We start from the raw sequence: 144179 nt of genomic DNA on the forward strand, positions 1-144179 counted from the left end.
CCTATATTACCGGTAGATGGTGCCGAGAGTCTGATCTCAGCAAAATTCAGCGGTGATGAAAATACAAGCAGACTGGTTTACTGGAAGATGTTGGCCGCCCTGCTCCATTATTTATAGCGTGGCATTTTGTGGCTAAGCGCCAGGGAACAGCAAGAGCTGTAGCGGCAGCATCAATGCGCTCGGGGAAAACGTGAGCAGAGTGCGCCCAGAATAAACACGGGTACCTGGTCTACCCGTTTGAATTATGGTGCTGGAGGAGACTCTTGAGAGTCCCATGGACTGCAAGAAGATCAAACCTATCCATTCTTAAGGAAATCAGCCCTGAGTGCTCCCTGGAAGGACAGATCCTGAAGCTGAGGCTCCAATACTTTGGCCACCTCATGAGAAGAGAAGACTCCCTGGACAAGACCCTGATGTTGGGAAAGATTGAGGGCACTAGGAGAAGGGGACGACAGAGGACAAGATGGTTGGACAGTGTTCTCGAAGCTACGAACATGAGTTTGACCAAACTACGGGAGGCAGTGCAAGACAGGAGTGCCTGGCGTGCTATGGTCCATGGGGTCACGAAGAGTCGGACACGACTAAACGACTAAACAACAACAACACCTGGTCTAACAACCCAGTAAAGCAGATACACAGAGCAGCAGAACAAGGGCTATCAAACAGACCACATGGCACAAGTTTAAAAGGCTGATTTCTATCTCGACAAAGAAAGACTAAACAATTGGAGAGGCAGGTGTGCTCCTGGGTACTGTAAAGTTTACCCTGGAATGCTCTTCTGTTTGTTATGGCTGCAGTGCTTGGCTTCGTCCAGAGGAACGTTTAGGCTCCTGCCCAAATATGGTGCCAGTTTCTAAGCTCCCCGTCTCCGCCTGCCAGGGGAAGGAGGACAAAGAGGGAAGAACTTGCCAGAGGTGACACCCAACACAGCTTTCTTGTGTTATTTGTGCACATCTGTGGATGTCGTTAAAACTGGATCGAAAGGGAAAGGCAGCCATTGGTATCATACTTGGTTGGCAGATGTCGAAAAAGCAGACGATTTAACCGTTGGTGAAAATGGCCCCAGGGGGAAGAATGCTCCAGAATGATCTTCTACACTGAGATTGTCTTTGGATGTGATCTCACTGCACATCCGAGATGGACATAAAGAAGAGCCTGCTGGATCAGGCCAATGGCCCAACTAGCCCGGTATCCTGTTCCCACGGTGGCCAACCAGATGCCCTTGGGAAACCCGCAAGCAGGATTTGAGCACAAGAGCCCTGCCCCCTCCTCTAGTTTTCAGCAACTGCTTTCAGAAGCATGGCTGCCTCCACTGGTAGAGGCATAGCAGAGCCATCATGGGTAGTAGCCTTCATTAGCCATTGCCTCCATGAATTTGTCTAATCTTCTTTTAAAGCCATCAGGGTTGGGAGTCTGTAGCCCTCCATAGGCTGTTGAACTACAGCTCCCATCTATCTCTGGCTACTGCTTTTGCTGGCTGGGGATGTTGAGAGTTGGAAATCAATAGGACTTCAGTTGGACTCATGGAGTCCAGTGGGTCTAAAGGACATCTAACGCAGGTCACATCTACATGATACATTTAAAGGCCTATGGCTTCCCCATAAGAATCTTGGGGACTTTACTTCCATAAGGGTGCTGGGAATTGTAGATTTGTGAACTACAGTTTCCGGGGTTCTTTGAGAGAAGCTATGTGCTGTAAATGTATGGTGTGGTTGTAATCTTCGAGCCCAACCTTATATACATCTCAGAAATGAGTCCACTTGGGTTCAGTGCGGCTTACATCCTGGTAAGTGGTCTGGATGCGACACCACGGAGTATGCAACATTGCTTTTCAGATTCAAAAGACAAAGATGGACTATGAGGATTCCTGCAACAACAAACAAGACACTGACCACACAGGACTGAAATGACAACCCTGCTGTAGTTCGGATGTTTTGTTTTGTAAAGCCAGTCCCATGACACACACACATTTTCAATTCTATTCTGGGGATGGACAACCATCACCAACCACTAATCATGACATGTGAAGGAATGTAGCATGAGGTTTACTTTTATGGAGAAATAACATCTCTCTCTTAGTATAGTTTTAAAAAAGCTGGCTTTATTTATGCCATACAATGTTCATGATTGTTTGAGCATCAATGTTCTCTCTTCTTGTAAAGATACTTCATGCTTTTCTTAGAGAATAAAGATCTTCAGTTGAATATCCAACAGCTTTGATGGCATTTCTATCTACTAGTGAAATGACAAGACTTTTTCCTGTATTTTTGTCGAGCTGGAAGGGATCCCGAGGGTCATCTAGTCCAACCCCCTACAATGCAGGAATCACAGCTAAAGCACCTATGACAGATGGCCATCCAACCTCTGCTTAAAAACCTCCAAGGCTGGAGAGTCCGCCACCTCCCAAGAGAGACTATTCCACAGTCAAACAACTTTTACTGTCAGAAAGTTATTCCTGAGGAATCTCCTTTCTTGTAACTTGATGCCATTGGTTTGAGACCCACTCTCTAGAGCAGGAGAAAACAAGTCTGCTTCCTCTTCTATGTGACAGTCCCTAGGGTAGTTGAAGATGGCTATCCTATCTCCTCACAGTCTCCTCCTTTCCGGGATTAAGATACCCAGATCCTTCAACTGTTCCTCATAAGGCTTGGTTTCCAGACCCTTGATGATCTTGGTTGCCCTCTTCTGCACACATTTCAGTAGAGGGCAGTAGCAAGGTCAGGGCAGTGTAGACACACCAGCAGAAACAATGGATGAGCTCTGCCAGTGCATCCACACAACCCTGATCCCGGCTGCCACACTGCCCCTCCCCACCCCACCCCCACTTGCCATTACTGATGGCTAGACTGGCATCTGAATCTGACCTCAACACCAGAGACAGGACAGCATCCTGACATCTCACCGCTTTAGCTAGTGCCTGCTTGCTACTCACCCACGAAGAGTCGGACACGATTAAACAACAACAACAAACACTGGGGGAACTGAAATGCACAAACCTGCACTTCTCTGAATTTTGCAATGCCGTTCCCCAACCAAGAGAAAATGTGTTCAAAATGTACCCATTAGGGAGAACGTGTCCATTAAATGCATATATTAGTGAAAATGACATTGCATATCTTATATCCATTTCAGAGAACTGTGTTTCAATATGTGATATGAAAATGGAAAAATGACATTTAGCGCCGACGGCTGAGGTGCGGCCATATTTAATGTACCTGACAATTACCAATGCAACATTTTGCAACCTTCTTAATATTTTGTAGCTGAAATGCTACGGCATCTTAACAGGATTTGACAGCTTGCAGTTTATTATATTTCATACTTGGCACCTGCCAGCATCAAAGCAAGAAATGCCAACAAGTCTAAAGCACTAACATTTCCAATTTTCAGGTAGAATTTTACCCCCAATTCAAATTTGAATTTCTGCATGCAAACTCTTCAAGTCTGTCCCAGCTCAGGAGGAAACAGGAAGTCTTCTCCTGAGTGGTACAAAACATGTCCACTGTAGGAATGTTGTACTTGATTGCGGTTTTACATCTCACAAAATCCCCACCTGGCCATGATGCTTCTCTGGGTGACCTTGGGGCTAGTCAACTATCTCTCAGCATGACCTACCTCAAAGGGTCGTTGTGAGGATAAAATGGACGGAGAGAGAAGAACCACATATGCTGTCTTGAAGGCAAGCTATAAATACAGTAAATGCATCAATTGATCCATACGTAAGTAAACCCCATTGATGTTGACTTGCAGCATGGGACAAAAAAAAATTGTCAGCTGTTCGCTCTAGGGAAGATGGAGCCACCTGCTGGGCAAATTGTATATCTGTATAACATACTTCATATATAACTGCCAGGTTTTCTTTCAGATGTGTGTTCTCCTATTGGCTAATTGTGGCTGGGGTGGGGTGGGGGTGAGTGGGAGGAAAGCTTAACTAAACACCTAAATCTCCAGAGGCTGCATAATCTTGATTCAGAGCTTTATAAATGAAGCTAGGTTATGGATATACAAGTGAGGTGGTGGTGGTCGGAGGAGAGCTGAATCGAACAGCTTACCCAAAAATGTAGTGTGATAAAAAGCAGGACTGCCATGGATTTCGCTACTAAAACGAGCATGTCTCTCGGAAGGTTGCAAACTTTGGCTCGGCAGAGGAACATTCGCCTGGAATTTCTGAATTTTGCGCTAGGAGAATGGATGTTACGTTGAAAGCTCTAGAACCTAAGATGCCTCAAACTTGCCCCTTGTTCAGGTCACTTATCTGCTCTCCAGGGCCTAGGTGTTGGACCTGTGTATACTGACAGTGATCCTCTTTGACTCAGGGCCAGAAAATAAGTGTTGGTGTGGAGGTCCACACCCTCCAGAGAGCCACCTACAGCCTAGGGAACCGGCAACTCCACTGCCAAGGAGCTAGGGGTGGGCTGACCTTTCTTAAAGACATGGGCTGAGTCTTACCTGAAATTTATGAGATGGCTGAGGGTTTGTTTGTTTTTGCTCTGCTTTTTTAACATTTCTGGCATACTCCCAGGGGTGATGTGATATCATATTGCATCACACTGCACTGAAGACCTTCTGAGATGTGTGTCTGTGTTTGTATATAATTTGCTTTGTGGCTTCTAATAGTGATATACGGTATCTACAGTTTCACTTGTGAACTCCTTAGTGTGCTGTTTGATTCAGCAGCATGGAAACATTCTGTATAAAAAAAACAAACCAGTGCGTTGTGATGGCCTGAGTGCTGTTCTAGGATGTGGACGAACCTGGGTTCAAATTTTCACTCGGCCATGAAGCTCACTGGGTGATCTTGGGACAGTCACTGCTTCTCAACCTAACCTTCCTCAAAGGGGGTGTTGTGAGGCTAATATGGAGAGGGGGAAGAATCCTTATCATGCCACCTTATCGTAGAATCGTAGAGTTGGAAGGGACCCCGAGGGTCATCTAGCCCAACCCCGTGCAATGCAGGAATCTCAACTAACACATCCATGACAGATGGCCACCCAACCTCTGCTCATTGGAGGAAAAGGTCAGATATAATCACAAAAATAAATAAAATAACATTGAGTCACTGGTATAGAGGGTACATATTATAAATTTAGGATTTCTGCAAATGCCACACTTGGAGCAAAAATCTCAATCTCATGGATTCAGAAGGAAGTCGCTCTAAATGCAAATGGGTCTTACTCCCAGGATGAAGGACTTCAGCCGTGAAGAGAAGAAGCCACATTGTGAGTGGTGTTTGATGGACCTGGTGGGGTTGGCATGAGATCACAATTCTGCACATTCTAGCACTTTTCATATTTTCATTATTGTGTGTGCCGCTTCGGGTTCCCTTTTGGGGAACCCTAAAATATAATAAACAATAATTCCCACGCAACTTTTTTCAATTAAAAAAAAGGGGCAGACTTAGAGGAGTATATTTAATATAAGCCAGTTTATTGCACTCAGGAAGTAGGCGTATACACAGAGTTGGAGAAGTTACGTTGTGAAATCATCATTAGTCCATCCAGAGCTGGACAAGGCTACCCTCTTCATTAAAAACCAAGGCTTTCTACCAATGTCCCACTGAATTCCTGCTTCTTCCATCTTGGGTTGGTAGAGGGAAAGTAACACTGTACAGAAACAGGAAGTTTGGCAGGCGCAACCTGGCAGGCAGGGATGTTTGACCGCAGCTACACTCTGTTCCACTCAATTGAAGGTACAAGAGTCCATCCCTCTTTGCATCCTAGAGGAGAGCAGCGGCGGCGAAACCCACTACTATTACGTGCAAGGAACTCAGCTCTCCACCCAGGATAGGAACATGGGAAGCTGCCTTATATTGAACCAGACCATTCATCCATCTAGCTGAGGATTGTCTTCTCTGACTGGCAGAGCCTTTTGGGGGTCTCTGGCAGGTGACACCCCCAACCCTACTTGGAGATGCTGGGGAACGAACCGAGAAACCTTTGCATGCCAGGCAGGTGGTCTACCACTGTGCATCGGTCTTCCCTCAATCCAGCCCCATAGCCCCCTATTGTCTATGCATTTGTTTGGTCCATGAGTTTGGTCAGCGGCTCTGTTGTTTCCCTGAAATTTGTCCCTTTCTGCTCACTATGCCTTGCAGAGATCAAGCCCTGACCCACTTTTTGGGGGTTCTGCCTAGGTGGTTGGCCACGGGGAGATAAATGCCTAGCTTTTCCAAGGCTAGGTCAGGGCTAGATAACAGGACTTTGCAAACAAAACCATCTCCCAATATGACACACACACAACCAGTTTTCATGTGCCCTAAGTATTCTCGTGGTCTTTTTGACAAAACGAAATCCTGTGATCACCAAAAAAAGAGAAATGGTCAGAACTGGCTGCCCTCCGAGTCAGTGCTAGGCAAAATAATCCACCATACGGCACCCATCTCAGTTCGGTGGCTTGCAAGTCATTAACAAGAATTTGTGCAATTAATATTGTTACTAAGCTCAGCATATAAAATTATTTTCATACTTTCAACGTAATATTTCAATGTCACCTGGGTAAAATATACAGAAGGGGGTGGCTATGTACACATCCACGGGGTTCTCAACAGAAATAAACAATGACGTAAATCAGTTCTTAGGATAGATTGTGTAAGGTTCCAATTAGTGAACACCAAAAGGTTTTAAGTGCATTAAAGCCACATAGCCTGTACAGTATCCCTCGAGTTCAGGCAGTGAAAAACAACAACAACCCCAAACAAAGCAGGTTTTGACATCTAGGTTTCTCATGGAAAGGTTCCGAGTGAAAAGCTTTTAGGGAGTTAAGGATGTTAATACTTTGGCAAGTGTTTTTCTGGCAAAGAAAACACAGAATTGTGGGGCGCAGGGTTCGTGTGTTGCTGAGCTGAAGGCAGGAAAAGAGTTAGGACACCCTCCCAGTCAAGCGTGCAGTTGATTCAGGCTGGCTCTACACTGACCTGTTTAATGTTATTAGAAAGATATATCTTTCCAAAACACCACAGGGCATTCTGGTAATTTAAAAGCATTTCCCCACCTTGTTTTCTCCGTAAAAATGCTGTTTCCCTACTGCCAGTTCCTGGTTGCTCTGCAGCGCCCCCTCGTGTCACATTTTAATAATGCATTATGAACGTTAAAAGTAGGATGCAGTGTGCCCATCTGTGTTATGAAAACCCTTCTTTAACTTTATAAACCACAAGTTTAGATCCATCCTGTGTGAGGCAGAATTGACTGTACCACTTCAGGCTGCAGGCAGGGGGTGGCCGTAGCTTTTGAATGAACTTCAGTTTATAGCAACTAGCCTATTTGCTTGGGATTCCCAGCAACAGTGGAGGCAAAAGATAGACATTCCATTGATGGACTTATTGTCCATTGAGATGGAATACTATGTCGGGATTTGCTGGTGCTAGTATGTCTCTGTGCAGCTGTCGTGTTGGAAGCAGGCTATCAAAGCCACATACTGGAGTATATTCCTGGCAGTTAAATATTCTTAAGACTCTGGACTAGGTTCTACCCATCCAGGCTGTGCACAGAAGAGCTATAAATGGTTTCCTGTTTGAGCTGGGACCTTGACTGAACAACAAGGTCTTCCTGGCTCTAAAGTGTTTCTGTGCATTCTTGGGTTTCAACTCCTTGCTGACCTGTGGCAGCTGCCCGTGGCTCGTCATTGACGCAGCAGATGATGTGCTTGGTGCATAAGTGCTGGGAGATTATGCAAATTAGGTCTGCATGGATAGTGTCATTCTAAAGTTTAGTCACTAGGTGGCACTAGATCTAGTTGTATCTGAGTGGAGTCAGGCACTTCCTTTTGCTGTTCTGTTCTTGCTTAAGCATCAATGAAGTTCTTGCTTGTTGGGTTCTCTAAGGCTTTCTAAGTGCTATTATTACCTAAAATGGGAACTGTGTATTATTTGGTACATTTACAAGTTTGAAAGAGTAAGCTTTGAGAAAAAGATATTGGGATTCCTGTTCGCCTTCCTGCACAACTTGCTTGCTTGAGCCTGGCGAGGCCTTATAGCATCGCCAAATTTGTTATTTCAGTTGGAACAGGAGTGTGGGTCTTTGTAGGAACAGACACAGCAGAGGCATTTGCATTTCATGTAACACAGTAACAAACAACAACACAACACAACCTTGGTCCCACATATCTTTCAATGGCCAGCGCCCATTTACACAGTCATTTAATGGAAGCACTTCCAATAGGAAGTGGACAGCGCTGGCTTAAATTATCCCTGCCATTGGGTTCTAGAGGCACCATTTAGGCCACATCTCCCTCGGCTTCTGCAGGCGTTTGATCTGTGAGTTACCCAGAGTGGTTCATCCAATGTGACACTGACCAGAGGCCTGTCGCAACAGCATGAAACCGGGAGGGAGTTTTGTATAGAATTAAAACTTTGCATAAGGCACGTATGTTTGGAAATCTCTTGCATCTGGGATGCTATCTATTAAATACCCACCCTAGGAGAAAACAACAGCCCACCTCTACCCCCATCACCATGGCTACCTTCCATAGCACATGTTACTGAAGAGTGCGCTTCTTTTTATTTTTTCTGTCTCGCTGCGCCACCTGTAAAGGAAAGGACACATCAATTTCCTTGAAGCAAAGGGGTTGCTTAATTTGGAGCATCGCATCATGTACGATCTCTGTCCGCGCTGCAATCTGTTTAGCTCTAACCCTCCTGCAGCATCATGTGCCATTTTTTTTCTGGGGACATGGCTGAGAGCTTTAGCAGTCTACAAACCTCCCAAGCTGAAAGGGATAATGAAATTTGAGAGCGCCACTTTGGTGCTATGGTGTGTGCCCCCAGGGAGCAGTTTATAAATATCGCTGATAAATAAATTTTTGCCTTGCCTCGTGTTTTCAAGTGAATGCATTATCGGGAGAGGTGGGACGAAAATGTCTACAACAGCCTCCAACAGAGACAGTTTGCATGTTCGCCAAGGTCACTATGCATATAAAGGCTATATTGACAGCATAGCTATTAAGATGAACATTTCATAACTTCTTTCAAAAACTTGGGCTTCTTGATTTGTGTTCATCTTCATGCACTGAGATTTTCCTTTTTTTGCACGGGGTGGTGGTGATTGAGAATAGGGAACTCTGAATAGGATATTCACTGAACCCAGTGCTCTTATGGGAAAATAATGGCCATTTGTGGACAATTGTTGGGATCTCTTGGGAGAGATGTTCCATATTGTTTCCAGTACTGTACGGGTATTTACAGATTTAGCTGGGTGGGTGGGGAATGGAAGGCCTGGTAAAACAAACACACTGGTCATGTAACAAGGCGTTTAGAGATCACATGTCATTGGTTCATTGGGTTATGTTATGGTGGCTTGCAATCAGAAGTCAAAGGAGGAGTAACGATGCAATTTCAGGATATTCTTCTTCTTGTTTCTTGACACTTGGTGTTGGTCCTCCCCAAACTGCTACCCTCAAGACATCTTGGACTACAACACCCATTGTGCCTGACAATGGACCATGCTTGCCGGGAGTGATGGGACTTGGAGTGCGGCAACATCTAAAAGGCCACAGATGGGGGGGAATGCCTGCTTTACACCACCGACTCTGAGTGGAGTCTCACTGACCAATAGAAGAACTGAAGAGTCCTTTGGACATCCAATAGTAGCGCAAGCCCATCATCAGATTATCAGGACTTTGATCCAGATTTGTGTCACAGCTCCAGTGAACAGAGGAGTCTTTGGTGGTGGTGGGTTGGTGACTCAGATATGCCCAGTGCTTTTTTTTTCTGGGGGTGACGCAGGGGTATGCATACCCCTAAACATTTCGTGAATCTTTGTGCTTTTGTCCATTTATAGTAGTACCTTGGTTTTCAAACAGCCTAGTTCTCAAACGTTTGGGCTCCCGAACGCCGCAAACCTGGAAGTGAGTGTTCCGGTTTGCGAACTATTTCCGAACGTCCGATGGGGCTTCTGCGGCTTCTGATTGGCTGCAGGAGCTCCCTGCAGCCAATCAGAAGCCACACTTTGGTTTTCCGATGTTTTGGAAGTTGAACGGACTTCCAGAACGGATTCCGTTCCACTTCCAAGGTATGACTGTACTGTATGTATTTTTCCCGATTTGAACTATAAAATGATGATTTTCTTGAGTCAAAATGAGAGTACCCCTAAACATTTTTTTAAGGATACACCTGTCTGTGCACTTTCACCCTGCTGTCTGGAATAGGGTGGCCATGTGTCCTATTTCACAGAGGACAGTCCTCTATTTTAGAGACCGGTTTAAATGCAACCCTAAGAAGGCAGAGCAGGTGGGTGATGAAGTTGCTCCTCAAAAACACCTTGTAAACCTGCAGGTAAGGACTGTCTTGTTTTGATTCAACCGTACATCTAATATTTTACTTAATGTATATATACTTTTATGTTTTATGTGTTCTGTTTTCTTCCTACCTTCTCTACTGGCTATTGACTGATGTGCGCTATGAATTGGTTAAGGGGTTGGTTAAGGGGTTGTGATAAGGAATGCAAACATGAGAAGTGGTTTTAACCTGCCAAAGTACCGTGCAAATAATAAGAGTTATATTACAAAAGGTAAAGGACCCCTGGATGGTTAAGTCCAGTCAAAAGCGACTATGGGGTTGTGGTGCTCATATCGCTTTAAGGCTGAGGGAGCCAGCGTTTGTCCACAGACAGCTTTCTGGGTCATGTGGCCAGCATGGCTAAACTGCTTCTGGTGCAACGGAACACTGTGACGGAAACCAGAACGCATGGAAATGCCGTTTACCTTCCCACCACAGTGGTACCTATTTATCTACTTGCACTGGTGTGCTTTTGAACTGCTAGGCTGGCAGGAGCTGGGACAGAGCAATGGGAGCTCACTCCGCCGCAGGGATTCGAACTGCCAACCTTCGGATCGGCAAGTCCAAGAGGCTCAGTGGTTGAGACCACAGTGCCACCCATGTCCCTATATTACTAGTTATATTACTAGAGTGTTTCAACAATGGAGTGTGCAGAACGGTTTGGGCTGAAATCTTCACTCAAAGCTCTGTTTTGCCGTGAAGTTCAATGGATGGCTGTGGGAAAGCCTCAGTTTCATTCTACTGTTGCAAAGAAGGAGAACATAACTGAAATTGCATTTTTACAGGATTTTAGGGTATGGAAAACAGAAATCAAGATGAAAAGGACACCCGTAATCCCCACACGCCTGACAACATTAAACATTTCAACAGGAGACGAAAATTTTCCTGCGAGGAAATGATGATTGGCTTGACACAAAAAAAACGTAAGACCTTGGGCCCAATCCTGAGCAACTAGGAGTCTTGTTAGTGACTCCAGTAGCTGCAGGAGATTGGACCCGGATGGCAAAATTACACACACGAAAAGAATATAGCGCATATAATTAGCCATTACAGAGGCAGAAGCACAGCTTTACGTGGCAATGATCATTAGGCGTGGGAAGTCCCAAACGCGACGGTTAGTTCACACAGAGAAGCTGCCCCCGGTGGTTTACATACCTCACTGCAACTCACAACCTCTTTTTGCTTTATTATCTCCAGTATCAACCATCGCTTTTAAATCAGTGTCAACCACTGCTTTCAAATAAAAGAGAGACGCTGAATGTAGCCAGGTGATTAGCAATACCAAAACTGTTAACAACATGGCCATTCGGGCCGAAAGTCAGCGGGGTGTCGCAAAGAAGTTGCTTGATTAAAGACGTCTTAGCCGATTAACTTCAGGAGCTTTAGTTGATCAGTCATAATTAATTAACTGATGACGTTTGCATAGAAGTCAAACGAGCGCTCTGAAGCAGAAAGGCAGACATCCATCATTTATTTTTTTTGTAGGATGGATGTGTGCATTTGCAAGGAATGAAAATGCAGAAGTCCAGCATGGCATCGTAATTATTCTCTTGGAGATTCAATAACTATTGTCAATGGCTACCAGCCACAATAGTTATGATCTGCATCCAGTGGCAGAAGCAGCATGACACTGAGTATGAATTGCTGGGAATCACAACTGAGGAGAGTGCTGTTGCACTCAGCTCCTGTTTGTGGGCTTCCCGTGGGCATCTAATCCAGGGGTTGGCAACCTGTGGCCCATGGGCTACAAGCAGCCCATGGGGGTCGTTTAAACGAGTCACCCCCCAAACCGAGCCGCCTGCTCGGCGAGTCCCCGCACGCTGCGCTAAACCAATGCAGCATGGAGCAGGGACTCGCTTCTGCAGCGCCAGAAATTGCGTCTGTGCAGACATGATCCGGCCCACGGAGCGATCTCCGCTCGAGTGAACCGGCCCAGGCGAGGTAAACCTTGCCGACCCCTGATCTAATTGGTGGATTAGATGGGGGTGGGGAGAAATAATCTAATTTAACTATACAGTGGTACTTTGGTACTCGAACGGCTTGGCTCTTGAACAAATCAGCTACCGAACGCCGCAAACCTGGAAGTGAGTGTTCCGGTTTGTGAAAGTTTTTCAGATGCTGAACGTCCGACGCGGCTTCTGATCAAGTGCAGGAAGCTCCTGTAGCCACCGGAAGCTGCGCCTTGGTTTTTGAACTGTTTCGGGAGTCAAATGGACTCCCGGAACGGATTAAGTTCAAGAACCAAGGTACCACTGTAAATAAGCTTCAATTTCCTGCCCATTATATAAAAGTATACCCCCAATAACACTTAGCCAACAACTCCCAGATATTCTGTTTCGAAACGGAATTTGGTGGAGAGGGGAATATGTTCTCCCAGCCACTCAGATTTCTCACCACTTATTTACTGGACCTGTGTGCACCTGTTTTTTTTCTTTTTTTACCCTCAAGATGCCGGAGGGATGGCAAACAGAACCCTCGGAGCTGGCTACAAACGTCGCCAGGTGGCCACATCTCATTGGCTGCGTCACAAAGTCAAATCAGAGTAAGGGAAGGAAGTGTCTCCCTCAGTCGGAGCTGACTTCGCAAGGACGTTACCTAGCCGATCGGATGGCGACATTTGAAGCTACCTCAGGCGAATGCCAGTCCTTGCTACCCACGGCAGGCCGCCCTGAGATCTATGGATAAAGGGCGGCACACAAACGTAATAAATAAATAAATAAATAAATAAATGTGCCAGGCAGAAGTATGGAGTGTGGCTGCCATTCCCAAAGGGGATGAACGCTTTGCCCTTTTTTCCCATCCCTGAAAATCTCCAAAAGAGAGAGGGCAGGTCTGCCTGAATGAAGCCCATGCGCGGGCTAGCTAAGTTCGGCTCAGTCTTGACCTCCAGCAATTACAATTCAAAAAGGGCTTACTTGAGTTGCTCTTGCTGTGCCTTTTCTTCTTCTTCCGCTTTGAGGAGCCCCTTTGGCCCTCCTTGTCGGCAAGGGCTTGCTCCTGACGGACCGTCGCCGAACACGAAGAATCGGTCACCGGCTCCTCCGAGAAGGACTTCTCCTGAGAGATGTCCACCAGAGAGTCTACAGAAGGTTCTTTCTTCCCCTTGATTGCTTCTTTCGGCGCCTCCGGGGTTAGTAGATCTGTGGTATGTCCAGGCTCTTCCTCCTTTCTGCTGCCTTTCCTGACGGCGCCGCTCAAATGCTCATTCGGATTGAAGCCGTTCTGCGAACAACAAACCGGTTCTGTTCCACCAGCTGGGTCTCCAGAGCCTAATGAAATAGTTTCACTTTCGTAGCCGGACGTGCTGCTCCCAAACTTGATGAAGGATGTTGACTGGGACAACACCAAGTCATTGAAGTCCACGTTGTCCTGGGCGCTACAGGTAACGGTGCCCTCTTGCACGTTTGCACCATTTCCTGATTTTCCGCCTCCCTCCAGTGGAAACGAATTCAAGGAATTCGTCTCAGGACCAGGCTGGGTTGGAGAACACCTCCCATTTCCCACTCCAGGAACGGGCTTGTCAGAAGCCACAGGGTCAGTGACAACCTCACGCGTCTTAACTGGGGTCACGGCATCCGAAGTTGTTTTTTCTACTTGACCCTGGAGGCTAGTTCGTGCAACCACATCCTTTTCCCCTTCCTCCTTCGCTGGGTCTTTGGCAAGCTGGACACTTTGGCCTGGGGAAAAAGGACAAAATACACAAGGATCAGATCACTTTGAATAAGGCAAAAAAAAAAAAATTACTCAGAGACTTCACGATGTTGAATTACAACAAGAAGATGCCTCATTCCCGGAGAATTACAGATGTCTAAAATCGTGACCTAACTTTGCAGCTGCCCCTTACTTATCTAACATCAATAACAAAGCCTATAGATGGGCCTTTTCTAGAGCCCGTTTTGAGGCAATGCCCTCAGCTGTGCTGTACGGCAAATTTCTGCGGGTACCAATTCATGAGCGCCTTTGCCTTTGCATGTCCAATAAGGTAGAATGTGTCACTCACATCCTTTTATTTTGTGAATTTTATAGTGAAGAAAGAGCTCAACTTATTTTACCCCATTTATCAAAATTTATACCCTTACAATATTATTTGGAATTCTCCTCCGAAACCTTACGAAAATTCCTTCTGGAAGATTCCTCAAGTCCAGTATCATATGATGTGGCCAAATTCTGCACTTTAGCTATTAAGAAACGTAAATCCTTTCTATTGAATAATTCATTGCAAATTCCTTTTGTGTAACTGTTCTGCTTCTGGGGACGTTATTGCTGATTTTTTGTTTGGAATTATGGTACTTTGTATTGCTGGCTTTTGCTGTAATAAAACTGAACTGAACTGAACAAGGATCAGATCCATCTCTGGGTTTGTTTGTTTTTTGTGAATGAGAAAAACACGCTGTTGGACAAACATTCCGGCTGCTCCTGAGTTTCCCTAGTGCCACCCCCCACCAAGACTTTCTGGGTTCTCCACCTCTCCTTCTTAGTAATGTCAGTTTCCCTGCCCTTCTTTTATTCTACCGCCTGCCATTGGGGGAGATGGGAAATGTGATGTGAAGCCACATGCTGAGTAACCGTTGATGTGGCAGTGTTGTGCAGTGGTTAGAGCAGTCATCCCCAAACTGCGGCCCTCCAGATGTTTTGGCCTACAACTCCCATGATCCCCAGAGCTAACAGGACCAGTGGTTGGGGAAGGACTAGGCAGCTGCCTAGGGCGCCATAATAGAGGGGGCGCTGGCCAGCCTGCCTGCCGCCACCTGCCGCCCCCCGGTGCTGCGGGCGAGGCAGCCCCAGGCTCGTGCTCCCTGCGTGCCTCTGGAGAGCGGCCTGAAGCCGCTCAACAGCTGAGAGGTGCAGTGGAGGCAGCCCCAGGCTAGCGCTCCCTGCGCGAAGGTCCGGAGGCGCGCGGGGAGCGCACGCCTGGGGCTGCCTCCTCCGCGCCTCTCAGCGGCTTCAGGCCGCTCTCCGGAGGCACACGGGGAGCGCGAGCCTGGGGCCACCGCACCGTACCTCTCAGCTGTTCAGCTCTCAGCACGCCTCCGGAGAGCTGCCTGAAGCTACTGAGACTGCTTTTTAACCCTTCCCCTCACCAACAACCAAGGAACTCTCTTTTTATTTTTTTCATTTTTTCTATTTTCTATTTTTTTCTAAAAAAGGTCAACAACTCTGGGAAATGGGGAGGGGGGCCAGAAGGTGATCTTGCCTAGGCCACAAAAAACCCTAGCACCGGCCCTGCATACACCACCTTTAGCTCCTTGGAGAAGATGGTGGGATATAAATTGAATGCCACTGGGCTGCTGCTTTCTAGCTTAGCCTCCTGTTTGCCCTGACGTCTAGTCCCAGCCTCTGAAATGGTAAGTTCTACATTCCGCCACATGGGGGCTCAGTCAAATGAAATGCTACCCACACAAAGCTTCATTGCACAGATGCTCTGGATATCAGCTGCTGGGAACTACAAGGGGAGCGCTGTTGTGTTCAGGTCCTACTTGCAGGCTTCCTATTGGAATCAGGTCCTGTACGCCACTGTGAGAACAGGATGCATGTCTAGGTGGACCTTTGGCACCTAACTGAGCAGGAAATCTTATGTTCTTAAAATCCCCAACCCCTGCCGCTGCCAAAAAGAGCCATTGTTTTATGGGACAATGTTGCCCATAAAATTTAAAAACCTATTTTCATTGTAGTGACGGGTGATTTTTGTGATCGCAAGTTGTTTAAATCTGTTTTCATGTTTTATTTTATCTTGCCCTAGAATATCAGGGTAAAGGGTGGCTAATAACATGTTAGTTTTAACAACAACAGCAGCGGCAGCAGCAGAAACAGCAATTGATACTACAGTCGTACCTTGGAAGTTGAACGAAATCCGTTCCGGAAGTCCGTTCGATTTCCAAAACGTTCGCAAAAGCGTGACTCCTGATTGGCTGCATGAAGCTCCTGCAGCTAATTAGAAGCTGCGGAAGCCTCGTCAGATGTTCGGCTTCTAAAAATAGTTCGCAAACCAGTCACTTCCGGGTTTGCAGCGTTTGGGAGCCAAAACGTCTGAGAACTAGGCTGTTCGAAAACCAGGCTATGACCGTATTACTACGATTTTTGGATTTCCTGTTCTTACCATTTTCTTTCCCTTTCTGCGGTTGACTGGGTGATGTTTTCGCGGGCCTGTCTGTATCGGCTTTGTTCCTGGCCGTTTTCCGCAGCTGAAACCCCTTCCTGATGTCAGCCAGCAAAGCATCGATAACACACACTTCGTCTTGCTTCACAGCTCCTACCTTAACTGCTGTTGAAAATGGAGGAGAGTTAGCCAGACGATCAGTTTGACATGCTGGGGCTTCTGAATTTCAGAAGAAGGTACTTATATTTAAGCTCCCATGAGATGTAGCGATGGCTGCCCACTTGGATGGCTTTAAAAAAGGATTAGGACAATATTGCAGAGGATAATGCTATTAATTGATTGCTGCCGTCCAAAATATCTGAAGAGCATCAGGTTGGTGGAAGAAGAATACAGTAGCAACTCGGTTCTCGAACGTAATCCGTTCCGGAAGACCGTTCCAGTTCTGAAACGTTCGAAAACCGAGGTGCAAAGGGCTGTCTACAAATTCAATTGAGAAAATGGAAAAACATGCAGTCGACTGTTCAACTTCTGAGGCGTGTTTGAAAACAGAAGCATTTGCGGGTGAAACTCAGAAAATTAGAATATCGTCGAAAAGTGCATTTATTTAAGTAATGCAACTTATTATTTTTTCTTTTAATTTTTACAAAGGCTTTCTTTTGGAAATTCCACAGTAATAAAACAAATAGTTACAATGATACAAAAAGAAACATCACTGTTACATTTCGATAATGACATTCCATTTATAATTGACCCGCCTAATGACAAATAATTACAATTACAATAAATAAAGGCTTGATATATCTTGCTTTGCATGTCATGCATCTATCTCATATAGGTTTCACCTTTTAAGTTGGGTTACGGAAATAAATGCACTTTTCGACGATATTCTAATTTTCCGAGTTTCACCTGTACTTCCGGCATAGCTGCCAAGTTATCCCTTTTTTACAGGGATTTTCCCTTATGCTGAATAGGCTTCCTCGCGAGAAAAGGGAAAACTTGGCAGCTATGACTTCCGGGTTTTTGGCGTTCGGGTTCCGAAATGTTCGTCAACAGAGAAGTTTGAGAACCGAGGTACCACTGTAGCTTAATTGAAACCTTTTACTTAATTTCCTTCCATTATTCTTTCCCTAGCAGCATGGCTACATGATCCCAAAACCCATCATATAGCGTTGCACTAGAAGTGGTGGTTCTCAAAGGGTGTGGTGGGAAGATTCAAAGAAACATTTAAACATTTTAGTGTAGTACAGTATAGCATGCTATCATCATCATCATCATCATCATCATCATCATCATCATCATCATCATTTTTTGCAGATTATGGATGGGTATCTTAAAAGACAGCATCTTAAAAAGCAGAGACATCGCCTTGCTGGCAAAGGTCCATCTAGTTAAAGCTATGGTTTCCCCAGTAGTGATGTATGGAAGTGAGAGCTGGACCATAAAGAAGGCTGATCCCCGAAGAATTGATGCTTTTGAATTATGGTGCTGGAAGAGACTCTTGAGAGTCCCATTGACAGAAAGAAGATCAAACCTATCCATTCTGAACGAAATCAGCCCTGAGTGCTCACTGGAAGAACAGATCCTGAAGCTGAGGCTCCAATACTTTGGCCACCTCATGAGAAGAGAAGACTCCCTGGAAAAGACCCTGATGTTGGGAAAGATTGAGGGCACAAGGAGAAGGGGACGACAGAGGACGAGATGGTTGGTCAGTGTTCTCGAAGCCACCAACATGAGTTTGACCAAACTGCGGGAGGCAGTGGAAGACAGGAGTGCCTGGCGTGCTCTTGTCCATGGGGTCACGAAGAGTCGGACACGACTAAACAACAATATCTTTTCAAAATGAGAGCAAGAGCAACAAGTGATACTCTTATAAATCAAGCACTGCTGGGAGTTGTTTCTCTTTGTTTTCAAATGCATTTGTTATCAATAAAAAAAAAATATCAGTGTGGCACGAGCAAATTTTAATTCTGAATGTGTGGCTCAGAGAAAAGAAAAGTCTGAGAAACCACTGCACTAGTGAGTACTGGAATGGATGCATATTTGTAAGAATCACCTGGGAAGGGAGCAAGGCACTGAGCAGAACTTCCATGACCAAGAGCACTCTTGCTCAAACAGCTACCACATTACGTCAACAAGCCCATCTGGATACTCACTGATCTTTCCATTTTCTCCTTTCTGCCTCTTTGCCTCTTCTTCCTCCAACTGCTTCTTCCGTTTCTCAGCTCTTGCCGCTTGCTCCTTTCGGTCCTTGTTCTCCTGTGGGAAGGAGACACTGGCATGTAAAGGGCATATCAAAGGTTTGCTTTAGTTTTATTGGCAAATTATTTTTTATTGATTTTCCTTTTTTTTTAAAAAAAACCCCACAGGAATCGTCACCAAATTAATACAAATTTAATACAAACTTAAAAGCTGACTTCCCACCCCCTGATGTTCCTTCTTTTTCCACCCCTCCATTGCTGCTCCAAATACATTTGCTTTCCCAATTTTCATTCCAATATTCAATTAAATTAAACATAATTATGTTACAGTAATATTTCATCCCATCTCCCCGCTCATTGGTTGTAGAAGTACCAATTTCTGCAGAGACTTTTATATATAACATTTCCACAAAATAATCAGGTAGAGTAAATCTCTTTCCTCTGTCTATAATAATCATTAACTTTAAATCATTTCCCTCTGATACCTCTCGGGTAGAGCTCTGCCTTAGAAAAACAAACCCTACTTTTTTTTCTTAACCCCCCCCCAAAAAAAACATGAAAACAAAGGTTTTCTTTATTATCAGGCTGCCACAGCAGCTACTAACCACGATGGCTAAATTCTATCTCCACTGCCAGAAGCATTATCCGATTTCCTGTGCTTCCTTTTCTGTGCATATTGCAATCTTATATGCTAAATGGTGATGATCATGATGTGTAGTTCACAAACAGATTCCCCACCTTATCTCCTATTTCCTTACAATATTTAGGATCCCACTATTTCATTCTCAAATTCAAACCTTTAATGCTTTGATGTAGAGATCCCGGAAAGTTTTCATGGTGTTAAACATATCTTCCAAAGACAACTTGTTTGGGTCCTCGCAGAGGTAGTTGGCAAGCTTTACTTTCTTCGTTTCAATGGCTTCGAACTCTGTCTCCAACTTCTTGTTAGAGCTGATGCTCTCCTGAAAGACATTGGATTTAGGTCAGAATTACAAAACAAAAAACCACAGCAGCAAACTGCCCTGGCAAAATGGCGGAGGACTCTAAGCGCAGTGAGCCTGTAGCACACTCCTACCTGAATGGCTTTTCCATACTGGGCTCTCACGTCTTCCGTTGATGACGACAATTTCCGTTCAAGATCCTGCAGCTTTTTCAGATTGGAACTGGATTCAGAACGTATCACATCAAGGTTGATCCTGAAAAGGGACAGGCCACAAGTTCTGGCGACTGCACCCGCTAATTCTGGGAAAGAACTAGGAGTTATGTGGGGCTTGTGTGGGATACAAATTCCCATTGGAAGTTTATTTATTGATAAGAGATATTTGCACCCCAAAATTCCAAGGCAAAATGCAATGTGTGTGTGTGTGTGTGTGTGTGTGTGTGTGTGTCTGTCTGTCTGTCTGTCTGTCTGTCTATCAGTAAGAGCTGTTCGGCAGTGGAATTTGCTACCAAGGAGTGTGGTGGAGTCTCCTTCTTTGGAGGTCTTTAAGCAGAGGCTTGACAGCCATATGTCAAGAATGCTTTGATGGTGTTTCCTGCTTGGCAGGGGGTTGGACTGGATGGCCCTTGTGGTCTCTTCCAACTCTATGATTCTATGATCTATCTATCTATCTGATCTATCTGAAATATATCGCAGTGATTTACTATGCAAAAACATAAAACCATAGAGTAATTTTTTTAAAAAAAATTAAAAGCAAAATAATTAAAAATAAAGCTTTTTCCAGAGACCAGGGTCAGGCAACTGTAGGTTCACTGCAGTACATTTGGAAACAGGAATAGAGGACTTGTTGAACTCTAGCCAAATCTTGGACTACAGTCTCCAACATCCTTGACAATTGGCCATGCTGTCTGGGGCTGACGTGACCTGGCAGTTCAACAACATCTGTAGGGGGTTGCAAGTTCCCCACTCCTGCTCTGAAGTATGACGTTCAAAGACCAAAGTCCTGGCAGTTTATTTGCTGGTCTCGTTTTTTTCCTTGGCAACAACTTTACATTTTTTAAAACACACCCGCCCACATGCATGCATGCACACAATGCGCTCCTACCCTGCTGCCTTTGAAACATATTCAATGTCTTTGGGAAGCTCCAGCAAGTCTGTGTGATTTTTTTCTACTTCCTAAGCAAAAAAAGAGAAAACATTATTATTATTATTATTATTATTATTATTATTATTATCATCATCATCCGCAGATCTCACACAACATAATATTACATTATATAAAACCCACGAAATATCAGAAAATACCTCCAAAATATGGTGGAGCAGCGTAATGCGAGTCTGGTTTGCTTTCGTTTCTGTTAGCTTGAGCAAAGTGCCAATTTTAAAGCCGTCGGCATCTCCCGTGTGACTTCCCTGCGGAAAGAAGAAAAATGCACCAAAACAGGCCCATAAGAAGAGACTTGCGGGTTCAAGTAAAAGGCCCCTTTGGACAACCATCCTGTTCTCATAGTAACCACCCATTTGCTTACGGGATGTCTGCAAGCAGGTTCGGAGTGCAATAGAACTCTTCCCACAAGGGATTGCTAGCAACTGGCATTTTAGAGGGATAGGTGAATCTGCCCGTTTCAGTTTCTGCCGCTTTCTCATTTTCCCCAATCTTGAAGTTCAGTTCACCACATTTCTGGATCAGTTTGTGCGTTTCTTAAAGAAAAAACTCATGGAAAATTTGCCTAAAATACTGTATTGGCCTGAATATAAGCCGCACCCGAATATAAGCTGCACCTGAATATAAGCCGCACCTTTAAAATTGGAGGGGGGGGGAAGGGAAAATACCCAAATATAAGCCCCTCCCTTCCTTGCTGCTATTGACTACATACTAGGGAGCTGCACTTTAACTTTTCATGGTCGGAATTTGGGGGGGAAAGTGAGAGCCAGTGTGGTGTAGTGGTTAAGAGTGGTAGACTCGTAATCTGGGGAACCGGGTCCGCGTCTACACTCCTCCACATACAGCTGCTGGGTGACCTTGGGCTAGTCACACTTCTCTGAAGTCTCTCAGCCCCACTCACCTCACAGGGTGTTTGTTGTGGGGGAGGAAGGGAAAGGAGAATGTTAGCCGCTTTGAGACTCCTTCAGGTAGTGATAAAGCGGGATATCAAATCCGAACTCTTCTATATCCAGGCCAATATAGTACAGTACATAGGGTTTTTTTTTGCAAACGATTTCCCCAAATAGAATGAGTTTTTTGTATGTTATTATTTTAAATATTATTAATAATGATTTTTTACACACAATTTGCCCTTAGGATGTGCCTTTTCTGTAAACATTACTCAACTAAAGAACTGCATAGCAAAGTTCAGAGGAGTGTGAATTTGGAGGGATAGCTATGTTTTGGTTTGCAGAAGCACAAATGTATGTCGGTTTGCCTTTAAAACTGAAGTGGAACAAATTTCTCTCCCATCCCTAAAACTCAGGGGAAGGAAGGGAAAGACTAAGGCCACTTCTAAAATGCATGCTTTAATCTATCACTTACGTAGTTCAAGAAGTTTCCAACTTTCAGGATCAACTGACAGAAAACAGGCAACCGTTTGCTGGTGAGGAGATCTGGGGGAGGAAAAAAATAAATTGGTACGAAGCCTGAAAACAAGACCTTAGGGCAGGCATCCCCAAACTGTGGCCCTCCAGATGTTTTGGCCTACAACTCCCATGATCCCTAGCTAACAGGACCAGTGGTCGCGGAAGATGGGAATTGTAGTCCAAAACATCTGGAGGGCCGAAGTTTGGGGATGCCTGCCTTAGGGCAACAGCCCTATCCCCATCTGTGATTCCAAGCAACTGGTTTTTAGAGAAATACTGCCTCCGAGAATGGATAGCTCAGATGGTTAGAGCGTGGTGCCAAAGTTGCAGGTTCAATCCCCGTACGGGACAGCTGCATTGCAGAGGGTTGGACTAGATGATCCTCAGGGTCCCTTCCAACTACCATTCCATGATTGTGGCTAGTAGCCATTGATAGCCCTTGAATTTGCCCAGTCCTCTTTCAAAGCCAAATCCAGGTTGGTGCCCATCACTGCCTCCTGCAGCAGCGAGTTCCACAGTTTGTGGGAAAGTACTTTCTTTTCTGCAGAGCCATGGAATATTCCTATATCAGATTTAGAACCAGGAGTCAAGGAAGCTGCCTTATGACGAGTAAATATCACTGGTCCATTTAGCTCAGTGCAGTTTACCCTGACTGACAGCGGATCCCCAGGGTTTCAAAACAGGAGACATTTGAACCCCTAGATATGCGGGGAATTGAACTTGGGACGTTCTGCTTGCAAAGCACATGCTCTACTACTGAGCTAAAGCCCTTCCCAAATAAAGGTTAGGAAACATACAAAGAAGCGAGGCCTGCCACCGTGCCCCCCAGTCCTCCCTTGCAGAGTTATCTTTGTGTGAGTAAGCAAAATGCCTTAATTTTTTTTGGGGGGGGGGTATGGAGGAGAACAGATTTCTAACCCAGGAAGCTGGCTTTCAAGTGCAGGGCAGCAGCACCTACAGCTAATTTATGGGCTGAGGTTTCTTTGGAAACTGTTGCTATGCAGATGGGATTAGTACACTGCATGCCGAACGGATCGTGGCTCCATTCCATTCACCATCACTCGGCTGATCTGTGCTAGCCTAATCTGGAGGCACCGAGTACATAAGATAGCTAAAGTTTGCATTTCCTGCACAAACACAGATCTGTGCGTTGGAGCAGTGTATGACCTCGTTTCTCATTTAAAAAAGCCAACTCTTGCATTTGACCGAGTCCTACCTATAAATGGGACCCAGGTGGCACTGTGGGTTAAACCACAGAGCCTAGGACTTGCTGATCAGAAGGTCGGCAGTTCGAATCCCTGCAACGGGGTGAGCTCCCGTTGCTTGGTCCCAGCTCCTGCCAACATAGCAGTTCGAAAGCACATCCATAGGTCTTTACCTCCAAGTGGGAAGGTAAATGGCATTTCCGTGTGCTGCTCTGGTTCGCCAGAAGTGGCTTTGTCATGCTGGCCACATGACCTGGAAGTTGTACGCCAGCTCCTTCGGCCAATAATGCGAGATGAGCGCCGCAACCCCAGAGTCAATCACGACTGGACCTAATGGTCAGGGGTCCCTTTACCTTTACCTATAAATGAGCCCCATCCTGGGAGTTTGATTTCTTTGGACATCACCAACTGAGATGGGATGTCCAAACATCGGGGAGCACAAAAGATCTACCTAGGGGTTAAGTCCTTGTTTACCTTCACAAGCCCTCCTGATGGTTTCTGCTTTGGGCTGCAGCATCTCCAGCAGAACGGCCGTCTCTTCGCACATGAGCATACACTCGATCCGCAGCTGGTAGCTGGAACAGAAACAGTGACGCTGACACAAAAACCTTGCACCTACACTATATTGAAAGGATGAAAGCACACTGACCCCTTCTCTCTGCTCTCCCCCAACTTTTTACGGTAGACAGCATTAAAGTCTCACATCAACTAGAACTGATCTTTAAAAAGGACTGAAAATAGAGAAAGATATACCGCATTTTTCCATGTATAACATGACCCCCATGTATCGTAAACAACTATCTGACTTTTAGAAGACATCTGAAGGCAGCAGCCCTGTTTAGGGAACTTTTTAACGATTGACATTTTAATGTATTTTTGCCGTTTTGTTGGAAGCTGCCCAGAGTAGCTGGGGAAACCCAGCCAGATTGGCGGGGTATAAATAATAAATTATTATTATTATTATTATTATTATTATTATTATTATTATTATTATTATTATATTGCAGTATTATTATTTTCAAATATCTCAAGGGCTGTCACATGGAAGATGGAGCAAGCTTATTTTCTCCTGCTCTGGAGGGTAGGACTCAAACCAATGGCTTCAAGTTACAAGATAGATTCTGACTAAACATCCTTTCTGGTACAACAGATAAAATGCGTCCACTTCTCCAAAACTAAAAAAAAGCAGGCAAGACAAAAAACACACACAACCTTCCCTCAAAACATACAACTCCTCACTAAGCAACAAAAGCCAAAAATTCTCAATTAAAAACAAATAAATTGGGAGGTGAATTCTTGATGCCCACAGATACAATGTTAGGGACTCTGTTAATCTGTTAGAACATAGGATTCATTTCCTTAACAGCCCCTGTTAAAAGACGTGAGGCTTTCCCATTACCTAGGAACCCCAAGTAGCAGAAGATAGAACTGATCTGCATTTGCCAATTTGTCCTTTTCTTCTTTGAAGGATTTCAGGTTTTCTATCTGAGAAGAAAGCAGAAGGGTTAAGTTCCAAGAATATCACTGCATTTACATACCCATTGCAACACAGAACTGAAGAACTGTGAAATGAGACTTTGCTTATGTGTGTTTAGAAAAAAAGGGCACAGCTTACTTCATGCTTTTCGGGTAGGAGTTTCAGCAGCTGCTTGAGAACCTCCACGTCAAACTTCGTTCGGTCGCCTTTCTGGATCATGTCAACCACCTCCACATTTGGGCTATGGGTCAAAGAGAGAGCTGGTTAGATGCAACTACTGCCCTCCGGGGATAGGAAATTATGAACTGGGAGTGGAGGCAGGGAAGTCATAGGACCTCTTCTGATAGTTAGAATTTGAAGGCTGCCCAATGAAATTGCCTGGCAAGTCAGTTCAGCACGGATGAAAGTTAGGGATGGGAGTACTTGTCAATTTTTGGTGTTTCTCGGTTTCTCATTTTTCCAGCTTAAGTTCAGTTTTCCAAATTTCTACATCAGTTTTAATTTATTTTGGTTTTTTTAAAGTGCTCGTGTGAATGTCATTACCATTATAATGCTACAACATGTTTGCATTTCCCCTTAATATACAGGTGAAACTCGGAAAATCAAAACATCGTCGAAAAGTGCATTTATTTCAGTAATGCAACTTAAAAGGTGAAACCAATAAAAGAGATAGATGCATGGCATGCAAAGCAAGATTTGTTGTAATTGTAATTATTTGTCGTTAGGCGGGTCAATTATAAATGGAATGTAATTAATGAAATGTAATAGCGATGTTTATTTTTGTATTATTGTAACTATTTGTTTTATTACTGTGGAATTTCCAAAAGAAAGCATTTTTAAAAATAAAAATAATAAGTTGCATTACTGAAATAAATGCACTTTTCGACAATATTCTAATTTTTCGAGTTTCACCTGTACACATTTTCGTAGTCCCTAATATATTGTGCATTTTTGTATGTTAGTTTCGCTAATAAGATCTGCGTTTCTATGCACACTTTTCTTCGGAGTGCACATTCCCACCCCCACCCCCACCCCGGGCACATTACTTGACTGAAAAACTGCATTGCAAAATTCAGAGTAGTGTAGATTCAAATCTAAACGCAAACTGAATCAAATCTCCCTCTTCCCTGTCCCTAACAAAAGCAAACTCTTCTTCATTCTGTGCATAATTGTCTTACGGAGTTCACTGCAACAAGCTGTAGTGCTGTTGCCGGTTTCAGAAAAGGATTAGACACATTCAAGGAGACTAGATCAACCAATGGCTACTAACCACTGTTTAGCTTTGAATATCTATTGCTAAGGTCCATCAATACACTGGGGACTCAGCTATACAGCTGCAAATGAAATGTTTTAAGTGTGTTGTAAAGTGCATTATACAAATGTGACACTAGATGGCGATGGTGAGCTATGGCAAATGCAATATATTTTTTAAAAAACTTTTTTTAAAAATCATTTTTCACAACATTTTTAAAATATGTGTCTAGATTCCACTTGGGTCTTTCATACTCTAGGCTGTTGCCTAGAAATAAAAGTAAAGCAAGTTTAACTGCTGTTCAGACAACTGCAGGCTCATGCTGGGGCACAATTATTACAATTTTGGGGTGTTGTTCCTCTCACCCCACCTCAATGCCAAAAAAGAGATCTGGGCTGAATACTTCAGCTAAAAACTAGTCAAAATATGCCATTACTGTTATTTAAATGAATCAAGACGGCTGCTTGTGGGAATTATTTGTGTTCGTGTATGAGGTTCTGGATTCAGGGCAAAATTTGCACAAATTTATAGGTTACAATATTTCGGACAGCCACACTTCCTTAAATCCTATTGAAATCCACAAGAATTGCATGAATAAACCCCCCCACAGGATTGCAACATCTACTAGGATTGCTAAGGAGTGTTGATTTTTCATCAACATTTGACCTTAATGCTCTTTTTCAATCGTGAAACGAGATCTCACCACTTGAATTGCTTCAAAAAGATGTTCAAATTGAGACTCTTCTTGGACTCCAGAAACGTGATCTGTTTTGGGAAAGGAAAACATTTTTGGTCATTCTTACAAATAAGTGCACGAAAGTTACTCGGCCACTTTTTCTTAATGGTTAGACCATTGGTCCATTTGGCATAGTACTGCCTACACAAACTGGCAGCAGCTCTCCAAGGTTACAGCCAGGGGTCTCTTTTCTCAGCCCTACCTAGAGATGATGGGATTGAACCTGAGACCTCCTGCATGCAAGACAGATGCTCTACCACTGAGCTATGGCCCTTCCGCAAGGAAAGAAGAGGATTAGACAAATTTAAAAGGATTTAAAAGAGGATCAAACAATTTCATGGAGACGGCTATCAATGGCTACCAGCCACAATGGCTCTGCCCTGCCGCAATAGTTGGAGGCAGCCATGCTTCTGAACACCAGTTGCTGGAAATCACAGGAGGGGGGGAGTGTTCTTGTGCTTGGGTCCTGCTTGCAGGTTTCCTATTGAAACATTTGATTGGCCACTGCGTGAACAGGATGCTGGACTAGATGGGCTATTGGCCCGGTTTCCTTAAGGAAGAAAAGGCTGAAGGAGCTGGTTTGATTAGTCTGAAAAAGAGGAAACTGAAAGGAGTTATGAGAGCCATCTTCAAATATCTTAAGGGCTGTCACATGGAGGATGGAGCAAGCTTGTTTTCTCCTGCTCTGGAGGGTAGGACTCGAACCAATGCCTTCAAGTTACAAGGAAGGAGATTCCGACTAAGCATCAAGAAGAGCTTTCTGAGGGTAAGAGCTGTTTGACAGTGGAATGGTCTCCCTCGGCAGGTGGTGGGCTCTCCTTCTTTGGAGGTTTTGAAGCAGAGGTTAGATGCCCATCTGTCAGGGACGCTTTAGTTGAGATTCCTGCTTTGTAGGGGGTTGGACTACATGACCCTTGGGTACCTTCCAACTCTATACTTCTATCATTATATGAAAAGAAAACAAGCTTCCTTGCCTGGTCACCTAAAGGAGATTCTCCATCATCGCAGGCGAGTGGCTATCTGCAAGGCAGTCTTATTGGTATCACAGGGACAGACTGCACAGTTATCCAGACGGATCATTGTCTTACCTCCTTTGGTTCCACCTTCACCGGGGCTGCCTGCTTCTCCTTGGGCTTCGTTTGTGGGAAGCAAAACAACTGCTCTATGCTCGTGTAGTCCGGCTCAATGGTCTCCTCGCTACTGCTTGTCACGGAAGCCCACATAGAGTGTCCCTCTGCAAGACACGAGGCATTATGGCAGGCGGCACCCAACAAGTTCTCCTTACATATATCCCCTTGAAATGATGACACATATGCAAGTATTTGCACTGTGGGGAAATTATTAGATACTAGCTGGCCCTGCCACGCGTTGCTGTGGCTAATCCCTGTGACTGCACCCACCCTGTGCCGATCCATGATGTATCCCACCCCCTCTTCCCCCCTTACCCGCCTTATCCCCACCCTGTCCTGACCCATGACATATCACACCCCCTGTTCCTCCCACCCCTGGCTCATCCCTGTGACTGGTCCCACTGTGTCCTGACCTATCCCATCCAATCCCATCCCCTCCTCTCCCCCACCCCCACCCAGGCAAGTCAGTACCTCCATTCGGCCTAGTCTGTAAAGGCTTCGGCCTAGTATGTAAACAGGAGCTGAGGTGCTGTTGTGAGGGAAGGTTCTATAGGTGTAGTACCAGTTTAGCTGCCACTAGAGGGTGTTGGTTTGCAACCTGGTTCTTTTCCCACAATGCATTTTCGTCTGAGTGGTGTGTGTTGAAACACAGGATTTTGGGGTTTTTACCAGGCACAGGTGTGACACCTGTCTTTGAAAACGGTACGGGCTTGCTCTCATATTCGCATGTGGCATTGTGTCAAAATTTGAACGCTATCAGTCAAGCGGTTTTCAAGTTGATGGCACTGAAGTATTTAAGATGCCACAGGACTACGTAGCGTAAGGTTGGACTGAATCACAGAGGGCCTCTCCAGGGGTCCTTTCTATCGCGCATCAATGATAAGCTGTACTCGTTATAGTCTTGGGTGGCAGTTATTTGCTGCCCCATTTTCAATACTGTTTGGGGGGAATTTTTCTCAGAAGAATCTTCCTGGCCATGGCAGCAATCCAGCAATTTGCATTAAAAAGAAATCTCAGCAGGAGAGCCAACGATACTAAAATCGATGACGAGATATGAAAAAGAGAAGCCAAATCCCCCCTTTTTTACAAACACGTCAAAATAACAGCATTCTAGAGCATATAAAAATATATATATACCAAGTTCAAGCCAGGCATCATGGCAGCTCGAAAGCCTATCAGGACAAGGTGGCCACATGCAGCTGTCGAGACACGACAGGGAGGAAAGGGAGGCATGCATCTTTGGGGAGAGAGTTCCATAGCACTGGGGCTACCACCGTTAAGACCCTACCGACTATGCTTCAGGTGGTGTAGGCATGTGGAAAAGGACCTGCAAGGAGGACCTTAACATGCCGGTAGGCTTGCACTGGGAGAGAATTTGTGCTGGCGACATAGCGAATGGGACCTGGCATTACTTACCTCTCACCACATTCGAGGGCAGCTTCTGCCAGTTCAGCTTCTTCATCCTTAGCGTCGGAGTCTTCACCCTCTTGTGGAAGGGCCTGCCATACTCAAGGGGGACCTCGACACGGGCAATCACAATTTCATCCACGTTGCCTCCGAAGGGTGGAGGCGGTGGCACACCTCCCATGCCAGGGAGCGGGGGAGGGGGTGGCACACCACCCATGCCAGGGAGCGGGGGAGGGGGTGGCACACCTCCCATGCCAGGGAGTGGGGGAGGGGGTGGCACACCTCCCATGCCAGGGAGTGGGGGCGGTGGAGGAGGTGGCATGCCTGGGAGCGGGGGCGGTGGAGGGATCGCTGCCATGCCAGGCAGAGGGGGAGGAGGGGGAGGGACCCCCACCATGCCAGGCAGAGGGGGAGCTGGAGGTGGCGCACTTATCATGCCAGGGAGAGGTGGCGGCGGAGGCGGAGGCGGGAGCTGTTGCGATGCCATGCTAGCTGTTCCGGGAAGTGGAGGGGGAGGTGGTGGCAGTAGAGGAACACTCGATGGAGTGGAGCTTTGCACAGGCAATGCTGAGCAGGTCAGTAGCTGGGATGGCGTAACGCTCACAGACACATTTGGAGCCTCTGGGTTGGGTGGGCCGCCGGAAGAGCAAGTTGTTGGAAGAGGACATTTCTGGCAGGCGTTTGGAAGACCCTCAGAAGCTTCATTGGTCTGAGTGCTCTCATTCACTTTGTGGGCACCTCGCCGGGAGTCTGGACTTCTTTTCTTTGGCCTCTTCTTGATGGATAACAGCCTCTCCATGACTTCTTCGATGCTGTTGCCTTGTACTGCAATGAAGGGGAGGAGATCTAAGGCATCCTTAGAACCAGTTCAAAGCCTCTTTCTGCACAAACAATTATTACTACTATGACTACTATTGCATAATAATAATAATAATAATAATAATAATAATAATAATAATAATAATAATAATATATTATACCATCTGGCTGGGTTTCCCCAGCCACTCTGGGAGGCTTCCAACAGAATATTAAAATACAATTTATTAAACATTAAAAGCTTCCCTAAACAGGGCTACCCAGTCCAATTGCTGGTGGAGGGAAATTTTGGGATGGCCGTAGAAAACTACTGTGGAAGAGCCAAGGATCTCCTCAGCTGCAAACATCTATCAAAAATGATGGACAAGTCCTCTGGCTTTATTAGAGGTGCTTTGGGCTGGTGGTTTTCAAATGATGTCGTTACCCTGCACTCTGCCAGAAGCTCTGTCATTCATTCATGAGAATATAAATACAGTGGTCCCTCGACTTACGAATTTCTCGACATCCGAACGGAAACCACAGTGGTTTTTTTGACTTACGAATTTTTAGATGGGGTTGCCTCGACTTACAAATTTTCCCGTTTCCAATGCATTCCTATGGGAAATCGCTTTTCCAATGGCGCTTTTCGACTTACGAATTTTTCGACCTACGAAAGTGTCTTCAGAACGGATTAAATTTGTAAGTCGAGGCACCACTGTAATGGGTATCACAGGGGTTTGTTAGATGCACTTTCTTTTTAAAAGCTTTTTCTATTTTATCTGTAAACTGTCTCCTGTTAGGGAAAAAGGCATTACAAATAAATAAATAAATAAATAAATAAATAAATAAATAAATAAATAAATAATATGCAGGGAAATATTCCCCCTGTAGAATGTTTCCCTTTGTAGAATATTCTTTTAAAAATAGAAATAGTCCTAAACCAGAAACAACGTTCTCAACACTCCTAGTGTCGAAGCAATGATTCTTCAACATCAATTTCATTGGGCTGGTAATGTAGTTCGGATACAGTGGTGCCTTGACTTACAAACGACTCGACAAACGAATTTTTCGACTTACGGATGGGGCAAATGGCCGCACGCTTACGAATTTCTCAACATCCGAACGGAAAACGCAGCGGTTTTAGATAGGTTTTTTTTTCGACTTACGAATTTTTAGATGGGGTGCGGTTTCTTTGACTTACAAATTTTTCCGTTTCCAATGCATTCCTATGGGAAATCGCGTTTCCAATGGCACTTTTCGACTTACGAATTTTTCGACCTATGAAGGCGCCTTCGGAACGGATTAAATTTGTAAGTCGAGGCACCACTGTACCTGATTATCGTCTTCCAAAGCAACTACTCTATTCCAAACTCAAGAATAGAACGCAAAATACCGGTGGACAACAAAAGCGGTTTAAAGACGCTCTGAAGGCAAATCTTTAAAAAATGTAGTATAAACATGTTTGGAAGACAATCTTACTCGGCTACGAGTGATCACAGGAGAAGAAGAAGAAGAAGAAGAAGAAGAAGAAGAAGAAGAAGAAGAAGAAGAAGAAGAAGAAGAAGAAGAAGAAGGCACAAATATAGCACTGAGGCTGCATCATAGGTTACAGTGAGCTTCCACTTACTGTCATTTGCAAGCAAGATGGCTCTACTGACTAGGATTTCTAAGGATTCCCACAGCAACAGGCTGGAGCGATGGGAAGGTTCGAGATGCAAGAGGCTCTGGAGAATGGACAGCAGTTGGATGGAGGCTGGAAAGCTGCTCACCTGAAACGAAAAGCACCCACAAGTTAAGCTTTCCAGATCATGTCATTGTTACATGGCAGGGGGGCCCCATCCGACCATTAACACCTACGCTGTTGTAAGCCCAGGGCTGTCAAGTTATTCCTTGCTGATGCTGGATGTAAGGGCCAAGCCAAATTTCCCAGTTGGGGAAGCGGTCACAGGATACGTGTGGGCAAATTCTTGTGCGCATGTGTGACAGAGAGCATCTCTGCACGAGGGAAGTATAAACCTCAGGATAAATGGGCACCTTGCTCACAAGCCTCCATGATGCAGTGTGGCTGTGAGTGAAACCAAGGATCGCATTCTAGATCACATCCAATATTCATGGAGGACAAAGCTATCGACGGCTAGTCTAGGCACCCCCAAACTGCAGCCCTCCAGATGTTTTGGCCTACAACTCCCATGATCCCTAGCTAAGAGGACCAGTGGTCAGGGTTGATGGGAACTGTAGTCCATAACATCTGGAGGGCCGAAGTTTGGGGATGCCTGGTCTAGATGGCTACCTGCTACTTTCAGGATCCGAAGCACCAGGCATAATGGTGGCAGAAGACTGTTGCCCTCACAACTTGCTTCCCTAAACATTCCTCTTCTCCCAGGCCTTTGGCTAATTAAACAATCTATGGCCTTTTAAAATGTGTGTGAGCCTGTTATTATGGCGTGCATTTTTGTGTTTTTATATTGCAAACTGCCCCATGATCCTCGGATGAAGGGCAGTATAGATATTTAATAATAATAATAACAGTAATAATTGATACGGTTGTTTTTAATGGGTCGAGTGGCTTTCCTTTGTTTATTGCTTATTGCTCTACAGTCATACCTCAGTTTAAGTACGCCTCGGTTTGAGTATTTTCAGTTTAAGTACTCCACGGACCCGTCTGGAATGGATTAATCCACTTTCCATTACTTTCAATGGGAAAGTTCGCTTCAGGGAAAGTTCGCTTCAGGTTAAGTACGCTTCAGGTTAAGTACGGATTTCCGGAACCAATTACACTCACACCTCGGGTTAAGTACGCTTCAGGTTGAGTACTCCCCGGACCTGTCCGGAACAGATTTATCCACTTTCCATTACTTTCAATGGGAAAGTTCGCTTCAGGTTAAGTACACTTCAGGTTAAGTACAGACTTCCGGAACCAATTGTGTTTGTAAGGTACCACTGTATATCTGATATTTATTAGGTTTTTTAATGGATACTTGTTATTAGCTGTTTGAAAAGGGGGGGAATGGAACAGGAATGTTCTAAAGATGTTTAAAGCTGCATTAAAAAGACGGCCCCCCACTCACTTTGTTAAACAGGGACGAGAAAACCTCTTGATGGTTGCTCATGTCAATCCCATCGCATATCCTCAGCAATTCCTCGTCATCTTCAGACTTGGCCTCCTCAAACGTTTCACACTGGATAAGCAAGTCCTCATCCTCTATATCTCTGCAGAGAACCCGCAACAGTAGATATTTGCAAAACCCTCCGTTAAAAAAACTGAGCTCACTTTGAGTTACATACAGGTATGAGAGGGTGTCCCCATGTCTCAACTACTTCCTGCTCTCCTTAATACAAACATCTATACCAGGCATCCCCAAACTGCAGCCCTCCAGATGTTTTGGCCTACAACTCCCATGATCCCTAGTTAATACGGTTGCCAGACTCAATAGAGGACAGGACTTCTGTGCCTTTAATTGCCCTGCTCTCTTTTGAGTCTGGAAACCTTAAAGAGAAACCAGTTAAAGAAAGGGTCTGCTGGTTTCTCTTTAAGGTTTCCAGACTCAAAAGAGAGCAGGGCAAATAAAGGCACAGAAGTCCTGTCCACTATTGAGTCTGGCAACCCTACTAGCTAACAGGACTAGTGGTTGGGGAAGATGAGAATTGTAGTCCAAAACATCTGGAGGGCCAAAGTTTGGGGATGCCTGATCTATACTGAGGAGGTGAAATACACATATTTAGGGGAAACTCTTCATATTTTAAGTCTCCCAAAACATTTTCGGAGGGCAGGTCAACTTGCAAATCAGAGAATCCTGTGACTTTCCTTAGTAGCAGTGCCCTCGGTTGGGCCCCAGGTACCTTCCAGACACCACCATCACTGGCATAGCTGCCAAGTTTTCCCTTTTCTCGCGAGGAAGCCTATTCAGCATAAGGGAATTTCCCTTAAAAAAAGGGAGAACTTGGCAGCTATGATCACTGGTGTTTACCTGGATGGGGGTGCAGGTGGTGGTAAGGTTGGGGCCAATGCAGCTATTCTGGCAGGACTGCCGCTGCCAATCCAGCTCTCCAACCAGTATGACTCTGACCTCACCACTGCCCTGTTTCAACCCAGCCCTGGTAAGCCATTGCTACACCAGGGTCAGGCGGGCAAACCCATGGCTCTGCCTCGTTACAAGTGCCACTAGTGTCCTCTTCCATTAAAATAATAATGATAATGATAATAATAATAATTTTATTTATACCCCGCCCACCCCAGCCAAGACCGGGCTCAGGGCGGCTAACACCGGACATAAAACAATTGATTAAAATACAGCTTAAAAACAAAATTGAATACAACATTAAAATGCAGCCTCATTTCAAGAGAAACTCAAATCAAAAACTGGGGAAGAAAGGGTCAAGTCTTCACCAGGCCAACTATCCAGACTGGTCCTACGTGGGCCAGAAAACAGCCAGGGAAGTCCCCAAATATGAGTTCCATCACAGAAAAAGGAAAGAGGAGGAGGAGGGGATCAAGTTGGTTCCAGGCCAAAGGCCAGGCGTAACAACTCTGTCTTACAGGCCCTGCGGAAAGAAATCAGATCCCGCAGGGCCCTGGTCGCATGAGACAGAGCGTTCCACCAGGCCGGAGCCAGTGTTGAAAAGGCCCTGGCTCTGGTTGAGGCTAATCTGAGTTCCTTAGGGCTCGGGACCTCTAGGGTGTTGCTATTTATAGACCTTAAGGTCCTCCACAGGGCATACTGGTAGAGGCAGTCCCGTAGGTACAAGGGTCCTAAGCCGCGAAGGGCTTTAAAGGTCAAAACCAGCCCCTTAAAATCTGACCCTGTACTCCACCGGGAGCCAGTGCAGCTGGAAAAGCACTGGATGAATATGCTCCCATGAACCAAAAATAAACGAGAAGGAGGAATAAATGGGGGTTTCCTACTGGTGGGTGTAGCTAGAGACATTTATGGATCAAATCCTGGCTCAGTAACCTTGGATACCGTTAACTACTGCTTCTCATTATGTATGAACTGGGAACTGCAGGTAATGGCTTCCAAATGAGCTAGACTTTGGAAGTGGGAAGCAAGTAGTTTATTAAGGCAGTGTTCATCATGAAAACTGGGCCACCCGCCTAGAGCAATTGTCTCAACCTAGGTCAGCTGGGCCTGGAGTTGCTTGGATGGAGTGTGAAGAAATTCTAGGTGGTCATAGCAGAATCTGATGGGTTTGGAAAAAGAATGCTTCTAGACCTCATGGTAGCAAAAATCAACCTGAAAAATGCATACCCATATCATCATTATTTGTAAGAAAAAGATTGAGGGGGTCTTAGAAAAATGATGGAGATAGTAAAAAAATCTCCAACACGCTCCAGTGTTATTAGTCAGTTTGACTAGGGGGGAAATTCCTTCCAGGATCTAAATACGGTGATCCATCAGTTGCTAAATGTGAACACAGCACAGCTGTTTCAAAGGAAATGTAATGGTGGTACAGGTCTATTCAAGCCCGAATCTCTTGATGCATAGGTCTGTCATGCAAAGTGGTTGGAGCTAGACAGAAATAACCGCAGACATAATGGCTGGCCTGAAAATTTGTACCGACAAGGGAATGATCCTCCTGAAATGATGTGCTGCTGCAAAATAAATCTCAACAGATATAGTCAGAAAGGTAATAAATGACTCACCTCAGCTTGGTTAAAATATCCAACAACTGGAGACCTGGAAGGAGTGAATTAAAAATGTGTTGAAGAGATGGTCTAATGGACCCAAGGTTTCACTGACATAAAAGAACACAATCACTAGCAAATAGGGCTAGGCGATATATCAATATATCGTCCAAAGCCAGTCTGAAGTCCATAGCGTGATATCGGTTTCATAATATTTGACCTTGCAATATACTGCGAATCATTTTTTAAAAATATATATTTATCACCATTTTCAAAATCACATTCAAATATACATTTCTACTATTAATATCTTTCGTTATAATAAAACATTCAACGACTTCCCTTCTTCCCCTTCCCTGGTTCCTTTGATTTTCCCACCAAAACCAGAACCTTGAACATAGTCTGGTAGCTATAATGACAGTCAAACCTCGAAACTCAAACGGCTCTGTTGCCGAACATTTCAGTTCCCAAACACCAAAACACCGGAAGTAAGCGTTCTGGTTTTTGAACGTTCCTCGGAACTTGAACGTCTGACGTGGCTTCTGCTGGAGTGCAAGAAGCTCTTGCAACCGATCCGAAGCCGTGCCTCGGAACTCGGACATTTCGGAAGTTGAAGGACCTTCTGGAACAGATTACGTTCGAGTTCCGAGGTTTGATTGTATCAAAATGATGGAAGAGGGGAATGGGAGCCTTTTCTGAAACAGACATGCCCTAGAAACTGCCAAGCAACATACAGAAAGAAAATCACAAACTAGAAGAGTACTTTCCTTGCTCACAGTTATATATAGAATCAGCTATATGTCCTGCAGTGGACTAGTCTGTACCTAGACCACAGCATCCTAGAACCCCAGTCTGGATCAAGATTGGCTCTGTCATGGACGTTGCATCATGTTCTAGGTTTCCGGATTGGCATCCTTACCAATGAACTCATTGCGGAGCTGCGTCCGAGCTCTCAGTTCTTCCGTCCCCAGGATGACTGCGTTGATGGCACTCAAGAGGGTTATCATGTAGGGCACGTTGTCCGTGGTCGAGAGCTCATTCATGATGACGCTGAAACGGTACTGTTGGTTCTTCACCGTCTGTGACACAGAAATAGCAGACGTGTCAAATCAAGCTTCAAAATCAAGAGTGACACGGGAAGCTGCTTGCATCAAAACTGCCCAGACCCTTTGGACATCGAGCCCAGAACTGCCTACTTTTGACTGTTGAGTTCAGGGTCACAGAAGGGTTTTCTTCCCCATCAACAGCCATCCATGGAGATGTTGGTGACCAGCCTTGGGATTTCTCCCCTGCAGAGTAAGTGCTTTACAACTTAGTCCAGGCATCCCCAAACTTCGGCCCTCCAGATGTTTTGGACTACAGTTCCCATCATCCCTGACCATTGGTCCTCTTAGCTAGGGATCATGGGAGTTGTAGGCCAAAACATCTGGAGGGCCGCAGTTTGGGGATGCCTGACTTAGTCTTTTAATAGTCTTTTAATAAAGCATCCGAACACAGGAAGCTGATTTAAAATGAGTCAGGCAATTGGTTCTTCTAGCTCAGTACTGTCTACACTGGCTGGCAGTGGCTCTCCAGCAGGCCCTCCCATCAAATGTCAAGGAGATAAGTAACTATACAGCCTTTGGAAGACATTTGAAGGCAGCCCTGTATAGGGAACTTTTTAATGTTTAATGCTTTACAGTGGAACCTCGGAAGCCAAATGCTTCTGAACTCGAACGTTTTGGCTTTCGAAGGATCAGAAACCGGAAGTGATCGTTCCGGCTTTCAAATTATTTCCGGAAGCCGAATGTCTGGCACAGCTTCCACAGCTTCCGATTCGCTGCAGGATGTTCCTGCAGCCAATCGGAAGCCGCGTCTTGGAAGTTGAATGTTTTGGAAGTTGAATGGACTTCTGGAATGGATTCCATTCGACTTCCAAGGTACACCTGTATTAATATCAACACTGATATTAATAATGATATTAATGTTAATATTGAACCTGGGACCCTCTGCATGCAAAGCAGATGTCCTGCTAGAGGAGCTACAGCTCTCCCCATATCGTTCTGTAGGAAGAGCCTACATACGTAGATACAAAGGAAATTGCCTTATACAGAGTCAAACCATTGGTCCATCTCACTGCTGCCTACACTGACAGGCACCAGCTCTCCAGGGTTTTTGGCAGGAGATATTCCCAGCCTTACCTGGTGATGCTGGACATTGAAGCTGGGACCTTCTGCGTGCAAAAGATGCTACAGCCCTCTCCCTATCTTTCCTCACTACTAAATCTCATTATCATTATCTATTTACATTTGCTAGGTAACTTCAAACCACTTTGGCCAATCTATCCATTCCCTATGTGAAGCTCTACCTGCGGGATTCCTGGAAGCATCCAGTTAGTCGCTGTGGGAAACAAGAAACTAGGGTAGATAACCTTTGATCTGATTCAGCAGAGCATTTTCATACGTGTGTGTACATTGTGTCCTTAACCATACATCTGACTTTCTGCTTGCCTTGTAATGATCCAGGGCGTCCAACGCCAGAGCGTGACCATCCACTGAGTAAATGCAGAGAGCAGCCAGGAGCTCAAACGCTTGCTTCTTGACCATGACGTTTGAGGTGTCAAGTGCTGCAAAGACAGGGGGACCAAGGTCAGCAATGAGGGCACGTCTATCCTCGAGACAACAACTTAGGAAATGGCTTGGTTCAAGAAGGCACAAACCCCATCTGCTTGGAGGAAAGTGTGCCCCTGCTCAGTTTGGTTGCGTACTCCCAGTGCTTTTCTCCCCTGGGGGAACACATGCCCCTAAACATTTTGTGAATCTAACGGGAGAAGAAACTAAAATAATTAAAATTCTAAGTTTCTTCTCTAGCAAGGTGAATCGTCAGTTCCGTTGCAACCCCCAATGGCAGCCTCATTTCCTCTCACAGTGTTTCCTGAGTCTCAGATGGAAGCGAGTGTTTAATGTGTGGTGCAGTGTGGAATGTGGATGCGTGGAGTTTTACTGATGAACGTTTGGCCAAATTGGCTGGACTGCATGACTAAGGTTTTCCCAGCAGTTGAGAGGCCTAGCAACAGGCTGTGATTGGATGAAAGTTTCCTGATAAGCGGCATGGCACTGCAGGGCCGTTGTTGGGGAGTTTTGAGAGAGTCTGGAGATAGTTGGTGCAGGGGCGTACCCAGGATCAAAACTAGGGAGAGGGACAAGAGAGGGGAAGAGAGAGGGAAGGAAGGAGGGAGGGGGGAAGAGAGAGAAGGAAGGAAGGAAGGGGTGGGAGAGAGAGTGAGAGAGAGAGAGAGGGAAGGAAGGAAAGAAAGAAAGAAAGAAAGAAAGAAAGAAGGAAGGAAGGAAGGAAGGAAGGAAGGAAGGAAAGAAGGAGAGAGAGAGAGAGAGAGAGAGAGAAGGGAGGGAGAGAAAAAAAGGAAGAAAGAAAGAGGGGGGAAGGAAGGATGGAGCTCCCGTCCGCCACACCCCCCCCCCCAGCTCAGGCTGCTTCTCGCCCTTCCCACATTCCTGTCACTGGCTGCAGCCGCAGAGGGGCGGAAACAGCCCGATTTCCATAACCCGCAGTGACTTTTCCCCTTCAGTTTTCGGAGGGGGAAAGTGCGTGTTATGGTCCGTAAAATACGGTTTTTTTTTTGCTGGGGGGGGGCAGCTGCCCCCCTGCCCTTTGCTGGGTACGCCCATGAGTTGGTGTGTGTTAGATGAGAGAGCTGTGTATGGTAACTTGTAAATACTTTGCTTTTGCTCTGCTGTGTATAATAAAAGCAACTGGAACTGGAAGTTACTGCTCCTGAAGTTTCTGTTCCTGAACCAGTGCACTGGGCAGGGTGTCCACTGCGGGAGGATCGGCGTAAGATCCACCCATAATAATTGTATGAAAATTAGTAGGAAAATTACTATAATGGTGGTTTTCTTGAGTCAAGAAAGTCCAGTATACCTGAAGGAGCGTCTCCACCCCCATCCTTCAACCCGGACACTGAGGTCCAGCTCCGAGGGCCTTCTGGCTGTTCCCTCACTGCGAGAAGCGAAGTTACAGGGAACCAGGCAGAGGGCCTTCTCGGTAGTGGCACCCACCCTGTGGAACACCCTCCCATCAGATGTTAAAGACATAAACAACCACCTGACATTTAGAAGACATCTGAAGGCAGCCCTGTTTAGCGTAGTTTTTAATGACTTATGTTTTATTGTATTTTTATCTTTTGTTGGAAACCACCCAGAGTGGCTGGGTAAACCCAGCCAGATGGGCGGGGTATAAATAGATAAATAAATAATATTATTAAAATGAGAGTACCCCTAAACATTTTTTTTAAAAAAAACAGCACTGCGTATTTCTAAATGTTTTATTTATTGTCTAGGTTTACTTTCGTTGCATTGTAACTACAGTGGTACCTCGCAAGACGAATGCCCTGCAAGATGAATTTTTCGCAAGACGAATGTGTCTCGCGATCTGAGGGTGACTCGCAAGACGAATTCGTTTTGCAAAATATTCGTCTTGCGAATCGCGGTTTCCCATAGGAATGCATTGAAATCTAATTAATGCATTCCTATGGGCAAAAAAAGAAATTTCAATGCATTCCTATGGGAAACCGTGATTCGCAAGACGAATTTTTCGCAAAACGAATTGACTCGCGGAACGAATTAAATTCGTCTTGCGAGGCACCACTGTACGTGTTTTGTGTGCCTGCAAACACCGCATGGAACGGACGAGGGAAACCTTCTCTCACCTTGGGAGAGTTTCCTGACATAGCCTTCATTGCTCACGATGTACTCGATGCCCTTCTGAGAGTTCATGACTGCTCGCACGCAGTTGATGCAAGTCAGCTGCAGCAGGGCATCCGAGATCCTGGAGACCCCCCTCCCGGAAAGCCTGTCCAGGGCCTCAAGCAGGAGATCCAGTCCGCAGAGCTCCAGGAACTGGACCATCCAGCCATCGTCGCTGCTCTCCAGCCGCTTCTTGAGCCCTGAGTAGTTCACCACGGATGGGATCTGCAGGAGGCGGATGCACAACTCCGGCTCTGCATTTTCCAGGTTGGCCTCTGTCTGATCGGAGTCCTGAGAACCCAACTTCTCCTTCAAGGCAGCCCATTTCTTCTGCACACCTTCCTTCTTGAGAGACATGTTGGCTGGTCGCTCCTAAAAGTGGGAGAGAGAAAAAGGCATTTATTTATTACTGGTTTATTTACTTAAATATCCATAAACTTGCACTCTTATATAACTCATTGCAAGGCGGCACCACAGACTATCAAACACCGTATTATAATAAGGGGTTGGATGGCCATCGGCCATGGAAGCTTTAGTTTAGATTCCTGCATTGCAAGGGGGTTGGACTAGATGACCCATGGGGTCCCCCTTCCGACTCTACAATTCTAAAAATGTCAGACACATCAGCAAGAGATGGTTGGCAAAGAATCTCAGGTGCAAAAAGCCAGCCTGAATAATAACAGTTCTTAAAATATGAGAATAGATGGTTCCTGCTGAACCTCTAGTGGCAAGGAGTTCCACAGGGCAGGTCCTGTCCCGCCGGAGGTTTAGCCCCTGATGACGTTCAGCCAAACCTCAGGGGCATGGGGGACCACAAAAAGTGCCTCAACTTTCAAAATGTTGACAGCTTTCAGATAAAACTCAGCGGCTGCTGCAAAAGCCTCTCCCCAACACAGATGTGTCACCACAAAGGAATGTGCTGGAGTTCCAGTTTCTCTCTGCAGAGCCTTATCCATGCAATCAAGCTCCTGTACTGCAGCCAACACACTTCAAATCCACCGACTGGGTTTCCAAACAACTCAACAGAAGTCTTCAGAAAGTGCCTGGGGTGCATGTGGAAGGGGGAGGGGATAGAAACTCCATATTTCTGCAGCAAGCACTACGTGGAATGCAGTGGTGCAATCCTCAGGCACACCTACTGGCTGCGATGTCAAATGAGCAACACAACTCCTCGTGTCTAGGGTCTCCAACTCCCATTAGCTCCCAGCTAGCATGGCCAATCAGGAGATGAAGACTCACAGAATTGTAGAAGTGGAAGGGACTTCCAACCCTCAACCCCCTGCAATGCAGGAATCACAGCTAAAGAATTCCTGATGGATGGCCATCCCATGAAGGATAAAATGGGTTGGAGGGGAAGAGCCATACATGCAGGGAGGAGCCGCTACCAGTCAAGAGTGGACAACACTGAGCCAGGTGGACAATTGGGTTGGGCTTGGTCCAAGGCAGTTTCCTATGTTTCCTATGCTGCTTGCATCAAATTCCTTGCAGAAAAAGGGTGGGATGAGAATGTCCAACAAATGAAAAGAGGGGTTAAGCATCAGGCTCTTTGTTTTTCGCCTTCTCTGCCACTCTTGAATTCCAAATAGCTTGGACAACAGCCCAGCTGCTAACAAAAAAGAAAAGAAAAGCAGGGCAGCGTTGCTGGAAAATGTAGAACAGTGAATAAGCTTTTTGTGCGCGTACCGTGAAGCTTAGGAGGAGAAAATGCACATGGCAAATAAAATGATCAGGGAGCAAAGGATATGTTGAGGAGCAACTATTTCCAGCAGAAGAACTACTTGGCTTCTTCCAAGGAGCTCTGGAAACAACCCCTTCTCCTGACCCCTTCTGAGCCAAGCCCTTCTGGCCTTGGCAGAGTAGAGGGATGAGGAATTTGTGGGGGCAGGGGAGATAAATCTGTCTTCTGCTTCCTCAAGCCTGAATGCTAAGCAGTGACTTAAAAGGCTTCTTTAACATTTCCAAGCTGCCTCTTCTGACCAACCCTTTAGAGGGAGAAAATGCTGAGAGAAATAAAATGAAATGTCTCGTGATCTCCACTTCCCTGAGAGGGAGGCTATTCTAGGGCAGCTTTGCAGGATGAATTTTTGGCCAACTAACAAATACTGTAGCTGTCAACAGGTTTGATACAAAAAATTAAAAAAAATCCTTCCAGTAGCAACTTAGAGACCAACTAAGTTTGTCATAGGTGCATGCACACAAAAGCTCATACTTATGACAAACTTAGTTGGTCTCTAAGGTGCTACTGGAAGGAACCCCCCCCCGACTACGTCAGACCAACACGGCTACCTACCTGTAACAGGTTTGATACTTAGAGCAAAGAATAATTTAATAAAATTAACCAAGAGCCTGAAACAATGAAATTAGCTTTATTCTTCTACGAACCCCCCCCCCCCCAAGTTTCAAAAGTTTCTAGCTACTCACGGGAGCTTTAAACAGAGCAGAGAGTACATTCTAAGGCACATTCTTGATTAGGGAAGGCCCAAGCCATTTTGCTGCCTGAGGCGAAGTAAAAGATGGCACCGCTCGCCACTCCTTCCATGGGCAGAAGGCAACTGGTATGGCAGTTGAACCATACTTCATATACAACATTTCTCCACCGCACCTGAAGCTAGCTTAGGGAGCAAAGGGCAGGACGCATGGTTACACACAGCTCCAGCCTCCAAGCCTTCCCCACAGCTCCTCAACCCATAACATTTGCCGCCTGAGGCAGCTACTTCACTTGGCCATACCCTAGGGCGGGCCCCGCTCTTCCTTCTCAGCAATGTGAGCTAACATTATTGGAATAATATTATTGGAATAATAGGCCAAACCCTACGCCAAAGGATAAATGGACATAAATCTGACATCAGGAACCAGAAGACAGAGAAACCAGTAGGAGAACACTTCAGTCTCCCAGGACATTCTATACAAGATCTCAAAGCAGCTGTTTTATTACAGAAAAATTTCAGAAACAGACAAGAAAGAGAAATTGCTGAATTGGGACTCATTACCAAGCTAAAAACCACGGAGCCACCTGGGATGAACAGAGATATCGGATTCTTATCTCATTATGCACGATCTAGCTTTCTTTTGTGCCTCATTATGCATGATCTAGCTTTCTTTTGTGCCTTGCTTCCCCCGCCCCCCCGGCGGACCAATTGCAGTCATCAGCAGTCGTTAACAGCCATCAACAGGTTCACCACTCCTATCAGCCCATCACCCATTCCCACCCCCACCCCCCCACCCTCTGAATATAAATAAGGGTCTGGTTGATTCTGTTTCAGTGTATCTGACGAAGTGTGCATGCACACGAAAGCTCATACCAAAATAAAAACTTAGTTGGTCTTTAAGGTGCTACTGAAGGAATTTTTTTATTATTGGAATAGTCAGGACTGATAAAGTGCAGTACTTCTTCACACAGCACAGAGTTATAAACTATGGAACTCAATTCGACACAAGGCCCTGATGGCCACCAACCTGGAAAGGTCCAAAAGAGGGTTGGAGGAATTGATGGAGAAGAAGGAAATCAATGGCTCTCAACCTCCAAGGGAGAGTGTTCTTGGGATCGGGCCCTGCTTGCGGGTTTCCCACATACATCTGGTTGGCCACCATGAGAACACGATGCTGGACTAAATGGGACAGTGGCTTGAACCAGCAGGCTCTTATGTTCTTAAGATGCCAACATGAGCCAAACATGAACCTCCTACAACATGGTCCCTAATTCTCTGCCCAGTGCCCACCGTTTCCTCAACAGGTCAGTCAGGGGCTGCTTCCTGACAACCTGTTTAATGCATATTCATCCAGATTTGTTTGCGAAAACTTTAGGTGGCTTTAAGATGAAACTGCCTCTTTATGGAGCGTTCAATCTGATGGCAGGGATGTTAGGACAACATCAAGCAATTGCTACCCCACACACTTTCCAGTGTGTTTTCCTGACATTTTAGTGATCGCGAAAAGTATTGATTTTGAGAAGAAGTGAGCTTGTTGCGGAAGAGCACTGAATTCACTGGAATTGCACAACCTGAATTTGCCAGTATGTACGTGATTGAATCCCACCAGAAAAAAATCTACTTTCTGGAAGAATAATAGCGTGTCAAAAAAAAGGGGGGGGGAAGCATTCCTTGAAGGCATAAAAGGGTTGAAAGCCTCTGCTTTAAAACCACAAATGACAACAAGCTTATCTGTTCAATTGGCATTAACATACAGCTTTGAGAGGGAATTCTTCAGGAGAATAATAAAAACCAAGTCTCTTGAAGGCAAGGTTATCACAGCTGAAAGTGAACCAAACAATGAAACACAATTATGACTGCTATTTGAAACGCTCACCACTTAATACTCATCCAGGAATGGTAAAACCAAGCTACGGAAGCGAGGCATGCAGTGACACAGCCCTCTTGTTTTCACTTGGTTATAATGAAGACAGGCTTGTAAGCCGACATAAGATTCCCCGTCACGCAAAACTGAAAATAAATGATGCTGTCATTCTTGTTGATTTAACATGTCTATGCAGGGTTAGTACCAAAGTAAAGCAGGAAATCCTGGACTCGGTTTCCTGTTTGTCACTTTTCTTGAAGTAATAACATTGAGTTAAGCGTTTCCTCTCCACCTGTGTCTAAAAGACCTCAGTAGAGGCAGGTCTTTGGAATAAATCCAAGTGGACACGTGTGGAACTAAGAAAGCCTATGGCTGTTGTTGTATCACAAAGGGGTGGCGGCGGGGGGGGATCTAGGCTGAGCTTATTTCCTAATGAAAACTGCTATCACCATCACGGCCATAACATTCATAGCACTTTTCCTAATGTACAAAGATGTTCTTTTAATTGTGGTTTCTCTCAGTTTCTCATTTTTCCAAAATCCATATTGCAAAATTCAGGGAAGTGTGAATTTTGAAGGATAATTGTGTTTCTGTTCCCCTACTGCAGGGGTCAGCAAACTTTTACAGCAGGGGGCCGGTCCACTGTCCCTCAGACCTTGTGGGGGGCCGGACTATATTTTGAAAAAAAAAATGAATGAATTCCTCTGCCCCACAAATAACCCAGAGATGCATTTTAATTAAAAGGACACTTCTACTCATGTAAAAACACCAGGCAGGCCCCACAAATAACCCAGAGGTGCATTTTAAATAAAAGGACTCATTCTATTCATGTGAAAACATGCTGATTCCCGGACTGTCCGCGGGCCGGATTTAGAAGGCGATTGGGCCGCATCCGGCCCCCGAGCCTTAGTTTGGGGACCCCTGCCCTACTGGCTCGAAAAGTGTGCCTTGGGTAGTTCCTTATTAAAATGCAAACAACAGTGAATTTCTCCATTGTTCCTACCCACTTCCCCTCTGTCCCACTGACAGTTTGCAGGAATGGGATGCTATGAGGTGAGAGTTGAGGAAAAGGAGCTGTATCGGGAACTACAGAATAAATGGGCCGAAACTGAAATGTGAATCAAACCAAAGCAGAATCCCATCTTTTACTCCTGTGGGAGCAAGTCCCATAGTTTAACTATGTGCTTCATCTGTCCCGAATCCTCCAACATTCAGCTTCAATGGATGTCCACGAGTTCTGGTGTTGCGAAAGAGGGAGCAAAAGGTTTCCCTCTATTTCCTCCAGCTACCATGGCCTGTTGCCAGAAAGGATGGAAGCTGCAGTTTCACAACATCTGGAGGGCCAAAATGATAAATGGAATAGTGAAAGCCATAAGATGTGATACTGCTACAAGTGGCCACGATCCCCCCCCAACACCAGCAGTTCTTGCAATCCATTTAACACCCCCCTAGTCTTAATCGCTTTTAAGCTGACCACAAGGCAGTTTAACAGGTAAATGACTCAGTCAATGGGTTGGGCAAAATGGGCCATTAGTAGGTAATGAGCACTTTGCAAACTATTGAAAGAATTAAAACTAGCAGTGGTATGTTTGCTAACTGTTCTTTTGCTTTTGTATGCAATAGAGAGTTTAACTCTGCCTTTGGAATGAGAACAGAGATCAGCTGTATCCATTTTTTCTCTCCTTCACACACAGCAGCTGGAATGAGGTAATCATCAAATAAAACCATCAAGGAGGATTAGATTTAAGAAATTAGCTGCATGGTTCCAAAGTTTCACAGAAACAGTGACCATTACCCATTTAATAGATCAATAATGTACAATATTTTGCATTTTAATTATGCTACTTGTTCAGCTTTTCCTGTCAGTTGATTTTTGCACTTTGCACTTACTCCCAGGACCTACCTTTTCAGTTTAAAAACAAACAAACAAACAAACAAACAAACAAAACAAAAGACATTTTCAGTGCAGTTACAGGTAGGTAGCCATGTTGGTCTGAGTCGAAGCAAAATAGAAAAAAAATCCTTCAGTAGCACCTTAAAGACCAACTAAGTTTTTATTTTGGTATGAGCTTTCGTGTGCATGCACACGAAAGCTCATTTTCAGTGCAGATTAAGGTACGGTGTGTGTGTGTGTGTGTATTGTGGCTTTGCGCACAGTGGAGAGGAAATCGGTGAACAGATCTAGTTGACTTTCCCTTCCCCCTTGAAAGTCGAGTCTTTAACTGGGGGGGGGGGTCAACCTTTTGGATCGCCTCCCACAGGCATGGCTTTAAAAAAAGGATTAGGCAAAATTCATGGAGGGTACTGCTTCCAGTGGCCACTAGCCACAATGATAACATTTCCCCTCCATTGTTAGAAGCCAAACATCTGTGAATACTGGGGGTTGGGGACTGCAATTAGGGAGAACACTTTTGCACTCAGGTCCTGCTGGCAGACTTCCCGTTCGCATCAGATCGGCCACTGTGAGAAAAAAAAGGATGCTGGACTAAATGGGACTTTGGGCTCTTGCTATGTTTACTCTGGCATACTGCTGACTCATGTTGGGACAGTGATGCATTGCCTACTCACTCAAAATTACATGCTGAAGGTTTCCAAGGAAGGGGTGTGATTATGAGAACGGCGAGTGACTAGGAAACCAAGCTAGGACCCGGAAGTCTCTGGTTCAAATCTCCACCCGCAGTGGCATTGAAACCTGGATTCAAGGCCAACAGGTTAGCCACTGACAGTGCGATCCTATGCACGTCACCTCAAAAGGAAGCCCTCTTAAATTCAGTGGGGCTTGCTCCCCAACAAAAGTCTATAGGGTTGCCACCTGAACAGGGCCGGATTTAGGTTTGATGAGGCCCTAAGCTACTGAAAGTAATGGGGCCCTTTATATGTCCAGCTGTCCTTTGTCAACAACAAATTGTCCTTCCAGTAGCACCTTACGGACCAATTAAGTTTGTCATAGGTATGAGCTTTCATGTGCATGCACACTTCTTCAGATACTTGATACTTCTACAGGTATCTGAAGAAGTGTGCAGGCAGCACACAAAAGCTCATACCTATGACAAACTTAGTTGGTCTCTAAGGTGCTACTGGAAGGATTTTTTATATTTTGTATATGCTATATGGTAATTTATGGACCTAATAGGTATCTAAAGCCATTTACACATGAAGAATGTAGGCACCCTATATATAGAAATGAGCAAACCAAAGATATTTTAGGGAGCAGGCTAGCAGGTGGGGCCCATGACTTACATCATAGGAGCCTACACAACACAAAACACTGTTGCTGTGTGTAGGTTTTGTTTTTACAGTATTTGTTTTTTCTCTTATATTTTGAAAATCTACACCCAGTTTTTCCCCTTTATTTTTTTTGTGGAAAAAAGAGAGTGGGGCCCTAAACTATACAGTGGTACCTCAGTTTGCGAACGCAATCCGTTCCGCGGAGGCATTCCGGGTCCACGGCGTTCGTAAACGGAGGTTTTCGTAAATGGAGGTAGTCATAAACCGAGGTTCCACTGTAGCTTGTTTAGCTTATACAGTGGTACCTCTACTTACGAATTTAATGTGTTCTGAATGCACATTCGTAAGTTGAAAAAAATTGTAAGTCGAATCCCATAGGAATGCATTGGGAGAAAAAATTCGTAAGTCGAAGCAACCCTATCTAAAAATTCGTAAGTAGAAAAAATCCTATCTAAACCTCATCCAAGATGGCGGACGGAGCTCCATTCGTAAGTAGAGTTATTTGTAAGTAGAGTTATTCGTAAGTAGAGGTACCACTGTATGTAAATCCGGCACTGCACCTGAATCAGGCAGACTCATAATATGTGCTGTGGCACAGTTCTTTTCTGCTTTAATCCCATGTCCCCACCCAAAAGTGTGTTTTTATGACTCTGCAGGACTCTTTCTGCTTCTGACATCCTGAGATGCTCTCCTCAGTAAGGAGCTGTGACTCAAAAGCAGCTTATTGATTCTTCATGGGAATTGGCAAGAGGAGTGGATGCTGGGTGAATGCATTAATTCTCCCCAAATCAATGGGGGCGGGGGGGGAGCGCCCTGCATTTCTGCTACTTCATTCTGCATCTCAGGGCGAAAGTGGGTGTGACATTAATTGCCCAAATACAATTAACAAGCATGCTTTCTTGCTTCACAAATAGCAGCTCAGGGGCAGGTTGAGCAAGTTTGATACCGATACTGCCATGTGTTGGGGAAGGAAGAATTCAATTGTTTCTCTCTAAGCAATGAACTCTTGTGGGGGGGACCCTCTTCGAATTTGCTATTTGCATTTCGAGGAAAGCCTCCATGGATGCCAATGGAGGCTGCTTCTTGAAATGTGATAAGCTGCATTGGAGAGAGGATTTCTCTTAAGTATCATGGTAGGGAAGGAAAGAGCTGATCCTTTTTTTGGGGGGGGGATCCCCACTGAAGCTGCTGTTTACATTTCAAGGAAATGCAAAAAGCAGCTGTGGAGCGGGCTTTTGTTTGGTCTGGTACAGGCATCCCCAAACTTTGGCCCTCCAGATGTTTTGGACTACAATTCCCATCTTCTCTGACCACTGGTTCTGTTAGCTAGGGATCATGGGAGTTGTAGGCCAAAACATCTGGAGGGCCACAGTTTGGGGATGCCTGGTCTGGTACCGTGCTCAGGAATTTGCTCAAGCTTCCTCAAGGCTGCTATACACATAACAAGAAACTGCAAATTAAGTGCATCATTGCACCTGACATCACATTTAAGAATATTGGAGGAACACAGGAAGTTGCCTTATACTGAACCATTATTTTATTATTATTTATATAGTGCCATCAATTTGCACGTTACTTTGCAGTATAAGGAGTCCTTGCCCCAATAAAGATTCTCCCCCCAAAAGAAAGCATTGAAAAACAAACACCCCCTTTTATTTGAATAGAGAGACCAACAATGGCAGGAAGTCATTTGTCATAGAATCAAATAACTGTAGAGTTGGAAGGGACTAGGGTTGCCAGACTCAATAGAGGACAGGACTTCTGTGCCTTTAATTGCCCTGCTCTCTTTTGAGTCTGGAAACCTTAAAGAGAATCCAGCAGACCTTTGCTTGGAAATTAAACAAAGGGTCTGCTGGTTTCTCTTTAAGGTTTCCAGACTCAAAAGAGAGCAGGGCAATTAAAGGCACAGAAGTCCTGTCCTCTATTGAGTCTGGCAACCCTAGAAGGGACCCAGAGGATCATTTCATCCAACCCTCTGCAACACAGGAATATGCAGCTGTCCCATATGGGGATTGAACCTGCAACCTTGGTGTTATCAGCACCAACTGAGCTATGAGCTATCAACGCAGAGAAGATGTCGGGTCAGGGAAAGTTGAGCTGGATCAACTATGAGTTGCAGGTTTAAGTTGGATAAAATTATGCGGCAAAGGGATTCTGTCGCCAGAAAAACCGGATTCTGGAATTTGTCTAAATTAGTTATATTGGGAACCTTTGATGCTCCAGGTGGTGCTGAACTAGAGCTCTCACCTGTCCCAGCAAGCCTGGCCAATGGACAGGGGTTATGGGAGTTATAGTTCAGCAACACCTGGAAGGAGAACGGTTCCCCACACCTGGTCTAAATCGAACACATTTGCTGACTGAACTTGCTCTGCACCCAGTTCATCACCCAGAGGGGGTCAAGGACTGTGCAAGTTTGAAGCTCTCTTTCAAGTATTTTTCCACTTTCCAGCGTCAACATAAGCTCTTGAAAAAACCCCGAAGTGAAAGCTTGCATTCACTTTCCGGCTGAAATCAGTTCAATAATAGCTCTCACCATCCCTATTTTGTTTCCCTGCTAGGATATGTACAATATGTACTCAGTACACTTCGTTTTTTCTTTTCTTCTGGTCCTGTTTAATATCAATGTTCATCCGGATTCAGGAAACATTCCGAAGACCATCTGTTTTACAGCAAGGAGACCAGAAGGAGAGCCCTGCTGGAGCACACACACACACAAAAAAGGTCCACTGAGTCCAGAATCCTGTCCTCCCACCATGGCCAACCAGATGCCTCTTGGAAGCCCATAAGGAGGGCATCAAGGCAACAGTACTAGGAGTGGGGAAACTATGGTCCTTCAGATGTTGTTGGGACTATTAGCTCCTTTCATCTCTGACCATGGGCCATGCTGGCTGAGGCTGATGGGATTTGGAGTCCAACAATATATGGAGAGTCACAGCTTGGCTACCCTTGATGTAGATCTATGCCTGCTGTTGCTCCCCAGTATCTGGCACTACAGCCACATTCACACCGTAGATTTAAAGCACTATTCCACCACTTTCAACAGTCATTGTTCCCCCAAGGAATTCTGGGAGCTACGTTTTGTTGCGGGTGCTGAGAGTTGTTAGGAAACCCCTACTGCTGGGATAGCTCAGCTGGTAGAACCCGAGACTCTTAATCTCAGGGTTTGGGGGTTCGAGCCCAATGTTGGGGCAGAAGAGTCCTGCATTGCAGGGGACTGGACTAGATGACCCTTGTGTTTCCTTCCAACTCTACAACGCTATGATTCCTCTCACAGAACTACCATTAAACCCAGAGTGGTTTAATAATTCTGCAGTTACAGAACGTTTGCTCACTGAACACAGGCATTAGCTGTCTCTACCCAGGTACGAGTGTTTGTGTGAAAAGGGAAGAAGAGGAGTTTGGAGTTGATATCCCGCTTTATCACTACCCTAAGGAGTCTCAAAGTGGATAACAATCTCCTTTTTCCCTTCCTCCCCCACAATCTCCAAGCGGCTAACGTTCTCCTTTCCCTTCTTCTCCCACAACAAACACTCTGTGAGGTACGGTAAGTGAGGCTGAGAGGCTTCAGAGAAGTGTGACTAGCCCAAGGTCACCCAGCAGCTGCATGTGGAGAAGCAGGGAAGCGAACCCGGTTCACCAGATTACGAGTCCACCGTTCTTAACCACTACTCCACACTGGCTCTCTGGGAACCTAGGAAACTGCCTTACACCAATCCGAACACTGGTCCATCTAGCTCAGTATTGTCCACATTGGCTTGTAGCATCCCCAAACGGTTCAGACAGGGATTTTCCCCAGGTCTACAGGGAGAAGAGGCCAGGGACTGAACCTATGACCTTCCGAGTGCAAAGCAGATGCAAGCTATGGTCCCAACAAGTGTACATCTGTGTGCAGCTCAGCTAATTGTGCACACAGCCTGCACTCCTTGAACATGAGAGTCAAATAACTGTATGAGTGTACTGCTCAACTATTTCCATGCACAGGTACCAGGATTGTACACTCGTTGAATGTAACATGTGTGGACACCCTTAAGAGTACTTAGCGGTTGCTGCAGAATATCCTTTTTAGCAGCTGCTCCTTCTCTGGTGGATCTGATGGATGTGCCCAACTCAGTTCTTTGTGGGAGGCAGTGGGGAACAGTAGAGGCCAGAGTATGCTGCCCTTTGGCACTGATGTACTAAAATGAGCATGTGAACAATTTTCGGTCCGCACTCGGTTTTTTCAGATGTAAACAGGGTACAAGAAATACATGGCTATTGGGTTGTCCTTCCTTAAGAATAGTCAGGAACACAAACACACATACACACACACCAATGTTCAAGTAAAGCTTTAAATTTGTTTGAATACATTTAGAACAGTGTTTCCCAAACTTGGGTCTCCAGCTGTTTTGGGATTACAGGTCCCATCCTCCCTAGCTAGCAAGACCAGTGGGCAGGAATGATGGGAATTGTAGTCCCAAAACAGCTGGAGACCCAAGTTTGGGAAACCCTGATTTGGACCATAGGGACCCAGGTGGCGCTATGGTTAAACACCTGAGCCTAGGGCTTGCTGATCAGAAGGTTGGTGGTTCAAATCCCTGTGACGGGGTGAGCTCCCGTTGCTTGGTCCCAACTCCTGCCAACCAGTTCAAAAGCACGTCAAAATGCAAGTAGATAAGTAGGAACCGCTACAGCAGGAAGGTAAACGGCGTTTCTGGTTTGCCAGAAGCGGCTTTGTCATGCTGGCCACATGACCTGGAAGCTATACGCCGGATCCCTCGGCCAATAATGCGAGATGAGCGCGCAACCCCAGAGTCGGTCACGACTGGACCTAATGGTCAGGGGTCCCTTTACCTTTACCTTTAAGTGGGTTCTATTTATTTATTTTCTTAATAAAATATATCAGTTCAACCACTATTTTTTTTGGGGGGGGGAGCTTTCAGTATATGTATACAGCCCATGGAGTTTTATGCAATACAGCGGTACCTCATGTTGCGTAACCTCCAGGTTACGGAATCTTTGGGTTACGGCCGCGGCAAACCCGGAAGTGTATACTTCTGGGTTTCACCGTGCGTGCATGCGCAGAAGCACTCAATTGCGCTGTGTGTGTGCAAGAGGGCGTCTCCGGTTACAAAGTTTTTGGGATACGGCTGGGCCTCCGGAATGGATCCTGTTCGTAACTGGAGGTACCACTGTACTAATTCTACTCAAGAGTACACTCATTGCAAGCAGTCTAATTTGTTGTTGTTGTTGTTTAGTCGCGTCCGACTCTTCGTGACCCCATGGACCATAGCACGCCAGGCACTCCTGTCTTGCACTGCCTCCCACAGTTTGGTCAAACTCATGTTCGTAGCTTCGAGAACACTGTCCAACCATCTTGTCCTCTGTAGTTCCCTTCTCCTTGTGCCCTCCATCTTTCCCAACATCAGGGTCTTTTTCAGGGAGTCTTCTCTTCTCATGAGGTGGCCAAAGTACTGGAGCCTCAGCTTCACGATCTGTCCTTCCAGTGAGCACTCAGGGCTGATTTCCTTCAGAATGGATAGGTTTGATCTTCTTGCAGTCCATGGGACTCTCAAGAGTCTCCTCCAGCACCATAATTCAAAAGCATCAATTCTTCGGCGATCAGCCTTCTTTATGGTCCAGCTCTCACTTCCATACATCACTACTGGGAGTCTAATTTAGGGGTATTAATTTTGATGGGTCTACTCAGAGTAAGACTAACATTGCTCAAAATGCATGTTATTATAGTTTGATGTAACGGAAGCCTGTGCTATACAATTTTTTAAAGAATACATTGCTTAACCCACTTTGAATCCATTAAACTGGATGCATTCAATGGGAAAGGGGGAGATACAAAGGGAGTCAACAAACCACTCCAAGACGCTGCATTAGTTTGCTGCAGCTTGAAAAGAATCCCGGGGCGGCTTAAAGAGTAACAAATATGTTTTGAGTCATCGGCTTATTTCCTTAGAAATTTCATCAAACATTCACCTAAACCATGAAAGCTTGCACAACGGCAAACTTGTTAGCTTTCAAGGAGCCATAGGACTTTCTGCTGTTTTTAAATGAATAACGAGAAGTCAGGAAGAGCCCAGGGGACGGCTTGACAACTGTGATATCAATGGTCACTTCAAGGAGGCAGCATAGCTCAATGGCAAATGCCCACAGAAAGTTCCAGATGCAATAGCTGATGTTTCCCCTTAAAGCAGTGGTGGGGAACTGGCTGTCAATCACCCAATTTTGCCTGCACACACGGTACAGCCTGCAAAGCACTGATGATCCTAGAATAATGGAATTGTAGACTTGGAAGAGACCAAGAGGGTCATCTAAGTCTGACCCCCTGCAATGCAGGAATATTTTGCCCAGTGTGGGGCTCAAACCCACAACCCTGAGATTAAGTGTCTCCTTCTCTACCAACTGAGCTATCAGGTTGTGAAGGGAGGGGCACAGTGCTTCCCACAGGGTTTTGCAAGGGTTTGCTCACAAGCCTTCTTTTGGCCCAGCCATGACTCTTCCTGCTTGGCCCTGGCAGACCTAATGGGGACCACGGACAGCAGGTTTCCTCACTACTGCCTTAGCACCTGGCCCTTCAGATGTTGCCAGTGAACTACAACTCCCACCATCCCTGGCCATTGGCCATGCTTGCTGGGGCTGATGGGAATTGTGGTTCAGCGTCTCCTGGAAGGCTACAGGTTTGCCTTAAATGACCAGGTAGCAAGTGATGGGAACATCCTGTGCCTGAGACTCTAGATTTAAAGGTTAAGGACCCTTGACAGTTAAGTCCAGTCACAGACGACTCTGGGGTTGCGGCGCTCATCTCGCTTTACAGGCCGAGGGAGCTGTAAAGGCAGTTTTTCCGGGTCATGTGGCCAGCATGACTAAGCCGCTTCTGGTGAACCAGAGCAGTGCACGGAAACACCGTTTACCTTCCCACCGGTGTGGTACCTATTTATCTACTTGCACTGGCGTGTTTTCAAACTGCTAGGTTGGCAGGAGCTAGGACCGAGCAACGGGAGCTCACCCCATTGCAGGGATTCGAACCGGCGACCTTCTGATCGGCAAGCCCAAGAGGCTCAGTGGTTTAGACCACAGTGCTAGATAGCCACTGCCAACCAGAATAGACAGCATTGGCCTTGGCTGGGACTGAGCCCAAAACAAATGAAAAGCATCACATTGGGGAAGACTGGGCTACAGAGACCAATGGTCAGTCTTAAGATAAGACCAGTTATCCCCAGACTTTGGCCCTCCAGATGTTTTGGACTACAATTCCCACCATCCCTGACCACTGGTCCTCTTAGCTAGGGATCATGGGAGTTGTAGGCCAAAGCATCTGGAGGGCCGCAGTTTGGGGATGCCTGGATAAGACGGCTTCATATGCTCACTGCCCAGTAACAGGGAGGGCACAGCACTTGATGAGCTGGTTAAAGGGACGTGGCAGCTCCAAACTTTACTCCATCTCAGGCAATGATGCTAAGCGCCATTGAGTTGAATGGGTATTACTCCCAGATAAGCAAAAATACAGGATTCTTAGACTTAGATTTCTTAGACTGTTCATAGTAGGTTCCTGCCCCCCACCCCCCAGGCTGTTGAGGAAAACCACGAGACTAAAATAGCAGTGTAAATTTGCACTTCCATCATTTTTATTGCTCTGCAATGAGGGACTGCTTGCTTAAAAAAATGAGGGTAGAGGAAGGAAAGAAGGCTTTTAAATCCATTATCCTGTCAACGAATTGTGCTGTATGGGAAAGCTCAACAGGATGTCAGTGCGAACATGATATAAACATCAGTCTCAAGTCTCTGGAGAGAGAAAACGGGTGCTTGTCATAGAGAGTGGGCTCTTCCTCTCACTCCTGCCTCCTATGCCCCTCAGAGCTGCTCCTGAGGGTAGACGGAGCCCCTGGATTGGGGTGGGGTGCTGCAGAGATGGGTGCAGTGGGGCAGGGGAATGGGGGAAATTCAGCCTAACCCTAATAACAGGAACAATAGAAAGCAGACAGACATAGATGCAGGCAGAATAAAAAGGCTGGAATGGGACAAGTGACCCCTCCTCCATCACAGAGAGAAGCTGCAGATCCATTCCAACCTTTTTCTTTTGCCTTATGGCACCATCTCTGTCTGAGCTCCACTTACCACCTTCGTGGACAGATCTGTGGGGTTGGGGGGCCTTCTTGGTAGGGGTGCCCCCCCTGTGGAACGCCCACCCATCAGATGTCAAGGAAATAAACAAGTATCAGACTTTAAGAAGTCATCTGAAGGCTACTTTTGAAAGTGACTAAGAAACTACAATTAATCCAGAATGCGGTAGCCAGACTGGTGGTTGGGAGTGGCTGCCGGAACTACACTGGTCCTAAAAGACCTATATTGGGCTCCAGTAGCGGAGCTTCATGCTCCGGCACCAGGGGTGGAGAGCAGGCGGGGTGGGGCTGGCGAGCGTTCTGGGGGCGGGGCGCGGGCGGGGAGGCAGCCGCCATGGCGCCCTTGGGACCGCGCTGCCCGGGGTGGAGTGCCCCCATCGCCCCTCACTTCCTACGCCCCTGATTGGCTCCCAATAAGTTTCCGAGCATGATTCAAAGTGTTGGTAAAGGGACCCTTGACCATTAGGTCCAGTCGTGACTGACTCTGGTGTTGCAGCGCTCATCTCATGTTATTGGCCGAGGGAGCCGGCGTACAGCTTCCAAGTCATGTGACCAGCATGACAAAGCCGCTTCTGGTGAACCAGAGCAGCACACGGAAACACCGTTTACCTTCCCGCTGTAGCGGTACCTATTTATCTACAGTACTTGCAGTTTGACATGCTTTCGAACTGCTAGGTTGGCAGGAGCTGGGACCGAGAAACGGGAGCTCATCCCATTGCGGGGATTCGAACCGCCGACCTTTTGATCGGCAAGCCCTAGGCTCTGTGGTTTAACCCGGTACTGACCTTTAAAGCCCTAAACAGCCTCAACCCTGTATACCCGAAGGAGCTTCTACACTCCCATAATTAAGCCAAGACACTGAAGTCTTCCTCCAAGGGTCTTCTGCTGGTTCTCTCACTGCGAGAAGAGAAGTTACAAGGAACCAGGCAGAAGGCCTTCTCAGTAGTGGCACCCTCCCTGTGGAACGCCCTCCCATCAGATGTCAATGAGAGAAATAACTATACAACCTTCCATAGAGATCTGAAGGCAGCCCTGTATCAATAAGCTTTTAAGGTGTGATGTTCTGTTGTGTTTTTGTATATTCTGTTGGAAGCTGCCCAGAGTGGCTGGGGAAACCCAGTCAGATGGGTGGGGGTGCAAAAATATATTATTAAATGTAGTTCTGGGTAGAAAAGAGTTTACCTGGGTCAAATCCACATCATACATTGAAAGCACATGGTTTACCCCAAAGAATCCTGGGATCTGAAGTTTTGCAGCGGGTTGGACCAGATGAACCTTTGGAATCCCTTCCAACTCTACAATTCTATCGATGTTTTGGGGGAAGCCGTGTGCTTTTTAAATATACGGTATGATTGTAATGTGCATGCATGGCAAAATGCTGGTTTACATCAGCAAAGACTGAGGGCCAGTGGACTTCTATCATTGCTTTGCTCTTCCCAGGGCTGAATGGCCCGCACCTGGCCTTTCCATGTAGACACAGAGCTTCATCCTGACGGATGGCTGTGTTCACTGTTCTGGGAAATGAGCCACCCTCCCATAAAAACGTTATCTCCCACTCCACTTTCTCCAACGAAGGAAGGAGACTGAGGTGCTATTTCTGTTATGCAGGAGACATCATAATTTGTTATGGATTTCCCATCCCTAACAGCATTTTCTGTTAGGCTTATTTTCGGAGGCACAAACCATGAATCCTCACAAGAGTTTGCCGCTGAGCTTCGTTCTTAAAACAAATAATCATTCACTTCACAGAACACTGTCAATGGACAACAGGAAAGGATGCACAAGACAGAACGTCGATATTGCAAACTTCATTATAGGAAGAAACTCAGAGAGGTCACGGAAAACTTGCAAATTATCCTTTCATTGCTGGACTGGTGGGAACAAATGTAGCATATTACTTATACCAAAAAAGATTAGCCAGTCTAATCCAATGAAACTAGCCTGTCTTTTTCATTGATATTAATAATTGACAGTAATGATAATTTTTCATTATAATTATCATGAACATAGGAAGCTGCCTTATATTGATTTAGTTACAGGTAGGTAGCCGTGTTGGTCTGACATAGTCGAAACAAAAAAATAAAAAAATTCCTTCCAGTAGCACCTTAGAGACCAACCAAATTTGTCATAGATATAAGCTTTCATGTGCATGCACACTTCTTCAGATACACTGAAACAGAAGTCACCAGACCCTTATGTATAGTCAGAAGGTGGGGAGGGGTATTACTCAGAAGGGTGGCGGGAATAGGTGATTGGCTGATAGGTGTGGTAAACCTGTTGATGACTGTTAACGACTGCAATTGGTCTTGCAGGAAAAAGCAAGGGGTGAGATGGCTAAAGAAAGCTTGATCATGTATAATGAGATAAGAATCCAATGTCCTAATTCAGACCAGGTCTCTCCATGGTTTTAAGCTTGGCAATGAGTTGCAATTCAGCAACTTCTCTTTCCAGTCTGTTTCTGAAATTTTTCTGTAATAAGACAGCTACTTTGAGATCTTGTATAGAATGTCCTGGGAGATTGAAGTGTTCTCCTACTGGTTTCTCTGTCTTGTGATTCCTGATGTCAGATTTATGTCCATTTATCCTTTGGCGTAGGGTTTGGCCTGTTTATATTGATTTAGACCACTGGTCCATCTAGCGCAGTACTGTTTGCACTGACTGGCAGCAGCTCTTCCCCCACCCTACCTGGTGGAGATGCCAGGGACTGATGTTTTACCACTGACCTGTGGACCACCCCCAAATGAGCCCATTTGCTCCTGGTTTTCTGGGACTTCCAGGGGAACCTAGGAAGCTGCCATTACTGCTTCCATCTACCTCAGCACTGTCTACACTGAGCAGCAGCAGGGTTTCAGGCAGGGATCTTTCCCAATCCTACCTGCAGATACCAGGGATTGAGCCTGGGACTTTCTGCATGCAAAGCAGATGCTCTGATGCTGAACTGCAATAGAAGCTAAAATAGCATCCAGGGGAAAACAAGCAAGGGAGAGACGTTTTCCCTACGTCAGTGGAGAGGTCGGATTGCACACCTGGGGGTAATATCAAACTGTGTTAGCAGCAGCAAAGTGACTTCCCAGGGGTGCAAAGTAAAACAGACCAATACATTTGACACCAGGTGTGTCTTGGCTGCAGGAGTTGCTGGAAGGAGGTTTACAAGGGACACCATCCAGCCGTCTTAGGGACTCCACTCTGGATACATGTAGGGTTCACTCCTTAGGCTTTTCTTCTCCCGAATATATCCTGCAAGGCAGCGGAGGTTTAGGATCAAAGTTTTCCTTCTCCTAGATGAGCTAACTTCCCAGTTTGACGAGCCCCATCTGCCCCTCACTCCCCTCTACAGCACATGCAGAAACTGCCTTCTTGGCCATTGGACCCACTATTGGTCTCATCTGCCAGAGCCTGTCATCACATGCAGGGAAAGTCCCTAACTCGCTGAGGGTTCAAGACCCAGCAGCTACCCTCACCTGGTTTAGCTGGCCAGTCGAAGCCGTTCCCGGGGTCTGGCCGCTGTCACATGCAGACAGCTTCTGGGAGCCACAGGTGAGAGCTGAGTGCAGGGTGGGGACCAAAGATGGAGAAACTGCTGCAGAAGGAGCACGATGTGTCCCTCACCAGAGGTACTAACAACCTTCCAAATATTTTGGGCCCGAAGAAAAATGCTTAGCATTCCTTAGAGCAGGCATCCCCAAACTGCGGCCCTCCAGATGTTTTGGCCTACAACTCCCATGATCCCTAGCTAACAGGACCAGTGGTCGGGGAATATGGGAATTGTAGTCCAAAACATCTGGAGGGCCGAAGTTTGGGGATGCCTGCCTTAGAGCATTCCTTAGGGCAGGCAGGCTGCATGTGTCTCCTGAGTAGGGTTGCCAGACTCAATAGAGGACAGGACTTCTGTGCCTTTAATTGCCCTGCTCTCTTTTGAGTCTGGAAACCTTAAAGAGAAACCAGCAGACCCTTTGCTTGAAAATTAAACAATTTGCTTGGGGGATGTGGCTTGGGAGTGACATCAGTTTAGCCTTTATGGAAGAGCAGCAAGATTTTCCCCAGGGTGTCTGTACTAAGGAAGTAGCCGTGAGCCTGAGAGCGATTACCAAGGGAAGGAGAAAAAGCAGTGTCTGAGTTCAGTGGGGATTTGGGTACATCGCTCTTGGGTTCAGAATCAGGAGCGCAGCCACCGCTGATATATTATTTACACAGCCTGCCTTGCAGAATGCAAACTCGCTCTTCCATCTGGATGCACCAACAGATGATGCAAATGCAATGCAAGGTTGGAGGAGGTGGGAGAACACGTCCTCTCCTGGGCTGGCAATGCATGACTTAGCAGAGGGGAATTGGCTTCCCGGAGAGATAAGCAGGAAGCAGCTCCCAAGATGACTTCCGCCAGCACAAAGCAAAGGTCCACAGAGAAGGAAAGAGCCCCGTTTCACTTGTTAAAAATAATTCGCCGTAACTGACAGCGAGCTGGTTGTTTCCCACTATCGTGGCAAACAGACACAGCTGAGTCAACTTAAGATGTGTGCTGTCTTATAATGTGCCGTCTCCAGGGGTTTGACTACACCAGAGAGGGAAGGCATGCAGACTAAAAGACAGGCTAATATAAGCACCTATGAAATGCCCATTAAAAAAAACCAACCAGGGCCAAAGGCCATCGTGTTAAAGTCACTGCATCCTGAGTTTTCTCTATTGTGCTTGCATTTTCAAATTTTTGTTCAAATGGACCATGTGGCAGGGAGATCTATTTATCCTTTATTTGTTTGTTTGTTTCATTTGTAGCCCATCTTTTTATCCAAGGAGCTCAAGGCCGTATACCTACCGTAGTTCTCCTTCTCCCCATTTTATCCTGAAAAGAATCCTGTAAGTCAGGTTAGGCGGAGAGGCAGTGACTGGCCCAAAGTCACCCAGTGAACATCGTGGCTGAGTGGGGATTTGAACCCTGGTCTCCTGGGTCCTAGTCTGACAATCTAACCATTACACCACACTGGCAGCTCCAATGAGCAGAAATACAGCGGTGCCTCGACTTATGAATTTAATCCGTTCCGAAGGCACCTTCGTAGGTTGAAAAATTCGTAAGTCGAAAAGCGCCACTGGAAACGCAATTTCCCATAGGAATGCATTGGAAACAGAAAAATTCGTAAGTCGAAGCAACCCCACCTAAAAATTTGTAAGTCGAAAAAACCCTATCTAAAACTGCCGCGGTTTCCATTCGGATGTCAAAAAAATCGTAAGCGCGCGGCCACTTGCCCCATTTGTAAGTCGAAAAATTCAGTTGCCGAGTCGTTCGTAAGTCGAGGTACCACTGTACCAAAGCTATATCTACATGCAGCTGCATTTCCACCTCTGAAATAAAAGACCGGAATCTCAAAACAATGCCAACTTACAGGTTGGCAATGGCCGGGTCAGATCTGGCACCCACCTCTGAGTCCATATTTAAGATAAGTATGAAGGGAACTGCTACCCAGCTATAACCAGCTTGGCATTGTAAAACAACTAAAAACCTGTTTATTTGAATTGGACAAGAGTTTTGAATAACGCCACCAAGCATTGACCACTCAAGCCACTGTCTTGCAGCTATAGCATAAACTTTCTTTTCTGTCTTTTTTTTAAGGACAGGACACATATGCCTTTCCAAATGTTGATGGATTCCAGTGCCCACCAGCCTTAGCCAGCTTTGCAAATGGTCAGGGATAAAAGGAGTTGTGGTTCAGCAACATCTGGAAGATGACGGGTTCCTCATCCTGGTTTAAAGCAGGGGCTGGGGACCCTTTTCAGCCTGAGGGGCCACATTCTATTCTGGGCAGCCCTTTAAGGGTCGCACACAGGCAGGAATGGGCAGGGTTTGAGGCAAAAGCACCGAGTGTAAGTTTTACCTTCCTGCAGTAGGCTAATTCAGCCCCTGCCCTCCACCCAGAAAAGCAAGAGCCATTCACAGAATTCAAGGACAGAGTGGGATTTGCCAGAGCTCTTTACCTCTCTCAATGGACCATATAAGTGGCAAAGCAATCTTGGGGGGGGGGAGTAAAATGTATTTATCTAGTTACAGGTAGGTAGCCGTGTTGGTCTGAGTCGAAGCAAAATAAAAAACTCCTTCAGTGGCACCTTAAAGGCCAACTAAGTTTTTATTTTGGTATGAGCTTTCGTGTGCATGCACACTTCGTCAGATACACTGAAACAGAATCCACCAAACCCTTATGTATATTCAGAGGGTGGGGAGGGGTATTACTCAGAAGGGTGGTGGGAATGGGTGGTTTTTCCCCCCAGGACCAATTGCAGTCATCAGCAGTCGTTAACAGCCATCTACAGGTTTACCACTCCCATCAGCCCATCACCCATTCCCACCCACCCCCACCACCCTCTGTATATACATAAGGGTCTGACTCTTCTGTTTCAAGTGTATATGAAGAAGTGTGCATGCACACGAAAGCTCATACCAAAATAAAAACTTAGTCTTTAAGGTGCTACTGAAGGAGTTTTTAATGTATTTATCTGCCAGCCTTCGCCAACCTAGTGCCTTGCAGAACAAGTGAGATCGCCGACACTAATGGAGAAAACATTCATGAAACATATTGCTGCTGATCAGGTGGTCTGGGCACATCATTGAACAAGTTTAGAGGAAAGGGTCAACATGAGAGAACTCTCACACCTTTGACTACCAAGGGGTTTGGCCTGACAAGATATTTCAGGACCCTGCATGGCATCTTAAGCCCCACACAAACTTGGCGGTGTGTGTGTGTGTGTGTGTGTGTGTGTGTGTGTGTGTGTGTGTTTGACCCTTAATTCACAATGCACCTGAGAATTATGTGTCAGGCAAATTTGTTTTCAGAACCGCATAACTGCAAACATAGGCGACACCTCTTTCAATATAGAGCGCGTGCAACTCCAGATACTGTTTTGGAGGGCGGAGGGGTTGCATTTAGCTCTTGGAGACTCAAGAAATCTTTTCAATATGTTGCGGAAGCTGTTCGGCAAGCGTAGGCGCAGTGCTGATCTCATCTCGGAGGCAGGCCACCAACCAAGAACCTTCCCTGACTTTCATCCCCCCCACCCCCACCCCCAGAAGAAAAAGGACAGGGCTGCCAATTTGCAGCGCAGGCTCGTTAAACCACGTTTCCAATTACACTCCACGGAATCACTCTCGCGCTTGCATATGCTAGGATGACTCAACAGTGGGCGACCAGACATATGCCCATGCGCACTCAGAAACACTCTCTTTTATTCCCGTTTCTATAGCCGCCTCCCATCAAATCGGCGACCCATCTACAGACACTGACATCTGGAAACCATTACAGAGAAAGTCTGCGACACGCAAGTCATTTCTTTTACGGCTTCGAGGGCTTTGTCAATGGTATAAAAATTACCCAAAACCTGCTGTGCCTCCCTGGTGTGAAAAAAAACCCCTTGAAATTGCTGCTCATCATTTTAGCATTCCTGCAGCATCGACACCTAAATGAAAGGGGAAGAATGGGAACCAGTTGCCAGATGGCCACACCCAACTCACAGCAGCAACGCTGGGGAAAAAGCCAGCTTAATGAACTTAAAGGGGGGGGGAATAAGGATGCTAAACTTGGGAGAAGGCTCAACTTTGACCTGGCTTTCTTTTTCTGAGCCAATCTTCTGTATGTACTTTCCTGCCCCCGGGCACTGCACTTGCGTGAGAGCCTCCAAACAATTCAGGAGATGTTTGCAATTCCACTGCTCTCTTGTGCACTCCAGCAGGCAGCAAAGCCAAAAGGTTTTAAAATCCTTAAAATAATGAAACCAGCAAACGTCTGCTGCCCCTCGAGTGCTGCATGGCTGTTGGATGCTTCATGTCTGCGCTTTAAAATGTACTGCTGTGTGAACTCAGTAAACATGCGATGGGCTGCAGCTCCCCGTGGAATGGACTGAGACAGGGGTAAAACCAGGTCATATGAGAAACAGATTTTTATCTGTTCCACGCACAGGGAACTCATTTGACCCAGTACGCCGGCGGAAGAGAGCTTTAGGGTTGGGGACTGAATGTGGCCCTCTGGACCTCTCTATGTGGCCCTCAGAAGTCTCCCTAGACCACAACAATGTGGTCCTGCTCCACACCCAAAGTGGTTTTGCGTGGCTGAAAGGGTCCTTGAATCTTGATGGTGCCTTTTGGCTTGCCTGGATAGGAGATAGAGAGGAGAGTGTTGCAACACAGGTCTCTCCCTGCCCCCTCAGGTCATGTCCAGCCCCTCACATTGTGTGTGCAAGGTTTCCAGAAGTAGGGGCGGCAGAATCTATCAATTTCAGTGTCTCTCCATTTCCCATTTCTCCAGTCTTAAGCTCCGTTCTCCACATGTCCACTCCAGTTTGTGATTATAATTATTTACAGTGTCCTTGTGAAAATTCATCAGCACCATGGTGTGAATTTCTCTTAATGTACACATATTTGCTTGCTGGTTCCCCTAATATAATGAACTTTTGCATGTTTTATGCATGAATATATACAGTTATATGCACACACTTTACCCTAGTACTGTATATTCATTTTTAAAAATTTTTGCACACATTTGTTTACCAGAGAACTGCATTTACAGGCAACCCTATCAAATTTGCACTTTTGAAAAAACACATGAGCAAATTTTGAAGGATCCTGTTTCAGCAAACAACAGCTCTCTCTGGTTGCCACCCAAAGCTTCAGTACTGTATATTTAAAGAAATATTCCTGCAGAGCCTCACCCACTTGAAAACCCAGTGTCATTTCTCAGAGGTTTCAATGCCTAAGGCACCCCTCGCAGATTTCACTGCCCTACCATTTTCGAGGCTGAGATCTGAACTGTCAAGAGTCGGCCTCTCATATCTAGACAAGTTCACCAAGCAGATGGTGCAACAATTTCATAATGCATGTTAAACTAGGATTTATGAGCCTTTGTAAGAGGGGAAGGTTGCAATCCCTCCAAGGTCAGCTTAATCGTCTTCCTCACAACTATGTTTACTTATGGCACCCTGAGTCACCGAACTGATTCTGCAAAGCTTGAATCCTACACAGGTTCATCTCGAAGTCAGTCCCATTGAGTTCAATGGAACTTCCAAGTTAAATGGAAGCTTAGTTTTCTTTTGGGGTGGGTTAAGGGTGTTTGGAAGTGTATTGAAGTGAGAGCTGGACCATAAAGAAGGCTGATCGCCGAAGAATTTATGCTTTTGAACTATGGTGCTGGAGGAGACTCTTGAGAGTCCCATGGACTGCAAGAAGATCAAACCTAGTTTCATCTAGTTAAAGCTATGGTTTTCCCAGTAGTGATGTGTGGAAGTGAGAGCTGGGCCATAAAGAAGGCTGATCGCTGAAGAATTGATGCTTTTGAATTATGGTGCTGGAGGAGACTCTTGAGAGTCCCATGGACAGCAAGAAGATCAAACCTATCCATTCTGAAGGAAATCAGCCCTGAGTGCTCACTGGAAGGACAGATCACGAAGCCGAGGCTCCAAGACTTTGGCCACCTCATGAGAAGAGAAGACTCCCTGGAAAAGACCCTGATGTTGGGAAAGATGGACGGCACAAGGAGAAGGGGATGACAGAGGACAAGAGATGGTTGGACAGTGTTCTCGAAGCTACCAATATGAGTTTGACCAAACTGCGGGAGGCAGTGCCTGGCGTGCTCTGGTCCATGGGGTCAGGAAGAGTCGGACATGACTAAATGACTAAACAACAACAACAAAGGGTGTTTGGATGACTCCATGGTGAAAGAACATGGAGCAAGGCCTGTTCCACACCCACAGCCTCTATGTGTTTTGGGGAAGTATGCATGCTTAGAGCCCTTTCTGATGTGCTTCGAACGCAGGGATGGTGGAGGCATGTCCACTGCGCATGCCACAGTCCCACAACCTGCCTCACAAGTTCTTCCAATATTGGGAAGGGGGGAAGGTTGCAGTGGGGGTTATCTGACCACCCCCTGCCCCAAATGCATCAATTGAAGATAAAATATGGTTTGAGCTGCAGTGCAAAGCTGCTATGCTTTATCCTGCAAAGGGTTTCAAAATATGACTTGGTTTCCCTTGCCCCGATCACCTTTTGGAGGGCAATGCATTACAGCTGAAAGCAAGGGCGGCACAGGAAGATAGGTGCTGCTGCAAATGTCAAACCAGGTTTTTAAAAAGCCATTTATTTGAGGCCGCCTTTACCCAACATTCCTTCATTGTTAGAAAAGCTATTCAACTAAAAATAGCTTTTCTATGACAGCAGCTCTTTTATTTGATCTAATTGGCCTTTTTAGATGGCTATGTAAATGCAGCTGTCAGTCTTTAAAAAATAATAATCTTGTATGCACTCATTGACTGATTGCATTTATATCCACCTTTTGCTGCAATAAGCTGAAGTACACGATTCTCCCAGATCCTAGTCCAACACTCTAACCACCACACCACACTGTTTTTACAGCTCTCCGTGGTCTCAGGAATGGGGAGAGATTTCCATTTTTGAGCTGGATTGTAGTTAGGACCTTCTGCGTGCAAAGAATTTGCTCTTCCAGTGTCTCGGTGACTTTTAACAAAGAATCGCAGAAATTGCAGAGTTGGAAGGGACCCCGAGGGTCATCTAGTCCAACCCCCTGCAGTGCATGGATCTTTTGCCCAATGTGGGACTCGAACCCACAACCCTGAGATGAAGAGTCTCATGCTCTTCCGACGTCAAAGCTATCTCGGTAGCGCAATGAAAGCCAATGCAAAGCACGCAATTGTATCGAAACAGTAAGAAAACACACAGAGAAACTAAGTGCTAAAAATGGGAACAACAGTAAAACCATCCATAGTTGCAAGAAGAAAATTAAAACAACCCGAATGCCTGGTAAAATAAAAATATATTAACTGTTCACCCAAAGGGTAAGAGAGAGGGAACTAATGGTTGGGCGCCACTGGGTTGTTGTTTTTATTTTTATTATGTATTTTGTGGTATTTTGTTATTTTATTTTGTGAACCGCCCTGACCCCCCCGGGTATATGGAGGTATATAAATTCAAATAATAATAATAATAATAGTAATAATACCATAGTAGTAGTAATAACAACAACAAATGCCTAAATTAATATTTAAGGAAATCAGGTCTGGGAACAAAAACATGGTTATGTCTAGATTAACCCTGCAGGAAATGAAAAGAGCGGGGAATTTTCTAAGTTATTGTTTAGGAATATCAAAATAGTGAGCCATTAAGAGACAGGACAAAGATACAAAATAAATGAATGCTGTGTGGAAAGTGGTGGAAGTGCTCTATGAACTAAAGCACCATACAGCACTGACACATCTTTCTCTTTCTTTTCCTCTTTCCTCTCTCCTTCTTGTTTGTTTCTTTCCTTTTTTCTTTCCTCTATTCTCATCTTTTTCTTTTCTATTCTTTTTTCCTTCTTTTGTGCTAAATCAGCTTATTTTATTATTTTAATTTGAATATAAACAATTCAAATAGAATCGATATATCTGTTATTGTATGAGTTATTGCTTTTTTTTCTTTTTATTGTTCCTTGTGTGATTTGTCAATAAAGTTTAATAACAAACAAACAAACAACAACAACTGGGCATTACGGGGAAGGGCATTCCACAATTGCGGCACCCCTACAGACAAGGCCCTGCCTCAAATCCCTGCCAGCCATCCCCTCTGAAGGCAAAGCGGAACAAAGGCCTCAGATAACCTTCATTAAAGTGGGAATGTGAGATTTTCAAGCAGAGGTTGGGTGTCCATCTTGTCATGGATGTTTTCGTCGAGAGTCCTATACTTCAGGGGGTTCGACTGGATGACCCTCGGCACCCCTTCCGCCCCTACAATTCTACCATTCTATCCAAGATCCAAGAGAGAATAATCAAGTAATCTGTAATTCTCTGAATAAGAGAGATGAATACTTTGCCCACCCCATATCAAGCGGGGTGGGGTGGGGGGTGGGGAGAGAGAGAGCATTGGCTTTGCATCCAGAAGGTTGTGAGTTCAATTCCTAGTGTCTCCAGGTAGGGCTCAAATGCTGGAAACCCACTGCTGGTCAGTGCAGACAATACTGAGATAGATGAACTGCCTGACTCATTATCTTCCTGTGCTCCCATGATAGACCGCTCTATGGAGGGGCTGTTTGCAAAGTACCGGGGGCGGGGGGGGGGGGAATCCCAGTCCTCAACATCTCCATGGATGACAAGATCAGGGGGCAGAGGATGGGGAAGACCAGGGCTTTTTTTCCCCCCCAGCCGGAACTCACCTCTCAGGTGGGCGCCATTGACATTATAAGGGAGGCATTCATCATGGTGAGTTCGTTTTCTAGAAAAGAGCCCTGGGGAAGACCCTCCTCTCCCTGGGACCCCAGAGAGCCCACAACAGTCAAAGTAGACAATTCTGCGCTAGGTGTCTGTAAGGGTGACTCCCTACAGGGAGCCAGCCCCCATCATCCCAACGTCCACCTCGCCAAGGGAGAGACTCGGAGGGAGAGAGCAGCCAGCATGCGGAACGATGCGAAAGGTCAGGGGAGGAGAGATGTAGGCAAGGGCTCCAGGATGCTGGAGAGCCCTTACGCCGCTTTGGCCAGGAGGAGGCTGAGAGGGCATCGCTCCTTCCGGCGCAAGAGTTAAGGAGAGCACCGCGACGCAGGTCAAGGGGGAGGCGTTTTGGGGTGCCCCGACTACTTTGCTGGCGTAGGAACAGACGTACGCCATTGTCGGATTCTGGTTCAGACTGAGAGGTCATGTTTTAAGCTATCTCTACACCGTAAATACCATGCACAATAAAAGTCTTTAAAGACAAACTGGACTCAAGCGGAGTTACTCTAGAGTAGCCACGACGACCCTTGGACAGTGTCTAAAGAGTCTGGCCGGATATGATGCAGCTTCCTGCATTCCTCGTCAAGCTTTATTTTGAGGAATAATGGCCTTTGATTGGAGACGTCTGTGATTTCTCCTCTGTGTCACAGACGGTGCAGAACCAACAGTGCCGGCTGAGTGTCCTAGGACCTGTTATTAATACAGGACCGTCATGCTGCTCTGAAATTACATGATGGGGAAGGGCACAGTGGAGATCTGTCTTCGGGCCCAACCAACTCCCCACCCCACACCCCATGGCCTTCCTCTCTACCTTGGGAAGGCCCTGATGCACAGCTTTAAAGCCTGCAATTTTCTTTGGCCCACATTCCTCCCACCTTAGCATTATCTCTCCTTTTCCTCCCTCTGTTATTTTCCACACTGCCTGGGTTTTGTTTTGGTTTTTTGACTTGGGAGCACCTTGGGGGCAGGTAACTGTCTAGGCCAGTGGGGTGTGTGTGTAATTTCTTTCTATTCATCAAAACGAAAACTTTGCAACATTCATCATGTACAACTTTAGGAGGAAGATATGACCAGTTTGTTTAACACAGTTATTATTATCATCAAGAGTTCTGGCACCTCTTTTTCTAGAAAAATAGCACTGGTTATTATAGATCTCAGGGCAGTTAAACACGGTTTGCCATTCAGGTACACAGTGCATAAAAAAAAGCGTTTCCACATCTGTGAGTCCAAATGGGGAAATCGAGATATGTAGCTATGCTGTTCAGGTATCCTGGGCTACATCCTGATATTCACATTTCTGTTCATATACAGAATAAAGATATACCAATCTGCAGCAAATGTCTCCATGTTTCTTTCCTTTTAATGTGCAAAGTTGGGGGGTCAGTTTCGGCCAGAGTAACTGGGCATACTTTTGTACAATGGTAGTCCATGTTTGCACCTTTTAAAAACTTTCCAGTAATTCCCCCACCTTACGCAACTCTGTACTGTGCCGTGTTCTCTGATGGAACGGCACAAACAATGCCTTTACACACTGTTAATTTCACTGCTCTTACTGGTCCCTCCCAAGTCCACCAACGGGATGTTGACAAATCATCTCTCACTTGCCAGAGGCAACTGGGTGTGTAGCTACTTATAACTTAAGCCTTAACCGCCGCCACTGCAGCTGCCATGAGAGAAAATCATGGGCAACCAGCCCCATGGCTTGCATTTTCCCTTTCCCATTTATTCCCGGCTTCAGATTTTCATAGAATCATAAAGTTGGAAGGGACCACCAAGGGTCATCTAGTCCAACCCCCTGCAATGCAGGAATCTCAACTAAACCATCCGTAGCAGAGGGCCATCCAGTTGGTGTAGCTGGCATCCGTCTGTCACGAGAGACAGTGGAGTGTGCCTCCAATGGTGAAGTCAAGCCACTTCGTGAGCCTCCCTGGGGCGCAATCCTGGAGATCGAACCTGCAACCTTGGTGTTAACAGCATCAGGCTCTCACCCAATATGGCAAGGCTACCATACTGACAAACCGTAATATGGGTGATGGCCCCATCATATGGAGGAGCTGTTATTGCTGGTTTTGATCTTCTATCTTACAAGCTACATTTAGAACGCAGGAAGTGATTTTTTAGGAAAGCAGCCCAACCCCATTTTCCATGAGAAAGTACAAAAATATATTTCAGCTTGTTAGTTTCCCAGCTATATTTACAATCACTGACCATTGAAACCCTCCAAGCAGCTGCTTCTATTCCTTCTGAATGGATGAATGATGGAAGGGGGAGAAGCTTGTTCCTGACATCCTGTAATCTGATTGGACGACATTGGCTTTGGAACCTGATGCGCACGGACGCTTCGTGTTCACATTTTGCGATCATGTTGGAACGGTATATGTCTTCATTTGTCATATTTACATCCTGCCTCTCCTCCGAGGAGATCAAGGCTGTATGCATGGTTCCCCTTCCATGACAGGTGTGTATAAAATAATGCACAATGCAGAGAAAGGTAATCAAGGGCAAATCTCATCTCCTAGAAGTCCTAGAACTAGAAACCGGAGCCATCCAATGAAGCGGAAGCTTAGTGGAGTCCTAGAATTCAGGTGGCACTGTGGGTTAAACCACAGAGCCTAGGTCTTGCTGATCGGAAGGTCGGTGGTTCGAATCCCCATGAAGGGGTGAGCTCCCGTTGCTCGGTCCCAGCTCCTGCCAACCTAGCAGTTCGAAAGCACGTCAAAGTGCAAGTAGATAAATAGGGACCGCTACAGCGGGAAAGTAAACGGCATTTCCATGTGCTGCTCTGGTTCGCCAGAAGCGGCTTCGTCGTGCTGGCCACATGACCTGGAAGCTGTACGCCGGCTCCCTCGGCCAATAATGCGAGATGAGCGCCGCAACCCCAGAGTCGGTCATGACTGGACCTAATGGTCAGGGGTCCCTTTACCTTTAGAATTCATAGAACGGTAGAGTTGGAGGGGACCCCAAGGGTCATCGGGCCCAACCCCCTGCGTTGCAGGAATCTCAACACACGACTCCCCCTCCAATTTGAAACCAGACCAGACCCTGCTTGGCTTTGCAAATGTGCTGGCAGTTTTATTGCTGCATCACTAGGAGGATTGAGAACAGATTATCAACTCCAAAACCTTCTGCATACAAAGGCCTATTGGGTAGTTGCACCCACCCTGTGGAATGCCCTCATGTCAGATGTCAATGAGTTAAATCACCGGGGGGGGGGGATTTGTAGACATTTGAAGGCTGCTTTTAATGTTTGATGCTATTGATTTTCCTATATTTTTGTTAGAAGCTACCCCATGTGTCTGGGGCAAAGCAGTCAGATGGGTGGAGTATTATTATTATTATTATTATTATTATTATTGCTCTACCACTGAGCTACAGCTCTTCCTTGTGGTCTCAGGGACCCTTTGGCCACTTACACAGATAAGACTCCACTTAGGGTTGCTTCACGCCTGTATGTACATCGCTTGATGTTTCACTTGATGAAATATCACTTCACTTCACTTGATAACTGGTAAATAAATAGCCAAGCTGCCTCTGTTGAAACATATGGCTTATCTGTGACAATGCAAGAGAATAGGCATGTCCTCTCTATTGGGTTAGATCTGTGGTGACCCATTTACATGTGCATATTGCTAAGGGATGCTGCTGCCATCAAGAGTGGAATGTGCAGACATGTCCTGCCACTGCTACCCCCCCCCCAACTTGGCCTGCAAGCAAACTTCGAGGCCTTGGGGAAGCAAGTCAGGGTAGCGGAGAAGCCTAAGTGTTCCACAAGGTGTGAAACTGCCCTGGGCAAAGGCCTTGCATTGGGTTCTCTCCACTTTTTGTTGCCTTGCGTGGTAGATTCTGGGTTCTGGCCATGTGTTTTTAGGGGCAGCTAGGGGGAAGGAGGAAGGGAAGGGAAGCAGCTATCAAACTGCTGCGTAAACAACTTTGCAAAAATAAAAGCTAATCATAAAAATCTCGGGTTTATATTTCTGGCTTAAATAAGAGCTAACGGATGTAATTTGGTACATGTGCTATTGTACAGATCATATTCAAAGGAAAACAAACTGAAAGGGGATGCGAGCTTTTATTCAGGGCACAAGTGTGCGGAGGAGAGAGGAGATAGATGCGTCAGCCGAAATTGGAAGGAAGAGATAACACTCTTCTTAGATTTCAATTGCATCGGTCAAAAACAGAGATGGTTGAGGTGAAAAAACTCGCTGAGGCAGCTCGTAATTTCGGAGAGGGTGTACTATTAATGGCACCTGTGCAACTTCATACAAAATTCCTATCACCATTGCGGCATTGCTCTGATATGGGGCAAAAAGACAGAGCAAAGGTTTAGGATTGGGGTGCCAGTCATTGCTACCAGAGGGAAGTGGTTGGAATGAGCATCTAGTTCCTAATATGCAGTGACATTACAAATTATGCAAATCAAAACATAATAGTCATCATAGCACAGCAGCGTTGGGTTTAGAGCAAGGGATCCAGGTTCAAATAAGATTAGGAGATGATTTACAACTCAGTGATAGATCATATGATCTGTTTGCACAAAGTCCTGTGTTTAATCCTAGACACCTCTATTTATTTTCTCTCTCTCTCTGGTCAGGGATGATGGGAATTGTAGTCCAAAAACAGCTGGAGACTCAAGTTTGGAAAACTAATCTCTGGGCTAGATTGACCAATGGTCTGGCTCAATCTATGCCAGCCTCAACTCAGTTTTATTATGCAGATTCAGTGCAACTGTGAAGGATAAGCCTATCAGATATCTTAAAAGAACCTCCATATTCAGGGCCAGGATACCTCCAAAGATCAGTTGCTTGGGGAGGGGAAGCTCTGTGCGCTTCTCTGGTTAGCAGGAAACAGGATGCAGGTCTCGATGGACTCATCATATAGAGGAGGGAGAAAGGTTGTTTTCTGCTGCTCCAGAGAAGCGGACACGGAGCAATGGATTCAAACTACAGGAAAGAAGATTCCACCTAAACATTAGGAAGAACTTCCTGACAGTAAGAGCTGTTCGACAGTGGAATTTGCTACCAAGGAGTGTGGTGGAGTCTCTTTCTTTGGAGGTCTTTAAGCAGAGGCTTGACAGGCATATGTCAAGAATGCTTTGATGGTGTTTCCTGCTTGGCAGGGGGTTGGACTGGATGGCCCTTGTGGTCTCTTCCAACTCTACGATTCTATGATTCTATGATCTTCTGACCCAGCAAGTCTCCTCTTATGTTCTTATCCCTACAAAGCTCGCTGGATTCTGGATACTCTTAAGTCACTGTCTCTGAGGCCTATACACAACGGAGCAACATGACTGTCACTGTCCCATGACAGCCCCCCAACCTAAATGCTCTTCCTCTGTTTGTTCATCTTGCAATAATCAGTGCTTCCTCCCCTTTTAACTGATACTATTATCCTCCACTCTATAAATATGAGGCAATGCCACTGCCTGTTTAACTACATCTTATGCTTGTTTCAGTTACACTGTGATTTATTTTAAAATCAACAACTGTTAACTGCCTTGCAAATCAGTCCCGATTAAGGGGAGAGATACTCATGCTTTTAAATAAATAAATAGCTCCGGGTCACAGCTGCAATTTCTGCCCATGTGATTTGGGGCAGATCATAGAGTTACTTACCTACCGCACTAGCAACCCAGCCACACATTTTGCCCTGACCAGGTGGGCAGAAGTTGCAGGTGTTATTAGGAGTAGTCGGGGACCAATCAGAGGGCAGTGACTAGTAAACCACACCTCTCCCAATAACATACGAGCAACATAGCTGCCAAGTTTTCCCTTTTCTCACGAGGAAGCCTATTCAGCATAAGGGAAAATCCCTTAAAAAAAGGGATAACTTGGCAGCTAGGACGAGCAAGGCCTCAGCCTAAGCGTTTTCATGCAGCTGTTTCAAAGATAAAGTTATTCAGAGATATATTTGCATAACCTGCCCTAAAGCAGGGCAAGGATTTGAAGGCTGTAATTCTGAGAGGGAGTAGCCGCGCTGAAGTGAGTGATACTTTCAAGTAAATACACATACATTAAGTTTATGCATGTGGGAGAAAGTACATATTCATTTGAACCATACGCATGAGATTATAGCAGGCACCCCCAAACTGCGGCCCTCCAGATGTTTTGGCCTACAACTCCCATGATCCCTAGCTAACAGGACCAGTGGTCAGGGATGATGGGAATTGTAGTCCAAAGTATCTGAAGGGCTGAAGTTTGGGGATGCCTGGATTATAGCCTTGAGGGCAAATGAATGGACACTAAGCAAATATCCTCTACAGGTTTCCTACTGTTCTGTCACTTAAGCAACAGAACGCCCATGAGTGAGAAGGGAAAAAATGTGCCACCTCTCTCTCACTCTCGGCACTTCTAGGCTGTCACAAATTTCGGGTGGGAATCAATCCCATGCCAGCAAATTCCTGTTGCACAATGAAAGCTGATTCGGAGGTCTTGCATGTCAAACCCAATTCCACAAAAAGATGAGAGTTTTTGGTCTAAGGAAAATGACAAGGAGACACTCTGCGAAGTGGTACATGCTCTAGTTATCTGCCGCTTGGACTACAGCAATGTGCTCTATGTGGGGCTACCTTTGAGGGTGACCCGGAAACTACAACTAATCCAGAATGCGGCAGCTAGACTGGTGACTGGGAGTGGCCACCGAGACCACATAACACTGGTCTTGAAAGATCTACATTGGCTCCCAATATGTTTCTGAGCACAGTTCAAAGTGTTGGTGCTGACCTTTAAAGCCCTAAATGGCCTCGGTCCAGTATACCTGAAGGAGCGTCTCCACCCCCATCGTTCTGCCCGGACACTGAGGTCCAGTACCGAGGGCCTTCTGGCGGTTCCCTCGTTGCGAGAAGCCAAGTTGCTAGGGAACCAGGCAGAGGGCCTTCTCGGTGGTGGCACCCACCCTGTGGAACGCCCTCCCATCAGATGTGAAAGAGAAAAACAGCTACCAGATTTTTAGAAGACATCTGAAGGCAACCCTGTTTAGGGAGGCTTTTAATGTTTAATTGATTATTTTATTTCATTTTTCTGTTGGAAGCCGCCCAGAGTGGCTGGGGAAGCCCAGCCAGATGGGCGGGGTATAAATAATAAATTATTATTATTATTATTATTATTAGGGACAACACCTTGCCTGACATGACACCATCTAACTTCCTCGCATAGGAATAAGAATGAATGCTCAATAAACAGGACATCTCTCTCTACACACACACACACACACACACACACACATGTGAATATATCAAGGGCAATTGTGCAGCCCTCAAGATGCTGTCAGAGTCCAGTTCCCATCAACCCAGTCAGCACAGCCAATGGGTCCTGGATGATGGGAGCTGTAGTTCTACAGCACCTGGAGGGTGGCCACAGATTTCCCCATGCTTGCACTAAGGCACAGCTAAATCCAAGTCCAGGGAACTCCAGTTGGCAACAGCCCTAAAATTTCTCCAAGTGATGGAGTTGCTTTGGTTGCCAGAGTGGGAGGCTGGGAAAACCAGCCCTTCCATGATCGCTCAGAACTAGGAGTGAGTTAAAGAAGTCGCAGCAAAGGGAAGGAGATACAGCTGGTCAAGTGAGTTCTAGTTCAGGGGAGCTTATTCCGCAAATAAATCTGTTAAAAGAGTACTGAAGAGAGGAAGAAGAACAACAAGAAGAATTAAGACACTGTGCATTTGCTGCGAGGCAAAAAGGGGGGGAAGGCTCCTTGGATCTATTCTCTATCATTATTTAATAATTTGAAAATTGCTATATAGTCGATAAACACAACCTTCGTACGTCCAGATCTCCAATCCTCCCACCCAAAGGCTCCCTTTTCAACCCCTGGGAAACCGAGAGCGATCTTACCCGGGTGGAGAGAGCGCCGCTCCCCTCCTTAGTTTCTCCTTCCTCCGCTTCTTACTTCTTCAGTCCAGCCGGGGATGGAAGCCACATCCTTCGCCGACCCAGCGCGAAAAGCTCAGGGGGGAAATAACAAGCCGAGGGCGGAGGGAAAAGGGATCCAGCAGATCCCCCCGCAGACAGGCTTCCAGGATGGACGAAACCAAGACGCGGCCGGTCAGGGACGCTGCTGCCGCCAGCCAGTCAACCTCCGCTGCGTCTCCACCCTGCAAGAAACTCGCTGGGAGCTGCCCGCGCTCCCACGTGGAAGGCGCGGGGGAAGAGGAGGGCTGGGCGCCCGGCGGCAGCGCCCGCAAGGCGGGGCCTGGAGCTGCCTGGCAGCCGGTTACGAAGCAGGCAGGCTCTGCGGCTGCACCGGAGGTGACTTGTCCTGCCTGCTACAGAGAGAAGGGAAAGGCGCGTTCCGGAGGCGGCTCCGGAGAAGAAAGGTCTTTCATTGACTCCTACGCAGGGAGGGCGCAGAGGGTCGCTTCACACGTGGCGACTGACACGCGGGTTGCTCTTTAAAGGAACGCCTCCCCTCGGAAGTGCCTCGCCTGGGGGATTTATTTTTTCCGCCAAGCGGCCCGATTGTCACCTTTTTCCTTCTCGCCCCGTACAACACGCCCCGTTCTTTTTAGTTATGGAGAAATCGCTGGCGCGGACGAGTTCCCACGGCGCGACCCGCCTTGGGATGGGAGGAGACTTTATTTGGCTGCAGCGCAAGGGTTTAGTTAGTCGAGAGTCAGTGGTGCAGCGATAAAACTGATTGCACATTAGCAAAACTAAGCAGGGTCCGATATGGTTTGAAACTGGATGCGGAACCGCTTGTTGACATTCCTACAAGGCCGTGGGTTGCACTAGAGCAGGCACCCCCAAACTTCGGCCCTCCAGATGTTTTGGACTACAATTCCCATCATCCCTGACCACTGGTCCTGTTAGTTAGGGATCATGGGAGTTGTAGGCCAAAACATCTGGAGGGCCGCAGTTTGGGGATGCCTGCACTAGTAGAGGACCCTCGGGTACCTTCCAACTCTATCCTATGATTCTATGTGACTTATTCAGCCGGTTTTCAAGGCAGGGCTCGGTTCTGGAATGTAGGTGTTTGTGTGCAGTCTACAGAGCTATGTCCAAAAAACATCTTGATGGGAGCAACCATAAAGTCTATCATGCTGTTGGCATCTGTCTGTCTTGAGAGACAGTGGGTGCACTTCTGGCGTGAAGTCAAACCACTGTGCGAGCAGCACTGAAGTGATCTTCCTGCAGTGCAAATCTGGGCAGTGTTTATGGAGGTCCTGGGCTGCCCAGACGACAGGACACCCCCCCCCCCACTTGGCCTGGCTGATATAGTCCAAAGGAAAGCAGAGCAATATGTTTGGCACCAGCTTGGCTGCCTGCAGGAGTTGCCGGAGGGAGGCGTACAAGGCACCAGCCAACCATCTTAGGGCCCCCACTCCAGATTTTTGTAGGGTTGACTCCTTAGCATTTTCTTCTCCCAAAGATTAGGGTTAGGGACTCATCCACTCAATCTGCTGCAGCCTGTGTTCGCACGTAGGGAAAGTCCCTAACCCACCAAGGGTTTGAGACCCATCGGCTGTCCTCACCTGGTTCAGCCAGCCAGTCAAAGCTGTTTCCTGGGGTGTAGCCGCTGTCGCATGCTGACGCTGTATTATTATCACCACAACATTGTTTGATTTGGTGGGAGCACTGTTTTACTGCTTGTTTACTGTGAGGGTTGCCATTGGGACTGGAGGTTTCCATTCCAGGATTTCATTAGGATTCAGCCTTGGAAAATGTTTTTGGGCTATTGCAAGGGCTTGTTGGGTGAGGTCTGGGATGGGAAACCTGTTGCTCTTCAGATCTTGTGGGACTCCAACTCCCATTAGCTGGCATGGCCAGAGGTCAGGGGTGATGGAGTCCATAGTCCAATAAGATCGAGGGGGTCACAAATCTCCACCCCCCCAGTGGAGATGCTGCAAGCATTTCTGTACTCCTGGAGTTCCTTTATTGTTCCCCTGAATGAGCTCAAATGGCTCTTAACCACAGAACAATGGATTGTAGCAGAAAGTCATAGAATCATAGACTTGTAGAGTCGGAAAGGGGCCGAAAGGGTAATCTAGTCCAAACTCCTTCAGCACAGGGAAAGTAAGAAAGTTTAGAGGTGCTGCATAGGAGTTTTGAGCCACACATGATCGGGGAGAGGAGAGAATGAAAGCCCGTCCAGTTCCTGCACAGCATAACCACCCCACCGCCAGTGATGTCCTTTGCACCACTAGAGAATAAGGCCGTCTTAGCTGAACCTATATCAGGCTCTCTGCCTTGCCTTGCCATTCTGCCTCCTATGGAACTCTCTGCCACTAGATATGTCCTTAAAAGGGGACTGGACCAATTTGTGGTCTACATGGGAGAACATTTCACAATAGTACTTCTCACCTCCTTTCCGAATTGTCTGCAGTCTACTGCGTGTCTGCGAAGTGTCTGCAGTTTGACTTTACCATCCAAGTCACGTCATCTTCTTCCCTTGTTATCTGATTCAGAGATACACCATTTCTCCCTGCTCCCTCTAATTAGCAGAACGTGGCCGAACCCTCTTTGTTGGCATTCTTAAAGCTGCATGCAGCTGCACCATCCCACACCCCGTCCCCGTGTCTGCAACAAAACTCCTGCCCCAAAGGAAGCACATTTAAACTTGCTTGGCTTTCCTTTCCAGCGTGTCCATGGTGGCGGTCCATGCTATGTCAACAGGCCAGGCGTGTGTTTGAATACACCGCACATGGTTGTCAAATCCAGTTTGAGTCTAGGATGAGTCATCATTGCGTCCTTTAAATGTGGGGTACTGTGCCTTGAATGCTAATTGTAGCTGCCCCCTTGGCTTTCTTCTGCTTGAGGCAGCCCTGTGAACGAAGGGGGTGGGGTGGGGGAGGGATAAGACATATGAAACTCAGGAAAGCTGAAGGGAGAGGGAGAATTGTGCTCTGCTGGTGATTTCCTTTAGAAGCCTCCAGCCCTGTCCTTCGTGTGGGCAGACACACACCTCCCCTTTACGTTCTTGATGCTTTTCAAGGCTCCTGTCTTCTAATCCACAATTGAAATCTGGCAAAAAAGAGAGAGAAAGGCAATAATAAAGGGGCCAGGAACTATTCAGAGTCACCATGCTCCCCAGGCATTCTTAATAAGAACAAGCAGGAGCCTAATTTACAATAATAATCAATGCTATGGAGCTCCAGCTACCATTTTATCTGCACAACTTCAAGTTCCCTTTTTTTAAAAAAAGCGTTAAACTGAACATCCGCCTCCATGACTTAGGAACCTAATGATTAAGCCTTCTTTTCAAGTAGTAAAGAAGCTGAGGTATTAAAGTGGATTAATCCGTTCCAGTCAGGTCCACGGAGTACTTAAACTGAAAATACTCAAACCGAGGCGTACTTAAACCAAGGTATGACCGTACTGAATATGGATGAAATAGGTTTGGCCTGGGCATGGGAACAATCTAAATTGACGCATGGTCAATCCAGGCAGGGGTTCCGAAGACTTACATCAAATAGGGTGACCCAAGCAGGAACCGCTGTCTGGGGTGTGTGTGTGCCTTCAGCCCTGCCCCCCCCCCCGGGCATGTGGACATGGCCACTCCCTTTTAACGGGATACCCTAGTGTTTGGAGGGGCAAGCGGAGACTACAACCTCCTCTCCCTCCAAAACAAAGGATTGCCCCAATGCCCAACCAGTTGTGACGATTGCTATGAGGTAGGCAAAACTACCGGGTCAGTGCCAGTTAGCCCGGTGGGCAAATTCCTACCCGGCCCCATAAAGAACGGCGACCACTGTATCCACAGCAAAGTCAATGACTATCAGTGTAAACGGTGGGTGGGCGGGCGGGGAAACCTGGCGTAGAAATAAACAGGCTGTGCCCCAGGTGTAGGCTGCTTAAATGGGCAAGGGGTGAATCCGAGGGAAGCCCACCGTCGGCGGCATCGGCCCTGCCCCCTGGCACAGCCCAAGCCGCAGCCTGGAGCCCCATTTGCCAAAGCAGGGTGGAGGCTAGGATCTGGTTCCTGATAGGCACTAAGGCAGGGGTGTCAAACTCAAATTCATCGGGGGCCGCATCAGCAGTTTGGTCACCCTCAAGGGGCCGATTGTATCTGTAGGACTATGTGTCCACTCTTTATTATCATAAATTAATAAAGATGCATGGATATTATTTGCTCCCCTTTGTGAATATTTTTTTACAGGCTAGCATTCTCTAGGGCCATGGCTTGCTGCCAGATAATAGCCAAAGGCACAAGTGCAGTTATCAGCTCCATATTTTCATTGCTTTATTTATTCAGATATCTGTGGCATTTATATACCTCCTAATTAACCATGTTCCCTGGGCAGTTTGCAAATTAGAAACAATAAAACACAGATGCAATTAACAACTAAATACAATCAATATGAAAGCAGCACCAGTACAAAAGTCTGCGTAAAACCACCATTAAACAATACAAGTTGCAGTACAGTACTAAGATTTGGAGACCATCATCCATGCTTTTGTAACTCCCACATTTGATTGCTGTTGATACATCACATGTGTGGCTTCCCTGGTATTTAGATGAGCATAAAATCATACAGTTGTAAAGCTGGAAGGAACCCCAAGGGTAATCTAGTCAAACCCCCTGCAATGCAAGAATCTCAGCTAAAGCATCAACAACAGATTCCTATCCAACCTCTTGAAGCCGAAGAAACGGGGCCTGACACACACGCGCACACACACGCCAGCAGCTTCGGGGAAGGGGGAAGAAAGAAAAGGGGCTTCCCCTTTTTTACCTTGCGGAGGTAGCTAATTGGCATGGGCGGTGAAGGCAGTCTCCATGCCGCTGCTGCTTCCTTCCCGCTCTCGGCCGCTCAGCGGGAAGGGGCGGCGCCCAGAGGCGCCTGCAGCTTCTGATTGGCTGCAGGAGATTTCTGTGGCCAATCAGAAGCCGTGCTGGAATATTTTTTTTGTCTGCCACATATTTTTTTTGTCTGCTTTAATGTTTTTACTGCTATTTTAAATGTTAGAATTTAAATGTTGTGTTTCATGCTGTAACTCACCTTGGGTATATGCACCCTAAAGAGGTGGGCTTAGAAAGCAATTTTAAAAATAATCGACAAGCCACGCCCTTGGAGAATCCAGTTATACTAGGAACCCGCCTCCATTCAGAACAGTCGCTCCTACAATCCTAGTCCTGATTGAGGACTAGAATTCAAGCCTGCTCTGCCCCGCCTAACTGAAGGGCAATGATCGCCTTCTCCCACTAGGCGTCCCAGACTCGTCGCAGAGAAAGATCAGAGTTTATTCAAACAGTTAAAAATATTCCATTAGCCGCAGGGGCCGAGAACTGGGAGGGGTCTCCGGAGTAGTAGCTACTTGCTTTGCATTCTAGCTCAGCGCGCTGCCTGGAAACGGATTCTCGCCGAGAACAGAGAAGACCACCGTAATCGCGAGGAAAAAGGTCTGCGCCGGCTCTGGGCCCCGGGGGTTTGTTGGATCGTGCGCGCACGAGGTTGCTTGTGTGTAACCTGGAGCGGCAACAAAGGCAACCCTCGCGCTCTGGCCTTGAAGCCGGGAGCAAGGAAAGCGGGCTTGCTTTGCAAGGTTGTTTGGGCAGAATTGAATGTTCCTGGAGTTGAGCGAGGTGGAGGGGAGCAAATCTGGGCGCGCGAGGCCCGCAAAGCTAGTGAAAGCGCGAGGGATGGGAAAGTTCTCTTGCTCTTTGCGCAGCATCTGATTGGCTGCAGGAGATTTCTGTGGCCAATCAGAAGCCGTGCTGGAAGGGGCGGCGCCCAGAGGCGCCCGCAGCTTCTGATTGGCTGCAGGAGCCTCTGGGCGCCACCCCTTCCTTCCCGCTGAGCAGCGCTGGCCAGCCCGCCCGCCACCCAGTGCCGCCTGCAGGGTCGTCTCTGGGCCCGGGCTGGGGGAGGACGACGACGCGGGAGGGATCCTCCTCTGAGGCCGCTGCTGCAGGAGATTGGTTGCAGGAGATTTCTGTGGCCAATCAGAAGCCGTGCTGGAAGGGGCGGCCCCCAGGGGCACCCACAGCGTCTAATTGGCTGCAGGAATCTCCTGCAGCCAATTAGAAACTGCGGGCGCCGCCCCTTCCTTCCTGCTGAGCAGCATCAGCCTCAGAGGAGGATCGCCTCCCGCGTCGTCCTCCTTCCCCAGCCCGGGCCCAGAGACGGCCCTGCAGGCGGCGGCGGGCGGGCTGTCCAGCGCCTCTTCCATTTCATCGCTCTGGGCCTGCGCGGGCCGCATGACAAGGTCTGGCGGGCCGCATTTGGCCCGCGGGCCTTGGGTTTGACAACCGTGCACTAAGGCAACCAGTGTTTGCATGAATACTCAGAGTTCCCCTGAGTCATTGCCTTTGAAAGGGTGAGGAATCACCATAGCTTCTCCCAGGGTATTTTTTTCCCCAGCAGGAAAAGCTGAAGTGAGACTCCAAAAAGGCGATGTTACAGACTTCATCTGTAATGCAACGCATGATGAGTTCTGTGGCTAACCAAACCTTTTGACATTAGATGGAGGTCACACAATCCGCATTAACAGGGGTCAGAAGTGTGCTGTTCCTGTGATGCTACAAAACCCTTTTGTGGGGTAATTTGATCAACTTGGCTCTGCATTTTAAGAGCATAAGGAGAGGTGGATCGGACCAAAGGTCCTTCCAGTCCAGCATCGTTTTTCCGACAGCGGCTACTGAGATGCTTCTGGGAATCTCATAAGCAGAAAATGAAGGCAGCACCTCATCTCTATTAGCTGTTATGGCCAATAGATCTGGCTTCCTTGGGAACTGGCGTGGCCTAATGGCCAAGGCACTGAGCTGTGAATCAAAAAGTCCTTGGTTCAAATCACACCTCTGCCACAAATTCATTAGCTCAGAGGGTGAGAAATTATTTTTCTCACAACAACCACATTCTCTCCAGGACAACCTTATTTATAGGAACCATATGTCTGTGATGGGTGGGAGCTGAGGCATAAGTGGACAGAACAAGCAAGTAATTTTACCTTTATACCATAAGCTGGTTTCTACATGCATAAGAAGAACTTTTTGACAGTAGGAGGTGTTTGACAGTGGAACAGACTTCCGCAGGAGGTGGGGGACTGTCTTTCTTTCCTTGGAGGTTTTTAAGCAGAGCTTGGATGGCCATCTGTCACGTTTGATATAGTCAAGAGATTCCTGCATTGTAGGGGGTGGGACTAGATGACCCTTGGGTCCCCTCCAACTCTACAGTTCTCTGATTCTATTGCTCCCTAGCTTCCATCCAGGCAAGCAAGCAAGTGCCCTTATCAGGCTCCAAGGACACATTCCATACAGGCAAAAAACACGCGGGGAGGATGCAGGGGTGCAGTTGCAGAGGGTGTTGTCAGGGGCTGGACGGAGGAGGAATGGTGGAGGAGAAGGAGGAGGAGGAGGAGGAGGAGGAGGAGGAGGAGGAGGAGAAGGAGAAGGAGAAGGAGAAGGAGAAGGAGAAGGAGAAGGAGAAGGAGAAGAGGAAGAAGAAGAGTTGTTTGGACTTGATATCCCGCTGTCAGGGGATTGTTGCAGCTACTCTCAAGTAAAGACGCTCCAGTCTGATCTGTCTTTTAAGGTTTTATTGTGCATACTATTTACAGTGCAGAGATAGCAGAATCCGGCAATGGCGCCCTTCTGCTTCAGGGCCAGCATAATAGCTTGGGGACCCCGAAACGCCGTCCCTAAACCTGTGTTTGGGCGTGCGCCTCAATTCAGGCGCCAGAAGCGGCTGCGCTCCCTCTTCCACCTGTTGGCTAGGGCAGTGCAAGGGCTCGGATGCCTCACTGAGCCCTCCCTCCATCCGCTCCATTCCTCATTCCCCCCGCCTGACCCGCTGCTACCGCTGTCGCTGGGCGAAGTGCTGGTCAGGATGACAGGGGAAGGCTCCCTTTTGGGAGTCTCCCTGACACCCGCCTTTCACTCCCCTTCAGGAATCTCAAAGCGGCTAACAATCTCCTTTCCCTTCCTCCCCCACAACAAACACTCTGTGAGGTGAGTGAGGCCGAGAGACTTTAGAGAAGTGTGAGTAGCCCAAGATCACCCAGCAGCTGCATGTGGAGGAGCGGGGAAGCGAACCTGGTTCACCAGATTATGAGTCCACCTGTTATGTACTGAGCTGAATCCTAGAACAATAGGATTCAGAATCAGCGGGAGCTACCCAATCCAACTCCAGGTGGAAGTGAATCCGCAACCTGATTGGCCTGCTGGAGCAGCCAATCAGGCGGCTGGCAGAAGTGAATCTGCTACCTGATTGGCCTGTAGGAGCAGCCAATCAGGCTGCAGGCAAAAGTCAATCCACAATATAATTGGCCCACAGGTGTAGCCCTGAAGTAGCCAATCACGCAAGGCCCATTGTGTAAATAATGTATATAAGCAGATGGTTTTGGGAAAAGAGCCATTCGTCTTCTCTTCTCCTCCTTGATGACTATGAGCTGAATAAAGAGCATGAAATTCACTCTTGACTCCGAGTATATTTCACTGGCGACGAGGATGGGATCCTGCTGAGCTGACCGCCACCACGCACTGCACCGCAGCACCGCCACCTGCTGCACCGCTGCATCGCACCGTGCATCCAGGCTTCAGCTCCAGGACCCAAGGAACCCAGAATGGCAACCGACAGCAGCTTCTCGCCATTCAAACCAGCATCAGGAGACTGGGAAGGGTACGCCGCCCGTTTCAACTTCCTCCTGCAAGCGAAAGAAGTCACCAAGGATGCCATGAAGAGGGCGACATTCTTCAGTGTCTGTGGAGAGGAGACGTTTGAAATCGCCCGGGCTCTCCTTGCACCTAGAGATGTCGCTACCGTCTCTTACAAAACAATAATGGAACGGCTGAAGGAGCACTTCTCACCACAGCCCTCGGTGGTAGCTTGCCGAAATGCCTTCTACGCAAAACGGCAAGCCCCGGGGGAAACCATAACTGGGTTTGTGACCTCCCTCCGCCAAGCTGCCCAGTTATGCAACTTCTCAGAATTGGAGAACATGCTTCGTGACTGCCTCGTCGGTGGCCTGAGGGACGAGATGTTGCAACGACGCCTCTACGCCAAAAAAGACCTCACGTTCCAGATTGCTCTGGAGGAAGCCCTGGCAACCGAAGCCGCCGAGAGGTCAACGCAAGAGGCACGACCGGCCCCGCCATCCCAACCGAGGGTCTACCACGAAGACCTCACCGACGAATCCGAATCTGACAGGGAGGAAGTACACCGAGTACAGCGGCGCACTCAAGCAGCACACACACCACAGCAGCCTCGACGAGAAGGAGGGAACTGTGCAAGCTGCGGGGAGAACCACGAGAGGAGGACCTGTCGTTTCCGCAACGCAGAGTGCAGGCAGTGCAGAAAATTGGGACACATCGCCCGGGTGTGTCGGGCTCGACTCACCCGTCGACAAGCATCAGATGACCGACCCAGGAGCCCCAGGTCACACGGCACCATGCACCAAGGCAACTCGACGGAGATCACGGACTACCAGGTATTCCAGTTGCCCCATCCCAGCACAGAGAAAATTTATATAGAGGTACAGATAGAGGGAGCCCCATGCCGCATGGAGCTGGACACGGGTTCAACTCTATCCATAATCTCGGCCCGAACATTAAGGGAACTGTGCCCTAATGGGGGTCCCAAACTAAGGCCGGCCCCATTCACCCTCCGGGACTTCCAGAAACGTAAGGTCCCTACAATGGGGGTGGGGACCTTCAGGGTGCAATATCGAGGGCGAAAGCAACAATTGGACTTGCTGGTAGTTAAGGGCCCCTACGTTAGCTTACTGGGACTGGCATGGTTTGGACCTCTGGGACTAGCCGTTACCGGGGTGAACCGCACTAGCTTACAAGTGGACGTGGACGCCATATGCAAAGAGTTTCCAGGGGTTTTCGATGGGGCATTGGGACGATATACAGGACCCCCATTGCCCTACAGCTAGACCCCGCTGTACGACCCATCAGGCACAAGGCCCGCCGGGTCCCGTTTGCCCTGAAACCCCGCATAGACGAGGAATTGGACCGGCTCGTGGAGCAAGGAGTGCTGGAGCCGGTGCCCAACGCCCCCTGGGAAACTCCAATTGTCACACCCGTCAAGCCTAACGGTTCGGTCCGCATCTGTGCAGACTACAAATGCACCATAAACAAGGCTCTCACGGCCCATGCATACCCAGTGCCAGTGGTCAGCCATGTCCTCGCCACCCTGGCTGGGTCAAAAATCTTTGGCAAACTGGACTTGGCCCAAGCGTATCAACAGTTGCCTGTGGACGAAGCCACAGCAGAGGCTCAGACGATTGTGACGCACAGAGGGGCATTCAGAGTAAAGCGGCTGCAATTTGGCGTTAGCGTGGCACCAGGCATATTCCAGAATCTAATGGACTCTCTCCTTAAAGGGATTCCTGGTGTCACCCCCTTCTTCGATGATGTACTGATCGCCGGGCCCACACCAGAGGAATTTGAGGACCGCCTCCGCTCCGTCCTGCACCGTTTCCAGACGGCGGGCCTCAAGGTGAAGCGGGAAAAGTGTTTACTGGGAGTGCCGCAGGTGGACTTTCTGGGATTTAAGGTGGACGCAGAAGGGGTCCATCCAACCGGTGACAAGGTACGGGCCATTTGTGAGGCCCCAGCGCCCAAGAGCAAGCCCGAACTTCAGTCATTCTTGGGACTATTGAACTTTTACCATGCCTTCCTTCCCCATAAGGCAGCGGTAGCGGAGCCCCTACACAGACTCCTAGATAAAAGGGCCCCTTGGGTGTGGGGCCAGCGACAAAGGGCCGCATTCCAGGCAGTCAAGGACTTGCTCGTCTCGAACTCGGTCTTGGCACACTTCGACGAGAGGCTGCCAGTGGTGCTGGCATGCGACGCCTCTCCCTATGGCATCGGCGCTGTCCTGGGACACCAACTCCCGGATGGAAGAGAGGTGCCGGTGGCATACTTCTCCCAGACGCTTGCTGCAGCCGAACGAAACTACTCACAGATTGACAAGGAGGGTCTGGCAATCGTGAAGGGCGTAAAAAAATTCCATGATTTCTTGTACGGGCGGCCCTTTACCATAGTGACTGACCACAAGCCGTTGCTTGGCCTGTTTGCCCCTGAGAAGCAGACCCCCCAAGTGTTGTCTCCACGTGTCCTCAGGTGGTCAATTTTCCTTGCCGGCTACCAGTATGCACTAATCCACCGCCCTGGGAAGGCGATGGGCCACGCAGACGCCCTCAGCAGGCTACCACTACCAGAAACAGGCCCCGACCCAGCGCCTGCGCAAGAGGTTATGACCCTGGAGCTGCTTCCCGACCGACCCATTCAGGCACAAGAAGTTGCGCACCATTCCACAAAAGATAGGGTCATCTCCCGGGTCCTGGACTGGGTGTGGCGAGGATGGCCCAGCAGCAGCCCCGGGCCAGAATTCGCTGGCTACACAAACCGCAAACATGAACTGTCGGCCCACAAGGGGTGCCTGTTATGGGGAAGCAGGGTTGTTGTTCCCCAGCCCCTCCGCAAAAGGGTCCTCACAGCCCTACACGAGACACACCCAGGGGTAGTGAGGATGAAGGCCCTTGCCAGGAGTTATGTGTGGTGGCCGGGGATTGACAGAGAGATAGAGGCCTGGGTCCAACACTGCCAGACCTGCCAAGAATCCCGCCCGGATCCCCCAAGGGCCCCAGTCCAGCCCTGGGAGTCCGCCCGACATCCATGGTCACGCTTGCACGTGGACTTCGCTGGCCCCTTCCAGGGAAAAACATTCTTCATAGTGGTGGATTCCTACACCAAATGGCTGGAGGTCGCACTGGTACCATCCACTTCTACGGCGGCAGCCATCCGGGTACTACGTAAGCTGTTTGCGACCCACGGGCTCCCTGACACCCTCGTCTCGGACAATGGAACCGCATTCACGTCAGAGGAGTTCCAGACCTTCACAGCGCAGAACGCCATCCGCCACATCCGCTCAGCACCATTCCACCCTGCCACCAATGGCCAAGCGGAGCGCATGGTGCGGACCACCAAGGACAGCCTCCGCCGCATGACACAAGGGGACTGGGAATACCGCCTTGCCGCATTTCTTCTAGCACAGCACAGCACCCCAAGCACAACGACGGGCCGGAGCCCAGCTGAATTACTAATGGGCCGGCGCCTTGCAACTAGACTGGACCGACTTCACCCCGACAGAGCTCAGGATGAGGTAGTGGTGGGGAAAGGCAGGAACCCCCGGACATTTGTGGCCCAGGACCCAGTGTATGCAAAGAATTTTGGGGCAGGCCCAGCATGGGTACCCGCCACAGTCACCAAGGTGACCGGTCCCGTGTCGTACGAGGTACTAACGGAAGGGGGGCAATGTTGGCGCCGCCACTGCGACCAGATACGGCGACGATTCCCAGGAGGAACCCGGGAGGAGAGCGGGACAGAGGGGTCCCAAGGGGACAGCAGGGCAGTGAGGCCTGTAGAGCGAGAGGGGTGGGCAGAGGAAGCAGAAGCAGTAGGCACAGAGGGGCGCCCCGAGGCTGGAAGGACACCGGAACCAGAGCTACAACCTAGTGGTTCAGTGGCGCCAGACCAGACAGCCCCGGCACAGCCAGCAGCCTCGGAACACGAGCCAGAACCAGAACCCCTGACCAAGGAACACCCCAGGCCACAACGCACACGGAGGCGGCCAGCAGACCTTGGGGACTACGAATGCAACTTCCCGGGCAGGACTGGAACTTAGAGGGGAGGGGTGTTATGTACTGAGCTGAATCCTAGAACAATAGGATTCAGAATCAGCGGGAGCTACCCAATCCAACTCCAGGTGGAAGTGAATCCGCAACCTGATTGGCCTGCTGGAGCAGCCAATCAGGCGGCTGGCAGAAGTGAATCTGCTACCTGATTGGCCTGTAGGAGCAGCCAATCAGGCTGCAGGCAAAAGTCAATCCACAATATAATTGGCCCACAGGTGTAGCCCTGAAGTAGCCAATCACGCAAGGCCCATTGTGTAAATAATGTATATAAGCAGATGGTTTTGGGAAAAGAGCCATTCGTCTTCTCTTCTCCTCCTCGATGACTATGAGCTGAATAAAGAGCATGAAATTCACTCTTGACTCCGAGTATATTTCACCACCGCTCTTAACCACTACACTCTCTGTTGCCCCTTCAGTTCCCGACACTTCCTCCCCCCAGTCTGCTCCCTCTTATCCCTCTGACCATTCATCGTTGCCCCACCACCAATCCCCAGGCTCTGAACCCTCTTCCCTCCTCTACTCTCTCTAAGCCTCAGTTTCCCCATTCCCAATATGGTGGTGGGTAACAATAGTGACTTACCTGACAGGGTTGCTGTAAAAACTACAGCTAGATAATGGCTGTGAAGATATACTTATTGTGAATTTGTCTGAATCCTTTTAAAGTCATTTGGAGTTTCAAAAGATGCCCAGAGGGCTAGGGTGACCAGTTACCAAACTGGGTCTCTAACGGTATATGCCCTACTCAGAGTAAAGTCTCATGGAGTTCAATGAGTTTAGGTAAACAGGTATAGAATATCAGCTTGAATTTTCCTTTGTATTTTTCATTGTATTTCATTCCAGAAACAACCAGGGCTTTGTTTTTCTTTAAATTTAGCTCTCCTCCCATGCCTCTGGTTACCAAGAGGGTGTGTGGACTCTGCAGTAATTTTCCATGCAGTTGTTTATGATGTATGTACATATTCTAAATCTCAGATTGGCGGAGCCATTTGAGTACAGGGTGTGTTGCCTCCCATCAGCCTTTTGCTGCTGCCCGCTCACAGAAAATATCAAAGGTGAATTGTACGGCATTGTTCCCGTACAATGTACAGTGAGATTGTAAGGTGCTCCACCTGCTGATTATGGACCATGGGGAAAACTAACATGAAGCAGGAAAGGGCCACGGGCTACTGAGAGCCAGTGTGGTGCAGTGTTTGATGTGTTGGATGAGGACCTGGGAGACTTGGGTTCGAATCCCCACTCAACCATGAAGCTTGCTGGCTGATCATGGCCAGATGGTCTATTCCAAGCATCCCCAAACTTCAGCCCTCCAGATGTTTTGGACTGCAATTCCCATCTTCCCCAACCATTGGTCCTGTTAGCTAGGGACCATGGGAGTTGTAGGCCAAAACATCTGGAGGGCCGCAGTTTGGGGATGCCTATTCAGAACCTTCATATGGAGAAGTGTTCAGCTGCAGGAGTCCCCACCTGCATTGTAAAATGGTACAGCTAGTGGTGGACCTACATTTTGGGGGGTCTTGATGCTTAAACTGTCATAGGGGCCGCTTCACAACCAGCAACCGGGTCTGGGTCACCACTGCTATCTTCTTCATTGTGGTTGTTTCACGACAGATCACCAAATCTTTACGTCTGTGCTACGGACGCTCAAACTTTGGGATTGTTGAAATATATTGTTGAAATTAATCAGTTTGAGTTGGGCCACTCATATTGGGTCTACTAGACGCCAATAATTTAAGCAACGTGAACTAAAGTTGATTCTGGAGCCCCTCCAGGATTTGGGGTCCTGAAGCTTAAGCTCCATTAGTTTCACAGGAGATCTGCCCCTGGGTACACCCCTAACCCAGTTTTTCCTATTTCAACGAGAGGTAGGCCTTTATCATTCAGAGTGGCCAAATGCCCTATTCCACAGAGGACAGTCCTCTATTTCAAGCAATCCTCTGTTGGTAGGGCTGCCTGGTCTAAGACCAGTTTAAAGATACATAAGAAGAGAATTTGAAGTTGTCCATCAACAGCATCTAGACACCTTGTATTGCAGAGGGTTGGACACAATGGCCATTGGGGTTTCCACCTTTCTATGATTCTATGAGACTGAGGCCCCATCTGTTGTATATTCAAAGAAGTATCATGGTGCTTTAAAACAGTCATGACTCCCCCACAAGGAACCCTGGGAAATGTAGTTTGTTAAACCTGGTGAGAGTCATTATGTGACCCCTGTTCCTCTCATGGACGTACAGTTTCCAGACTTCCTAGGGAAAGGGATTGACTGTTAAACCCCTCTGGAATTTTTTGCTCCTTGAGGGGGATAGGAATAGGGATGCGGGTGGCGCTGTGGGTTAAACCACAGAGCCTAGGGCTTGCCAATCAGAAGGTCGGCGGTTCGAATCCCCGTGACGGGGTGAGCTCCCATTGCTTGGTCCCAGCTCCTGCCAACCTAGCAGTTTGAAAGCACGTCAAAGTGCAAGTAGATAAATAGGTACTGCTCCGGCGGGAAGGTAAATGGTGTTTCCATGTGCCGCTCTGGTTCACCAGAAGCGGCTTTGTCATGCTGGTCACATGACCTGGAAGCTATACGCTGGCTCCCTCGGCCAATAATGCGAGATGAGTGCCGCAACGACAGAGTCGGTCACGACTGGACCTAATGGTCAGGGATCCCTTTACCTTTAACAACTCTCAACACCATGAAGAAGATACAGTTCCCATAATTCTTTGGGGGAAGCCATGACTTTTTAAAGTGGTATGAATGATCCTGCTTTAAATGTATAGTGCAAATGGGATTTGAGCAGGCACACGGCAAATCACCTAATCACAGACTTCTCCAGCTGAATGATCATTGATGTTCCCCAAAGCCAGCAGACAAGTAAATTACATGCACACCAAACTGGAATAGGGGAGGCAGAAAAAATTAATCAGCGAGATTTTTGCATTTCTAGTAATGGAAGTCTGTGCATCTGTGAAGCCCCCTGAGCCACAGATGGCTCACATATGATCTAAACCAACCTTCCTCAACCTGGTGTCCTCCTGATGTTGCTGGACTGCAACTCCCATAATCTCTGACCCTTGGCTGCCTGGGACTACAGTAGAACAACTGAGCCTGGATAGCTCAGTTGGTTAGAGTGTGGTGCTGATAACGCCAAGGTTGCAGGTTCAATCCCCATATGGGACAACTGCATATTCATGCATTGCAGAGGGTTGGACTACATCAGTATATCACAACCTTGGTCTCCAGCTGGTTTCAGACTACAAGTCCCATCATCCCAGTGGTGACCAGGACCAGATGGGAATTGTAATCCAAAACTGGCTGGAGACCCAAGTTTGGGAAACATTGGACTAGATGATCCCCAGGGTCCTTTCCAACTCTTTGAAACTTTGGAGGGCTGATGCTGGAACGAGTCTGTGGGTATAGCAATACTAGTTCAAAATCCTTGCTAATATATAAGCCCTGAACAAGTTTATAGGGAAACTGTAGGGGGGAGGGTATGTGGGACCCAGCATAACCATTCTGTTTTACAAATCAGGTTTGTTCAAAAATAATACCCTCAGTAGTGTTTGGTTATGCACTTCAAGCTTGAAGGCAGATCAAAAGGCAAAATCTTCGAGAGCCTTTGACTCTTGGGACTTTGTTAATTAGTTTGCATTTGGGGGAAGTTCGGAGTCTCCACACCACACTTGGCTCCGCGAATTGGGTTTTTCTAGTGCTCGTTGGATGACTCATGTTTTATGTCCTTTTCCTATAATATTACGGTGTGCTCATCAAGCCCAGGTTCCGTCTGAAGTGAAGAGCTGAGTAATCGTACAATAGCACTTCTGAAACGCAGATTTATAGCCTAATCCACTTGTAAATGTTCTTTGGCACAAAGGCCGGGAGGCTGGGAGCAAATGCTTCTTTGCTTGGAGATGCGAAGCTCTTGCCAAGATTTCATTTCCTGTAACAGAGAATCTAAAGGTGACAGACAGAGATTCAGATACAGCTTCCTTCCGGTTATTAGGGCTTCTTCCTCTTTATGCGCCATCTGCACTCCCACAGGATTAAATAACATCTGCTGGGCATAATTAATAAACCTGCATTTTAAGATGCTGATGCTACCAGTAGGCTAGAGCAGTACCCTCTATTTTATGAGGGTTTTTTTGGGGGGGTGGTGGTTTGCAAGCAGGTGAAGGCACACCAGCAGATGAAAAATGAGTACTCCATGCTCCTTGTGCTGGGATGGCCTGTGTATACAAATACAATTCTACACCTGGAAGAAGTTGCGAATATACCGGTAGGATGTAATCAGTGCTTTATCTGGGGAAGAAGACAAAAAGGAGTTCTCCAGGCCTCTCTGCTGGCCCTTGCAACTGTTCCTTGGCCGCCACCATGGGCGTACCCAGGATCAAAACTAGGGGGGGCAAGGGGAGGGGCCAAGGCACGGAAGGGGAGGGGCCCCAAAGTGGGCGGGAACGGCAAACTCGCGCTCCGCCGGGCTGTGCCCCTCCCTAGAAGCAGGGCTGGTGGGCAGAGGCGGAGCCCAGCCCAGCGGAGCGCGAGTTCAGCGTTCCCGCCCGCCGCGCCACGCTCTCTGGTTCCCCGCCGCGCTTGGCCTTGCCAGAGGGCGTGACGGGGAGCTGGAGGGAGGGCGCAGCGCGGCGGGCGGGAACGGCGAACTCGCGCTCCGCCGGGCTGTGCCCCTCCCTAGAAGCAGGGCTGGTGGGCGGAGGCGGAGCCCAGCCCAGCGGAGCGCGAGTTCGGCGTTCCCGCCCACCGCGCCGTGCCGCGCTCCCTGGTTCCCCGCCGCGCTTGGCCTTGCCTGAGGGCGCGCCGGGGAGCTGGAGGGAGGGTGCGGCGCAGCGCGGCGGGAATGGCGAACTCGCGCTCCGCCGGGCTGTGCTCCGCCTCTGCCCACCAGCCCTGCTTCTAGAGTAGGGCAGCTGCCCTAACTTGCCCCGTGGTGGGTACGCCCTTGGCCGCCACCCCCCTCTTTAGCCACCCCCTCTCTTTCCAGGCCACCCCCTTCACTGGCCTTGCATCACATCCTCTTTAAGTGTTTTTGCCTGCCTGCAATGTGTCCTTGACCTCTGATAATGCTTCTCCACCCCATTCCATCGCATTCACATGCCACTAATATTGCTTTAAAAGAGTAAGCAAAACACACACAGGTCCCATCGGTTTTTTTAAAAAAAAGGTTCTTTACAGTTGTACTTTGGATCCCGAACACCTTGCGAGTCAAACGTTTTGGCTCCCGAACACCGCAAGTGAGTGTTCCTGTTTGCAAGCGTTCTTTGGAACCTGAACGTCTGACACAGCTTCTGATTGGCTGCAGAAGCTATGCTTTGGTTTCCAAACGTTTTGGAAGTCGAACGGGCTTCCGGAACGGATTCTGTTCGACTTCCGAGGTACCACTGTCCTTCCAATTTCTATGCATATGCAAAGATGTCTTTGGAATCAAACCTACATGGTGGAGCTAGTTTCTTATGATTGCCCCTGCAGGAGAGAGGGAGGGAGAGGGAGAGCAGGAAAAGAAGGGGAAGAGCTTGACGGTTTTGGGGAAACCACAAAGTGTGTTTTCCCTGATAATCTGTTAGTTTCAGCCTTGCCCTTTGCTGATTGGAGGCATGCGATATACCTTATACCCAATATCTCCTGGCAGGGGCCTAGCGAGGCGCTTCAACACCCGGAGCAGCAAATTACCATGCCCCCGGGGGGTGCTACGTAACGACGTATGCATCACTACGTAGAGGGGGACCGCACCCCCTGTGATTTCAAAATGGAGCCTAAACGGAGCGCCCAGGCTCCAGGTAGATAGCCCACTGGCGCGGTGCACCCGCCGCACCAGTGGACTATCTGCCTGGAGTCTGGGTGCTCCGTTTAGGCTCCATTTTGAAGTCGCGGGGGGTGCGATCCCCTCTACATTGTACACATGTGCAGCACCCTGCTGCGAGTGCCACCCGAGTGCCACCCCCCCTCCAGCAGGCAACCGCGCGGCGCCCAATCGCTCGGCCGGCGCACCTGCAGCTTCTCTCCCCCCCGAGGCTGCTGTGCAGAGGTGACGGGTGGGGGTGCGGCCCCGAGTGACACCCCCTCCAGGGTGGTACCCGGGGCGGAGCACCCCCACCCCCCGCTTGCTCCACCCGTCTCCTGGATGCAGTGGCAAGGGTGGGGGGGTGGGGATAGATCGTATAGCAAGTGTGGCTTGTCATACAAACTACGCCCACAGAAATTCCCTGCTCCCTTTTCCACCCGTGCAGCTGAGATGCCCAGATTTCTTCTTTCTTGCCTGATGTGATTGCAGAAACATGGAATAAAACACCCGGCCTGCTACAGAATTACATGCCGGGAGGAGCTGCAGCTCGGCCTTCGCCTCCACAGTACCAAGAGCTTTTGCCAAACATTCCTGTTTGATGCGCATTTGTGAATAAATGGTGCTGAAAACATGGCCCTGATGGCTGGGAATTCTCTCTTCAGAAAAGTTCCGTTGTCATTCAGATGACTGGGGGAGGCGGGTTAGTTTACAAGGAAAATGCAATTCTGCTGTGTTTGCATAAAAAGAAAAGAAAGAAACTCTAGGTTGGATGCAGTATCAAATTATGCCTCAATGGCATTTGTGCAGTGTCTCCTGCACATAAGTTTCAAAGTGCACTCTTATACATAAGGTACCTAATAAAAAGTATGCCCCAATGTGTTTGATGTCACTTGCTCCCAGTTAAGTGCCATATTTCCACAATGGACTGCATTTTTTAAAAGCATCTTGAAAATTAATCAGTGTATTAATGTTCATTTCTCACAATTTACATATTTTTGTCTGCAATTCTGCCCAATGTAGTAGTAGTAGTAGCAGTAGTAGTAGTAGTAGTAGAACAACAACAACAACAACAACAACAACAACAACAACAACAACAACAACAACTTTATCATTTATACTCTGCCCATCTCGCTGGGTTTTCCCAGCCACTCTGTACACATTTTTAGAAGCAGCTTTCCTTAGAACAATGTATTTTTGTATGTTATTTACACTAAGATTTATCAATCGGCTTCCACACATGTCTCCAGGCGATGTACAGAATGCAATAAAAACATCTAAAAACCCCCACTAGTTTAAAACAAGACAGAAAATAGCAGCAGATAAAAACAAACCAATGCCAAGTATATATCCATGATAGCGACACTTGGGAAGGTCTGTCAGAGCAGAAACACCTTGTGTTGTTTCCAGAAACTATAGTGCCTGTCATAACAGCTTGACGGAACAAGGGAAGTGGCACCAAAAAACCTTACTCCACATTAGTGGTGGCTCCAAGATATTTGGAATTTGCAGAAGAAGCTCTCCCGCAGACAGCAGTGAACTCCTGATAAATGCAATGACAGCAAAGCTGCACACTCACATGATTACCCCTCTGATGATTTCTGAGCATTTTCTACATCCAGGAAAGGACGTTTGTTCATGACACTGAATGAGGGTCTGTTGCATGCCAAGGCACACAGTTCCCTGTTGATTCATTGTTGTTGTTGCTTAGTCGTTTAGTCGTGTCTGACTCTTTGTGACCCCATGGACCAGAGCACGCCAGGCACTCCTGTCTTCCACTGCCTCCCGCAGTTTGGTCAAACTCATGTTGGTAGCTTCGAGAACACTGTCCAACCATCTCGTCCTCTGTCGTCCCCTTCTCCTTGTGCCGTCCATCTTTCCCAACATCAGGGTCTTTTCCGGGGAGTCTTCTCTTCTCATGAGGTAGCCAAAGTACTGGAGCCTCAGCTTCACTATCTGTCCTTCCAGTGAGCACTCAGGGCTGATTTCCTTCAGAATGGATAGGTTTGATCTTCTTGCCGTCCATGGGACTCTCAAGAGTCTCCTCCAGCACCATAATTCAAAAGCATCAATTCTTCAGCGATCAGCCTTCTTTATGGTCCAGCTCTCACTTCCATACATCACTACTGGGAAAACCATAGCTTTAACTATACGGACCTTTGTAGGCAAGGTGATGTCTCTGCTTTTTAAGATGCTGTCTAGGTTTGTCATTGCTTTTCTCCCAAGAAGCAGGCGTCTTTTAATTTCGTGACTGCTGTCACCATCTGCAGTGATCAAGGAGCCCAAGAAAGTAAAATCTCTCACTGCCTCCATTTCTTCCCCTTCTATTTGCCAGGAGGTGATGGGACCAGTGGCCATGATCTTGGTTTTTTGATGTTGAGCTTCAGACCATATTTTGTGCTCTCCTCTTTCACCCTCATTAAAAGGTTCTTTAATTCCTCCCCACTTTCTGCCATCAAGGTTGTGTCATCTGCATATCTGAGGTTGTTGATATTTCTTCCGGCAATCTTAATTCCGGCTTGGGATTCATCTAGTCCAGCCTTTCGCATGATGAATTCTGCATATAAGTTAAATAAGCAGGGAGACAATATACAACCTTGTCATACTCCTTTCCCAATTTGTTGATTCATGAATACAGTCAAACCTCGGATCCTGAATGCCTCCGTTTTGGAATGTTTCGGCTCCCAAATGTCGAAAACCCAGAAATAAATGCCCTGGTTTTCGAATGTTTTTCGGAAGCTGAACGTCAGGAGCTCCTGCAACCAATTGGAAGCTGCGCCTCGGTTGTCGAACATTTCGGAAGGCAAATGGGCTTCTGGAATGGATTATGTTCGACGACCGAGGTTTGACTCTACACAGACATGAGTATTTAGATTTATAGGCTAAAACTGGCCACAACTTTATTGATTACAGATGTGAGCAGTTTGGCTTAGGCATTGGGTGAAGCTGGGCTATATCTTGACTCCTGCCTGTCTGCAGAGAGTCGAACTAAGGGTAAACCACCAAAGGGGGGAGCCCTATGACTTACATCCAATAGGGGCACCCCAAGGGGTTCCTGTTGGGGTCATGGCATGGCCCTAGCCCACATTCGGGCTTTGGACAGGATCCCCAACCCAGGATCCCTTTAACAGGATCCCTTATTGAGGTGGGCAGGCAGAGGCTACAACCTCCCCTCTCTTAAACAAAGGCTTACCCAATGCTGAACCTTACAAAGTTGTGACGATTGCTACAAGGTAGGCGAAAACCAAATGGCAGGGGCCAATTTGCCAAGTGGAAAAATTCCAACCTGGCCCCAACAATAAGGTGGCTGACATTTGCCCATAGCCAGGTGAAGTCATACCAAAGCTTTAAAAGAGGGCGAGTGGGTTGGGAGATCCAGCAAGGAGGCGAGAGAGGAAAGCCCCCTGGCCAGCATTGATTGGCCAGGTGGGTGTGACATGCCCGGGGGTTGGTGTGAAGGGGACATCAATCCCCCACCCCCGAGCCAGATCACCGCAAGGGCCCAAATGCCCGGCTGCAATGCCACCCACCATGAAAGATGAGCGGTCTTCCCAAACTCTCCAGGCAGAGTCTGGGTGTCTGATATCCTCTCGTCCCCAAGGCCCAGCCTGCTTTCATTTCCTCTATGCTTCTATCCCTTCTCACCAATCTCTCTCTTTCTGCCCGAACTGGAGTAGAGGCAACTGGCCCTGAACTCTAGGCTGCCAATCCTTTGCGTCACTTTGTCCCTTTGCCAGCTTTTCCTAAAAGAAGCCAGCGTTTGGTGTAAGCACACCAGACAGTTCTCCTTTGTGAGTGGGATTCAAACCGAATGTGTGGCTTCCAGGGAGGGGTTACACAGCGGGGCAGGGGTGGGGGAAAGAGAGAGAGAGAGGTGGGTGTGTCAAAAGGTCTTCAGTGTTAGGCGGGAGCAGATGTACACAACAGGCCTCTTCTGTAGACAAGGCAAGCCTTTTAACGCGCTGGGCCCTCCGTTTGCCCAAGGGCTGCCTCTGCTTGTCAGCTGGAAAGTCAACAAAAGGGCAGAAGGCTTATGAATTATGCCTGTTCTGGAAAGAGAGAGAGAGCGACGTCATGTTTGATTGTAAACAAAAAGGGTGACGTCTGAGCAGCTAAGATGAGCTTTTTAGCCTTCTCAAAAAAGGAAGATGCTCTGTGCTTCGTTATCGAGGCTTTATTTGCTATCCAAACATAATAAGAAAAGATGCAGAAATGGGTGCCGTCTGACTCTGGAAAGTGACCATGTGGCTCAATCATCGTGGACCACAGTTTGTGCTCTGCAGCGATTTATAATCGGGAGCTTTCTCAGATGCTTTTCAAAGGTTATCATAGAATCATAGAACTATAGAATGGGAAGGGACCTAGGGATCATCTAGTCCAACCCCCTGCAAAGCTGGAATATGTGGGTGGCCCGTAAGGGGATCGAACCCGCGACCTTGGTGTTAGCAGCACTGTGCTCTAGCCCACTGAGCTAACTGGAAAGAGTCATCGTGGCCATTTCCTTGGAGAAGGGCCGTAGCTCAGCGGAAGAGCATCTGCTTTGTATGCAGAAAGTCACAGGTTTAAGCCTCATCATCTCTAAGTAGGGCTGGGAAAGAGACCCCTGTCTATAACCTTGGAGAGCAGCTGCCAGTAAGTGTAGAGAGTACAAAATATTTTTGAATATTTTTTGAATATTTAATAAAATATCAAAGTTGTTCTGTTTGGTGTTTAAAATATTTATTTCTTAATTTTGGGCTCAAAAAATAGGGGTTGACTTATACAGTCATACCTCGGTTTAAGTACGCTTCGGTTTGAGTACTTTCAGTTTAAGTACTCCACGGACCTGTCTGGAACGGATTAATCCACTTTCCATTACTTTCAATGGGAAAGTTCGCTTCAGGTTAAGTACGGACTTCCAGAACCAATTACACTCATACTTCGGGTTAAGTATGCTTCAGGTTGAGTACTCTGCGGACCCGTCTGGAACGGATTAATCCACTTTCCATTACTTTCAATGGGAAAGTTCACTTCAGGTTAAGTACAGACTTTCGGAACCAATTGTGTACTTAAACTGAGGTACCACTGTACATGGGGACATCTTCTAAACAAAAATACGGTATTTTAAGATTCTGCTGTCTTTCAGTGAATTTAACAGCAACAGCAACAGCAATAGCAATAGCAATAGCAGTAACCCCCAGTTCACTTGCCTGTGTATTGTTCTCACTACTACCGGTAGGCCCAGCCTATGGGGTGTATCTTAATCCCTCCCCACAGTGCTTTAAGAATGAAAATGTGGGCACACTTTTATCATGTGAAAGTTTGATTGGGCATCCGGTGGCCAAATGAAACAAAACTATCTATCTGCCCAATTTCTTTTTGGTTGTGGAGGTGGGGGAGAGAGAGAAAAAAGGGAAATGAGAACAAATAGTTTTAGTGACTAAACATGTAAGTTTATGTGGAAATGATGATCTCACGGCTTAGCTGGGATTAGGCAAGACTCGTGCACTAAGTGCGACAGCTGTTGGCACGGGTGCGAGAATCCTGTGACTCATGGCTTCCACCCAACTTGAGGGCAATTCCTTCATCCACAAGCTGAGGAAAGAGAAGGGGCTGAAAAAACTACTATTATTGTTACAAGAAGTTTTGTAAGGAGGTATTTACAAATTATTGTGAAAAGGACTAAGATTAGTTAATGTAAGGTTGGATTTATAGCAATAAGCATAGTAATAAAATGAAAAACCAGAAAGAAATTTAGAAAACCATTAGAAGGGGTTGAAGGAAGTCTTAGGCTGTGGTAGCCAAAGATTTGTTATGTTGCTTTGGAGTCTTTATGTTGGAAAAAATGTGCAAAAATTAATAAAAATTATATTAAAAGAAAAGGAAAGGAAAGGAAAAACTGCTACAGTGGAACTGTGGTGTTAGAGACCTGGGAAAATGCATTATATGGAGCCCAGCAGTATAAATGCAGATTGGCATTGGCTATATACAGGTGAAACTCGGAAAATTAGAATATCGTCGAAAAGTGCATTTATTTCAGTAATACAACTTATTATTTTTTCTTTTTCTTTTAATTTTTACAAATGCTTTCTTTTGGAAATTCCACAGTAATAAAACAAATAGTTACAATAATACAAAAATAAACAAAAATAAACATCGCTATTACATTTCATTATTGACATTCCATTTATAATTGACCTGCCTAACGACAAATAATTACAATTACAACAAATAAAGGCTTGACATGTCTTCCTTTGCATGCCATGCATCTATCTCATATATTGGTTTCATCTTTTAAGCTGCATTACCGAAATAAATGCACTTTTCGACGATATTCTAATTTTCTGAGTTTCACTTGTACATGCACATGCATGCCTACCCACACATGGTTGAAGGGCAGGGGTGGTGGTGAGTAGTAGGGTTGGAGAAATGAAGTGTAGAAATAACAGACTGTGATAAATATGTGAAAGAAGTTGTTTTTTGCAACTCACACCAACTCCAGGAACCCAGCTAACAGCATTTTAACAAGTATCCCAAAACGAAAAAAACCCCATAGATTTAGGTACAAATAGGGGCATCATTTAGCAGGGATACAGGGGACCAAATGGCTGCTGTCAAACTTGGGTCCTCGACTGCTGTTGGACTACAACTCCCACCGTCCCTGACCACTGGCCCTGCTAGTTAGGGATGATGGGAGTTGTAGTCCAACAACAGTTAGGGAACCAAGCTTGAGAAACACTGCTGTGCATGCTTACCTGGGTGTGAGCCCCATCAGCAAGCCCTAGGCTCTGTGGTTTAGACCACAGTGCCACCCATGTCCCTTTCTTTACCTTTAGTACCTGCCAATAGATGGTAAGGGTAGGTAGAATGCAGGGCACCCAGTCTATACACAGTGGACCGGGCCCAGGAAATCCTGTTTGCTCCCCTGCTTTCTGATGCCACGAGACCTTTGGGTGTTTATGCTGCAAAAGACTAACATGGCTACTCCTCTGGAAGTAAATTAATGGTGACCTTAAGGTTGCCAGCTTTAACCCACTCTCCCGCCAACCTCCGACACGGCTGTTGTGCCTTTGGGACGCAAGTAGCAGCTGGACATATTCCTTGGACTGTACGAGCAAAGCTTCATGAAAAGGGCAGAAACATCATTAACCAAAGTACGTTACACTGAATGTACCCGGGGAGGGGAGAGGGGGTTTGCAGCAATCAGGGCCGGTGCTAGGGTTTTTTGCGCCCTAGGATAGATCACCTTCAGGCACCCCCCAGGGGGTGAGAGGGAAAGAGAGAGAGGGGGGAGAGAGAGAGAGAGAAAGGGAGGGAGGGAGAGAAGAGAGAGAGAAGGAAGGAAGGAAGGAAGGAAGGAAGGAAGGAAGGGGTGGGTAAGAGAGAGAGAGAGAAAGAAAGAAGGGAGAGAGGAAAGGGGGGGAAGCCTGCTCTTGCGAGAGGTGGTGGTGGAATGAGTGCCCAGAAAGGAGCGCTTTCGGGGCGCTGATCCTGTTGCCACCTCTCGTAGGGGCGGCCGTGTCTCCCTTCTCCCCGGCTCACTGTGGGGCGGAGGGAGGGAAAGTGGCCCAGATGGAGCCCTCCCTCGCCACCCGCTTGCTTTGGGGCAAGAGCAGGCTTCCTTCCCCTCCCCCCGGCAGGCTGGCCAGCACCCCCTCCATTTCGGCACCCTAGGCAACTGCCTAGTTCGCCTAAATGGACGCACCAGCCCTGGCAGCAATCCTCCTCAGTCCCACTGATTTGTCAAAGAGGCTGTGCCTGTGCAGAACTTCAGCATCCCTTCTGCTTTACTGAGCTAATGGCAACTTATGGGGGAGGCAGGGAGAGGGATTTAGAGCTGGAAAAATGCAAAGCAAGAACATTTTAAACACCCTCTCCCACAACGCCTCTCCTGCAACCTTCGAAGCAGCCCTGTGAGTCTGCAAACGGCTATTGAACTGAAAACCTGCAGAGCTCCTGATCTCTAACCTCCAGCCCTGCATCTAAGTTTGCTCTGAATAGGGGCACCCCAGGCCTATCAGCCTGTCTGGCGGCCCCAGCCCAGGCAAACAAATCCTTTATGGGTTGGGACAAAGAGATAAGGCATGGAAATGGCACATTCCAGTACAGAGCAAAGAGAGCTGGGAACAAGAGCTGGGATTGTGAATTTGGGTGCAAACAGAGATGCGTCAGTGGCACCACCCCAGGATCAGGCCGGCTATGACGGTGACTCAGCAAGGATGTTTGAGTCATGGTTCCTGTTTGGTGTGGGGAACTAGAAAAGCAGTAGGTAAGCGGTTCGCGGAAAAATTCGTTGCATTAGAGGGGTTCCCCCCCCCTCCTCTTTGGTTTAATTTCAAACTAGGGTCTCCTCCAGATTGTCAAGTCTTTTGCAGGAGGGATCCAGTCGCATTCAGGAAATATAGGCTTGCACAGTGAAAGTGGATTAAAGCACTCAGGCGCAACAAACCCGCTTCAAAAGATGGTAAAAACCATGATACGTTTTGCAGAGTGACAAGGAAATGCACTAAAAAGTGTGGGATTAACCCAGGGGTAGGCAACCGCAGAAGGAATGTAGTTGGTCAAGGGAGGCGTGGACTCAAAAAGGTTGAAAACTTCTGCATTGTGTGGTAAGGTTCTAAGTCAAATACAGCTTTAAAAAAATCATCTTTTTGCCTGTGCCGAGGAGAGTGGGTGGCGTTTACCTTATTGTGCTGAAGATTAACCAGAATAATCTGTGTAGTAGAAACAGCAGCATTTGCGTGTGGAGACCTTTTAACCACCCCCCGAAATAAATTCAGACGACTCAAATTTTTGGTTTGGTTTTTGGCAGAATTTAGGCCACACCTTTATTGATTACAATCAAGTGGGTGGTTGCATAGGCTATGGTTCGACTAGCGCCCTAGTTCCGATGCTCTGAGCCCCAAAGAGGAAGCTCAGGGACATGCTTGTTGTTGTTTAGTCGTTTAGTCGTGTCCGACTCTTCGTGACCCCATGGACCATAGCACGCCAGGCACTCCTGTCTTGCACTGCCTCCCGCAGTTTGGTCAAACTCATGTTCGTAGCTTCGAGAACACTGTCCAACCACCTTGTCCTCTGACGTCCCCTTCTCCTAGTGCCCTCAATCTTTCCCAACATCAGGGTCTTTTCCAAGGATTCTTCTCTTCTCATGAGGTGGCCAAAGTATTGGAGCCTCAGCTTCACGATCTGTCCTTCCAGGGAGCACTCAGGGCTGATTTCCTTAAGAATGGATAGGTTTGATCTTCTTGCAGTCCATGCACATGGGCTTAAATAGGGGTCCCTTGATCACTTTGACTGGCGTCCCTCTGGCCCAATTGCACCCAGGATCGAGGGTGTTGTGACTATCCAAACATTCCCACCCACAACACAGGGTCTGGTTGCCAGGTCCCACCACAACATGTGCCCTCTTGTTAGGGAGGACCTGATTTGCCATCTTACTTTCTGACTGAACTGCAAAATAGAATCACCCTTCAGGGAGACATTTCTTGTTGTGCCCCAAGATGTCTTGCATGAGGTTACATAAGGACATGGTTTTCGTAATGAGATGTGAACCTACGCACACATGCTCTGAGCAAAGATCCACAAAGCAAACAGCTCAACGAGGCCCGTCTCGTTCTGCTGCTCCAGTTATTCTTAGCTCGCGGGGTCACTGGAATCTAAAACTAAACAAAAAAGGTTGTGCTCATTTCCTAGGGGAAACCACACGGAGATGACAGCCTCTCTTATCCTCCTTGAGTAAGTGATAGAGGAGCTGCAGTTACCAGGAATAATAAATTCACAGGAAGCAATTCTAGGCTGTTTCCCAGGACTCTCAACTGATCTGCCTGCCTGGTTTGGGTAGGGATAGGGAGAAATCCAATTCAAATTGGCTGTAAAGGCAAAATGATCAAACTGAAAGCTGTCATTCAAAATTTTCACTTTTCTGAATTCATTCTGCAATGCAATTCCCTAGCCGTGTAATGTGTACAAAAATGACTATACCGGGGTAAAGCATACCTAAGAGTGCGTATATTCATGTAAATGGCACCCCAAACATGTGTATGTTAGGCAAAACTGCACACAAACCTGTGTATGTTGGGTTGAAATCAAAACCAATATGTTTAAGTCAGGGGAGGGTAGATTTTGGTTGAATATTAGGAGAAACCTTTTGGCAGTAGAATTTCTTCGTGCAGCTGATATTCTGTGAAACCCTTTACAGTGGTACCTTGGGTTACAAACGCTTCAGGTTACAAACTCCACTCACCCAGAAATAGTACCTCGGGTTAAGAACTTTGCTTCTGGATGAGAACAGAAATCGTGCTCCGGCAGCAGGAGGCCCCATTAGCTAAAGTGGTGCTTCAGGTTAAGAACAGTTTCAGGTTAAGAACGGACCTCCGTGACGAATTAAGTTCTTAACCAGAGGTACCACTGTATCAGTGAGGCCAGTGTCACTGCGTAAGAGTGAGACCTGGTAGAGTGAGAAACAACTCCAGATAAGGTGCAAGGAGGTCTCTGCATGGATGGAAAAAATCTGGGTTGAGTAAGTGCCTTCAAGGACTATGGTTAGATGAGAGATGGTGAGGTATTGGGCTGACAGATGGTTGTAGAAAGTGGTTGGCTAAATAGCCTGTGATATGTATATTTCCTATAGAGGGTGTGTTCTAATGGAAATGCTCTCACAAACATAGAATCATAGAAGGGAACATGAGGGTCACGTAGTCCAGCCCTCTGCAACACTGGAATCTTTTTGCAGTGGGACTTTCCCCTCCGTTTACTTATGTTGCAATAAAGTAAGGTTGGGTTTGAAGGCTCAGCAATGTGTTGTTTTCTCCCTGTCCTCCACCCAGCACAAGAAAGTGGCCACCCCGGGGAGAAGGAACTGGGAACCGGGAAACAATGTCAAGCGTTGTTCGTCATGAATTTGTTTCCTCGTTCAGAGTTCCTTCAAAGTAGCCTGAATAAGCAATTGAAGGCTACATCCCCTGGCGCCAGCAAATGATTATGCCCCTCTGTGGCTGCCCCATTTGAACCATCCCAGAATTCTCTCCGGCCGCAGGTATTGCGTTTCTGGTTAAAATGTTAAAATTCTCTGGTTCAAAAGTTAAGCCTGTCCATTGAGCTGACAACATCCATTAAGCTTAAGGTCCATGAATAACCATAGTTTAGAGGTCCCCGGGCCCTAAGGAAGTCAGACTATCCTCCCCCAGGGCCCAGGCCCTTTTCAGTGATGGCTCCGACCTGGTGGAATGCTCTGTCCCATGAGACTAGAGCCCTATAGGATTTAACCCCCTTCCGCAGGGCCTGTAAGACAGAGCTATTCCACCTGGCCTTCAGTTTGAATTTAGCCTGATCTTTTATTCCCCTTCTCTTCCCTCCCCCTCCCCTCTTTATGAAGATTACCTGCTCTGGGACCCCACAGCTAACTCTCCCCTGGCCTCCCCACTGGCCCAAGTAGGACTAATTTAGCCAGCCAGCCCTGGTGACCATCTAATGATTCTTGGATGGATTTCCCCCGAATTGATTTTTGATCTTTGAATTTTATTGTTATTCATGTGTTTATACTGTATTTTGTTGGGAAAGATTGAGGGCACTAGGAGAAGAGGACGACAGAGGACGAGATGGTTGGACAGTGTTCTCGAAGCTACGAACATGAGTTTGACCAAACTGCGGGAGGCAGTGGAAGACAGGAGTGCCTGGCGTGCTCTGGTCCATGGGGTCACGAAGAGTCGGACACGACTAAATGACTAAACAACAACACTGTATTTTATACTGTTTTTATGTTTTATCATAATTAAGTGTTTTAAATTTGTTAGCCGCCCTGAGCCCGAGTTTCTGAACCGGGAAGGGTGAGGTATAAATAAAATTTTATTATTATATTTATTATTTATTATTACCTATTAATTATATACAGTGGTACCTTGGGTTGAGTACCCAATCCGTTCCGGGGTGCCATTTGCACCCCGAAAAGTACTAAACCCGAGCGGTGCTTTAGCGCATGCGCGAAGCACGCAAAATGCTTTTGCGCATGCGCGCGTAGCGGAACCCGAAAGTAAACACTTCCGGGTCCGCCAAGTACACAACCCACAGCGTACTCAACCCAAGGTATGACTGTAATAAAATTTATATCCTGCCCATCTGGCTGCTTAGGGAAGATGAAGTGTCAATGGTCTGCCAGACTAGGCAGTGTCTGAGGGCCACAGCAGCATTGAAGAACCCCTTGCCAGTAGTAGAATCATAGAATCAAAGAACTGTAGAGTTGGAAGGGACCCCAAGGGTCATCCAGTCCAACCCCCTGCGCTTCAAGAATCCTGCCCACAACCAACTGGTTAACAGCCAGATGCACTGACCTCTTGTGCCACAAGCTTGAGAGCAATTTGTCCAAAAGAAGCACTTGGAAGGGAGACAATGCGGGAGACATCTCATGGGGCACAACCTCCCAATGACGTGGGTCTGTGATCTGAGGTGACCCAAAGCTTATTTTAGGTTACAAATGCACAGTTCCTTATTTCTAAGTGCAACCTGGGGGCAACATGTGTGAATGCCTGCTGCACAAAAAGAATAATTTGGGCTGAAGAGACCGCGGACGTCATGGAGGGTGTATGACCTGGAGTAGCCCACAGGTTGCTTTGTGGTTCAGGCATAGGTGCCAAGTTCCGGATTGAAAAATCCGGGATCAGCAGCACAGTGGCACCGGGAGTCGCTTCTACACACTTCCGGACATGCGTAGAAGCGACTTCCGATGCCGCTGTGCCCATTTCCAAAATGTCCGCAGCGCCAGAAGTCACTTCTACACACTTCCGGACATGCGTAGAAGTGACTTCCGATGCCGCTGTGCCCATTTCCAAAATGTCTGCTGTGTCAGAAGTCACTTCTACACACTTCCGGACATGCATAGAAGCGACTTCCGATGCCGCTGTGCCCATTTCCAAAATGTCTGCTGTGCCAGAAGTCACTTCTACGCATGTCCGGAAGTGCATAGAAGTGACTTCCAGTGCCGGCGTGGCACCAGAAGAACATGGCTGCCGGCAGGAGCTCCGTAATGCGGGGGAATACGGGGGTTTCCCGGGGGAAACGGGGTTCTTGGCAGCTATGGGTTCAGGGCATGCAAACTTCACCTCTGTGTTGAAGAAGGAACCAGCATCTAGGAATAAGGAAGTGGGATCTAGAAACCAGACACTGCAGCAACTTGGGTTTGTTTGCCGCCTCTGCATCTCACTGCCAACTGTGACCTTCCTTGCCTGTTCGGCAGCCAATTGGACTCACAGGTGTAGTTTCATTGTTATGTTGGGGGGCGGTCGGGACAAACACCCTTTGGTCACAAGACGTGTGGAAGCAGCACGTGACTGAGGCAAGGCCACCCTCAAAGACTGACCACAGAAGGCAGCCTTCTCCAACCTGAGATGCATTTTCATTATGTATATTGGTCAGGGGCACCAACTTGAATAAGTTATTCGGGGGTGGGTGGGCAGGTAAGCCCCACCCCACATAATCAATCAAATGACGCGGTGCACACACACTATTTGAATGGCAATGCCCATCAACTTAAGGGGTGCCCGGCTCCCCCAAATATTATATTGGGGGAGCTGAAGGGATGTCGGTCCCTAGGAGATGGCTCCTATGGTTTTAAACAGCTGATCTTACATCTATTTTCTTTTGATGTTTGATATACGGCCCATCATCTCACATCACATCATCCAACATCACAATGACATTAGGTGACTCGTCTTTGTTTGCACGGATAATCAGCTGGTTGTGGGGGCTTGCAATGTGAATCCCTTTGGCCTTGCTGTGTCTTCACGTGCCCTACACCTGACATGGGCATGGTTTGACCGAAACTGGGTCCCCTGGTTGACCTCATTAGGCCCCCGGGCCAGAGTTTTGCCTCCGCAGTATAATAAAGAAAAGCCAAGCAGATGGGCAGAAGCAAGGGAAGAATGAATGCCTATGCAACTTTGCCTCATCTATGAAATTGCGTAGTTTGCTAGTTTTGCATAAATCACTGTCACAGTCCAGCAAACAGCATGTTGAATGAATGTGAGGCATCTGGGTTCAAATCCTATCATTAGTAACGTGACACAAAGGCCTATCTTCCCCCCATCTTTCCATTTCGCTTGTGAGATCTAGAAATCATTATATTGGCTGGCCAGCTATTACCATCACAGCTGGGTCTTAAAGATAGCACTTGGGAGGGGAAAAACTTTTGCACACTCAAAACCAGGCATACCCAAACTGCTGCCCTCCAGATGTTTTGGCCTACAACTCCCATGATCCCTAGCTAACAGGACCAGTGGTCGGGGAAGATGGGAATTGTAGTCCAAAACATCTGGAGGGCCGAGGTTTGGGGACATACCTACCAAGTTCCTGTGGGAGAAATAAGGGACCGGACCGGAAGTAGCAGACCGGAAGTAGCACTGCCGCCATTTTGGAACTGGGCGGAGCATGCTCAGAAGCGACTTTTGATGCTGCTTTGCCCAGTTCCAAAATGGCCTCCGCGCCAGAATAAACCGGGAAAAAACAAAAATCCGTTTTTTCCAGCTGAGAACAGCTAGAAAAATGGGGGTTTCCCGGGGAATACGGGAGACTTGGCAGCTATGTTTGGGGATGCGTGCTCAAAACGCTCTCTATAGATGATTCATCGCCACAATTCTGGTGGCTCTGCCAGCCTCTCTCATTGATGAGCACTGCCTTGATTTAAAAAGTTTTTCCTCTAGGCTAATACTTCGTCAGCCACCTGGGATCTCACCACAGGCTCTCAGCTGTGCGCTGCTGTATCAAATACATCTGGGATCCAGGGTTTTCTGAACGGATTAATCCCCACTTACACAGTACAGATGACAGCTGAGCTAGGCACTTTCCCATCCCGCGGTGTAAAATTAGAGGCCAATTTGCAACGCACAAGCCAGCAGTTTCACAGCTGCAGCTGGTAAGCCCTTTCCAGGATCAGAATCTGGCCTCTTGACACGAGGCAGCTGTCGGTTGCCATTTTCTGGTTCCGCCAACCAGATTTGGACATAATTGAATCATTCCACAGAATAAAAAATGTTAATGGGGAACAGCTTTTGAATTTCCTTTGCCGGTTGGCAGATTCCCAGGGACACTATACACAAATACCAATGTTCCAGACACAACCTGTTTCTACCCCCAGAAAAGATAGCATTTATTCTTTCTTTCTTTTTTAACGGACTCCCACTTTGCGAGAGTTAGAACAATGTCGTCCTTAAGAAAGGCTGGCCGGGGCCAGCCCAAGATATTTTGGCGACTGAGGCGAACCACAAAATGGCGCCCCTTCCCAGCCAGGGAAGAAGGGGTGGTAGAAGATCTACATCAGGAACAAGGGAGGGAATAAACATTGTAAGGATGAAATGGGGAGGAGGAGAACCATGGGAAACCACTTTGAGCTCCTTGGAAGGAAAGGTGGTACATAAATGTGATTAAAAATAAAATAAATAGTGGGAAGTGAGCAAAACCAACACACACAACACACACAAACATTTAAACACACACAACACACACAAACATTTAAACACACACAAACACATACACACAGTCATACATTTAAAGGGCTATGAGAGCACTTCAGTCATGGCTTCCCCCAAAGAATTCTGGGAGATGTAGTTTGTCAAGGTTGCTGAGAGGTGTTAAAGGTAAAGGTACCCCTGACCATTAGGTCCAGTCGTGGACGACTCTGGGGTTGTGGCACTCATCTTGCTCTATAGGCCAAGGGAGCTGGTGTTTGTCCGCAGACAGCTTCCGGGTCATGTGGCCAGCATGACTAAGCTGCTTCTGGCAAACCAGACCAGCGCACGGAAACGCCGTTTACCTTCCTGCTGTAGGTATTTATCTACTTGCACATTGATGTGTTTTCGAACTGCTAGGTGGGCAGGAGCCGGGACCGAGCAACGGGAGCTCATCCTGTCATGGGGATTCAAACTGCCCTAGGCCAGGCATCCCCAAACTGTGGCCCTCCAGATGTTTTGGCCTACAACTCCCATGATCCCTAGCTAACAGGACCAGTTGTTGGGGAAGATGGGAATTGTAGTCCCAAAACATCTGGAGGGCCAAAGTTTGGGGATGCCTGCCCTAGGCTCTGTGGTTTAGACCACAGTGCCACCTGCTGAGAGGTGTTAGGAGGCCGCTATTCCCCTCCCGCTATTCCCGTGATATTTCCACAGCTGCTTAACCATAATTCCCTCTTCCCAGAAAACATTGGAATCATAGCTCTGGGAGGGGAATAGGGGTCTCCCCACAGCTCCCACCAGCAGACTCACAAGTCTGTTCTTCAGTGTCTGGCTCCTACTCCAGCAAAGATTATTTTAAGGACCCTGTGAATTTTGTTTCCTTCTGGTGCTACCTAGTGGCTACTGCAGTGTATAGCATTTGGCTTTCTTCAAATTTCACTCGTATAAAGCCCGTGCTGCTGCTGCTACCGCCTTCCAAAAGTCCAAAACACTGCTCTTGGGATATATGAAAGATTAAGTTGCAAATAATAATAATAATAATAATAATAATAATAATAATAATAATAATTTATTATTTATACCCCGCCCATCTGGCTCGGTTTCCCCAGCCACTCTGGGCGGCTTCCAACAGAAAAATAAAACACAGTGATCTATTAAACATTAAAAGCCTCCCTAAACAGGACTGCCTTCAGATGTCTTCTAAAAGTCTGGTAGTTGTTTTTCTCTTTGACATCTGATGGGAGGGCGTTCCACAGGGCAGGCGCCACCACCGAGAAGGCCCTCTGTCTAGTTCCCTGCAACTTGGCTTCTCGCAATGAGGGAACCGCCAGAAGGCCCTCGGTACTGGACCTCAGTGTCCGGGCAGAACGATGGAGGTGGAGATGCTCCTTCAGGTATACTGGACCGAGGCCATTTAGGGCTTTAAAGGTTAGCACCAACACTTTGAACTGTGCTCGGAAACGTACTGGGAGCCAATGTAGATCTTTCAAGACCGGTGTTATGTGGTCTCGGCGGCCTCTCCCAGTCACCAGTCTAGCTGCCGCATTCTGGATTAGTTGTAGTTTCCGAGTCACCTTCAAAGGTAGCCCCACGTAGAGTGCATTGCAGTAGTCCAAGCCGGAGGTAACTAGAGCATGCACCATTCTGGCTAGACAGTCTGCAGGCAGGTAGGGTCTCAGCCTGCGTACCAGATGGAGCTGATGGACAGCTGCCCTGGACACAGAATTGACCTGCGCCTCCATGGACAGCTGTGAGTCCAGAATGACTCCCAGGCTGCGCACCTGGTCCTTCAGGGGCACAGTTACCACATTCAGGACCAGGGAGTCCTCCACACCTGCCCGCCTCCTGACAATAACCACCCAAACCCATTGTATTTAAGAGCACTTGTTAAGAGTACAGTCATACCTCGGTTTACATACGCCTCGGTTTGAGTATTTTCAGTTTAAGTACTCTGCGGACTCACCTGGAACGGATTAATCCACTTTCCATTACTTTCAATGGGAAAGTTCGCTTCAGGTTAAGTACGCTTCAGGTTAAGTACGGACTATTGGAACCAATTACACTCATACCTCGGGTTAAGTACGCTTCCGGTTGAGTACTCCGCAGACCCATCTGGAATGGATTAATTCACTTTCCATTACTTTCAATGGGAAAGTTTGCTTCAGGTAAAGTACGCTTCAGGTTAAGTACAGACTCCCGGAACCAATTGTGTTTGTAAACCGAGGTACCACTGTACTTGATAGGGCCACATTCACACCCTACATTTAAAGCACTTTAAACAGTTACGGCTTCCCCCAAAGAGTTCTGGGAGCTGTAGTTTCTCGAGGGTGCTGAGAAATGTTAGGAGATACCTATTGCCCCAACAGAGCTGTACTTTACAGAGTTCCCAGTAAAAAGAAGTTGTCTGTTACGACTGTTATATCCAGTGCTTTTTTCCGGGGGTACGCATATCCCTAAACATTTTGTGAATCTAAGTTTGGCCTCATCAAGGGGAAGCGATCTCACAGAGTTCTCTCTAGCAAATTTTATAGGAAAGCTCTGTGAGCCTCAGCACCTTCATGTGCCTATCTGGCAAAATAATGAATTGTTGTTTTGACTGAAATAATGTCTCACATGATCATAGTTCAAGGACACATTCCTGCAAGGTAAAAGCACTCAAGGAGCAGGTGGAGCAGGACCAAAGATGGGCTGCAGCCTGGGGTCCACCCTGGGGAGTCTTCCAAGGGCCAGGTAGGGAGACTTGGAGGACCAACTACAATCGGTCCATTGACTTGATGGTTCCAGATTCCTGGTCTAGCTAGACCACAATCAACGAGTTAACATATGAATCTAAACATGAGTTAAACATGTAGTCATTTGCAGGTAGGTAGCTGTGTTGCTCTGAGTCGAAGCAAAATAAAAAACTTCCTTCAGTAGCACCTTAAAGACCAACTAAGTTTTTATTTTGGTATGAGCTTTCATGTGCATGCACACTTCTTCAGATACACTTGAAACAGAAGAGTCAGACCCTTATGTATATACAGAGGGTGGTGGGTGTGGGTGGGAATGGGTGATGGGCTGATAGGAGTGGTAAACCTGTTGATGGCTGTTGACGACTGCTGATGACTGAGCCACCTGGGATGAACAAAGACATTGGATTCTTATCTCATTATGCATGATCAAGCTTTCTTTAGCACCTCAGCCCTTGCTTTTCCCCCGCAGGACCAATTGCAGTCATCAGCAGTTGTCAACAGCCATCAACAGGTTTACCACTCCCATCAGCCCATCACCCATTCCCACCCACCCCCAACACCCTCTGTATATACATAAGGGTCTGACTCTTCTGTTTCAAGTGTATCTGAAGAAGTGTGCATGCACATGAAAGCTCATACCAAAATAAAAACTTAGTTGGTCTTTAAGGTGCTACTGAAGGAATTTTTTAATGTAGTCAGTTGGACAATCAGCAGTGGAACAGGGAGAAAGCCGGCCCTCTTGAATTACCTTTTTAGAAGCTGCTTATATATATATATATATATATATATATATATATATATATATATATATAACCTTTAGCAGTCAGTACACTTTAAAGTAGTCGCGGAATGGGTGTCTTATGTTATGACTATATATACCTTGAATATGTGGGAGGAGAAACTGAAAGGTCCTCTTCTTTGATGATAGTTATGGCTGACATGGTTAGGGTGATAAATTAGGTATACAGAGCAGCTAATGATGGAATTAAATGGCATAATGAATATGGATTAGGCATCTCTCCCAAGGTCAGAGATATGTTATAATAGCAGATAGCTGCCACTCATTGACATTCAGGGCTGCCTGCTACAGGGGAAGCAGAAAGGACGTTGTAGTGTGACTGAGAGAAGATGCTAGGGAAATGGAAAAGTTGTTGGTTCTAAAACTTCCATTCCTTTGGCCCAGTTCCATCCATGGTTGAAGCCGGGGTGAGGAACCTAAGCACATGCATCCCTCAGGTTAATTTCATGCAGCCTTGGTGTTATTTCATGTGGAGAGAAGGGGGGCATTGAATTAAGTGACAGACAGAAAAAAATGACAGCCCACACCCACTTTTGGCTCTTGTCCTGCCCACTGCTGGCTCCTGTTCCACCCACTGCCAGCGTAGGGTTGCAATAAATTACCTAAAAAGGTAATGCAACCTTCTATAGGAAAAAAAAGTCACCTATAGAGTTGCCAGACTCAATAGAGGACAGGACTTCTGTGCCTTTAATTGCCCTGCTCTCTTTTGGGTCTGGAAACCTTAAAGAGAAACCAGCAGACCCTTTGCTTGGAAATTAAACAAAGGGTCTGCTGGTTTCTCTTCAAGGTTTCCAGACTCAAAAGAGAGCAGGGCAATTAAAGGCACAGGAGTCCTGTCCTCTATTGAGTCTGGCAACCCTTGTCACCTATCCCATCATTTGTAGGAATGCTATGTTTGTACTATGAATCCAAACTGCATAAGTAGAGAATGAGGTGAGAATCAGGCCACTATGCAGCTTTTAAAGAGCACTAAGCACTGGGCCACGGGTGGCGCTGTGGGTTAAACCACTGAGCCTAGGGCTTGCCGGTCAGAAGGTCGGCGGTTCAAATCCCCGCGACGGGGTGAGCTCCCATTGCTTGGTCCCAGCTCCTGCTAACCTAGCAGTTCGAAAGCACGTCAAAGTGCAAGTAGATAAATAGGTACTGCTCTGGCGGGAAGGTAAACGGCGTTTCCATGTGCTGCTCTGGTTCGCCAGAAGCGGCTTAGTCATGCTGGCCACATGACCCGGAAGCTGTACGCCGGCTCCCTCGGCCAGTAAAGTGAGATGAACGCCACAACCCCAGAGTCTTCCAGGACTGGACCTAATGGTCAGGCGTCCCTTTACCTTTAAGCACTGGGATGGGCTCAGAGGTTGGCATTGCCAGACTTCTTCCAAGGTTTGCTTGTCAGCAGGGGCCCCACTGTCCCCCTGGAATCTCCTGGTCTTGATTTCCATCCTTGCTGTCACTCATGTGCCCCAACTCCATGGAGCTGAGGCCTCTACAACCCCCCAATGTCCTCTGGGACAGGGCTCAGTCCTCCCCCCCCCATCTTGAGGGGGCAGAGGAGGCCTGGCAGGATGTTGGCATGGGCCGTGCAGGACTGGTGGGCCTGGTGGGCAAAGGTTACATTGGGAAGAGGCCTCGTCAGCTTCCCCCAATGCGGCAGTCATTACCACGCAACGCATGAAGTTACAGGTAGGTAGCCGTGTTGGTCTGACGTAGTCGAAACAAAAAATAATTTTAAAAAATTCCTTCCAGTAGCACCTTAGAGACCAACTTAGTTCATTGGTATGAGCTTTCATGTGCATGCACACTTCTGAAGAAGTATCTGAAGAAGTGTGCATGCACACGAAAGCTCATACCAATGACAAACTTAGTTGGTCTCTAAGATGCTACTGGAAGGAATTTTTTAAAATTATTTTTTGTTTCAGCAACACATGAAGTGCATGATGTACTTGACATCATGCGCATCGCGCGTGACAACAGCTCCCGCCCCCATGTCGGGCGCAACTCAGCACTTGTACTGTCAATTGTCTGTTTGACCCCTCTAAGCCAGTCGGATGTGACAGAAGAAGGGAGAAAGAGCAGAGATGCATGTCAGACCAAGCAGCAGCATGACTTGCGCTGTTCAACAGTGGAACGGGCTCCCTCAGGAGTTTGTGGACTCTCCTTCCTTGGAGGGTTTTAAGCAGAGGTTGGATGGCTCTCTGCCATGGCTGCTTTAGTTGTGATTCCTGCATTGCAGCGGGTCGGAGTTGATGGTCCCTTCCAACTCTACAATTCTATGACTTCTGTTCTGCTGAAAAGGGTTGTACTGCTGCCCATCTGACGCAAGAGGGAGACAAAGACCCACCCACGAACTTACCAGTGGAAACCTCAGCAGAAAAGGGACATGTTATTTGGGAAATTCCACAGAAAGGAAACCTTAAATATTGAAAAGAAGTGATTGATGAAGTGGAGCTCGCTGTCTTTAGAGGGCTGGAGAACTTGGCTTTGTATGTCGTTGCCTGAGGTTTCATCCATGAATCAAAAAGCTGCTCTCTCACATTCTATTATTGGACGCACTGCGTGCTTTTTAGAGTGAAATTTGGGTAGAAATACTCTCCGTTGCAAGCAAAGTTTCCACCTTTGGAAGGTGGATACAGCTTGATGGAACAGCCCTTGCTGTTCCATGTAGAAGGTTCAATCCTCTACATTTCCAAGCAGGTGAAAGGCTCTTGCCTGAAATTCTGAAGAGCCTTGACCAATCAGAGTACAGTGGTGCCTCGCTAGATGAATTTAATTCGTTCCACAGGTCTTTTCTTATAACGAAAAATTCGTCTAGCGAATCCCATAGGAATGCATTGAATTTTTTTTTGAATTTTTTTTTGCCCATAGGAACGCATTAATTGAATTTCAATGCATTCCTATGGGAAACCGCGATTCACTAGACGAATTTTTCGTAAAACGCATTTGTCTAGGGAGGCAACCTCCGCTAGAAAAAACCTTTCGTTAAGCAGAAATTTCGTTAAGCAGGGCATTCGTTAAGCGAGGCACCACTGTAGACAATACACTTAGTTAGAAGAAAAGACAAGCAGAACCATCAACAGGATGGAGCAACTCCCCTATAGCGAAAGGTAACAACATTTAGCGCTTCTGCATTTATGGCAAGAAAGGGGAATATGATGAACATGTGTAAAATGATGCACAGTGCTGAAAAAATAGGTAGCGCCATCTCATAATGCGGAAACTACAACTAATCCAGAATGCGGCAACTAGACTGGTGACTGGGAGTGGCCGCCCAGACCATATAACACAGTTCCGAAAGGATCTTCACTGGCTCCCGGTACGCTTCTCAGCACAATTCAAAATGTTGGTGCTGAGCTTTAAAGCCCTAAACGGCCTTGTCCCAGTATACCTGAAGGAGCGTCTCCAGCCCCATCGTTCAGCACACACATGGATGTCCAGCTCCAAGGGCCTTCTGGCGGTCCCCTCACTGCAAGAAGTGAAGTTACAGGGAACCAGGCAGAGGGCTTTCTTGGCAGTGGTGACCACATTGTGAAACACCCTCCCATCAGATGTCAAGAAAATAAACAACTATCTGATTTTTAGAAGACATCTGAAGGCAGCCCTGTTTAGGGACGTTTTAATGTTTGATGATTTATTGTGCTTTTAATTCTGTTGGGAGCCACCCAGAGTGGCTGGGGAAACCCAGCCAGATGGGTGGGCTATAAATAATAAATTATTATTATTATTATTATTATTATTATTATTATTATTATTATTATTATTACTATCGTGGACACCTGATGAAGCTGAATGTTGGAGGACTCAGGACCAATGAAGAAATCACTTCATCACACAGTGCAGAGTTAAAGTACAGTGGTACCTTGGTTCTCAAACGCTTTGGTATTCAAACAACTTGGAACCCAAACACTGCAAACCCGAAAGTAAGTGTTCTAGTTTGAGAACTTTTTTCAGAGGCCGAATGTGCTCCGTTTTGAGAGTTACACTTTAGTTTCGAGTGCCACACTTCCGTTTTGAGTGTTACGCTGAGGTCTGTCTGTTTTTGCTATTTATTTTGCATCTTTTTTTGTTTTTGCGGCCCTTTTTGTTTTGTTTTTATAACTGCGTGGAACCCAGTTCAGCTACTGATTGAATGACTGTGTGAGTGCAGTACATTGTTCATTGCTTTCATTTTATGGACCCATGGTCTCATTAGATAGTAAAAATCATGTTAAATTGCTGTTTGAGGGGTTGTTTTTAGAAGTCTGGAACGGATTCATCCATTTTGCATTAGTTTTGATGGGAAAGCACGCCTTGGTTTTGGAACGCTTTGGTTTTGGAACGGACTTCTGGAACAGATTAAGTTTGAGAACCAAGGTAAAAACAACAAAGACAAAAACAAAGAATAACCACATATGGTTCATCTGTAGCCCTGTTTGACAAACGCCTCATGCCCTATTCTGGGTCAGGCCATTGGCCTGTCTAGCTCAGTATCGTCCACACTGACCGGCACAGGTTAGCATTCCCAGCCCTACCTAAAGATGCTGGAGATTGAACTTGCATTCAAAGCAGGAGCTCTATCCCTGAGCTGCAGCCCTTCTTAAAGACACTGGAATGGGTTCCCTAGCCTGTCCTCTCCTGTGTGCACAGAATGCAGAAAATAGTGTAATTGGCATGCAAGAGTGTGGCTCAACCTTGCTAGACTGGGGATTCAGAGCTTTATATTTTATGTCATATGTTCCTCCATAAATTACAATTCCTTATAACAGCTTAATCTTTTAGCCCCCCTCCCCTTAAAATGCCCCCCGACTATGGTTTATGTCTCTGTGAATAAGGCATTGTGAAGAATATTGTACATTATCTCCTGGAATGTCTCTATTTATAGGAGATAAGAACTAAATGGATTTCTCCTTTGTGCTCAGGCAAACAATACCTGCACTTTTCTTCCCTTAATGCCTAGATTGCCCTCCGCCCAACTCGGAATAAAAATAGAGAAAACATTATTTATGCTGTCATGCCGTTTTCTTGCTGGTCCCACAGAAGCTCATGCGTTTATTGGTATTCTGTAGACTGCAAAACAATTAAAGGCTTTTTGCTAGCAGTGAATGGTGTTGACTGTATACAAAACGCTTTTGTTTTCTGGGATGCTGCTCATTCGATATACTTGCTTGGGATCTGTTGCAGCGGGCAAAAATTCTGCCCTTTTGCGGACATGCTTTATTCTTATACAGTCGTACTTGGGTTGTCGAATGCCCTGGAACTCTTAAGTTTTGTCTCCCGAATGTTCCAGTTAGCGAACGTTCTTTAGGAACCTGAATGCCCGACAGGGCTTCTGTGGCTTCTGATTGGCTGCAGGAGCTTCCTGTAGCCAATCAGAAGCTGCAATTTGGTTTTGGAAGTTGAATGGACTTCCGGAACGGATTCCGTTTGACTTCCAAGGTACGACTGTATTGAAATCAGTGCAAGTGAAAAATGCCCAACTATGGTTGGCTTTGTATTATTATGAACATAATAAGAGCCTGCTAGATCCAGCCAATGGGCTTTCTTGTCCTGCCTCCTCTTCTTACAGTGGCCAACCAGATGCCCATGGGAAGCTTGCAAGCAAGACCTAAGTACATCAGCACTCTGCCAAATTCAAAGCCCAGCAGCTGGTTTACAGAGGCATAATTGCTCTGGTAGGCATTTTCGGAGCCGAAATTCAGGGCATCATCTTCCCAGATGCCATCTTCCCATTTTTTTATTGCGAGAGCGCGGCACAAAATACTACATGAACCGCTGCTGTCATTGCTCACAAAGAGCATACTCGTCGACTGTATTCCGCTCTGGTCAGACCTCACCTGGAGTCCTGTGTCCAGTTCTGGGCACCACAGTTCAAGAAGGATACTGACAAGCTGGAACGTGTCCAGAAGATGGCAACGAAAATTGTCAAAGGCCTGGAAATGATGCCTTATGAGGAACGGCTTAGGGAGCTGGGTATGTTTTGCCTGGAGAAGAGAAGGTTAAGGGGTGATATGATAGCCATGTTCAAATATATTAAAGGATGTCATATAGAGGAGGGAGAAAGGTTGTTTTCTGCTGCTCCAGAGAAGCGGACACGGAGCAATGGATTCAAGCTACAAGAAAGAAAATTCCACCTAAACATTAGGAAGAACTTCCTGACAGTAAGAGCTGTTCGACAGTGGAATTTGCTGCCAAGGAGTGTGGTGGAGTCTCCTTCTTTGGAGGTCTTTAAGCAGAGGCTTGACAGGCATATGTCAAGAATGCTTTGATGGTGTTTCCTGCTTGGCAGGGGGTTGGACTGGATGGCCCTTGTGGTCTCTTCCAACTCTAAGATTCTATGAATCTATGATTCTACTGACATCCATTGGTACCATTTTAGGCACCCGTGCACAACAACTCTGAAAGGTTAGTTGGGCTGAGAGACAGCATTGTGCCGAAAGGGACCCAGGGAATGACACGGCTGAGAGGATATTTCATCTCATTGCTCACAGGCCCACTCAAGATCCTACATATGAGCTCTAAATTGAACTTCCGTGCAGACTCCCTCTCTCTTTATTGATGTTCAGTATTGGGGAAGCTTTGCAAACATCCCACCTTTAACCTCCCCGCATCTGTACACGCATATTTCTCTATAGGTTTTAGATATTTCCTCTGACTCTGATGCTGTTGTTTGAAAGCCCGTTTGCATTTTTATCTCGGCGCAGCTTTGATCTAGCTGTCTGAGAGGTATGTGGAATACAAAGTAAATAGCTTAGTCCTATCAGTGAAGTTCAGGTAGGGCAAGAGGAAAATGGAACGGCTGAGAACTGTTTCCTAAGCATCGCTGCTCCTAATGAAACAGGATGGAATGTGTGTGTGTGTGTGTGTGTGTGTGTGTGTGTGTGTGTGTGTATATATATATATATATATATATATATATATATATATATATATATATATATATGAAAAGACCCCTTTACATGGACTATTTATGACATCACTCCTTTACCTACTTACCTGGCAGTAAGCCCCACGGAATCCAAGGAAGTCTGCTTTCATGTAGATATATATAGTCTGCTTAGTCTGGTTGTAAGTTGAAGTGTAGGTGGGTTCCCACAAGGCAGGACACAGTGATAACAGCAATAACTTTATTGAACTAACAGAACTGGACAACAGAGACAAAGCAACTGTTTATACACATTTCTGAAGGCCTGGGCCACTCCCACTCCCAACATGATTGGCTGTCTGAACTTCCAAGATGCGAATCGTGACTCAGAGTTTAAGGGCCAATGGCAGAGGCCCAAATGATGAAATGTTTTGTGATTGGATAGCATGTATCGAATCAGAACACGGGGGCTCAGAATCCTTAGTCCAGACTCAAGCTCAGGCAAACACAGAACACTGAATACATATCATAAGTCACTTTGTGTTGCCTTGGGCAAGATAAAAAAAAGGTAAAGGTAAAGGACTCCTGACAATTACTTTCAGTCACAGACAACTCTGGGGTTGCGGCGCTCATCTCGCTTTACAGGCTGAGGGAGCCGATGTTTGTCTGCAGACAGTTTTTCCGGGTCATGTGGCCAGCATGACTAAACTGCTTCTGGCATAACGGAACACAGAAACCAGAGCAGTGCAAGGAAATGCCGTTTACCTTCCCGCCGGAGCGGTGCCTATTTATCTACTTGCACTTTGACATGCTTTCAAACTGCTAGGTGGGTAGGAGCTGGGACCGAGCAACGGGAGCTCACCCCGTCACGGGGGTTCAAACCGCCGACCTTCTGATTGGCAAGATCTAGGCTCTGTGGTTTAACCCACAGCACCACCCATGTCCCACCAGAACAAGATAAAGCAACTAACAAATTATTTATGTATTGAATTTATATTCCACCCCATACCCAGAGGTCTCTGGGCAGCTCACAAAACAATATTCATCCTAATAATATAGTGTTGCACTATAAGATCATAGAAGCAAAGAATCATAGAGTTGGAAGGGACCCCAAGTGTCATCAATCAAACCCCCTGCAATGCAGGAATCACAGCTACAGAATTCCTGGCAGATGGCCATCCAACCTCTGTTTAAAACCTCTGCATTAAAAGAGCTAGCAGTGCAACCCTATGTCTACTCAGAAGTGAGTCCTACTGAATCCAGTGGGGCTTACTCCCAGGTAAGTAGGGTTAGAATTGCAATCCAAAACAACAATGGTCCAGTTCTGTGCATATATCTACTCAGAAACAAATCCCACTGAGCTCAACGTATTTCCCTAACACAATGCATGTTTGTATGTTATTTTCACCAGTTGTTTGGTTGGAGAATGGCAGTGCAAGATTCAGAGAAAGGCGGATTTGAAAGATAGCTCCTTTTCAGCTTGGAGTTTGGCCAGAGAAGTGCAAATTAGGTAGTTTCTCATTAAAATGCAAACAAAAGTGAATTTCTCCCCCAACCCCCAACTGTGAATTAACGCTAAAGGGATTCGTTTCTGGAGAATTCTCCACTGTGGGCTCTGTTGGAGAGCTTTTATTCGACAGGTTTCATTGATAGCAAAGTAAATGGTGTTGCCCGCCTGGAAGGATATAAATATCCTGGAAGTTTATGTGTGATTTTTTCAGGCTGCTGAGCTGGCGAGAAATGAATTGATAGTACACAAGAGAAGAGGGGAAAAACAGATAATGAATGGTAATGGAATGTGGTCTGCATTTATGGATTATGTCATGAACTAAATAGAAATGAGAATTTTATGTATGTAAGGTTTATATATTATTAAATTGGGATATGCATGTTGGGGGATGCATTCAGCAGCAATGATTAGTATTATGGGGTTTTGGTTTGGATTTTATGGAGTTACAGTGTTGACAAGTGGACTCCGTATGAGAGTTTTGAAATAAAATTAAAAATGACAGCAGTAGCAAAGCCCTTTGACATTGCTCCCACGATAATGGAGGGAAATAATGCCAGGAATGTGCCTGTTATTTAAAATTTAAACTCCACAGTTATCTTCAGGATTGATAAAGAGGGCACAAATTTTGGGTTTCTACAGCTGCAGTTTCCCCAAACTTCTCCTCCTGCTACCTTTATACCAGAGCTGGGTGATCTATCTCAGTCTGAGGGCCACTTTGTCTCATGGGCAACTTTCCAGGGGCCACATACCAATACTGGGCAGGGCCAGTGGAAAAGTAGCTGGAGGAGCAGGTGTGGCTTGGGCTGTTGTTCAATAGTTCACATTCCAGCCACTGTCCTCCACCCCGGCAAGGAGGAAGCACTTCACTTCCACAGTCCAAGGAACACATTTCAGCTCGGCAAAAGCACTTGAAGAGGATGAAGAGCAACTGTGGAGGTGAGGGGTTTGGGGAGAATCCTGGCGGTTTGGCAGACAGGGCTGGAGGGTTATATTTAGTTTCTGGGCCTGAGGTTCCTCATATCTGATTTGCAGGTTCAAAGCAGGGAGAGCAGAAATGTGCTTCCGCCAGCATAGACAATAAATAATGTTGGGAGTCCTACAGCGTCTGGTTCAAGCTTGGTCCAAAGCCTGTCAGATAAATGATGTCATAGCATACAACCCTACAAGTTAGGTTTATATTTTTTAAAAAATCTGTCCTGAATCTTCCAATGTTTGGCTTTGTTGTATGTCCCTGAGATCTACTCCTATGAGAGAGGAAGAACAATTTCCGTCTATCCACTTTCTCTATGCAACGCATAAACTGATGAAATGGGATGGATGAGAACTGGAGTCCCAACAGCATCATGGGATAGCTCATTCAATAGAACACGATACTTTTAATCTCAGGGTCATGGGTTCAAGTCCCACGTTGGGCAAAACTTTTCTGTAGTGCAGAGGGTTGGAATAGATGACCCTCGGGGTCTCTTCCAACTCTACCATTCTACGATTCATCTATGGGTGGCCAAAGGTTCTTTGCCCTGCCTTGAGGTGAGGGATCATAGCCCACTGGCTGAGCACACACAGAAGGGCTCAGGTGTGGTCTCTAGCTTGGACAGGTAGGGTCAGGGAGCTAGTGATAGGGAAAAGATTTCTCTCTGCCTGAGATGCCACCAGAGCTGAGAATGCTGTATTTGATGGACAGATAGTCATATATGACAGCTTCCCACGTCCCATTTCAGTGGCCTGGTGGACCTAAATTGCACACCTGGCTCGTGATCGCTTTAGAACTTTGAAAAACACGTTTATTTCATTGATAGAAAATGAAACAAGAACAACAATTATGGCTGGGGTATCAATCCCAAGCGACGTCTCCATGCATCCTCTGTCTGGAATAAAGAGGAATGAGAAATTATACATGAATAGATGAATAATAGATAGTTCTTACCAAAATTTATTAAGATGTATTTCCATCCGCCCAGATTATTTTTGGGTGGGTGGGTGGGAGATGTTTTATACTTAAATATATGGCAAACCCATACAAGTGCTTCATCAATATGAATGACTAATTAAACCTTAATTCAAAGTCAAGCCTTGTCTTTATTTGCTTTGGGGGAGATGATACATAAGAAAAATTGTTTTCATTTCATGCAGTGGTGACGGATAGCATGGGATAGGATGATTAGTGCTTTAGAATGGGATTCTTTTGGAAGAGCCTTGATTTAGAGTAGCCTTCCCCATCTTGTTGCCTTGGTAAGAGCTGTTTGGCAGTGGAATGGTCTTCCTCAGAGAGTGGTGGACTCTCCATTGGAGGTTTTCAAGCAGTGGTTGGATGGCCACCTGGGGTGGGTGTTTTAGTTGAGATTCCTGCATCACAGGGGTTTGCACTAGACGAATTTTGGGATCCCTTCTAACTCTACAGTTCTATGATTCTGTAAGTCCCATCAGCCCCGGTCAGCATGTTCTGTCATTGGGGATGATGGGAGTTTTGGTCCCAAAGATCTGGAAGGTACTAAGTTGTGGAAGGCTGGTTCAGAAGAGCGGCTGTCTTCCTGAAACTGTTGAGTACTGAGAAAGGAACCCTGCCCATCTGACTGATCCTTTTATTTTTTGAGCCCTAATTTGTTGGCGATTTGTTACATGGGAGGGTGTTAATTATGGTGCAGGCACGATGGGGCAGTGCCAACGAGGTGTCACCTTGATGGAGTGGCACCAAAGGGATTTTATCCTCTGTTGTCTCCCCTTCTGGGTTTCCATGGGGTGATGAAGAACTGCACTCATATGAACACTGCAGGCAGATGGAGGAAAGAAGCCCGAATGAGAGGCAGGGAAGTGGAAATTTCCCAGGGTGAAATACTAGGAGAAGAAAGGAAATCTCCCAGATGAGAGCTAGGAAGGTCTGTCATTTTCTGGGCTGCTGGTGGTTAAGAGCTACTTTTGCACAGAGAGAAGATTATTCAGTTTCCATACTTCAGATTCACTGATTTCTGTGGGATGGAACACTGGGGCAGACAAGTCACAACAGTTCCTAGAGTGTCCACTAACAGGAACTCACCTGGAGGGACACCTGACTACAGGTCAGTTCCTGTTCCCTCAGACATGCAAATGAGTTGGATTAGACAAAAGCCCTAGCCTGCAATCACTCTCTCTCTTAGCTACTTCCTCCCTCGATGAGGACACATCTCCAGAGAATCTCCAGTTAGCATGGTTCTCACTCTAGGCCTGCAGCCAAGAGTGAGACCAAATGGAGTCTTACTTTACTAAGTAGTCTCTAGATGTATATATACATGTAACTTTTCTAAGCAAGCCTGCCTTTCTGAGATTATGCTGTAACTCAGGATGAAACTGTAAGTAAACTCTATCTTATTTTATAAACACTGTGTTGTGTATTTCTTTTAAGAGGGACAAAGGGGACCTTTGCCAGGAAGTGTAATATTGAACTATAAAGTGTAATATTGTTATAGAGATTCTAGCGAATCTAACGCACATGCTTTGCTGCGCACAAAAGGGGAATGTCACTCTGCTGATATTGGAAGCTTGCTAACACAAGCTTGGATAGGATCTATCTAATAATATATCCTAATCCACATCCCTAACATTCCCATAAAGGGTTATGGGCCCAGGACTGCGTATTTTTGTGTATTTTTGAAGGATTGCTTTGGATTGTGATTTTGAACTGAGTAGGATTTTTTCAGTTAGAACTTCCTGGTGAGCACATGGTCTATTGTTCTCCAGTGTGCCTAGGGGATTAGCTACCCCTCCCCTCCCTCAGAGTTTACAGCACTGAGAACTCAGAGGCAGTGAAGATTATTTTGCATTTTGAGATATTTTTAGAGATTTTGATTTTGGAATTTTTGGCAAATTTTTGAATTTTGAGAAATTTTTAGAATTTTGAGATTCCAAGATGGCTTTTGCAGATTTTGATAGTGGAGTTAAGCCAGGATTCATGGCTCTAGATGATGACAATTATGTATTTTGGAAACAACGCCTGATAGCATTTTTAGATGCAAGGAATGTTTTGGATGCCATTGAAAAATCCTATGCCTACTGGCGAAACAGAAGAGGATTTAGCAAAGATAGCAACTTGGAAACGCATGAACAGCGAGGCGAGACACATAATTTTGAGTGGACTTCGCAATAAGCATCTAACGTCAATTAATAGCAGAGATGATGCAGCGCAAATCTTAAAGGATATTGAGCGCAAGTATGGAGCATCTACAAAGAATGAATCCCGCCCCTTTCCACCAAAAGGCGAAAAGAAGGGGGGTCGTGGGCGTGCAATGATATTGCAAGAAAGAAATGTAGCTTTCCAGAGCTGTGAAGGAAAGCGCAATAAGTGGCTTCTGGACAGTGCAGCAAGCAGCCATTTCTGTTATAAAAGGGAATATTTCAATGAAATAGACAATAATAAACAGTCTGAGATTGAAATTGCTGATGGAAATGTTATAAAGTCAATAGGTGCAGGATCTTTGAACTTGAATTTCAAAGTGAACAATGAGTCTTTTGATACTACAGTGAGTAATGTTAAGTATGCACCAAAGCTGAACTGTAATCTAATAAGTGTGTCTAGTTTGGACAAGAAAGGTTTTGAAATTATATTTAAAAATGGACAATGCAATGTGATAAAAGATGGTGAAGTGTTTATTCAAGCCAAACTAATCAATGATGTGTATGAGATTGATATTTCAGAGAATGAGTCTGCAAGGGTTGCACAACCCAGCAGAAAGGATCAACCAGATCTGGAACTCTGGCACAAAAGGCTTGGACACAGGGATACCAACCTTATCCTGAAAATGCAGAAGGAAAATCTGGTAAAAGGTCTACAGGTAAAGAATTGCAGTACACCAATGCCAAACTGTACAACTTGCATAACTGAAAAGGCAGTCAAGCCTTCCTTCCCACGTTGTACAGAGAAGAGAAGCACAAAAGTCATGGACACTGTTCATACTGACCTATGTGGTCCGCTGAATGTACCTTCCCTAGGAAACAATAAGTACATTCTGATATTTATAGATGACTTCTCAAGATATTGTGTTGGATATTTTCTAGAAGAAAAGAGTCAGACACCGGAATTGTTCAAACTGTACTTAAACATGGTGAAGAACAAATTCCAGAGAGCTCCTTCCACCTTAATTTCGGATAATGGTGGAGAGTTTTGCTCACGGCAGATGAAGGCTATCATGGCACAAGAAGGCATAGCACATGTAACTACAGTTGCTTACACGCCTCAACAGAACTCCATTGCTGAGAGAAAGTTTAGGTCTATTATGGAGATGACAAGGTGCATGTTAAAAGAGGCCAACTTGTCACAGAAGCTATGGGGTGAAGCGGCGAATACGGCGATTTATTTGCAAAACAGATTGCCTACAAAGGGTGCAGAACGCACACCATTTGAACTTTGGCACGGGAGAGTCCCAAGTCTGCAGCACATACGTGTGTTTGGAAGTGTCTGTTATTACCACGTGCCCAAAGAGCGCAGACACAAGCTTGACTCCAGAGCAAAAGCAGGTATCCTGGTTGGATATGCTCCTGGAGGAAAGGGATATAGAGTTCTAGATCCAAAGAGTGGCAGAGTAGACCCATACCATGTGGTTCATTTTGATGAACAGGGAAAGTTTGATACAAAGAACACAGTTATTGACTGTTCTAGAGAGTCACCAGATGAAGAGTTTATAAGTTTTCCTTTAGCACAAGGAACTAATATACCTTCTAGTGTCACAACACCCCCTACAGGCGACACCCCAGAAGACGCAGAGGTCCAGACCCCTGGCGGCACCAGAGACGAAGAGGAGGAGCTGTACGTGGACATGCCAGCGTTGGAGGAGGATGAGGATGCTGATGCGGTTGTACAACCAGAGGTCAGATGCTCATCCAGAACCAACAAGGGCGTTCCGCCACTACGACTGTCCTACTTTGCAGGGTCGGCGTCTCCACCAGAACCTTCCACTTGGGAAGAGGTAAAGCAGATGCCAGCCACCGAAGCCAGTCTCTGGAGGAAAGCCGCGCAGGAGGAGATTGACGCACTGCACAAGAACAAGACCTGGACACTCACAGAATTACCTGCTGGTAAGAAAGCAATTGGGAGCAAATGGGTGTTCAAGGTTAAAAGGGGTTCAGAAGGGGAGGTGCAACGTTACAAAGCAAGACTAGTGGCACAAGGTTTTTCACAGCAATATGGCCACGACTATGACCAAGTCTTTGCTCCGACAGTAAGATACAGTAGCGTAAGATTACTTTTAAGCATCGCAGCATCTAAAGGGATGGAGGTGAAACACATCGATATAGCTACTGCGTTTTTGCATGGGGAAATTTCTGAAGAAATTTACATGAAGCAGCCTAAAGGTTTTATAAAGCCAAATGAGGCACATTTGGTTTGCAAGCTTCAAAAGGGACTGTATGGTTTAAAACAAGCAGCCAGAGCCTGGAACTTGAAATTGCATGGAATGCTGGTGAAACTTGGGTACAAGCTGACAAGTGTTTGTACACTAAGCAGAGTAATGGACAATTTTCTTATATTCTTGCCTTCGTTGACGACCTTTTAATCGCAACGTCAAATGACAGGGATTATAAAAATGTAGTCCAGCACCTCAACAAGGAAGTGCAAGTGAAGGAATTAGGACCAGTTGAGTATTACCTTGGGATTCAAGTGGAAAGAGAACAGGATGGTTCATTTCTACTTAATCAGAAGCAAAAGATAATTGAACTGTTGGAGAGTATGCAATTGCAGGATGCAAAACCCGTCGACACCCCGATGGCTACAGACTTCTTAAAGAACCAAGAGGATTCGAAGCTGCTGCCAAACAACACAGAGTATCGTTCAGCGATTGGTAAACTTTTGTATTTAGTTACCACATGCAGACCTGATTTAGCCAATGCAGTAGGGATTCTCAGCAGGAAAGTGAGTAGTCCCACTGAGCATGATTGGGTTGGTGTGAAGAGGGTGGTTCAATATCTTAAGGGTACAATGGATTGTAAATTAAAGTTACCAGCTGTCAGTGACCCTAAGCTCATTGGGTACACTGATGCTGACTGGGCGGGTGATAATTCTGATTATAAATCCACAAGCGGGCATGTCTTTATGTATGGGGGCGGAGCTATCACATGGGGCAGTTATAAACAGAAATGTATAGCTTTATCGTCTACAGAATCGGAATATGTTGCGGCTACAGAAGCGTGCAGAGAGATTTCCTGGCTGGACCAACTCCTAACAGACTTTGGCGTGGAGAGAAAGGAACCTATAAGCCTGCTGGAGGACAACCAAAGCTGTCTAAAGCTGGCGCAGAATGAGAAGTTCCTAGCACGCTCAAAACACATTGGGGTCAGGTACCACTACGTTCGCCAGATGATACAAGATGGACTTGTCGAACTGTCGTACTGCTGCACATCGGAGATGACAGCAGACATCCTGACAAAACCCCTGCCAAGACAGAGTTTCCAGAACCTGCGTGTCAAGCTGGGACTCTTGGGTGGTTGAATAAAGTTGCTTATGTTTTGTTTTGTATGTAATGAATGTTGTGAATTGCCTGAGAAGGGGTTTGTGGGATGGAACACTGGGGCAGACAAGTCACAACAGTTCCTAGAGTGTCCACTAACAGGAACTCACCTGGAGGGACACCTGACTACAGGTCAGTTCCTGTTCCCTCAGACATGCAAATGAGTTGGATTAGACAAAAGCCCTAGCCTGCAATCACTCTCTCTCTTAGCTACTTCCTCCCTCGATGAGGACACATCTCCAGAGAATCTCCAGTTAGCATGGTTCTCACTCTAGGCCTGCAGCCAAGAGTGAGACCAAATGGAGTCTTACTTTACTAAGTAGTCTCTAGATGTATATATACTTGTAACTTTTCTAAGCAAGCCTGCCTTTCTGAGATTATGCTGTAACTCAGGATGAAACTGTAAGTAAACTCTATCTTATTTTATAAACACTGTGTTGTGTATTTCTTTTAAGAGGGACAAAGGGGACCTTTGCCAGGAAGTGTAATATTGAACTATAAAGTGTAATATTGTTATAGAGATTCTAGCGAATCTAACGCACATGCTTTGCTGCGCACAAAAGGGGAATGTCACTCTGCTGATATTGGAAGCTTGCTAACACAAGCTTGGATAGGATCTATCTAATAATATATCCTAATCCACATCCCTAACATTCCCATAATTTCTCCCTCCTTATTTCTTTTTTCGATTCTGGCTATTGCATATGTTTTACAGTTGTACCTGACATAAGTAGGTAATCACTTACATTACGAGACTCTGTGTTTTATTATGCATTTCTTATTATTATAGTTTTATGTATATACTAGTATCATGAAGCCCGTTAAAATAACAGGTGCTAGAGCAGACCTGTTGCTCTAGCAACCTCGGGGACATGCGCAGAGCTGATGAAGCGGTGGGTCTGCGCTCCAAGTCCCAACGGATAGAACTGACCCGATGGGGTGGGAGTTAGGAGAAGGCCTCGCTTTCTTTCCTCCTCCACCGAGGCCAGCAAGCGGCCCTACGAATTCCCTTCCCGGACCTCCTACCTCAGCCCGACTCGAGCGCTGCAGCGGCCTGCCTACCTCATTCTCTCTCCCGCCGGTGTCGCTCCTTGCGCGGATGAGCCGGGCCCGCCTCTCCTGTCAGGGCCTACAAAGAAGCAGCAGCAGCGCCCGGCAAAAGGGAGCGGGCGGTCCTCGTGCCCGCCTCGCCGCCTCAGCCTGGCTTGTCTCCCTGCCGGGCCGAGTGGGCTCCAAGCTCCCCTCTCCAAAGTGTCTCTGCGCTCCAAGTTCCAACAGCTGTCCGTGGGGCACATGCGCAGTAGCGCAGTCCCACGGACACAGGGACTGGACGCAGAGACACTTGGATATTATTATATAGGATCTGCTTTATTTTTATTTTGCATTGTATAGATATCAAGCTATGTATGGACGTCTATTGCTGATTATGTTCCATGTCGTAAACTGCCTGGTGGTCTTTTTTTAATATATCTAAAGGGCTGTCTATAAACTGTTTAAAACATTCAATAAATACTTAATATAACTGATAAGCTAAAAACCAGATTAAAAAACACATGTCAACATTTTACATGTCTGGATAAGCTCGCCTGAGCAAAATTGTTTTTTAGCAGGTGCTGCAAAGAGTACAGGGAAGTTGCCTGCCTGATATCAATCAGCAGGGAGTTCCAAACGGTGGAAGTAAAATTGAAGGGGAAGTTCTTAGAATGCCAGTTTTCCTAGTATAGGATTGGATGAAACACTTTTTTTTGGGGGGGAGGGCACCCTAAATGGCTTTTCTGTGCGCTCTGGTTTCCATCACGGTGTTCTGTTGCACCAGAAGCGGTTTTCTCATGCTGGCCACATGACCTAGAAAGCTGTCTGTGGACAAACGCCGGCTCCCTCGGCCTGAAAGCGAGATGAGTGCCTCAACCTCATAGTTGCCTTTGACCAGTGCTTTTTTTGTGGGAGGACGCAGGGCTACGCATACCCCTAAACATTTTGTGAATCTAACGGGAGAAGAAACTAAAAATGTTAAAAAAAGTAGTTTCTTCTCTAGCACAGTGAATTGTCAGTTCCGTTGCTACCCCCAATGGTGGCCTCATTTCCTGTCATGGTGTTTCCTGAGCTTCAGACGGAAGGGAGCATTTAATGAGAGTACCCCTAAACATTTTTTTAAAAAGAAAAAAAAGCATTGTGTTTGACTAGACTTAACCGTCCCAGGGGTCCTTTACCTTTACGCATAGCTGCCAAGTCTCCTGTTTTTCGCGGGAACCCCCCGGATTTTAATCCATTTCCCGCTGTTCTCCCGAATGGAAAAAAACCCCGGAAATCCCCCTGGATTTCCTACCTGCCAGAGGCTCCATTTTGGGTGCCGGCGCCGCCCGATTTCTGGTGCCCAGACATGGGTAGTGCAGCACCGGAAGTCGCTTCTACATGCGTAGAAGCGACTTCCGGTGCCGCGCTACCCATGTCTGGGCACCGGAAATCAGGCGGTGCCGGCACCGGAAGTTGCTTCTATGCAATTCTGGTGCCATGCCGCTGCTGATCCCGGATTTTTAAGCAGGAGATTTGGCAGCTATGCCTTTACGTTTTTTACCTTGCAATGCCCATGGGTTCAGTGGTGTTTTTGAGGTCTTCCTTTTGTTGCCCATGAAACATCTGGGCAAAAAGTCCATGACATAATGAAGTTAGTTACATTTTTTCTTCCTTGAAAAGTACATAGAGCTAGAGGAGGAAGTTGGATGAGTGGCTAGAGGGGATGGTGGGCATTCGCTCAAAAATCCAAATGTGCCCACAGGCTCAAAATGGTTTGTTATTAAGGATTGTTGCACAAGACTTCCCAATCGACTTTAGTTGTGCAGCCGGAATTTGTTGCTATGTGATTGAATCCCCCAAACAGTGACAGCCTGAAAGTACCAGTGCGAGACAAATTTTTTGGTTCCAGTCTCCACAGTTTAGTCTTACTGATGAAAAGGGTTGGTGGATTGATAAGACTGTTTAATTATTCAGTGATTTAAATGAGATAGGCAAAAGGATCTTTTTTTATTGATTTCCATATAAAAGTTATGAAACCCAATATAATATAGGAACACAGACAAATTAGTAGGCTGTTAAAAAACATGAGTGAATCATGGTTTTATTAAAGCGGCAAGATAACAGGCTGCAACCCATCTGAAAATAAAAGGTCAAAGAAAAAAAAATCAGCCTACAGCGCATTAATGGACTAGGGAATGGGGCTTCGCTAATAACTCCCAAGCATAAAAATTTATATTTTTCAACATAGCAATCATTTCTTTTACCCTATTGGGTGTTTTAAAAGTGCTCTTGTGTATATAATATTAATTTCGCCATAAAATAAGGGGCAGTAATTCAGTAGAGCAGCCCATGTGAGCTATTAAGTTTAAAAGAACCATGCGAAGTATTTGTGGTTATGGTCTTTCTGCAATTCAGGGTATGGCGAAAATGCAATCCACTTAGGGCACATCCAGAAATGTTTGTCTTTTCAAAAAGAGGGCCTCCTGCAGCTACTATCACATCAGAAGGTCCATCAAGGGAAGTAATAGTACCACCAGGGCCGGTGCTAGGGTTTTTTGCGCCCTAGGCGAGATCCCCTTCTGGCGCCCCCCCCCCAAAAAATTTCCCAGAGTTGTTGACATTTTTTTTTAGAAAAAATAAAAGTGGAATAAAATAAATAAATAAATAAATAATAAAAATAGAAAATAGAAAAAATAAAAAGTAGAAAAAAATTAAAATTAAAACTATAAAGAGAGTTCCTTGGTTGTTGGTGAGGGGAAGGGGTAAAAAGCTGTCTCAGCTAGTGGCCTTCCCTGTTTCTGACGCGGCCTTCCCCTGCTTCCTCTGGAATCTGCTGGAGGGGTAGGCCCAACTCGAGTGAGCGAGCAGAGAGGGCGCCTCCAGGGCTGTCCCTAGGCCCGGGCTGTGTGGCGCAAGGTGCCAGGGCGCCTGGCCATCAGGGGCGCAGAAGGGGCACCGAACTCAGCGGAGGCAGTCCCAGGCTCCCGCTCCCCGCACGAAGCTCCAGAGGCGCACGGGGACCTGCTATCACAGTTGCTTCCCAGAGCCTCACCCGTGGTCCCATCACCTCTGTTTAGGAAGGGAATCTGCAAAAGAGGAATTAATGGCTGCTATGTCCCACTGCCATGCGTGCACTCAGTAATCTCCCAGTTGGGTAATCGGGGTGTGTCCAGAGACCTTGGAATGGTTCTGAATTAAAACTCTGCAAATTTGGAGCATCTTTGAATCCTCCAACTTTACAGTATGTGTTTGTGTGTGTATCTCACGTATTCCACAAAGTTAACTTCATATACAGTTCAGGCTTGACCACTCCTGCAGGCGGGGAACTGGAATAGATGAACTGCATTTTAAATAGTCTTCCCGCAGATGATGAAGGTGGCGGCAGCAGCAGCAGCGGCGGTTGTGGCCTCCCTACCTGAACAAGCAGAAATACATCTTGATTGCCACAGCCTCTCTAGCAGACTGGCTGACTGTGAGGCAAACTTGTTTCATGTCGAGGCTTACCAGGCATGAAGTATTCACATGCGTCTGTGCCAGGAAGCCTCGAAGACAATCTCCCAGGCACCCAAACAAATGGAAATAAGTAAAATAGGGCTTAATAAAATCCCTGCTGTGACTGGACCGAATATTTGCTCATGTCTTCCCTGGGAAATGAGGTTTGACTTTGCAGATTCCAGATCTGCTGCTCTGTTTGCAATTTCATTGCTTGAGTCTTTGTATCCCGATGTCTCACTTGATCAGATCCTATTTTCTAGGTAGCTCTTTCAGAAACACCCTTGGGTGGTGTAATGTCACTCTGACACCGAACACTTTACAACCTGGTGCTTGCAAACCAGAGTTGTGCATCTTAATTTTTTGTGCAGTTTGCAACTGAGCTGATGAATGAAACGTTTTAGTGCTTGAAAAACATGGATCCCATACTGAGTCTCCATCCCATGGCGGTACAGTCATACCTCATGTTGCGTCCACTGCGAGTTGCGTTTTTTCGTATTACGAACGCGGCGGACCCGAAAGTGTTTACTTCTGGGTTTTGTCACGCGTGCATGCGCAGAAGCATTCTATGCATTTTGCACATGCGCAGAAGCGTTCTGGGCACTTCGTGCATGCACAGAAGCGCTCTATCGCACTTTCGCACATGTGCAAAAGTGCCGCTTGGGTTGTGGACTTTTTGGGGTGTGAACGGCACCCCGGAACGGATTGGGTCCTCAACCCGAGGTACCACTGTATTACCTTTCCCAGACACTGGGGTAAAGCATGGGGGAGTTCTAGCATAGGCTCATCCCAAACGATCTGGGTTTTGCCCCATATTATCTCATAGGTACAGGAAGAAGTCATGCTACAGCTCTTTTTTACATCAGCATTACCCATCTGGCTGGGTTGTCCCAACCACTCTGGGTGGCTTCCAACATATATAATAAAACATTAAACATTAAAATACTTCCCTATGCAGGGCTGCCTTCAGATGTCTTCTAAAGATTGTATAGTTATTTCCTTGGCTCGGGGGTTGCATAACTCCATACCCTCCAACATTTCTCCAATGAAAATTGGGGTGTCCTAAGGAAAAGTGGGACATTCCGGGATCAAATTAGAAACCAGTACGACTTCTGTAAATTCGGGACTGTCCCTGGAAAATAGGGACACTTGGAGGATCTCATCCCTGTGGGATGTAATCCATTGGTGCAGTGAAACGCAACATTCCTTATTCTCCTAGAGTGGGCACAGACGGCGGTGTTACTTCCTGTTACTTCCTCTTCCACTGGTCTGGAGCTTCTTCCCCTTGCATGTGATCTGGGAGATAGGCAAGGCTCCTATAAAAGAGCCGAGTCACACACCCATTTTCTCACTTGCAGTTTTGTCTCTTGATACAGTCATACCTCGGTTAAAGTACGCCTCGGTTTGAGTATTTTCAGTTTAAGTACTCCATGGACCTGTCTGGAATGGATTAATCCACTTTCCATTACTTTCAATGGGAAAGTTCGCTTCAGGTTAAGTACGCTTCAGTTTAAGTACTCCACGGACCATCTGGAATGGATTACTGTAATCCACTTTCTATTACTTTCAATGGGAAAGTTCAGGTTAAGGACGCTTCAGTTTAAGTACTCCACGGACCATCTGGAATGGATTACTGTAATCCACTTTCTATTACTTTCAATGGGAAAGTTTGCTTCAGGTTAAGTACAGACTTCCGGAACCAATTGTGTTTGTAAACCGAGGTACCACTGTACTGCTGTTGTCTTGTTCTTATCTTTTGCTGCCATGCTGCTCTCCTGCAGCCATTTTGTTATCTTAATGTAATTTTGCTGTCTGCTGGCTCTCAGCCAGTAGCACATGAGTTCAGTCTCTACATGAGATGAACTCACAGTTTCTTCAGGTATCTGAAGAAGTGTGCATGCACACGAAAGCTCATACCAATGACAAACTTAGTTGGTCTCTAAGGTGCCACTGAAAGGAATTTTTTTATTTTGTTTCGACTACGGCAGAACAACACGGCTACCTACCTGTCACAGTTTCTTTGTGTAAAGAAAAAGTAAAGCCTGCCTTTCAGGGATCATATCAGGAACTTTGTGTTACTTGACTCAGAAAGACTATTTATTCTTTTAAGAGGGATCAAAGGGGGACACCAATAAATAATCTTAACTGAGAGATTGAAACGAATCTGTAAACTAGCTTCCAGCTATATTGAGGGGAATCTGCTCTGCTACACCACTTACTAGCATAAGTGAAGGAAGGATAATACTTATTGAATACATCCTTTCCTACTATCCCTAACATTCTCACAATCCACCCACCCACCATACCTCCATTTCCCCAGGATTCAGAGTCAGCTGGTTGGCTCCCATCTAGCCCACCACTGAGTTTGGCCATTGATCCATGATTCTTCCAGGTGGGGGCAGAATGTGCTTTAAATGTACAGTGTTACCTTGCAAGACGAAGGCCCCGCAAGACAAACTTTTCGCAAGATGAAAGCATCTCGCGATCTGATGGTGACTTGCAAGAAGAATTCGTTTTGTGAAAAATTTGTCTTGCGAATTGCGGTTTCCCATAGGAATGCATCGAAATTTAATTAATGCGTTCCTATGGGCAAAAAAAGAAATTTCAATGCATTCCTATGGGAAACCGTGATTTGCAAGACAAATTTTTCACAAAACGAATTGACTCGCGGAATGAATTAAATTCATCTTGCGAGGCACCACTGTAAAGTGCATACACAGCCTAAATCTCTCCCCACAAGGGAACTGATGTCCCAAAAGGCTCTGGAGAAGGAGCAAGCTCCAATGGCCCATAGGACTGGTGCTGTGGCATGAAGCGGGAATCCTCCGTCTATTGCAGTCATAAAGGCACACCACATTCCTTCCGAGCTGCATGTGGCAAATCAATCACTTCCAAAGGCACCATTTTCCTATCTTTTAATGCAAAAGTGGGGGGTGGGGGTGGCCCCACTGCCAGTCAGCACGAAGCTTCACAGCCCCTTTAGGCAACTTAAACAGCCATTAATCACCCCAAAGCTCCTCCCTCTTTTGCACCATTAATGCTGCTGTTAGGTTGGAGGCAGGATAATTTATAGCCTTTCTTGATGCAGTTAGCCCGACTCTCTGATTAATTTTTGCTCTGGGATTAAATCAGCTAACAAAATTTGACTTCCATGAGCAAATGATATATATCCCTTTGCCCCCTTTGGAGGAAGCAGGACTATCTCTTCAGACTTTTTTTTTTTAAAAAAATCGTATCTTCAAATATAACCAGAAGAGGGCACCATGTACTAATGGCTTATCGCTTGCTGTTTGGACTTCTAACTGATCCTCAAGCTCAGGATGTGGGTGCCTTCTTGGTTCTGACACAGGGGAGAAAACAAGTGGATCTGGGGAACATTTCAGATGCCTTCCTCTGCCCCAGCTGCAACAAAACGTGTCTCTTCTACACCAGTCTCTACAGCCACAGCAGGCGCTGCGACTCTCCAATGGATTGACTTTACCCCCAAAGGTGCACTCCTTCATTGTCTCCTGAGACAGACGGACACCAACCAATATTCTATTAGCCGAGGGTTGAGGGGATCCCTTTTCTTATCCTCTGGACCCCCTTGGAAATTCAGCAAACCTGCTGCACCTGGAACTGGGTGTGGAATATGATATATGAATTTTTTTTAAAATTGTTAAAATGTACCTTCAAAAAAAGTCCCGAAACCTTCCTTCTAAGTATGACCCCACCGAACATACCAAAAGATAGAGTTAATATCCTGCTCTACGCATGTGCAGCGGCAAGGGTATTAATTGCATCAAAATGGAAAGGAGCTAGCTTACCAACAGTACAGGAATGGCAAGAAAAACTAATTGAATATCTAAGGATGGCAAAATTAACGGCAATAATTAGGCACGTTCCGAGGCAAAAGATAATAGGCGAATGGAAATACGTACAAGACTACTTGGAAAAAGAAAATATAGAAGTCAATTTAGCGAAATGCTTAGAATAGAGATTTAAAAGGAGAAAAGAAAACAATAAGTAAAGAGAAAAATGGAAATGGAGTAGAGTAAGAGGAACAGCAAGGGAGAGAAAATTTGCAAAGGAACGCGTACTGTAAATAACAGGACGTGATCCCTTTTTCTTCATATTTTTCTTTTTTCACCTTGATTTGCTTTTTTGTAAATGTATTCTTTTTTTCCTAATTTTTATCTTGCACTTTTTTCTGTTTTGTTCTTCATGATTTGTAGTTTTTATTCTTGTTCTATTTTTTCTTCTTCGTTATGTATGTTTTTTAAAAAATTGAATAAAGATTTAATTAAAAAAAAAGAACTGGGTGTGGAGGGGGCAGCCGAGTGGGACACAGCTATGGGCATCCACCTTTGGCCTGAATATATGGGGGGGGATTGTGTACATTTAGAAACTCTGGTAGCATTAAGATAAGTTCAACGGTGTAAACAGGTTTTGATGGATGTAACAATGAGTGCTCACACCTTCCTTGTGGGCGCCTTTTGCGTGACCATGCGCAGCACCCCAGCCACTAGGACCCACCAGCCCCCCGGCGACAGCGATTCCAGAGTCCCCTCTTAAAGGGGTTTTGCTGTGCACACTCCTATATCCCAATTCACCCTGAGGAACCCCAGTTCCCCCGGCTGGGAGGCTGGGAGGGATACCGGGCCAGGGGGTCTCCGCCTGGGCACACAATGAAATACTGAATGGTTTAGTTCATGGGTAGGCAAACTAAAGCCCAGGGGCTGGCTCCGGCCCAATCTCCTTCTAAATCTGGCCCGCAGACAGTCCAGGAATCTGCAGGTTTTTAGACTTCCGGTCTGTCGCGGCGGAGAGAAGGACGCAGGGACCTCGCGCGCCGATGTCCCTGGCTTCGCGGAGGGGGGGGGAGGTCCGCAGAGCGAGCGGATTCCCCGTAAAAACACCGGGTAGAGAGTCCCAGTGACTCATGTGCCTAGCGGTTGCTCCGTTTTTTGCGGATCCCCCGCTGCCCGAGAGCTCAATAGAGCGATCGTGAGCCGGTGGGGTGGAACCGCGGGAGCCATTTTAGGCTTCATCTTACCTCCGAGAAGTGAAGCTCCGAGTCCTGACCCGGCAAGCGGCAGATTCTTCCGAAATAAATTTGAACTTCCAAAAAAAGTAAGTGGAATTGTCATCACGGACTTTAAATTTGTTAATTGGAAAAATAGGAGAGACTCTAAAGAAACGGAAGTCGGTCTCTTCCTAATGGAAAACTGAGAGGCGCTTTAAATAACCTTAAGCTGAACGATAAAAGATCTTTGAAATTGTGGACCCGAGAGAAAGAAGACCTTTCTGAACCCTCTCAACTCCCGAGTCTGGCTCCCCTTGAGGTACAGCATCATTAAGGGGGAGAGCGCTTTGACAGCTGTCAAAAGCTGTCAAGCTGTCAAAAGACCGGGTGGATTGATTGTACTGTTAAAATCGGGAAAATTGGATGAAATTGTGCTGGAAGTGTTTAATTTTGGATTTAAGAATGGAGTTGTGATTGAGTTAAAAGACAAAGGAAAAGACCAGCCAAAATGGAGTCGACCGTCTGAGAAAGGAATTTTCCAGCACCTCTTTGTTCTCCACCTCCTGTTTGTCTGCGGTTAGGAGAAATATGAAAACAAAGTACTCTCGAGCCTTCCAGGAGGCTGTGTTAAACTATCTACAAACGTGGGAGGAAATCTACAAGGAACGGCAGCATCCCAATTTACCAGCAGACGAGGATGAAGTCCAAGCCCAGGATATAGAGGAAAATTTGACTTTGGAAACTGTGGAGACTGTATCTGGATGTCAGGAGGAACAACTGGATGAAAATTTTAAAGAGGACTTGGACTCTAAAAAATATGTTTGGGATGAAGCAAAGCATGGACCTCAAAAGGAAGAAAATCAAGCAGAGCAAGACAATGAGAAGCAAAGGAATTTGAGGATTGATGGACTTGAAGATCCTGGAGGGGGTGAAATGTGGGTTGATGTTAGGGAGGAATGGAAAAGACAGGGGCAGGGGGGGACAAGGGCCTGGAGATGGACATGGGAAAGAATGGGTGTAGGGTAAATATTTTAGTTAAAAGACTTTGTCTTTAGTTGTTGAGAGACGGTTTTCGAAATTTTGGCCTGTTTTAACGGAAATGCTGATCCAATTGGGGGGAAAAGACTTAGGGAGAGGAGATGGAGTCTAAATATGAATGGGAAAAGTTGTGCTTTCTGGAGGAAATTACAAGAACAGCTGGGTAAAGAATTTAAGTGAATGTATTTTTGTTATTTAAGTTAGATTTAGGCAGAAAGCTGTCTACTTTCCTTTCCTTACTCTGAGATACTCAGTGGCAGGGGGTGCTCGGAGGGGTGAGGAGGGGATTTAATGGATCCTTGGAAATGCTGTGCCCCACAGGTTCCTCTTGTGGCAGGAGGGGGCCTGTGGGAGGACAGCATGGAAAAGGAGGAGGCTTGAGTTAATATTATAAGAAAAGGATTTTAAACTGAAATAGAAAATGCGCCATAAATTTTAGATTTTTGTTTAAGGAAAACCAGGAGGAAGACTATCGAGGAAGTCACAAGTTTAAGGTTAAGGTAATAAGAAATGGGGAGTTAAAATTCTCCCCTATTATGTTTGTATTGTATTGTGTTAAGGTATATCTTTGAATGAGTTGGGGGAAACCAACCCTCAGAACTCCTCCATACCTGTCCTCTCAGTGGCAGGGGGGGGGAAGAGGGGGGAGGAGGGAGGGGGGAGGCCAAACCCAACTTACAATGGACCCCTTTGATTCTCAAAACACACGGGTTTCACTGGTGGCAGAGGTGAACCAGTGGGTGGAGGGAAAACGAAGGGACAGTACTATATTGTATGTTTGTGTAGTTTGTTTAGTTTTGTCTGTAAAATCAATAAAAAATCATTTTTTTAAAAAAGGAATCTGCAGGTTTTTACATGAGTAGATTGCCCTTTTAGTTAAAATGCATCTCTGGGTTATTTGTGGGGCATAGGAATTCGTTCATTCCCCCCCCCCCAAAAAAAAGTCCGACCCCCCACAAGGTTGAAGGGACAGTAAACTGGCCCTGTGCTGAAAAAGTTTGCTGATGCCTGGTTTAGTTCATGTAAAATCAAAGTCATTGATTACAGGTTGTCTAAATGAATATTTTGAAATTAATAAAAATTACATATATATAAAAAATCGCACAGTGGCCAACCAGATGCCTATGAGAACGAATTCTTAATACAGCTCAATTTTTGAAGGAAGGACAGTGGGTTGTGATGGACCTCATTTCAGTTCATTTTTTTTTGCCCTGAAATCTTACTTTGGGAGGCCATGTCAGGGGCCGGGCACAGCTGTTTCATTCTCTGAAAAAAGCATGTGTGTATGTGTGTGTGTGTTTGTAATTCATTGCACATTCATGAAGCTTTGTGCTCATGGTGGCTATCTGGGTGGTTTATTTTGGGAGCCCACTCTCACGACTGTGTGCACATGCAAATGTTTCAGGGTGGGCATGCCACAAGGCCCATGTAAGATGGAGCAATATTGTTTTGTGCCACTGCAGAGGACAGGAGACGAACCAATGGATTCAAATTATAAGCAAGCGGGTCCCGACTAAATGTTAGGAAGAACTTTCTGATGGTATGAGCCGCTTGACAGTGTTATGGACTACTTTGGAAGGTGGTGAACTCTCATTCATTGGAGGTTTTTAAGCAGGGGTTGGATGGCCATCTATCAAGGATGCCTTAGGTGCTTACCTTCCAAGTTCCGGACTGCAGAATCCGGGATCGGCAGCCATTTGACACCGGAAGTTGCGTTGACGTAACTTCCGGTGTCGCTTTGCCCTTCTATGGGCACCAAAAATGGCCACCGCCGGCTTCGAAAGTTGCTTGTACTAATGTCAGGAAGTGCGCCGACGCAACTTCTGGTGTCGCTCCGCCCATCTATGGGCACAAAAAATGGCCGCCGCCAACACCGGAAGTCGCGTTTATGCACTTCCGGACATGTGTAGATGCGACTTTTGAAGCTGGCGGCGGCCATTTTTGGTGCCCATAGAAGGGCAAATCGGAAAGAAAAAAAATGGCCGCCAGCAGGAGAAAATAACGGAGAAAAACGGGAGACGAAGTGATACGGGGGACCACCGGGAAAAGGTAAGTAAAAAAGCAGTTTTTCCCGGGGGAAACGGGGTACTTGGCAGCTATGCTTAGGTGAGATTCCTGTATTGCAGGGGGTTGGACTAGATGACCCTTGGGGTCACTTCCAACTCTGTGATTCTGTGATTCTATGATGCTACTTCCTTTCCCCATAGCTTCCCTATGAAAAACTGCAACCTTTTATACCACCAATTCATTTCTTTCGCTTCACTTTTGCTGTGCTCTGGTGCAAGCCTCCCCTCCACCAATAGCAATAATGCTAATGTAACTGGGGAAGCGTCACAGAACAACTAATAAAGCAGAAAAATGTGGGGACAGCCCAAGATAAATCTACCGCCAATGCACTATTATTGCATCAACGACATGTTGAAGAATATAGCAGTGGGGAAGGAGGGGGAAAAACATCCCAACTTGGCTTTCATCCTGTCCTGTTCTTCTGATTCAAAAATTGTCATCAGGGTTCTGACAGCAGGACCTTTATTACCAGTGATAAGTGACACATTGATTTCTGCTTTCATACTTCAGGTTACATCTACAGCAGCACTGACAGGTTTGCCCCCCCTTTTTTCCCTTTTCCAGAGGGAAACATGTCTTGACTTGCAACACAGTTATATAAATCTTTGATGGTCACCACTGTGGCAGCACTTTCGTGCTGAAAGCATTTGGGCCGTGGAGAAATTACCGAGTAAGAAAAGAATTGCTGAGGAACCCGTTCTTAATTCCGGCAGATCTGGCAGCCTGGAAAATGAACAGTTTGCAGAGATACGTTTTGCTGCATTTAAATGTTCAGATTCAAAGCGTGCGCTCTTTCAGACTGGGGTTGATTCCTTTTACGTACAGTTAAAGGGAAGGGACATAGCTCAGTGCTGCAGCATCTGTATCTTAAAGGGGCATAGGATGTCAATCAAATCAACCAAAGGCCTGGTTAAAAAGGAATGTTTTTGCCTGGCACCTAAAGATGTATATGTTGGGAGAGCACTCCGGGCTACATGCAGACCCCCCCGAATCTCTGAGCGTCCTCTGGTGAGCATAGCTCTGGGAAAGGCATCCCCTTCTCCTCCAGGGCTTTCCAGCGACATAAACCAACTTGGTTTATGCACACTAGCCTTCTCCCTCGACACAACAAAAACTGAAATAATGGGCTAATTCTGCCAATTTCTTCAAAAGTCCAATACAATACAAGCAGCACGCAAGGGCACAAGATTCAATCAAGTTTCAATCAAGTATTATTAGTACAAAAAGAAAACAATAAGAGAACCATATACAAGTGCTGACACAGAAGCCAAAACCAAGCGTCAAGCAGATAGCATATACAAATAAATACCGAAAGGTCTTTGAGGCTATGTAGCGGTCAGCAAAGTGGCAGCAGGTCGAACAAAGTGTCAATGATAGACAGGCTGTCGGCGTTTTTCGCCTGTTTCGCCCATATGACGGGCTTCTTCAGTAGTTTCTCCTTCTGCTTTCAGTTATGTTTAATGCATTCACTGGTGGTATAAACCAGGTCTTATTAGTATTCAAACTAAATTAGTAATATACATCTAAACAAACAAATATCAAAGGCAGTACTTACAATTCGTATGAAACCACTTATCTTGGCTTAGGCCACAATGCTCAAGTTCTTATTTCAAAAGGTTCTCTCATGCGGCTTTGATACATTTGCATATTTACTGGTGACATAAATCAAATTCTAATTATTATTTAGACTAATACAGTAGTACAATTTCTAAAATACATGTACATATAAAGAAATACCTACATTTCTTATATTCAGAGTTTTCTTAGTTTGAGCATGTATTGACTAAGCAAAAATCCTGTGTTTGGAGCACACTTATATACAAAAGGTTGGTTCACAGGTGATAGTAATTAGGGATGACAATTAGGGGGGGCAGAAGAATGTGAGTACTGATAACACTTACAGTATCTCTATAATTTCTGTATGTTATACTGCTGGTGTGTTAGTTTAAATGAATACAGAAAGGTCAAGATCTCAGTTTAAACCGTCCAGTTGTAATGTCTTAAACATAAAAACCAATTTAGTTTCTTGTTGTCTCAATATTTTTGAGATGTCCTGCTTGTGGTATTTCTTGGGTGTATACTGCCAAACAAAAAGAACAGCATAAAAGTGAAAGTATAGTTCCACAGACTCATACCGGAAGAGAGATAAGACAGA

The 144179-nt window shown here is 46.5% G+C and overlaps 1 protein-coding gene across 5 annotated transcripts; it reads right to left on the minus strand.

Annotated features, from left to right (window-relative positions):
• Positions 1-5410: 5410 nt before the first annotated feature.
• INF2 (inverted formin 2) lies at positions 5411-76793 on the minus strand. Of its 5 annotated transcripts, XM_035104985.2 has the most exons (24): positions 76136-76793; positions 40410-40818; positions 38194-38309; positions 36624-36783; positions 35723-35756; positions 33150-33291; positions 31709-31850; positions 29891-30111; positions 29296-29398; positions 27838-27983; positions 26717-26778; positions 24900-25002; positions 24684-24769; positions 23759-23859; positions 22036-22106; positions 20811-20918; positions 20611-20681; positions 19641-19761; positions 19363-19527; positions 18521-18623; positions 16368-16532; positions 13186-13947; positions 11426-11500; positions 5411-8520 (listed from the first exon to the last, which is right to left on the minus strand). In XM_035104985.2, the coding sequence occupies exons 2-23, from the start codon at positions 40801-40803 to the stop codon at positions 11427-11429; spliced, it is 3450 nt and encodes a 1149-aa protein (XP_034960876.2). In that variant the 5' UTR covers positions 40804-40818; positions 76136-76793; the 3' UTR covers positions 5411-8520; position 11426. The 5 variants fall into 5 exon arrangements, with proteins under 5 accessions (XP_034960876.2, XP_034960862.2, XP_034960855.2 ...); XM_035104971.2 differs by having other exon boundaries at positions 16368-16529; positions 29296-30111; XM_035104964.2 differs by having other exon boundaries at positions 29296-30111.
• Between the last annotated feature and the right edge of the window lie 67386 nt (positions 76794-144179).

The sequence above is a fragment of the Zootoca vivipara genome, chromosome 1 (assembly GCF_963506605.1).
Source record: "Zootoca vivipara chromosome 1, rZooViv1.1, whole genome shotgun sequence".
Classification (NCBI taxonomy): Eukaryota; Metazoa; Chordata; class Lepidosauria; order Squamata; family Lacertidae; genus Zootoca; species Zootoca vivipara.

Bases quoted from the DNA above. Each gene is read 5' to 3' on its own strand.
- INF2 (XM_035104964.2), bottom strand. From the start codon at position 40,803: ATGTCTCTCAAGAAGGAAGGTGTGCAGAAGAAATGGGCTGCCTTGAAG. The intron at 22,107-23,758 runs GTAAACAAGGAC...TTCCTCCCCCAG, and splicing joins CATCAGGAGGGCTTGTGAAG to ATCTCCTCACCAGCAAACGG. The intron at 16,533-18,520 runs GTGAGTATCCAG...CATTTTCAACAG, and splicing joins AGGAGAAAATGGAAAGATCA to CAGTTAAGGTAGGAGCTGTG.